Raw genomic sequence first — 144,179 nt, forward strand, 5'->3', positions numbered from 1 at the left:
TGTGGGTGTGTGTGTAGTGGTACTCTGTGGGTGCGTGTGTGGTGGTACTCTGTGGGTGCGTGTGTAGTGGTACTCTGTGGGTGCGTGTGTGGTGGTACTCTGTGGGTGCGTGTGTGGTGGTACTCTGTGGGTGAGTGTGTGGTGGTACTCTGTGGGTGCGTGTGTGGTGGTACTCTGTGGGTGCGTGTGTAGTGGTACTCTGTGGGTTCGTGTGTGGTGGTACTCTGTGGGTGCGTGTGTGGTGGTACTCTGTTGGTGCGTGTGTGGTGGTACTCTGTGGGTGCGTGTGTGGTGGTACTATGTGGGTGCGTGTGTGGTGGTACTCTGTGGGTGCGTGTGTGGTGGTACTCTGTGGGTGCGTGTGTGGTGGTACTGTGGGTTCGTGTGTGGTGGTACTCTGTGGGTGGGTGTGTGGTGGTACTCTGTGGGTGCGTGTGTGGTGGTACTCTGTGGGTGCGTGTGTGGTGGTACTGTGAGTGCGTGTGTGGTGGTACTCTGTGGGTGCGTGTGTGGTGGTACTTTGTGGGTGCGTGTGTGGTGGTACTCTGTGGGTGCGTGTGTGGTGGTACTCTGTGGGTGCGTGTGTGGTGGTACTCTGTGGGTGCGTGTGTGGTGGTACTCTGTGGGTGCGTGTGTGGTGGTACTGTGGGTTCGTGTGTGGTGGTACTCTCTGGGTGTGTGTGTGGTGGTACTCTGTGGGTGCGTGTGTGGTGGTACTCTGTGGGTGCGTGTGTGGTGGTACTCTGTGGGTGCGTGTGTGGTGGTACTCTGTGGGTGCGTGTGTGGTGGTACTCTGTGGGTGCGTGTGTGGTGGTACTCTGTGGGTGCGTGTGTGGTGGTACTCTGTGGGTGCGTGTGTGGTGGTACTCTGTGGGTGCGTGTGTGGTGGTACTCTGTGGGTGCGTGTGTGGTGGTACTCTGTGGGTGCGTGTGTGGTGGTACTCTGTGGGTGCGTGTGTGGTGGTACTCTGTGGGTGCGTGTGTGGTGGTACTCTGTGGGTGCGTGTGTGGTGGTACTCTGTGGGTGCGTGTGTAGTGGTACTCTGTGGGTGCGTGTGTGGTGGTACTCTGTGGGTGCGTGTGTAGTGGTACTCTGTGGGTGCGTGTGTAGTGGTACTCTGTGGGTGCGTGTGTGGTGGTACTCTGTGGGTGCGTGTGTAGTGGTACTCTGTGGGTGCGTGTGTGGTGGTACTCTGTGGGTGCGTGTGTGGTGGTACTCTGTGGGTGCGTGTGTGGTGGTACTCTGTGGGTGCGTGTGTGGTGGTACTCTGTGGGTGCGTGTGTGGTGGTACTCTGTGGGTGCGTGTGTGGTGGTACTCTGTGGGTGCGTGTGTAGTGGTACTCTGTGGGTGCGTGTGTAGTGGTACTCTGTGGGTGCGTGTGTGGTGGTACTCTGTGGGTGCGTGTGTCGTGGTACTCTGTGGGTGCGTGTGTGGTGGTACTCTGTGGGTGCGTGTGTGGTGGTACTCTGTGGGTGCGTGTGTGGTGGTACTCTGTGGGTGCGTGTGTCGTGGTACTATGTGGACTGCGTGTGTCGTGGTACTCTGTGGGTGCGTGAGTAGTGGTACTCTGGGTGCGTGTGTCGTGGTACTCTGTGGGTGCGTGTGTGGTGATACTCTGTGGGTGCGTGTGTGGTGGTACTCTGTGGGTGCGTGTGTCGTGGTACTCTGTGGGTGCGTGTGTAGTGGTACTCTGTGGGTGCGTGTGTCGTGGTACTCTGTGGGTGCGTGTGTCGTGGTACTCTGTGGGTACGTGTGTCGTGGTACTCTGTGGGTGCGTGTGTAGTGTTACTCTGTGGGTGCATGTGTCGTGGTACTCTCCGGGTGCGTGTGTCGTGGTACTCTGTGGGTGCGTGTGTAGTGGTACTCTGTGGGTGCGTGTGTGGTGGTACTCTGTGGGTGCGTGTGTCGTGGTACTCTGTGGGTGCGTGTGTGGCGGTACTGTGGGTGCGTGTATCGTGGTACTCTGTGGGTGCGTGTGTGGTGGTACTCTGTGGGTGCGTGTGTCGTGGTACTCTGTGGGTGCGTGTGTCGTGGTACTCTGTGGGTGCGTGTGTGGTGGTACTCTGTGGGTGCGTGTGTGGTGGTACTCTGTGGGTGCGTGTGTTGTGGTACTCTGTGGGTGCGTGTGTGGTGGTACTCTGTGGGTGCGTGTGTAGTGGTACTCTGTGGGTGCGTGTGTCGTGGTACTATGTGGACTGCGTGTGTCGTGGTACTCTATGGGTGCGTGAGTAGTGGTACTCTGTGGGTGCGTGTGTAGTGGTACTCTGTGGGTGCGTGTGTGGTGGTACTCTGTGGGTGCGTGTGTCGTGGTACTCTGTGGGTGCGTGTGTGGTGGTACTCTGTGGGTGCGTGTGTAGTGGTACTCTGTGGGTGCGTGTGTCGTGGTACTATGTGGACTGCGTGTGTCGTGGTACTCTGTGGGTGCGTGGGTGGTGGTACTCTGTGGGTGCGTGTGTCGTGGTACTCTGTGGGTGCGTGTGTGGTGGTACTGTGTGGGTGCGTGTGTGGTGGTACTCTGTGGGTGTGTGTGTGGTGGTACTCTGTGGGTGCGTGTGTGGTGGTACTCTGTGGGTGCGTGTGTGGTGGTACTCTGTCGGTGCGTGTGTGTAGTGGTACTCTGTGGGTGTGTGTGTGGTGGTACTCTGTGGGTGCGTGTGTGGTGGTACTCTGTGGGTGCGTGTGTGGTGGTACTCTGTGGGTGCGTGTGTGGTGGTACTCTGTGGGTGCGTGTGTAGTGGTACTCTGTGGGTGCGTGTGTGGTGGTACTCTGTGGGTGCGTGTGTAGTGGTACTCTGTGGGTGCGTGTGTGGTGGTACTCTGTGGGTGCGTGTGTCGTAGTACTCTGTGGGTGCGTGTGTGGCGGTACTGTGGGTGCGTGTGTCGTGGTACTCTGTGGGTGCGTGTGTGGCGGTACTCTGTGGGTGCGTGTGTCGTGGTACTCTGTGGGTGCGTGTGTGGTGGTACTCTGTGGGTGCGTGAGTGGTGGTACTCTGTGGGTGCGTGTGTCGTGGTACTCTGTGGGTGCGTGTGGTGGTACTCTGTGGGTGCGTGTGTCGTGGTACTCTGTGGGTGCTTGTGTGGTGGTACTATGTGGGTGCGTGTGTAGTGGTACTCTGTGGGTGCGTGTGTCGTGGTACTATGTGGACTGCGTGTGTCGTGGTACTCTGTGGGTGCGTGTGTGGTGGTACTCTGTGGGTGCGTGTGTCGTGGTACTCTGTGGGTGCGTGTGTGGTGGTACTTTGTGGGTGCGTGTGTGGTGGTACTCTGTGGGTGTGTGTGTGGTGGTACTCTGTGGGTGCGTGTGTGGTGGTACTCTGTGGGTGCGTGTGTGGTGGTACTCTGTGGGTGTGTGTGTAGTGGTACTCTGTGGGTGCGTGTGTGGTGGTACTCTGTGGGTGTGTGTGTGGTGGTACTCTGTGGGTGCGTGTGTGGTGGTACTCTGTGGGTGCGTGTGTGGTGGTACTCTGTGGGTGCGTGTGTGGTGGTACTCTGTGGGTGCGTGTGTAGTGGTACTCTGTGGGTGCGTGTGTGGTGGTACTCTGTGGGTGCGTGTGTAGTGGTACTCTGTGGGTGCGTGTGTGGTGGTACTCTGTGGGTGCGTGTGTCGTAGTACTCTGTGGGTGCGTGTGTGGCGGTACTGTGGGTGCGTGTGTCGTGGTACTCTGTGGGTGCGTGTGTGGCGGTACTCTGTGGGTGCGTGTGTCGTGGTACTCTGTGGGTGCGTGTGTCGTGGTACTCTGTGGGTGCGTGTGTGGTGGTACTCTGTGGGTGCGTGTGTCGTGGTACTCTGTGGGTGCGTGAGTAGTGGTACTCTGGGTGCGTGTGTGGTGGTACTCTGTGGGTGCGTGTGTGGTGATACTCTGTGGGTGCGTGTGTCGTGGTACTCTGTGGGTGCGTGTGTCGTGGTACTCTGTGGGTGCGTGTGTCGTGGTACTCTGTGGGTGCGTGTGTCGTGGTACTCTGTGGGTGCGTGTGTGGTGATACTCTGTGGGTGCGTGTGTCGTGGTACTCTGTGGGTGCGTCTGTCGTGGTACTCTGTGGGTGCGTGTGTAGTGGTACTCTGTGGGTGCGTGTGTCGTGGTACTCTGTGGGTGCGTGTGTCGTGGTACTCTGTGGGTGCGTGTGTGGCGGTACTGTGGGTGCGTGTATCGTGGTACTCTGTGGGTGCGTGTGTGGTGGTACTCTGTGGGTGCGTGTGTGGTGGTACTCTGTGGGTGCGTGTGTCGTGGTACTCTGTGGGTGCGTGTGTCGTGGTACTCTGTGGGTGCGTGTGTGGTGGTACTCTGTGGGTGCGTGTGTGGTGGTACTCTGTGGGTGCGTGTGTGGTGGTACTCTGTGGGTGCGTGTGTAGTGGTACTCTGTGGGTGCGTGTGTCGTGGTACTCTGTGGGTGCGTGTGTAGTGGTACTCTGTGGGTGCGTGTGTCGTGGTACTCTGTGGGTGCGTGTGTCGTGGTACTCTGTGGGTGCGTGCGTGTGTGCGTGGTACTCTGTGGGTGCGTGTGTGGTGGTACTCTGTGGGTGCGTGTGTCGTGGTACTCTGTGGGTGCGTGTGTCGTGGTACTCTGTGGGTGCGTGTGTCGTGGTACTCTGTGGGTGCGTGTGTGGTGGTACTCTGTGGGTGCGTGTGTAGTGGTACTCTGTGGGTGCGTGTGTCGTGGTACTCTGTGGGTGCGTGTGTAGTGGTACTCTGTGGGTGCGTGTGTCGTGGTACTCTGTGGGTGCGTGTGGTGGTACTCTGTGGGTGCGTGTGTAGTGGTACTCTGTGGGTGCGTGTGTCGTGGTACTATGTGGACTGCGTGTGTCGTGGTACTCTGTGGGTGCGTGAGTAGTGGTACTCTGGGTGCGTGTGTGGTGGTACTCTGTGGGTGCGTGTGTGGTGTGTGTCGTGGTACTCTGTACTCTGTGGGTGCGTGTGTAGTGGTACTCTGTGGGTGCGTGTGTGGTGGTACTCTGTGGGTGCGTGTGTCGTGGTACTCTGTGGGTGCGTGTGTGGCGGTACTCTGTGGGTGCGTGTGTCGTGGTACTCTGTGGGTGCGTGTGTAGTGTGGTACTCTGTGGGTGCGTGTGTCGTGGTACTCTGTGGGTACGTGTGTCGTGGTACTCTGTGGGTGCGTGTGTAGTGTTACTCTGTGGGTGCATGTGTCGTGGTACTCTCCGGGTGCGTGTGTCGTGGTACTCTGTGGGTGCGTGTGTAGTGGTACTCTGTGGGTGCGTGTGTGGTGGCACTCTGTGGGTGCGTGTGTCGTGGTACTCTGTGGGTGCGTGTGTGGCGGTACTGTGGGTGCGTGTATCGTGGTACTCTGTGGGTGCGTGTGTGGTGGTGCTCTGTGGGTGCGTGTGTGGTGGTACTCTGTGGGTGCGTGTGTCGTGGTACTCTGTGGGTGCGTGTGTCGTGGTACTCTGTGGGTGCGTGTGTGGTGGTACTCTGTGGGTGCGTGTGTGGTGGTACTCTGTGGGTGCGTGTGTGGTGGTACTCTGTGGGTGCGTGTGTAGTGGTACTCTGTGGGTGCGTGTGTCGTGGTACTCTGTGGGTGCGTGTGGTGGTACTCTGTGGGTGCGTGTGTCGTGTTACTCTGTGGGTGCGTGTGTGGTGGCACTCTGTGGGTGCGTGTGTAGTGGTACTCTGTGGGTGCGTGTGTCGTGGTACTATGTGGACTGCGTGTGTCGTGGTACTCTGTGGGTGCGTGAGTAGTGGTACTCTGTGGGTGCGTGTGTAGTGGTACTCTGTGGGTGCGTGTGTGGTGATACTCTGTGGGTGCGTGTGTCGTGGTAGTCTGTGGGTGCGTGTGTCGTGGTAGTCTGTGGGTGCGTGTGTAGTGGTACTCTGTGGGTGCGTGTGTGGTGATACTCTGTGGACTGCGTGTGTCGTGGTACTCTCCGGGTGCGTGTCGTGGTACTCTGTGGGTGCGTGTGTCGTGGTACTCTGTGGGTGCGTGTGTCGTGGTACTCTGTGGGTGCGTGTGTAGTGGTACTCTGTGGGTGCGTGTGTCGTGGTACTCTGTGGGTGCGTGTGTAATGGTACTCTGTGGGTGCATGTGTCGTGGTGCTCTCCGGGTGCGTGTGTCGTGGTACTCTGTGGGTGCGTGTGTCGTGGTACTCTGTGGGTGCCTGTGTCGTGGTACTCTGTGGGTGCGTGTGTAGTGTTACTCTGTGGATGCTTGTGTCGTGGTACTCTGGGTGCGTGTGTAGTGGTACTCTGTGGGTGCGTGTGTAGTGGTACTCTGTGGGTGCGTGTGTCGTGGTACTCTGTGGGTGCGTGTGTCGTGGTGCTCTGTGGGTGCGTGTGTAGTGGTACTCTGTGGGTGCGTGTGTAGTGGTACTCTGTGGGTGCGTGTATAGTGGTACTCTGGGTGCGCGTGTAGTGGTACTCTGTGGGTGCGTGTGTCCTGGTACTCTGTGGGTGCGTGTGTCGTGGTACTCTCCGGGTGCGTGTGTCGTGGTACTCTGTGGGTGCGTGTGTCGTGGTACTCTGTGGGTGCGTGTGTCGTGGTACTCTCCGGGTGCGTGTGTCGTGGTACTCTGTGGGTGCGTGTGTCGTGGTACTCTATGTGTGCGTGTGTCGTGGTACTCTGTGGGTGCGTGTGTCGTGGTACTCTGTGTGTGCGTGTGTCGTGGTACTCTCCGGGTGCGTGTGTCGTGGTACTCTCCGGGTGCGTGTGTCGTGGTACTCTCCGGATGCGTGTGTCGTGGTACTCTCTGGGTGCGTGTGTCGTGGTACTCTCGGGATGTGTGTGTCGTGGTACTCTCCGGGTGCGTGTGTCGTGGTACTCTCCGGGTGTGTGTGTCGTGGTACTCTGTGGGTGTGTGTATCGTGGTACTCTGTGGGTGCGTGTATCGTGGTACTCTCCGGGTGCGTGTGTCGTGGTACTCTCCGGGTGTGTGTGTCGTGGTACTCTCCGGATGTGTGTGTCGTGGTACTCTCCGGGTGCGTGTGTCGTGGTACTCTCCGGGTGCGTGTGTCGTGGTACTCTCCGGATGCGTATCGTGGTACTCTCTGGGTACGTGTGTCGTGGTACTCTCCGGGTGCGTGTGTCGTAGTACTCTCCGGGTGCGTGTGTCGTGGTACTCTCTGGGTGTGTGTATCGTGGTACTCTCTGGGTGCGTGTGTCGTGGTACTCTCCGGGTGCTTGTGTCGTGGTACTCTCCGGGTGCGTGTGTCGTGGTACTCTCCGGGTGCGTGTGTCGTGGTACTCTCTATGTGTATCGTGGTACTCTCTTGGTGCGTGTGTCGTGGTACTCTCCGGATGTGTGTGTCGTGGTACTCTCCGGGTGCGTGTGTCGTGGTACTCTCCAGGTGCGTTTGTCGTGGTGAGAATATAAGTAAGTGAAGTCATCCTTGTTAGTGGGCTTTCTCTGGAAGAGTATCAGTGCCTGGTGTCCTGCAGAGGAGAACATCAAGGAAGGTAAGTCTGCCCTCTCTCTCAAATTCCAGAGTGAATTTCTTGGTTCACTCAGTAGAATTGATCCTGCCGAGGAGGTCATGGATATCTAGGCGTCTAGTATGGAAGACTAACATGTCATTCACCTCCCATAATCAAATCACAGTGTGGGGGGAATACTGAACTAGAATCCTGCCTTGAGTTTCTCCATAACAGAGCATTGAGGGACCTGCTTATTTCAACCAGTAACGTTATTGCTGTTAATGGTAATTAAAGTAGGAGTGTGTATATTTGGGAGTAGGTCGTCAAGTGCTGCTAGAGGCCCGCAGCTGCACAGTGCCATCATAACCTGTCTAATCAGGACTCCTCTGTCTTCTGATGGGTGTCCAAAGCTGCGAGAGTGAGAACAAAGACTAGGCTTCTCCGAGGTAACTTCGAGATTAAGAACAATACCTGAATTGCCTTATCATTAGGAAAGATAGCAAGATCATTAACAGATTTGAGAGAAGAATAAAAAGGCACAATACCGTTACTGGAACAATAAACAAATAACCCGCACATAGGAGAGTGAAACTTATAATGACATTTCTGTCCGATTTGGACCATTAACTAGTCACACAGAAGCGCGAAGGAAAGGGATTCGGAAATATTCGAGGGGGGGGGGCGGGGCCGGGAGTATGTACTTTAATTAATGAGAAAAGAGGGAAATTTCCACCCTTCGCAATTTGTTCTTTCGCATCGGCTACGGCTTCCGATTTGATAAACTATCTACTCACGTGCTAAACAGACTTTCTTCTCTCCCAATCTCTCTTCTGTGATATCTCCTGTTTTTTGCCTTATATTTCCAGTCTTCCCTAATCTTAACAAGACCCTCCGTTCCTTAACCTCAAACTTACTTTTAGTCAAGCTAACACTTTCGTAGTAATCTAGTTCGTACTTCTGCTACTGATGATTCCAGAGTCTACTCCATTTCCTGCTCCTCTTGTCCTCTTCAACACTTTCGAGAAACTGGCCGCTCTCTTTCTGACAGAACACGCAAAAAAAAAAAGTGATAGGCTTGTCGACGCTAATAATGCTGTTTTCTGTCATATTAGAGATTACAGTCATCCTACTGACTGGTCCTCTGTTAAAACTGTCCAACGTTTTAGCCTTCACAGACGTCGTTTCGTCGAAGCATCCTTCAGTATACAGCTTTGGTTGTATGAATCTTAGTCTTGGCTTTGTCTCTGTAGACGACTTCCTTTCTCATTACATTATCAGATGCTCCAAACTTCAGAACACTCGAGACTTGCACTGATCTCCTCTCTTTTCCTCTTCTTTTGTCATGCTGGGATCATGGTCCTACCCTTGTGGGCCCCTCTCTTGTTCTTGGACTACCTCCACTATTACCTTTACTACTCCTACTGTCTCTTCGCTAAGTCTCCACTCTCTGACCTTTTGTTTTACTACCACTGCTACCTTCTTATCGCCACCTCTATTACTGTTGCACTACTTTTTCTACTTCTACTACTACTACTACTACTACTACTACTACTACTACAACTACTACTACTACTACTACTACTACAACTACTGCTACTACTACTGTGGAAAATACTGTACATATTTTCCAGAAATTCAGTATTTATATGTAAATAGATGGCCATACTGTATTAATAATATTTATGTCATAGAAAACGGAAAGCCTGCGTCTGCGCAGACGAGACTCGCCATCTTGGTTTTGAATTTTGTACTAACGTTGGTGTAATGGGAAGAATTTTTCGTGCTCTAGAGGTTAAAATTGTGTTGACACCTCTCAAATAGGAGGCGAAATTGGTGGATGTGCATTCCTGCATAACTTGAGATATCAGACGACTGGACAAAACAGCTCCAGGAACCTCAGATAAGCTCTCTAGATTTGTGTGTAATTCTGGTCAGCATTATTTTCATAGATTTAGTTAGAGTGAGGTTTTCTGAGTATAATACACATTAATCTCCAGTCAAATTGGTGAGTGCTATTAAGATATATTTTCCTTCTGTTATGTAATTGTGTATATATATAACCATTTATTATTTTTAATATACAGTCCACAAATTTATATATTTACCAGTATTCCTGGTGTATGTATATTTCATTTAATTAATAGGTCCAGAGCAACTTGTGGATATGACAGTGGTAGGTATCGAAGGGGGACATTTTTTGCGACCTAGGTGTCCCAAATTCCTACTTGTCTATGTAACATTGATAAATAATAATTATCTTTGTTATCATTTACTGTTATGTACATAATTAGTTACATTCAGATAAATGCAATTTTCCACATTTAATATGCACGTTGGTCCTTCTTGAACCGGAGGTAATTAGTGAAGTCATTAATTAGTTAATTACTTAATAATTATATGTGAAATTGTAACTAGTTATATTAATGTGTATATTAATTTTGCAAAGCCAAAGTGGCTAGGATTTATATTAATGTATTTGTACAATATTAATTTGATAAGACAATTCTGGCCAAGATTTATATCAGTGTATGTGTAATTGATAAGCCAAGTGTTGCTAATTATATTAATGTGTATAATATTAATCTTGCTATGCCAAATTCTGGCAAGGATTTATATTAATTTGTATAATAATTTTGATGAGCCAAGTCTGGCTAAAGGTTTGTATTAATGTACATTTAAAATTTATATTATAATTTTTTACATGTAATTGATGAGCTCAAGTAGCTGGGATTTATTCAAAGGTAAGTTGTATCAGTGTTGTAAGTTGTAATCTGTGTTATTGATTGGGTTAAATTTAATACATTGCATCATGGCTGAAATTGAGGAAATTAATGTAGAAGACAAACATATGGAATACAGAGCAAAGAAAGCATCATTGCAAGCTAGAAAGGGTCATGTAACCAAGACATATAATAAATGTTTGGAATTAATGAATCAAGAAACTGTGAATACTGATGATTTAAAATTGTATTTAGATGCTTTAGGTAATAGATATGATTCATACAAATTATATTACAACAAGTATGAAGGAGATTTGTTAGTAAACTGTGTAGATGAGACTGAAGTAGATCTTATGATTAATCAGTATTATGAATTAGAAGAAAAGATTCTTGTAAAATTCAGGCCTTGAATAAATTAAAATGTGTAAACCAGGCAGTTAATCAGTCTGCTCCAACAAATAATATGTCTTTGCCAAAACTCCCAGAACTATGTTTACCTGTGTTTAATCCTGGAGAAAACTGGGAGGAGTTTTGGTCAGTTTTTAAAGCAGCTGTGCATGACAGGAGTGACCTAGCCTGTGTAACTAAATTATTTTACCTTAAAGGACAGGTAAGAGGAGATGCTCACATACTCGTACAAGCCTTTCCCAATGTAGATGACTCTTACAAGGTAGCAGTTGACTTGTTGAAGGTCACTTATGGTAATATAGAACAAAGTAGGTTGGATCTAGTAAATATCATTGTTAATTTAAAATCTCCTGATCACACTTACAAAGGTTTACAGCAGTTTAGAGTTAAACTGGAGAGCACTCTCAAAACTTTAAGTAATAAATATAATCTGAAGGAATCAGACTGGTTATTGAGTGCCAAAGTACAGAATAAATTAAGCTGTAAAACACTTGAATGACTCTCGAACAAATATCACAAGGGTTATTTTGGACTGGAGGAAATAAGACTAGGTCTACAAGAATTAATTGTGCAGTTGCAGACCAGCCAACCAACTCATTTTAAAGATGTAACACATAATAACTCTGAGGTATCTGTCAAGTTTCACAAAGGGAAAAATTATCCCAAAGTTAATAATCAAAATTCATTTCCTAAAAAGAGTTGTATAGGTGCATATCAAGCAGCAGGAATCAGAAATAATGATTCTCCACAAGGTAAGAAGAATAAGTACCCTCCTAAGAGTAGCACAGTTAATAAGAAACCAGTCAAAGAAAAGAGAGATTGTCTTTTCTGCAAAGGTACTCATTTTTCTAAGAATTGCAATGCATACAATTCATGGAATGATAAAGTTGAAAGATTGGAGGAACTTGATAGATGTATCAGATGTTTAGGTAATCACAATGTAAAGGATTGCTATGCCAAATTAAACTTCTGTTATCAATATCACAAAGGAAGACACCATATAGTCATGTGTAAGGGTCTATATGATAATGTTGATAATAATGATAATGTTGACAATCCTGACACAACAGTAGCTAATGTAAAAATTGCTGCTAATGTTAATAATGATGGTTTTGCTGAAGTAGCCTTGCCTGTGTTACAGGTAAAAATTGATGATAAAAGGCATAAATCTAAAAGTGTAAATGCATTATTGGACCAGGGATCCCAGCGTACTTTCATAAAACGTAAATGTCTTGATGGTATGAAAGTACAGATGGGAGATCCCACAACTTTAAAATTATCTGGTTTTCTCTCAGATAAAAGAGCTCGATTGTATGACACTGTTTATGTAACTGTCAGGTTGGGCAATGAGAAAAAACGTGTTAATGCAGTAATTGTAGATAGACTTCCAGAGAAAATATCTAGGGCTTAGTAAAGCTACAGAAAGACTTTCACATAATGTAAATTTAGCACCTTCTGGTGTAAGTGATGATTCTGTAAGCCCAATAAATATTTTGATAGGTAGTGACTATTATGCCTCCTTTGTAAAGGGAATGGTAAAGAAATGTGGTGTCACCCTTTTAAAGACTGCAGGAGGCCATGTAATGTATGGTAGGATTCCTCGTCATAATAATTAATGACTAGAGGAAACTACAAATACCATAACTGTGTATCCTACTCATGAAGTTGTACCCCAGTATAATTCTTCCATAGAGGATGATGTTGAGCCAGTGCATAAATTGTGGGAATTAGAAAGCATTGGAATAAATGTAAATGAAGAAAGTCCAGACGATTCTTTTACTCAGGAGCAGTACCTGAAAGATGTAAAATTTGAATCTGAACAATACTGGGTACGACTTCAGTGGAGACTGAACCATCCAGAATTGCCCACTAATTACAGAATGGCATATGGGCAGTTAAAGGCTCAGCTCCGCGAACTGAGTAAAACACCAGAATTGTTAACTGCCTATAATGATATAATTGCTGAGCAGTTAATTAATAAATTTATAGAAGAGGTACCTCCTGAGCAAGCCAAAATTTATGGTCACTATTTGCCACATCACAGAGTGAAGAAGGATTCTAAGACCACTCATCTGAGAATTGTGTTTAATTGTAGTGCCAGGAGTAACAAAAATGTACCTATTTTAAATGACTGTTTGATGACAGGTCCGTTGTTGACGGAAAAATTAGGAGATATCTTATTAAATTTCAGAGTGAAACATTATGCCTTTACAGCTGACATAAGTAAAGCTTTCCTAAGAGTGGGTTTACAAGAGGCTGACCGGGATTGTACCCGCTTCTTATGGCCTGAGAATCCTAGTGACCCACTTAGCCCTCTGAAAACCTTTCGCTTTAGGAGCGTATTATTTGGTGCTACATCTAGTCCGTTCCTACTTCAAGCGACGATAAATGCACACCTTAAACGTATGGAAAGTCCATTGAGTAAAGTATTGAGCAAACAATTTTATGTGGACAATTTCCTGGGTGTGATATCAACTGAAGAGGAACTGTTAATGACTTATGGAGAGGCTAATAAAATAATGCAAAGTGCAAATATGGCTCTGAGGGAATGGAATAGTAATTCATCCAAATTAAAGGACAAAATAAGTAAAGATTTCCCTGGAGATGAAGTGCCAAAATGTAGTAATGTATTGGGTTTAACTTGGGATACTGAGAGAGATTTGTTAATGTTAAAACATAATAATTACATTATGCCCAATAAATTAACTAAGAGAGTTTTGCTTGCTGAAGTTTCCAAATGTTTTGATCCACTAGGTTTAGTGTCACCCCTTACTATAAGAGGGAAATTATTAATTCAGGAAGCATGGAAACTTAAATGTGCTTGGGATGAAACTCTGCCTGAGGAATTCATTAACAGGTGGGATGAATTAATTGGTGATTATGAAAAAATTCCAATGTTGGAGTTCCCATGCCAGGTGGCTAATCCAAATGGGAAAAATGTACTCCACATTTTTTGTGATGCTTCCAAATTGGCATATGGAGCAGTTGCTTACCTTCAATGTAATAGTGTTATTTCTCTTGTTATGTCTAAGGCTAAAGTGTCTCCAATTAAATCACGTACCTTGCCTCAGTTGGAATTAACAGCCATTTATGTAGCTATCAAATTAGCTAATTATATAAGAAATAAGTTGCAGGAGATAAATATTAGCAACACTGTAATTTGGTCTGCTAATGAGGTATCCTTACAATGGATTCGTAATGGAAACAGTAAAATTGTGTACTTACAAAACAGAGTCGCTGAAATTAATCAGATGCAAGAGAAATATAATAGTTTGGGTCAGCATATGTTAACATTTAATCATATACCAGGTGAGGAGAATCCAGCTGATTTCTTGTCTTGAGGTTTATCTTATGCTAAATTTGTAAATGCTGTATCATGGTTTAAAGGACCTAGCTGGTTGGTAAATAAAGCTAATTGGCCTGTACAAAAGGCGCATATTACTCCTGTTGAAATTACTGTGACCACCGCTCGAATTGTTTGTCCTTCCTTAGCCACTGATAAAAATAGGTATTCTTCTTTACCCAAACTAATCAATGTAACTAAGTTGGTGTTTAAATTTCTAAACAAGATGAATATTTCATATAAGTTTTCACATCCTCTTGAATATTGGATAAAGAGGGTACAAGAAGAAATCTATGGAAATGAGATTAAATTGATAATGGAAAGAAAAATTGTGAAAGGTTCCATAATAGAGAAATTGGAGCTGTATTTAGAGAACAATGTAATTAGGTGCAGAGGTAGGTTACAAAATGCTGAATTGGGTGATTATGTTAACACCCAATCTTACTGCCCAAAACTCATCATCTAACAAATTTAATTGTTCTAAATGCCCATTAAAATGTAATGCATGGTGGGGTACAAGATATCTTAAATTGTATTAGGGAAACTTTCAGGATTCCACAAGGATGGCAAAGTGTGAAAAGGGTGATTAAATCTTGTGTAATATGTCGCCGTGTGGATGCCAGATCCTATATGTACCCAGGTCCTCCATCATTGTCAAATGAGCAATTTGAGTCATTTACCAATGAACTCCGGCCAGCTGCAGTGTGGAAAATACTATTCCTGGTGTATGTATATTTCATTTAATTAATAGGTCCAGAGCAACTTGTGGATATGACAGTGGTAGGTATCGAAGGGGGACATTTTTTGCGACCTAGGTGTCCCAAATTCCTACTTGTCTATGTAACATTGATAAATAATAATTATCTTTGTTATCATTTACTGTTATGTACATAATTAGTTACATTCAGATAAATGCAATTTTCCACAACTACCACTACTTCCGCCACTATAATACTATTCCCTCCTCTAGTTGCACTACTCCCGACCAAGGTGCATTGTGTGACTAATGGTCCAAGTAAGACCGAAACGTTGTCATAAGGTTCTGTCTCCTATGTGTGGGTTATGTGTATATTTGAGAGAAGTTAGGGATGGGTGTGTGTGTGTGTGTGTGTGTGTGTGTGTGTGTGTGTGTGTGTGTGTGTGTGTGTGTGTGTGTGTGTGTGTGTGTGTGTGTGTGTTGGGAGGTGTGCGTGTACGGATCCCCCTACACGCTCATAGCACATGGAGTTAGCAGTGTTGAGTGGTGGGGTGTTAGCCTCAGGTGGCGTAATACACATGAGGGTTACATAAAAGCTTCGTTGGTGTACAGGAACTTTCTGATGACTCCACTGCTGCGAGGTGAGTAGCTCCTCCTTGCAGGGAAATCCAGCAACTCCATGACAAGTCTCTTCACGTAGGTAGATACTCCTGTTGGCAACCCACCGAACGTATTTTGGACACTCCCACTAAAATCTAGGCTTAAATGTCTTGTTCCTCGGCTGAGAGAGTGATCTAATGACCTGGATAATTGTCTTCTCATGTGAACATGAGCCTCGCAGGTGTGACGACGCTGAGGACAGTGTATAACTCCCTGGCCTCAGCCTGACCAGTGTTGAGCAATGGTGAGTGGTCCTAACTCAACTTGTAGCAGCCTCAGCTCACACACCCAGGGACCGGAGTTTGATTCCCGGATAAGTGGAAAGTTGGGCATGTTTCCTTACTCTTGGTGTCCCTGCTCACCTAACAAGAGGTAGGTAGGTGGATGCTGGTAGATGGTTGTAGTTTGTCTTCTGGAGGAGAGAATTAGAGGGTTCCAATGGGAATAATAAGCCAGTTTGATGACAGTGGCTTTATTGGGTTATCCTGGGTTACTAACCCTCCAGGTTAATAATCCTAATAAAATCTTCCTCATCATGTACTCTTTGTGGTTTCAGAGGTTGAGTCTTAGCTCCTGGAACCGCTTCTTGCCGCTGTGTATACTTACAGAGTCGTCTATTCCGCAAACAAAATGAAAACACGATTATTATTTCTTTGGTCTCGCTTCCAGTATAATATATTTTAATATTAAAACTCACTTAGCGTGCTAGGCTGTTTCACTGTGAATCCTACCAAGACAAAGGAGTCATTTGAAGAAAAAACTATCATGGGGGTAACGTTTCGCTCTGTGTAGAGATGGATCAAGCTTCAAGACGGAAACGTTTTCCCAATTAAAGTCTACTCTTCATACTGTATATTTGTCTACACAATTAACAGCAACACGGCGTCTCATCGTACGAGCCCTATATTTTTCCACCGAGCTAAAAAATTATAATAAAATGGCTATAATTAATGCAAATATGGCTTTACTCTATATTAAGACATCACTAGATACACAAGTCTCGGTCTTCAAAAACATCAGGAGTATTGTAAATGCTTGCAGGCGATAAATTCCCAGAATTCATAAAGAAGATTGGATATCGGCTGGTCTTGGCTACGCTCTACCGTCAGCCACTAACTTCAGCTCTTCCCTGAAACGTAACCAGCATTTATAAGTCATGAAGCAGCACTGGAATAATTACAACACTTAAATATAAAATATACGTTTCTTGTAGGCTGGATTAAATCGTGTTCAGGTGTATTGATAGGTTTCTATTTTTTATGTGACCAAAATGATTCATTTCTCCGATCCGTCGTGTGAATATCGTGTCAGTAGTGACTTAAAGGATATATATACACTTTGAGGTGTATGTTTCTCAGTGTATATACCCTTGTGTAGTAGATAGGCTTTAAACCCCATTGACCAACCATTCTAAGGAGAAGTGGAACCTATGAGTCACACGAGATAATCCCAAATACGAAACACTTTGGAAAAAAAGAGACGCACATACAGTACAATTCGATCCCTTATTGACAATGTTTCACCCACACCAGGTCACATGCAAACAGGTGTATGTGTGAGGGTAATAAAAGGGAATTCCCAGTTTTTCTTACTTCCTGATGAGTTCCTGGAAAACTGGTAGCTCAGATGAAGCTGTTACGTTATTATGGGGATGCTCAGCACGCTCACTCTTCTGACCTGACTCCACCACTGGCACTGACTGTACCAATACCACCACTGACACTGATCTTGTACCACCACCCACCACTGACACTAATCTTGCAACATTACCACTACTGGCACTGATCTAGCACCATTACCACCATTGGCACTGATCTAGCACCATTACCACCATTGGCACTGATCTAGTACCATTACCACCGCTGGTACTAATCAGTCAGTAATCCACCGACATTGGCATTGATCAGTCACCACTGTACTAACAGTGATGTATTTACCTCAATAACTAATACTTTTTAAGATAATTATAATATAATATAAGGTGTCCCGTAGCTCAATTGGTAGCGCACTCAGCTCACACACTGAGGTTCGGGGGTCGATCCCCGGTACGGGTGGAAACATTACGAAGTGTTTCCTTAAGACACCTGCTGTCCATGTTCAGCTATCAGTAAAATAGGTACCTGGGTGTTAGTCGACTGGTGTGGGTCGCATCCCGGGACAAGATTAACCTAATTTGCCGGAAATGCTCTGCATAACAAGGGGTTTTCTATATAATAGTATGTCATTGATGTCAGCTATGATCTCTTTACCTTGTACATGTACTTGTAAAAATAAAGATATTATTATTATTATTATTATTATTATTATTATTATTATTATTATTATTATTATTATTACTATTATTATTATTATAGGTTAGCTAAGGTTCCCCAGGAGACAGGACGAGTGTTTCCTGACGCAGGAAGTCATCAAATGATGACTCGCCTTTGGAGCTTTTGGTCATCTGAGCGAGGCCTTCCGCTGGCTTACCGGTCCACCCCTATAAAAATTACGTCATAGTTATAGCCATTGAGCTGTCTATTATTATTATTATTATTATTGTTTTTAATATTCGCCGGTGCTCTCCCGGCCTGGGTCTTTTCCTGATGGTGACCCCGGCCTTGGCTCCCTGTCTTGGTTCGGTTAGGTAAGGTTCGTCAGGAACTGGGCGAGTGGATAACAATCCCGACGAAATTCTACATATATTTAGAGACAATGAGACAGGTTGCGGAATTATCTTCATGCTGTAACACCGTTTGACCTCTGTGGAGAGCATCAGCAAGTCACCACTTGATAAAGCTCTACACAGAGCGAAAAAATCGTATTAAAATCTTATTTTGCAAACGTGTTTTTAACCAATTATTTGATATTTGAAGAGTGCTTTGAGTGGGCGGATCATTCAGAGCTCATTGCAAATAAAAATTAAAAAAAGCCAACACATAAGAATATGAGAAGTATAAGTAACAAACAGTTAAACATTATTAACGTGAATTTAACCCGCAACACATAATTAAATACTGTCACAGTTAAACTGACTGCGCCAGTCAAGCATCTCAGGTGACGGTGGTGTCACCATAATCACCATCACTGGTACAGCCAGCACCACAACTAACGTCACAACCACCCCCACCACAACCACCCTGGGGGGGGTTGATGGAAGGGTAGTCTCTCCTCGACTCTGCCATTTGGGAATACTTGTGTGGATGAAGTCAGTCATTCCCTGTAATGACAGTCATCAGTTACTCTTGCCCCTACACCACACCTCTCCAGTTTTCCTCTCGTCTAGTGTGACACCTGCCTCAAAACCACACTTGTGCCTCCCTCTAGTGTGACACTTGCCTTAAACCACACTTCTGCCTCCCTTTAGTGTGACACCTGCCTTAAACCACACTCCTGCCTCCCTCTAGTGTCACATTTGCCTTAAAAACCACACTTGTGCCTCCCTCTAGTATGACACTTGCCTCAAAACCACACTTGTGCCTCCCTCTAGTATGACACTTGCCTCAAAACCACACTTGTGCCTCCCTCTAGTGTGACACTTGCCTTGAAACTACACTTCTCCTGTTTCATCCAGTGAGATACTTGCCCCTACTCACCTTCACCAGCATTAAGACAGCGAAAGCAACTGAGAAAATGTTGACAGATGTATCGGGGTAGATGCAGATGTCTTGATAAATAAGATATCACAAGGACTCCTAATGAAAATAAGTCACTTTGAATTTATTTTGGGTTATCCTAGATAATTTACACATGTGCTACTATGCATGAAAATTGTACTTACGTGTACCTACACCTAAGTAAACTTACACTGCTTGCAGTACACTGAATGCTCAAAACTGGCCAGGATTTCCCGTAGAGTTAATGCTTCTGTTTATCCAAAGGTCTGATACTTCTGACTGATTTTTTTATTATTATTATTATTATAATCAAGGGGGAAGCGCTAAACCCGGAGGATTATACAGCGCCTGGGGGGGGATGATGTGGAAGGCATTCAGGCTTAATTCGGGGAACTGGAGCACAGATCCAATTCCCTAAATCAAGAGCCCCTCACCAACATCAAGGAACCTTCCTTGAGAGGTACTTCTGACTGAGCATAGAATTATACTGGCCCTTCACTGCATCTACTCAGATACAATGTCATCCAGATTTCCCCTCCCTCCTCTTTTTTTCCCTCTCTTCTATATATAATTTATGTTGCCCCCACTCTGTAGTTATAAAGATATCTTTATAAAAATTCCATTGATCTTATGTATGAAATAAGGCCAATAGGCCGTTCTACGAGAAGATAATTCCCAAGTGATAGTCACTCCAGCTCTGCTGGAGCGAAACTCTTGAAGCTGCTTTAGCTAATGAAACCACAGTGGAATACTTGACGATATCCTTATCGCGTTACTGAAGTCTCCCAACTCAGGCTGGCAGATTTTAATAATATGTATTTGTAGATGAATGGTTCAGAGAACCGACATGTTGGTAAATTAGACACATGTGCAACTCTTGGGTATCTTTATTGAGGAAACGTTTCGCCACACAGTGGCTTCATCAGTCCATACGTAGGAGAAACTTGAAGAACAGGAGGAGAATGAGGTAATCAGTCCCTCAACCTTGAGTCAATGTGTTCAGTCCATCAATCTTGAATAGAATTCTATTCAAGATTGATGGAATGTGACAGGGAAATATAGCTAGCTTTTGTTCCCATTGTGTAAGTATCATATAGAATAGTGTAGCAACACACTGCTGGTGTTCCCACTGTGTAACTATCATATTGGACAGCGTAGCAACACATTGCTAACGTATCAAATTTTGCAAAATAGAAAAAGGTGAGTGAGGGTGAATCACGATGAGTGAAAGTGAGGGTGAATGAGGTTGAGTTAACGGTGAGTGAAGGTGAAGGTGGTGGACAAGGTAGAGAGCAGCGCCTTGAAAACCTCTTATAAACGCTTCAAGTTCTTTCAGATTAAATTTATATAGTATTTACTTTAAATTATTTAGTTTGTGGCGTATAATCTGTAACCGAGATGCAATAAACGACAATAATTATATGCATTAAGAAATTTATTGATACTGTCTAAGAATTATAATGTGAGGAGCACTAACTGGATTTCGTTATTTATTATTAATAACCTTCAATACAAAAATAAGATTAAAATTGTGGAAAAACACCGGTGTATTTAACGTGGAAATCATTTTAAATTAAACATTCTTGATTGTATATATTGCATATACTGTCAGAGCTCTTTTTTTATTGTTCAAGATTTAAGTGTATAGCCAGTGAGACCCTAATGACCGGGTCTAAAATTATATTTCATCTAGGAAACACGGTATGTCCGTTTCTCTGTCTTTCTTATTCTAAGGTTACTGAGGTTCACCGTGTATCTGTTCACCACCAGCCAAGAATATTTTAATACCTAAAGTTGGGAGTATTAAACTCACAGTATTATATACGCTGCGAGCAATATACCTCTCAGGATATATTATATCCTGTTCGTCAGCACCAAGTCTTGACACGGGTTTTAACCTTTCGACGACCATGTTTCTCAATATATATATAAGAGACATTTTCTGCATGCATACTGAGGGAGCCGCCAATTATTCCACACAAATGTAATACCTTCAATTTCCGTTAAATGTTTTTATAATGTGTTGATAGAAATAGGCTTTCTAGTCGCATTTCAGCGGTCAAGATTGATCAGTTTGTGTGCATGGTGGCCTCCTGACTCCTTGTTCAGTCTGAGGGAACATGACTGAACACCAGGCTGGCCACCCTCGCATTATATACGGCTACAGCGATGTAATCTATCTCATACCAGCCACACATGCCCACCAGGAGGCTATTTTTTTGTATCATTAAATTTATCGTGTATCAATTTTAATTCGAATCGCATGTTCGGTTAATGCATTTATTTGCAGTGCTTGCATTTTACTTGGTCATAAATATGTATAGTGAAAGTAAGGAATTGTCTGCAACAGCTTGTAAGTTATTATATGTCTGGCATCGCTGTATTAGGAGAATTATACGTCTGGCATTGCTGCATTCTGATATTTTCACACATTTTGCACCACTGCATGCGGAGGATTTTGTCTGGTTTTGTTGCATGCGGAGAATTGTACGTCTAGCATATCTGTACTTTGAGAATGAGAACTATGTACCCAGCATTGTTGCACGCGGAGAATTGTTATGTGTCTTGAATATTTAATTTCGAGGAATTATACTTCTAGTATCACTGCATTTGACGAATTATACGTCTGGCATAGCTGCATCCTATAAATAATACATCTGGCATAACTACAGTTGAATAATTATTTCTCTAGCATCGTTGCACTTTGTGAATTGTATGTTTAGCATTACAGAAAATTAAGAATTATACATCTGGCATCGCTGTACTCTCGAAGTTATACTTTTGGCATCGCTGTATGTACAAAAAAATGGTTGCAAGTATGACCAAATTTTTAATAAAGGGATGGGCCGGTTAGCCAGTGGAAGGTCTCGGTCAGATGACCAGAAGCTCCATCGGCGGGTCATCATATGATTAAGACCCGCCCGATGAACCTTACCTAACCTAACCTGTAAGTACAGTATTATACATCTGGCATCGCTACACTCTGGGAATTATAAAGCCGACGTTGCATCATGTGGATTAATATACGTCTGGCATAGCTGCACGATTGTATTTATACATCTGGCATAGCTGCATGTGGAATATTATACGTTTGGCATCGCTGCACTCTACAAATTATCATACATCACAACATATGTCACATTTAATGATCAATATTTTGCGAAATAATTTACCGCAAAATAATTGCTCTTCGATTCTCATGAATAAGAAAATATTTCGTTAAAGGAAACGCCTTGATTGTGTTTAAGGGTTCTTGATGTGAGGAATTAGAGCTACCCTCTCCTTCCAGGGATGAAACCTGATTGCCTCCTTCATGGGTTCACTAGATGCTAAATACACGAATAGATATTAAATATACGAAAGTGTTAATATGTGATGTAGGATAAAATAGGCACTGGCAAAGACATATTATTATTAATTTGATTTCCTTTATATTCATGGGGAAGCTCTAAACCCGTTGTGTCCATACAGCGTCTGGTGAATGCTGGGTAATGAGGTTTGAACCAAGCAACAAACTGCCGGTGTTTTATTCGTCAGGAAACAAGAGAAGTGACTCCGATGGCGTGTCCTGCATACCAAATGTGGTACGGGGGAGCAAGTTCAAATTTGTATTTATTAAAACTGTTGGGTGTTGGAGATTAAAAACAATTTAAGATCGTATTTTGTAGGATAAAACTGCGATCCTTCATTTTGGTGCAGTGGAGAAGAAAGTGGCTTTAAAGGGGTATGTCGTAAGAGGCATATTTGTTGTTGGTCCTGAGTGCAGGTCGACCTTGGGGGTTACGGTAGCATAGCACTCTCTTGCTTTGCTGGAGATGAGGAGATAGTGGATTGTCTCGGTCAGTTTATTGGTCAGGTGCTCATGTCCAGACATTATTATACCCACTACCCTCCCCTAACCTTCCTCCACCCCAGGTATCCTCTTATCTTCCTCCACCCCATCTATCCTCTTATATTTCCCTCCACCCTATCTATCCTCTTATCTCCCTCCACCCCATCTAGTCTCGTATCTTCCTCCACCCCATCTATCCTCTTATCTCCCATCTTTCATTTCCTCCTCCCAGCCTCATCCCTCCTATCTAACACTTATTATTCTCACTGTAAATATAACTTACGCTGCGCTACTCTGGGAAAAAACTTCCCCTCAATCCTTCAGTTGCTGCCTTGCAACACCGCACAGCTCCTGATGATGCACTGGGAAGTGTGAAAGTACTTTAGCAAAAGATTTCCACCCCCCCCGTGGCTTGTATTGCATTGTTAAGATCGCCTGTCTGTGTTTTATATATATATATATATATATATATATATATATATATATATATATATATATATATATATATATATATATATATATATACCTGGAGAGAGTTCTAGGGGTCAACGCCCCCGCGGCCCGGTCTGTGACCAGGCCTCATGGTGGATCAGGGCCTGATCAACCAGGCTGTTACTGCTGGCCGCACGTAGTCCAACGTATGAACCACAACCCGTCAGGCACTGACTTTAGGTGCCTATTCAGTGCCTGCTTGAAGACAGCCAGGGGTCTAGTGGTAATCTACCTGATGTATGCTGGGAGGCTGTTGAACAGTCTTGGGCCCCTGACACTTATTGTGTTGATTCTTATCGTGCTAGTGGCACCCCTGAAGTACTCAGCACCTGGAGTACTCAGTACTGAGCACCTGGAGTACTCAGTACCCAGAACCTGGAGTACTCAGTACCCAGAACCTGGAGTACTCAGTACCCAGCACCTGGAGTACTCAGTACCCACGACCTGGAGTACTTAGTACCCAGGACCTGGAGTACTCAGTACCCAGGACCTGGAGTACTCAGTACCCAGGTCCTGGAGTACTCAGTACCCAGGACCTGGAGTACTCAATACCCAGGACCTGGAGCACTCAGTACCCAGGACCTGGAGTACTCAGTACCCAGGACCTGGAGTACTCAGTACCCAGGACCTGGAGTACTCAGCACCCAAGACCTGGAGTACTCATCATCCCTTTGTGTTTACTGTAGTGTCTCTGGCTGATTCACTGCCTACCTCTCTTTCTGAGGAGAGATATCTCTCTTTTTAACACCGGCCGTCTCTCACTAGGCAGGGTGACCCCCAAAAAGAAAACACATTCACCATCATTCATGCAACAGCTGTCTAGCCATAAATGTGCAGACAACACAGTTCTGGGAAAAAATATTACACATGGAAAATTACCGTATAGCAAGGAAAAAATCTTGCACATCAGGGAAAAATCTCTTACATCAGGGAAAAATCTCGTACATCAGGGAAAAATCTCGCACATCAGGGGAAAAATCTCGTACATCAGGGGAAAATCTCGTAAATCAGAGGAAAATCTCGCCCATGAATCTCATCATAAGAAGGCCAGTTTTATGTAATTATTATTAAGTAATCATATTCCAGGGTTCCCGAAATGCTGTGTATATTATAGGCTTTTTAAAGATTTTATGTATTTATAGTATTTCAGGAATTAAAAAGTTGAATTCACATTTAACACTTAATTTTTTGACATCTTTCTCAATATCAATTTCCTAGCGCTTTCATTTTTCCACGACTGCTACACTATTTTAAATTAAGTTACGTTGGGTTAGATCAGATTACATGAACCTATAAAAACGTATATATCGTAGAATACGTCTACCCTTCAGGGTGTGATGGTTATGAAGACCTGCTTGCCGCTAGCAGTAACAGTCTGGTTGAACACGTCACAAACCGGTCGCAGGAAGGTGTACATCATCACCAACATGGCTATCTTCATGGGCAGCTTCACCATCACTCGTGGCTTGCTTGCCTCGCCCTCTCAGTAGAAACAACACAACGTTTCGCTTGAGATATGTTTTATAAACTGGAGAACACCAAAATACGAGCATATATACCGAGAGCAGCAGGGTAGCAGGATATATACACTGAGAGGTGTATTTCAATGTATATACACAGAGTTCACATTAATCCTTATGCTACATATTAGTCTTGACTTGTGGTGAACAGATGACATGTAGCCTTAATGATTTTCGTGTAGCAGATAGGCCTGAAGGGGCACGTCAGTTCCCCTGTTTTTTTTAATGTTATTTTTCCCCTGTAATCTACCTCGTTGATAATTACTATCCCATTTGGTTTGTCTGCTTTCGTAAAGTGAATTCCAGGATCTTTCCTTAATTCAGGATATGACTAAACAAATCTTTGAGGATAATTGTGTTGCAGAGGTGTGAGCAAAGCTCAGACCACTGCAATAACTGTGTTGCAACAACTGTTCTCTAAGATTTGTTAGGTCATACCATGAATTAAGGAAAGATCCTGGACTTCACTTTACGAAAGCAGACAAACCAAATAGGATAGTAATTATTAACGCGGTAGATTATAGGGGGGAAATAAAAATGATATTAGGAGACAGGGAAATTTACACTCCTCTTAAGCTCTGATTAACCAACCATAGGAGGGAGTAGAGGTGGATTTGATAAGGGGGGGAGTTAACAACTGGTGTAATGTAATAGATGGATATACCATTGTTGCGTCAGGTATTTGAATGTCATGTTGACAGGTTGAAGACCAAGAAACTTGCTTCCATTTTTGCGTCAATAAAGTATTTCTCTTATTTTTCATAATTGAAAAAAAAAAAACTTCCTTTTACAGACACAAAATATTTTGGAAAAATTTAACATGTTTCCTTTAGGTGATGTCAAAGACCAATGTTATTTTCTTTATCCAGTGAATTAAGAGAGCATTTTAGGTGGATCTTGCAGTGTTTTTCCGTTACACGAAGCAGCAGCCTACTGTGTTGTTGCTAAAGTCGCTCTTGTTTGTTTCTCACCAACAGTCTGTGTCATTCAGTCACGACCAGCCTGTGTCATTCCATCATGACCAGCCTGTGTCATTCAGTCACGACTAGCCTGTGTCATTCAGTCACGACCAGCCTGTGTCATTCCCTCACGACCATCCTGTCATTCAGTCACGACCAGCCTGTGTCATTCCATCATGACCAGCCTGTGTCATTCAGTCACGACTAGCCTGTGTCATTCAGTCACGACCAGCCTGTGTCATTCCCTCACGACCATCCTGTCATTCCTTCACGACCAGCCTGTTATTTCCTCACGACCAGCCTGTCATTTCCTCACGACCAGCCTGTGTCATTTCCTCACGACCAGCCTGTGTCATTTCCTCACGACCGGCCTGTGTCATTTCCTCACGACCAGCCTGTGTCATTTCCTCACGACCAGCCTGTGTCATTTCCTCACGACCAGCCTGTGTCATTTCCTCACGACCGGCCTGTGTCATTTCCTCACGACCAACTTACATATTCTGCGCAACCAGCGTCTTTTATTGATCACTAGCCGTTCATGGGTCCTGATAAACTAGGCATACGTAATTAGGTAAGGTTGGTCAAGAAACAGGACAGGTGTTTCCTGACCCGCCGCTGGAGCTTTTGGTCATCTGACCGAGGTCTTCCACTGGCTTAACAGTCCACCCCTTCAAAAATTAGGGTTATAAGTAGTAATCCACTAGTGAGTGAAGTGACATGTCTATAGTTACGGTGATGGAGGTCCGAACACACACACACACACACACACACACACACACACACACACACACACACACACACACACACACACACAGGGTGTGTGTGTTGCACAGAATATAAACACCTCCTTATTGAACTGTCGAGCTAATGACTGAAAAATCAACTTAAATGTGTTACAGGTCTCTTTTTGTCGTTCTTTTCATTCACACCCATTTTTTTTTATTAACACATCGGCCTTTTCCCACCAAGGTAGGGTGGCCGAAAAAGAAAAATTTCAACATCATTCACTCCATCAATGAGGAAGATTATTTCCCAGTAAAAGTAGGTCTTAGATAAGGATATGTGATGTCACCGTGGTTGTTTAATATATTTATAGATGGGGTTGTAAGAGAAGTAAATGCGAGGGTCTTGGCAAGAAGTGTGGGGTTAAAAGATAAAGAATCTAACACAAAGTGGGAGTTGTCACGGTTGCTCTTTGCTGATGACACTGTGCTTTAGGAGATTCTGAAGAGAAGTTGCAGAAGTTGGTTGATGAGTTTGCTAAGTTATGTAAAAGAAGAAAATTAAAAGGGATTATAGGAAACAGTAAGGTGATGAGGATAAAAAAATTAGGTGATGAAAGATTGGATATCAGACTGGAGGGAGAGAGTATGGAGGAGGTGAATGTATTCAGATATTTAGGAGTGGACGTGTCAGCAGACGGATCTATGAAAGATGAGGTGACTCATATAATTGATGAGGGGGGTAAAAGGTGAGTGGTGCACTTAGGAGTCTGTGGAGACAATGAACTTTGTCCACGGAAGCAAAGAGGGAAATGTATGAGAGTATAGCTATACCAACGCTCTTATATGGGTGTGAAGCATGGGTGGTGAATGTTGCAACAAGGAGAAGGCTGGAGGCAGTGGAGATATCATGTCTGAGGGCAATGTGTGGTGTGAATATAATGCCGAGAATTCGTAGTTTGGAAACTAGGAGGAGGTGCGGGATTACCAGAACTATTATCCAGAGGGCTAAGGAGGGGTTGTTGAGGTGATTCGGACATGTAGAGAGGGTGGAAGGAAATAGAATAACTGCGAGAGTGTATAAATCTGTAGTGGAGGAAGGCGGGGTAGGGGTCGGCCTAGGAAAGGATGGAGGGAGGGGGTAAAGGAGGTTTTGTGTGAGAGGGATTTGCACTTCCAGCAAGCATGTGTGAGCGTGTTAGATAGGAATAAATGGAGACAAATTATTTTTAGGACTTGATGTGCTGTTGGAGTGTGAGCAAGGTAACATTTATGAAGGGATTCAGGGAAACCTGCAGGCCGGACTTGAGTCCTGGAGATGGGAAGTACAGTGCCTGCACTCTGAAGGAGGGGTGTTAATGTTGTAGTTTTATAACTGTAGTGTAAAGCACCCTTCTGGCAAGACAGTGATGGAGTGAATGATGGTGGAAGTTTTTCTTTTTCGGGCCACCCTGCATTGGTGGGAGACGGCCGATGTGTTGATTATACACACACACACACACACACACACACACACACACACACACACACACACATATATATATATATATATATATATATATATATATATATATATATATATATATGTATATATATATATATATATATATATATATATATATATATATATATATATGTATATATATATATATATATATATATATATATATATATATATATATATATATATATATATATATATATATATATATATATATATATATATATATGCAATAAAATCACAGTAAACAGGTGATATCACAATATGCAGAACAACCACTGTGAAAAAATCATGAAATTCCAAGGGCTTCCGTGACTTCTCACATTATCAAGGAACTATAGTTCCTTGCTCCATAACTTTTATCATAATTCTTCTTAAAGCTAAGTATTGATCCTGCCTCCACTACATCACTCTCCAGATTGTTCCACTTCCTGGCAGCTCTATGACTGAAGAAATACTTCTTAACATCCCTGTGACTCATCTGAGTTTTCGACTTCCAATTGTGACGCTTTGTTGCTGTGTCCAATCTCTGGAACATCCTGTCTCGGTCCACCCCGTCAGTTCTTCGGTATTTTAATAATGATAATAGTAATAATAATAATAATAATAATAATAATAATAATAATAATAATAATAATAATATCTTTATTTACTACACGTACATGTACAAGGTATACAGACCATAGCTGACATCAGTGACATACTACTATATAGAAAGCCGTTTGTTATGCTGAACATTTCGGGCAAATTAGGTCAGTTTTGTCCCAGGATGCGACCCACACCAATCTACCAACACTCAGATACCCATTATTACTGATGGATGAACAGGGTCAGCAGGAGTCTTATGGAAACACGTCCCTAATGTTTTCCAGCCGTACTGGAGGAAATTCGAACTCCGGACCTCAGTGTGTGAGCTGAATACGCTAGCGATCGAGCTACGGGACACCTTATATGTCGTTATCATGTCCTCCCTATCTCTTCTGTTCTCCTGTAGGAACACCAGGAGCGTGCTGCCACACTATTCAATATGATAGTTAATCGGTGGGAACACCAAATCTCCCCTTTCAAATTATATTCTGAAAAGGCACGTTGCGGTGAGTGTTTTATAAGTGACAACTTTTCGCTGACCAGAGCTTTATCAAGCACAACATAGAGCGAAACGTGTCTTTTTCAGAATGTCTCCTCTGTTCTTCTGTCATTGTTAATAAATGTGGAAGTTGTTATAAGATTTTTTGTAAATCATGTAATTTTTATCGGTGGTTTACAGGGCTATTTGACCACATACGCGGTATCAAGCCGTGATAAATCATCAGGCAACTGATAAATAGCTTATCTTAATGTCAGTTTAGGAACACGGATGTGCATTAGCGAGATCATGACTGGAGCGCACCGAGAAGTACGGACAGTGAGCAGTTTCATGTCTGGAAGTTTGAACAGTGAAAAGTTGGAAGTATGGGCAGTAGACATAAGGAAGACTAATCATTGCACAGTTGGCAGACTAAACGATGCACAGCTGGAAGACTAAATGATGAACAGTTGAAACACTAGCACAGCTGGAAGACTAAACGGTGCACAGCTGGAAGACTAAACGATGCACAGCTGGAAGACTAAACGGTGCACAGCTGGAAGACTAAATGATGAACAGTTGAAACACTAGCACAGCTGGAAGACTAAACGGTGCACAGCTGGAAGACTAAACGGTGCACAGCAAGAAGCCTAGACAGTGCACAGCAGGGAGCTTAGACAGTGCACAGTAGGGAGCTTAGACAGTGCACAGCAGGGAGGCTAGGGTGTGCAGAGTAGGGAGGCTAGGCACCGCACAAGAAGAAGGCTAGACGGTACACAGCAGGTAGTCTACACAATACACCGCAGGGAGCCAAGAGAGTGCTTGCCACCTACGTCATCGCCCACACCTCAAACACCAAAAACGTAACCTGTCTTGAGAGGTCCACGCAATATAATATCAACCATCTGACAAGGAGTCCAGTTTTTGAGCCACAGATCGTGATCATCGCGTCTGGGCGCCACCCTCCCAAACGCGACTTTTGCCGGATCAATATTTTTTTCCCCAGCTGAATGCGTGGATATATATATATATATATATATATATATATATATATATATATATATATATATATATATATATATATATATATATATATATATATTTATATATATATATATATATATTTATATATATATATATATATATATATATATATATATATATATATATATATATATATATATATATATATATATATATATATATATATATATAATTAACACATCAGCCGTCTCCCACCAAGGCAGGGTGGCCCGAAAAAGAAAAGCTTTCATCATCATTCACTCCATCACTGTCTTGTCAGAGGCACACTTACACTACAGTTATAAAACTACAACATTAACACCCCTCCTTCAGAGTGCAGGCACTGTACTTCCCATCTCCAGGACTCAAGTCCGGCCTGCCGGTTTCCCTGACGCCCTTCATAAAAGTTACCTTGCTCAAACTAAAACAGCACGTCAAGTCCTAAGCACCATTTGTCTCCATTCGCTCCTATCTAACACGCTCACGCACGCTTGCTGGAAGTCCAAGCCTCTCGCACACAAAACCTCCTTTACCCCCTCCCTCCATCCATTCCTAGGCCGACCCCTACCCCGCCTTCCTTCCACTACAGACTGATACACTAGAAGTCATTCTAGGGTTAACGCTTCTTATTTTTATTATAATAATAATCGAAGTCATTTTATTTTATTCCGCCCTCTCTACATGTCCAACTCGCTTCAACAACCCCTCCTCAGCCCTCTGGATAATAGTTTTGCTAATCCTGCACCTCTCCTAATTTCCAAATTACGAATTCTCTGCATTATATTTGCACCACACATTGCCCTCAGACATGACATCTCCACTGCCTACAGCCTTCTCCTTGTTGCAACATTCACAACCCATGTTTCACACCCATGTAAGAGCGTTTGTATAATTATACTCTCATACATTCCCCTTTTTGCTTCCATGGACAAAGTTCTTTATCTCCACAGACTCCTCAGTGCGCCACTCACCTTTTTCCCCTCGTCAATTCTATGATTCACCTCATCTTTCATAGACCCGTCTGCTGACACGTCCACTCCTAAATATCTGAATACATTCACCTCCTCCATACTCTCTCCCTCCAATCTGATATCCAATCTTTCATCAACTAATTTTTTTGTTATCCTCATCACCTTACTTTTTCTTATATTCACTTTTAATTTTCTTCTTTTACATACCCTACCAAACTCATCCACCAACCTATGCATTTTCTCTTCAGAATCCCCCAAAAGCACAGTGTCATCAGCAAAGAGCAACCGTGACAACTCCCACTTTGTGTTAGATTCTTTATCTTTTAACCCCACACTTCTTGCCAAGACCCTCGCATTCACTTCTTTTACAGCCCCATCTATAAATATATTGAGCAACCACGATGACATCACACATCCTTGTCTAAGACCTACTTTTACTGGGAAATAATCTTCCTCTCTCCTACATACTCGAGCTTGAGCCTCACTATCCTCGTAAAAACTCTTCACTGCTTTCAGTAACCTACCTCCTATACCATACATCTGCAACATCCGCCACATTGTCCCTCTTTCCACCCTGTCATACGCCTTTTCCAAATTTATATATGCCACAAAACCCTCTTTACCCTTATCTGAATGCTGTTCACCTATATGTTTCACTATAAACACTTGGTCTACACACCCCCTACGCTTCCTAAACCCTCCTTGTTCATCTGCTATTCTACTTTCCGTCTTACTCTTAATTTATATATATATATATATATATATATATATATATATATATATATATATATATATATATATATATATATATATATTTAAAATAGTGTGGTGAGCGTGTTCACATATTTGGGTTCCTGGGCTGGGTGCTGGATTATCTCTACTGATGGCTCCCAGACGTGTGACAAATTTGGTTTAGAAATGCCTATTAAATATATTGTATATTCTGCTGCGTATGACACACAAACACACACACACACACACACACACACACACACACACACACACACACACACACCAACAATAATTTAAAAAAATTCTATAACATATACAAAATTCTGATTTAAGAATTTACTCGAAGAGGAGGTTTAGGAAAAACGCTGAAGACTGAGTTAATGGAAGGTGCTGGAGAGCTTTGTAAAACAAAGAAGTGAAAACACTGACGAAAACAGAGGCCTATGCAGAGCCTAGGTAATTTACATATATATGTTAGACTATGCAAAACAACCACTCTGTAAAAAAAATAGTGAAATCCTAAAAGCTTTCGTGATTTCTCACATTATCAAGGCCTGTGATTATGTGAGACATCACGAAAGCACCTGGAATTTCACTATTTTTTTTCACGGTGGTTGCTTTGCATATTGTGATGTCACCTGTTTACTGCATCTTATTGTATATGTTAAAGTGTGTATGATAATTGTATTTATGTGTACCTGTACCTAAATAAACTTTCTGATAAACAACATAGAACTGAGGTAGGAAGAAAACAAGTTTGAAAAAGGAGATTGTAGACAAAATCAAGGTAGAACCAAATGGTAGACAAGATCAAGGTAGAACCAAATAGTAGACAATATCAAGGTAGAACCAAATGGTAGACAAGATCAAGGTAGAACCAAATGGTAGACAAGATCAAGGTAGAACCAAATGGTAGACAAGATCAAGGTAGAACCAAATAGTAGACAAGATCAAGGTAGAGGCAAATAGTAGACAAGATCAAGGTAGAACCAAATAGTAGACAAGATCAAGGTAGAACCAAATAGTAGACAAGATCAAGGTAGAACCAAATAGTAGACAAGATCAAGGTAGAACCAAATAGTGGACAAGATCAAGGTAGAACCAAATAGTAGACAAGATCAAGGTAGAACCAAATGGTAGACAAGATCAAGGTAGAACCAAATAGTAGACAAGATCAAGGTAGAACCAAATAGTGGACAAGATCAAGGTAAAACCAAATAGTAGACAAGATCAAGGTAGAACCAAATAGTAGACAAGATCAAGGTAGAACCAAATAGTGGACAAGATCAAGGTAGAACCAAATAGTAGACAAGATCAAGGTAGAACCAAATAGTGGACAAGATCAAGGTAGAACCAAATAGTAGACAAGATCAAGGTAGAGCCAAATAGTAGACAAGATCAAGGTAGAGCCAAATAGTAGACAAGATCAAGGTAGAGCCAAATAGTAGACAAGATCAAGGTAGAACCAAATAGTAGACAAGATCAAGGTAGAGCCAAATAGTAGACAAGATCAAGGTAAAACCAAATAGTAGACAAGATCAAGGTAGAGCCAAATAGTGGACAAGATCAAGGTAAAACCAAATAGTAGACAAGATCAAGGTAGAACCAAATAGTAGACAAGATCAAGGTAGAGCCAAATAGTAGACAAGATCAAGGTAGAGCCAAATAGTAGACAAGATCAAGGTAGAGGCAAATAGTAGACAAGATCAAGGTAGAGCCAAATAGTAGACAAGATCAAGGTAGAACCAAATAGTAGACAAGATCAAGGTAGAGGCAAATAGTAGACAAGATCAAGGTAGAACCAAATAGTAGACAAGATCAAGGTAGAACCTAGTAGACAATATCAAGGTAGAACCAAATAGTAGACAATATCAAGGTAGAATCAAATAGTAGACAAGATCAAGGTAGGATCAAATAGTAGACAAGATCAAGGTAGAATCAAATAGTAGACAAGATCAAGGTAGAATCAAATAGTAGACAAGATCAAGGTAGAATCAAATAGTAGACAAAATCAAGGTAGAACCAAATAGTAGACAAGATCAAGGTAGAACCAAATAGTAGACAAGATCAAGGTAGAATCAAATAGTAGACAATATCAAGGTAGAATCAAATAGTAGACAATATCAAGGTAGAATCAAATAGTAGACAAGATCAAGGTAGAATCAAATAGTAGACAAGATCAAGGTAGAATCAAATAGTAGACAATATCAAGGTAGAATCAAATAGTAGACAATATCAAGGTAGAATCAAATAGTAGACAAGATCAAGGTAGAATCAAATAGTAGACAATATCAAGGTAGAATCAAATAGTAGACAAGATCAAGGTAGGATCAAATAGTAGACAAGATCAAGGTAGGATCAAATAGTAGACAAGATCAAGGTAGAATCAAATAGTAGACAATATCAAGGTAGAATCAAATAGTAGACAAGATCAAGGTAAAATCAAATAGTAGACAAGATCAAGGTAGAATCAAATAGTAGACAATATCAAGGTAGGATCAAATAGTAGACACGATCAAGGTAGAATTAAATAGTAGACACGATCAAGGTAGAGCCAAGTAGTAGACAAGATCAAGACAGAAACGAATAATAAACATCTACTTTACCAGCTTATCCTCTTGATAACAGACAGTATCTCACTGTTGCTCAAACAGTGAAGTGGATGACTGTTTAACAAGTTTGAAATTGTGATTATCTGACCTGCTATCTGTTCTTCACATGTGCGTCATAACTGAAAGAAGAAGAAGAAACCACTAGATTGATCATACACAGAGAAATAAGAGTATGAAATACAGGGATTGATGAGAGAAGAACGTAGTTTCCAGCGGTACTTGAAAAACTGAAGGATCCGTTTTCAACATCTCTTTTGTTTACCACTCGTTTGTGCTGTGATTTCTGGCAACTATCAGTGGGCATTGCTTCTGATTGGCTGGAAACTTATGCTCATCTGATCGTGTTGACAATAGCCAAGGGTCTGTTCAAGAATTCAGAAGCATATTTTCTGCTGTCAGGGCCATGAGGGAAGGGTATTTAAGGCTGACAGAGTCCAGCAGTCAGTCATGAAGCCACAGCTGGGGGAGATGCGTGAGGCAGCTGCCGCTGATAGATGTAACGGGAAAGAGGTTAGATCTATCAGTCACAGATAAGGTTCTTAGAAGTTAGTGAGAAGGCATGCCCTCTGTGCGTGACTCGAGAGGCAGTCAACATTGTGGAGAGAGAGAGATGTTAAATGACTGATGTGCAGAAAGCCAAAGGCAGGAAAAAACAATGGAGGCTGCTGTGCTGTGGGACCCTCAGTTGTAAGTGTTGTAAGACACTGTTGCTGGTGTTCTCAGTGTTGTCAGTGTTGTCGGACAGCTTTGCAAGACAGTGTTATCAGACAGTGCTGCCAGTGTTGTAAGACAGTGTTGCAAAACAGTGTTGTAAGAGTGTTATCAGACAATGTTGTTGGACATTGTTTCAAGACAGTTTTGTCAGTGTTGTCAGACAGTGGCGGTAAAATTAGTGACATGATCACTTCATCATTGCTTAGCACTAACTCTGTGTTGCAAGATTATTTAAGTAACTCTAATTACCTGCCTAACTATGATTTTTTCTCAGAAAAACCCGTAATCTACACAACAGATTTGCGGAAAAAACAGTGTACATGAAGACTGAATGATCTGCGTGACGAGTGACTTCATAACATATACGTTGGTGCTCCAAGAGTGTAGCAGGTTGGTGATCAGATTCACTGAACAGAGGGTCTGAACCCCTGGAAAGCCAGTCCTATAGCTATCAGTCCAGTGTGCTATCTACGGAATAGGTTCGAACACTTCGTTCAGTGAGTTGCTTGCAGTCGTATCATTAAGATACCAGGAGTCACTCGCGTTCAGATATTTTACGGTGCCTCTCCTCTACCACTGAACATTGTTTACTGAGCCTCTTCACAGATAATAACGTTCCTACACACATAACTTTCCTTTCATTATTTTTATTGTGCATCTTACACATGTACCTTATTCATCAAGTTGTATACATAATAATCATTTATAACAGGCACCAGGAGCTCAGCTGGTAAGCACAGTATTTTACAATATATTTTTTTCTTAGCACACCAATCGTCTCACATCAAGGTGGGGTGACCTAAATGAAGGAAATATTCACCATCATTCAGTAACTGTCTGGCCAGAAGTGACCAGTAATGATAGTTAGGTTCAATGTGTATTTTCGTTGGAATTATTTTGGGGGGGATTTGCATACCTATATATTTTGGGGGGAAGGTCATGACACAAGGAGTCCGAAAATCAATGTTCCCCGGACCGCGGAGGCGTTGATCCCCTTAACTCTCTCCAGGTATATTCCAGTTATTTGCTCAGAGTGCGTGTGGGGGCCGTCATATTGAATTTTCAAAACTCCTGTTTCATTTCAAATATATTCTGATATCTGCCCTGCTTATACAGCTATATATATTGTGGGGGAGGGGGTCTTGGAATTATATTTTTGTATTTACAGAGTGAGAAAATCAGTCGTGTTTTCCAGGTAGTGAGAGTGAGAGTTACCAGGCCAGAAACGGCAGTGTGTTTTAGTTGTGTGTTTACATTCTGCGAATATTTACGTCGTGAACAGTGGCTCAGATTCTTGTAGGAGCTTACTTAGTGCTGGTGCTTTCTCTTTTGCTTTCTAATTGTGGTTGCTTGTCTTCAGGAAACCAAGCAGCAGCCAATGAACTGAGTTCGGGTAGGAAAAAGGACCAGAGTGAAAAATGAGTATTGTCTGTCGTGAGGGGAGTACAAGAGGAAACCTTCGGTAATCCAAGGGCAGAAGTATGCCAAAAACTACTTCATGTAGTGAAAGAGCCATTCTACAAGTTAGAGAATGCATTAACATCCAAAAGCTCCTCAAAGAATGCATCAGTCATGACTGAAAGGAAACCTGTGTCGTCTCAGATGTGCTATTCAGAACCGACAAATGAGGAACACATAGAACGAGTCAGAGATAAAATGCAGTAAGTTAATTTCCCCCAGGCAGCCATACAGTGGAAAAACGTGGAGAGGGAAGAACACGCATAAAAGATGCAACATTACCAGGCCTCTCAAGACTCTTAGATCAGTGGTAATATTACCTGGGAAACTCATTGTTTCTCCTGTCATTTCGATGACAGGCAGGAACTCTTCACAGTTCCAACAGATAACTCCGAGAAAACTTCCCATTATTTCTTCTGTTGCTGCTCTTGCAACATTGCATAGCTACTGATGACGCACTGAGACGTGTGAAAGCACTTGAGCTGAAGCTTTTCATTCTTGTGGCTTGTCTTGCATTTTTAATATCGTCTGTTTCCGATTATATGCTGGAGATTTCTCGAAATCCAGTACTGATGATAAGACTGAAGAAAGTTCTCACCTTCTGACGCCCCTGCGACAGCACAGATCCTGCTGGAGACTGCACATGTGTTATGTCGTCAGGAATGACAGCTGCAAAGAAACTTAATCGGCGAGCAGTTACCTACTAATACAAATACGCTTCCTGATTGAAGTGATTAACCTTATTGACATTCAGAGTCAAAACTAGTTATATCTTCCCATGAACGATATCACTAAACATAATTTATTACCATAGTAAAGTACCTTATTTTCAACTCCTTGTTTATTTCTGCTTTATTGGGAAGCCTCAGGTCATTATCTCAAAAAAAAAGTCATAGGCTTAAGCTGCTTATCAATACAGGTTAATTAGAAAACAGCAGAATATATGTGATGCGAAGCGGTCATCGTGTAATTTGCATGGGTCAGTTCAGACGCAAATATGGGTCGTCAGAATCGTTATGTCCTGATGCTCACCCCAAAAATGTATTGGTTTGGTAACTGTCCAAAATTTTTGGAAGCAGTGTACAATGATAACGTAGTGAAGATGATAACGTAGTGAAGATGATAACGTAGTGAAGATGATAACGTAGTGAAGATGATAACGTAGTGAAGATGATAACGTAGTGAAGATGATAACGTAGTGAAGGTGATAACGTAGTGAAGATGATAACGTAGTGAAGATGATAACGTAGTGAAGATGATAACGTAGTGAAGATGATAACGTAGTGAAGATGATAACGTAGTGAAGGTGATAACGTAGTGAAGATGATAACGTAGTAAAGATGATAACGTAGTGAAGATGATAACGTAGTGAAGATGATAACGTAGTGAAGATGATAACGTAGTGAAGGTGATAACGTAGTGAAGATGATAACGTAGTGAAGGTGATAACGTAGTGAAGATGATAACGTAGTGAAGGTGATAACGTAGTGAAGATGATAACGTAGTGAAGATGATAACGTAGTGAAGATGATAACGTAGTGAAGATGATAACGTAGTGAAGATGATAACGTAGTGAAGATGATAACGTAGTGAAGATGATAACGTAGTGAAGATGATAACGTAGTGAAGATGATAACGTAGTGAAGATGATAACGTAGTGAAGATGATAACGTAGTGAAGATGATAACGTAGTGAAGATGATAACGTAGTGAAGATGATAACGTAGTGAAGATGATAACGTAGTGAAGATGATAACGTAGTGAAGATGATAACGTAGTGAAGATGATAACGTAGTGAAGATGATAACGTAGTGAAGATGATAACGTAGTGAAGATGATAACGTAGTGAAGATGATAACGTAGTGAAGATGATAACGTAGTGAAGATGATAACGTAGTGAAGATGATAACGTAGTGAAGATGATAACGTAGTGAAGATGATAACGTAGTGAAGATGATAACGTAGTGAAGATGATAACGTAGTGAAGATGATAACGTAGTGAAGATGATAACGTAGTGAAGATGATAACGTAGTGAAGATGATAACGTAGTGAAGATGATAACGTAGTGAAGATGATAACGTAGTGAAGATGATAACGTAGTGAAGATGATAACGTAGTGAAGATGATAACGTAGTGAAGATGATAACGTAGTGAAGATGATAACGTAGTGAAGATGATAACGTAGTGAAGATGATAACGTAGTGAAGATGATAACGTAGTGAAGATGATAACGTAGTGAAGATGATAACGTAGTGAAGATGATAACGTAGTGAAGATGATAACGTAGTGAAGATGATAACGTAGTGAAGATGATAACGTAGTGAAGATGATAACGTAGTGAAGATGATAACGTAGTGAAGATGATAACGTAGTGAAGATGATAACGTAGTGAAGATGATAACGTAGTGAAGATGATAACGTAGTGAAGATGATAACGTAGTGAAGACGACAGCATAGTGAAGATGACTTGTAATAACTCATTATTAATGATGGTGATAGTAGCAGTTGCTGTCAGGTGTAGTGCACAGGTGTGTAGTCATCAGGTGTGTAGTGCACAGGTGTGTAGTGCACAGGTGTGTAGCCATCAGGTGTGTAGTGCACAGGTGTGTAGTCATCAGGTGTGTAGTGCACAGGTGTGTAGTCATCAGGTGTGTAATGCACAGGTGTGTGGTCATCAGGTGTGTAGTGCACAGGTGTGTAGCCATCAGGTGTGTAGTGCACAGGTGTGTAGTCATCAGGTGTGTAGTGCACAGGTGTGTAGTCATCAGATGTGTAATGCACAGGTGTGTAGTCATCAGGTGTGTAGTGCACAGGTGTGTAGTCATCAGGTGTGTAGTGCACAGGTGTGTAGCACCATGTATTGTAGTGCAGGTGGTAAACCATGTATGTTAGTGGACTGATGAGGCAGAGATACCACCTGGTGGTCGTGGTGGTGGTAGGTGGTGGTAGTAGGTAGTGGAAGGTGGTGGTCAACAGTGTCAGTGTTGATCTGCCGTAAGAATTTTATCCTGGGATGCGAACAAGACTGTATTCTGGACACAAGTGACTGTGTACTGGTCAACACTACTACACCATCACACAAGTGACTGTGTACTGGTCAACACTACTACACCATCACACAAGTGACTGTGTACTGGTCAACACTACCACACCATCACACAAGTGACTGTGTACTGGTCAACACTACCACACCATCACACAAGTGACTGTGTACTGGTCAACACTACTACACCATCACACAAGTGACTGTGTACTGGTCAACACTACCACACCATCACAAAAGTGACTGTGTACTGGTCAACACTACTACACCATCACACAAGTGACTGTGTACTGGTCAACACTACTACACCATCACACAAATGACTGTGTACTGGTTAACACTACTACACCATCACACAAGTGACTGTGTACTGGTCAGCACTACTACACCATCACACAACACAAGTGACTGTGTACTGGTCAGCACTACTACACCATCACACAACACAAGTGACTGTGTACTGGTCAACACTACTACACCATCACACAACACAAGTAACTGTGTACTGGTCAGCACTACTACACCATCACACAACACGAGTGACTGTGTACTGGTCAACACTACTACACCATCACACAACACAAGTGACTGTGTACTGGTCAACACTACTACACCATCACACAACACAAGTAACTGTGTACTGGTCAGCACTACTACACCATCACACAACACGAGTGACTGGGTACTGGTCAACACTACTACACCATCACACAAGTGACTGTGTACTGGTCAACACTACTACACCATCACACAAGTGACTGTGTACTGGTCAACACTACTACACCATCACACAAGTGACTGTGTACTGGTCAACACTACTACACCATCACACAACACAAGTGACTGTGTACTGGTCAACACTACTACACCATCACACAAGTGACTGTGTACTGGTCAACACTACTACACCATCACACAAGTGACTGTGTACTGGTCAACACTACTACACCATCACACAAGTGACTGTGTACTGGTCAACACTACTACACCATCACACAAGTGACTGTGTACTGGTCAACACTACTACACCGTCACACAAGTGACTGTGTACTGGTCAACACTGGCTACTACACCACATGTACTGTTCCTGTCGTGTAAAACACTGTCTCCTGTCTTCTAAATTAGTTCCCCTGTCACACTCACCTATCTGCAGAGGGCAGGTGAGTGTGACAGGTGACTCTCCCAAGCCTTCACCTGTGTGCAGACAGCAGTGTGTAAGTGTTACCAGATGTCACATAGATAAAACACCTGTTTGAGGTGACATATAAAATGCTGAGAGTAACTGACGAGGTGGACAGAGACAGGATGTTCCAGAGATGTGACACAGCAACAAGGGGTCACAATTGGAAACTGAAGACTCAGATGACTCACAGGGATGTAAGGAAGTATTTCTTCAGTCATAGAGTTGTCAGGAAGTGGAACAGTCTGGAGAGTGAGGTAGTGGAGGCAGGATCCATACATAGTTTTAAGAAGAGGTATGATGAATCTCATGGAGCATGGAGAGAGTGGACCTAGTAGCGACCAGCGAAGAGGCGGGACCAGGAGCTATGATTCGACCCCTGCAACCACAATTAGGTGAATATACTAGGTGTAGGTGGCCAGTTATTCCTTGTGGTATACCACCTTGTGCGTAAGAGTATCCCTGTAGTCAGGTATCATAACTTGTGTCTTTGATATACCTGGAGTTTACCTGGAGAGAGTTCCGGGGGTCAACGCCCCCGCGGCCCGGTCTGTGACCAGGCCTCCTGGTGGATCAGAGCCTGATCAACCAGGCTGTTGCTGCTGGCTGCACGCAAACCAACGTACGAGCCACAGCCCGGCTGGTCAGGAACCGACTTTAGGTGCTTGTCCAGTGCCAGCTTGAAGACTGCCAGGGGTCTGTTGGTAATCCCCCTTACGTATTCTGGGAGGCAGTTGAACAGTCTCGGGCCCCTGACACTTATTGTATGGTGTCTTAACGTGCTAGTGACACCCCTGCTTTTCATTGGGGGGATGTTGCATCGTCTGCCAAGTCTTTTGCTTTCGTAGTGGAGAGATTAGTAACCCAGGATTAGTAACCCAGGAAGATCTTCCAGGGTTAGTAACCCATGATAACCTAGTAAACCCAATGTGGCTTATTTCAACCGAGGTTGCATGGTCGTCTCCTCCAGGGTGCCACCCAGGTCACCTAATACCCAGGTACCTACTTATTGTGAACTGGGGTCTACCTACCTGCAGTCTACCTGGAGGGCATTCCGGGGGTCGACGCCCCTGCGGCCCGATCCTTGACCAGGCCAGTGGCAGGGACATGAGTTAGGAAGATTTGGTAATATGGTTCTTTCCCGCCCGGAACTGAACCCGGGTAATTTGACTTTGGACCGACCGGACTAGCACAGAGATGAGACGTACGTCTGTGTACACCTGTGTGTTCTCACCTAACTGTGGTTGCAGGGGTCGATTCACAGCTCCTCTGTGTATGTGTGTGTGTGTGTAAGAATTATTATTATTATTATTATTATTATTATTATTATTATTATTATTATTATTATTATTATTATTATTATTATTATTATTATTATTATTTATGAGAAGTATTAAGTGCTACCATAACGGCAAATGTGAATAAAATTTATGATGACAAAACTCACTCCAAGACGTTATACATCTGTTCATGTAGCTACGAAATAGGTAATAGGAAATAGGTAACAGAAAAAGAGTAAAGTAAAATAGGAAATAGGTAATGGAAAACAGGAAATAGAAAAAAAGGCAACGGGAAATTGGTAATGTGAAAGAGTTAATATAAAAGGGAAAATGGAATAAAGACAACGGGAAATGGGTAATGGGAATATGATGGTAGGAGTGTGGTGGTGATGCAACCTTCCCTGACGCTGGTAATGTTCTCAAGCTTCCAGCTTAGTAGTGATTGGGTGGGCAGCGGCGGATCATGTCGTGTGTTGGCTGAGTTGCTCAGGATTCCTTTGGAAACACAGGCTGTGGGGGAGGGTGCGAAGCTTCTGTGTGTGCGGGGGAGGGGAAGGGGAAAACGTCTGTGTGTGTGTGGGAGAAACAGCGGGGGTTGCATCCCGGTGGGGAGTCGCGAGAGGTGGTTGTGGGTGTGGGGAGAGATGGTCTGTCTGTGGGAGGGACCTGTTGTCCATGCCTCAGGAGGTTTATACTGGTCTCACACACCACCTTACACCTGTGTCCACGTCTCCTTCCACCTGTTGCACCTCACACACACACACACACACACACACACACACACACACACACACACACACACACACACACACACACACACACACACACACACACACACACACACACACACACACACACACACACACACACACACACACACACACACACACACCTGAGACTAGAGCTTGCTTGGGTTCATCTCACTTTCAAGACTCGGAGATGATCTTACAGAGGATTCTGACGCCAGTGATACTCGAATTATTTTACGTTCTTGACGAGTTAGTGGATTAGAAAAAGGTCTTGTTGACGCAGTGATCTAACGTCTAACGGCGTGTAGAAATTGTCAGTGCCTAACAAGCTGTATGTACCGTCGTAACGAAGTGGAAAGTGCTGAAAAGTGAAGTGTAGAGAGTGTGCAAGTGATTGAAATGCAGAAGAGAGGGTTGACGATGTAAGGTCAAGTTCAGCTGAGTTTGACGGTGTTTCCCACACACGCTGACAATACTTCCCACCCACGATACCAGTACCACTTCCACGTGCTACCAACACTTCTCACGCTGCCCACACTTCACCTCAAACGGGAAAACTCTCTGTGGATATGTGAGTGCACGAGAATACTTGGGCAAGACAGAAGAGAACCTGGAAGTCTACACCGAGACTATCTGTCGAGAAGAACTATCTACTTCTATCCAGATTAAAACCATTCATGATTATCATATATTATCTATGTATATGAGACGAAGCCAAGAAGGCAGAAGGTCCTATCCAAGTCCTACCACTCAGGAATTTTGAATTGTTAGTGTACATATCGTGTGGAATGCTATTTTGTGCTTTTCAAAGCCCCAGCGGTGGTTGTGCGTGAGTGATCATATGTGTACAGACTTGTTCTAGTCACCAGTGATTGTTGTGTTACGTCTCTTGCGTTTTTCTTGATTTTTTAGTTGTTAGTTAACGAGGGAAGTTAATGTGTTAGTTGCGACAAGTGTTATCATGGGATATACAGGTATGTGTTAATATTGTGTTGTGAAGAATTATTCCCAGGTTACCGTCGGGTGCTGACACCACTCGGGACAGTGCCACGGGCTGACACACTCGTGAGACACTGTCGGTGCTGACACCACCCGGGACAGTGCCACGGGCTGAAACACTCGTGAGTCACTGTCGGGTGCTGACACCACCAGGGACAGTGCCACGGGCTGACACACTCGTGAGACACTGTCGGTGCTGACACCACCCGGGACAGTGCCACGGGCTGACACACTCGTGAGTCACTGTCGGGTGCTGACACTACCTGTAACAGTGATACAGTGCCTACCATATAACTTATATTTACCTATTTGTAACTACCTATTTGAGCTGAAGTGGGGTTCGAGCTGTAGCTCTTGGTCCCGTTCCTCAATTTTTCCACACAGTGACATCAAACAGACCTCTCTTCTCTATGTCTAAGGCTCTGTTATAGAGCCTTAGACATTGCACACTTGAGCCAGGCGGTCTATGAACAATAACTGGAGAATGACTTGTCTGGTAGGCTTCAAACTTTCAGCCTTAGCGTGTTATGCAGAACGCAAGGGTCACGCCGTTTTCTGGCCGTGTAAGTCCCACTTGGCCAGTTTTATTGAGCAAATAGTGATATTCATTTATATTTAATAACCAAAGAATAGTGGAGGGACCCGGTGGCCTGGTGGCTAAAGCTCCTGCTTCACACACGGAGGGCCCGGGTTCGATTCCCGGCGGGTGGAAACATTTCGACACGTTTCCTTACACCTGTTGTCCTGTTCACCTAGCAGCAAATAGGTACCTGGGTGTTAGTCGACTGGTGTGGGTCGCATCCTGGGGGACAAGATTAAGGACCCCAATGGAAATAAGTTAGACAGTCCTCGATGACGCACTGACTTTCTTGGGTTATCCTGGGTGGCTAACCCTCCAGGGTTAAAAATCCGAACGAAATCTTATCTTATCTTATCTTAACAATCCACAGTACGTGAAAGTAAGTAAGTAAGTAAGTAAGTTTATTCAGGTATACACAAATACAGTTACATAGATTATCATACATAGCAGCATATGTGTAAAGTACCTAGGATAACCCATGGGTTAGAACCCATGGCAAGTGAGTCGTAAAACTCAAGGCTAGTTGGCTACAATAAGAGTCACCAAAGTAGGTATAATTATACACCATAGGGAGGTTAGCATGGGCCACCACTGTGACCACAAATGCAAGAGAATTTTAAATGGAATAAAAAGGAAAAAAAAAGAAATATTGAAAACTCACCTTTTTATGGCGTTTATAATTTTCAGACATTTAATGAAGCCTCAGAAACTTGGAACCAACACAGACACATTGATAGCTTAAGTGTTCCCACCTCCAAGACTAGTTTATAGCTTCGGAACTCCTCATCCGATCGGCTTCAAATTTTCAACCGTAGTCAGGTATTACTAGGTGAAGGTTCGTGCAATAGTTGGCAAGGCCAGGTACCTCCTGTACAGTTTTATATAGACCATTCCGAAATTGGCTTCCATGAGAAAGCTACAGAAAGCCTCTCCTGATTGGCTCCTAAATTTTCAATACTCGTTGATGAATAAGACAGATGCAACACCTGATGTTTTTATTACGAAGACGTTTCGCCAACCAGTGGCTTTGTCAGTTCAATACAGAGGTTATTGGAAGGTGTTAAAACTGGAGACAGTAGATGACGAGGTAATCAATCCCTCAGCCGCCTAGTTGAAGGTGTCCACCATCGTAGTCTTGAAGACTGAAGCTTAGACAGGAATGTGGACGCTTGAGCTGCATTATATATGTACATAAGCCTTAGACAAATGCTTGAGCTACTTCATCTACGCATTTAAACTGGATAAAAGTCTAATTTTCCTTATTTACTTGTTTAAACGTCGAATAAAAGCCTAATCTTCCTTATTTACCTACTGAAACGTTGAATAAAAATTTAATCTGCCTTATTTATGTGTTTAAACTTCAAACAAAAGTTTAATCTACTTTATTTACGTATTTAAACGTCGAATAAAAGTTTAATCTGCCTTATTTGTGTTTAAGCGTCAAACAAAAGTTTAATCTTCGTCATTTACGTGTTTAAACGTCGAATAAAAGTTTAAACTGCCTTATTTATGTATTCAAGTTTTAGGTAAAAAGCTCTGAAATACACTAAAAAAAATCCGCATTTACGTGTATTAACTGTATTAACTACAAGTAGGTGTTATTAACGTTCACAGACGGTGGTGTTTAAGGGCTGCTGGCTCACCAGTATTGACTAGCTCTTTGTTTGTACAGTGGGATGGCGCCTCTCCATCCCTTCTTCAGGGCGAAAAAATAGATCCCAGGCCAATCCCCTTCCATCACAATGTTGTTTCAGTACACCCTCACAAAAAAAGCCATCAGTAGTGAGGACTGACATTTTCTTCTCTGTAGGTTCGGGAAAATGTCCTGAGTAGGTTTGGGTGGTGGTGGCTAGGCTTAGCGGAAACCCTGTGCTAGGCTTAGTGGAAACCTTGTGCTAGGCTTAGTGGAAACCCTGTGCTAGGCTTAGTGGAAACCCTGTGCTAGGCCTCTTGGTCTGCTCTGCATTCTGGGGAATCTGTGGAATCTGGAAAAGTTTGTGGTGTTGCAGGAAAGTGTGAGGGTTTGAGGAACAGTATCAGTGATTGGAGGAATAATATCAGCGACTGGAAGAACAGTACCAGTGACTGGAAGAACAGTATCAGTTACTGGAAGAACAGTATCAGTGACTGGAAGACAGTATCAGTGACTGTAAGAATAGTATTAGTGACTGGTGAAACAGTATCAGTGACTGGAAGAACAGTATCAGTGACTGGAAGAATAGTGTCAGCGACTGTAAGAATAGTATTAGTGACTGGAAGAACAGTATCAGTGACTGGAAGAACAGTATAAGTGACTGGAAGAATAGTGTCAGGGACTGTAAGAACAGTATCAGTGACTGGAAGAACAGTACCAGTGACTGGAAGAATAGTATCAGCGACTGTAAGAATAGTATTAGTGACTGGAAGAATAATGTCAGGGACTGGCAGAACAGTATCAGTGACTGGAAGAATAGTGTCAGTGACTGGAAGAACAGTATCAGTGACTGGAAGAACAGTATCAGTGACTGGAAGAATAGTGTCAAGGACTGGAAGAACAGTATCAGTGACTGGAAGAACAGTATCAGTGACTGGAAGAATAGTGTCAGGGACTGTAAGAACAGTATCAGTGACTGGAAGAACAGTACCAGTGACTTGAAGAATAGTATCAGCGACTGTAAGAATAGTATTAGTGACTGGAAGAACAGTATCAGTGACTGGAAGAACAGTATCAGTGACTGGAAGAAGAGTATCAGTGACTGGAAGAACAGTATCAGTGACTGGAAGAATAGTATCAGCGACTGTAAGAATAGTATCAGCGACTGTAAGAATAGAATTAGTGACTGGAAGAATAGTGTCATGGACTGGAAGAACAGTATCAGTGACTGGAAGAATAGTGTCAGCGACTGTAAGAATAGTATTAGTGACTGGAAGAACAGTATCAGTGACTGGAAGAATAGTATCAGCGACTGTAAGAATAGTATCAGCGACTGTAAGAATAGTATTAGTGACTGGAAGAATAGTGTCAGGGACTGGAAGAACAGTATCAGTGACTGGAAAAATATTGTCAGTGACTGGAAGAATAGTGTCAGCGACTGGAAGAACAGTATCAGTGACTGGAAGAATAGTGTCAGAGACTGGAAGAACAGTATCAGTGACTGGAAGAATAGTGTCAGTGACTGGAAGAATAGTATCAGCGACTGCAAGAATAGTATTAGTGACTGGAAGAATAGTGTCAGGGACTGGAAGAACAGTATCAGTGACTGGAAAAATATTGTCAGTGACTGGAAGAATAGTGTCAGCGACTGGAAGAACAGTATCAGTGACTGGAAGAATAGTGTCAGAGACTGGAAGAACAGTATCAGTGACTGGAAGAATAGTGTCAGTGACTGGAAGAACAGTATCAGTGACTGGAAGAATAGTGTTAGTGACTGGAAGAACAGTATCAGTGACTGGAAGAATAGTATCAGGGACTTGAAGAACGGTATCAGTGACTGGAAGAATAGTGTCAGTGACTGGAAGAACAGTATCAGTGACTGGAAGAACAGTATCAGTGACTGGAAGAACAGTATCAGTGACTGGAAGAATAGTGTCAGGGACTGGAAGAACAGTATCAGTGACTGGAAGAACAGTATCAGTGACTGGAAGAATAGTATCAGTGACTGGAAGAACAGTATCAGTGACTGGAAGAACAGTATCAGTGACTGGAAGAACAGTATCAGTGACTGGAAGAATAGTGTCAGGGACTGGAAGAACAGTATCAGTGACTGGAAGAACAGTATCAGTGACTGGAAGAATAGTATCAGTGACTGGAAGAACAGTATCAATGACTGGAAGAACAGTATCAGTGACTGGAAGAACAGTACCAGTGACTGGAAGAATAGTATCAGCGACTGTAAGAATAGTATCAGTGACTGGAAGAACAGTATCAGTGACTGGAAGAACAGTATCAGTGACTGGAAGAACAGTATCAGTGACTGGAAGAACAGTATCAGTGACTGGAAGAACAGTATCAGTGACTGGAAGAACAGTATCAGTGACTGGAAGAACAGTATCAGTGACTGGAAGAACAGTACCAGTGACTTGAACATTTACAATGCAAATATAATTACTATAATAATAATACTAATAAATAGTAACAGATGTAATAATAATAATAATAATAATAATAATAATAATAATAATAATAATAATAATAATAATAATAATAATAATTTCATTGTAATAATTGAAAAGATAAAGTGACGAACATAAAATGAAAGTGAAAATTGAAGTGATTTTGAACATGACTGTGAAGGTGGCAGGGGCAGCCTTCATGTTCTCCTGAGGACCAGTGGTCATCTTTTTTTTTTGGAGGGGGAGGGTCCTCTGCCCAGAGCCCCACCCACTACAACCCCCGCCCACCGACCAACCCACCACCCCCACCCACCACTATGCCAGGGGCGTGGGCACTATAGCAAGGATGCAGCTGTGGTGGGCGTGCATCAGTATACTTTACCTCTGCACGTGGGCGGGGCAGGCTACGGGCGTGGACCAGGGGCGTGCTGTGCTGTCCGCGGGCGTGCAGAGGTACCAGCACGCCCACGCCCTCATCCGGTACCCCCGCGCCAGATCCCTCGATAAAACTCGTCGCTACAGTGGTAAATACCGCAGGAAGAGACCAGGTGAGTGGGTACCTTGCTACCGGTGTAAGATTAGGTATAGTCAGTATACTGTCTATATATATATATGTTTCAAACGTGACATACTTGAAGGAATAAGTCAACACTGCACACTACAAAGAGTAAAAAGGCACAATATTGTGACTCGAACAATACACAAATAACCCGCACATAGGAGAGAGGAGCTTACGATGACGTTTCGGTCCGCTAGGACCATTTACAAGTCACACTAACACACGACGGTGAGGGAGCCGGTATACTATTTTATTAACACATCGGTCGTCTCCCACCAAGGCAGGGTGGCCCGAAAAAGAAAAACTTTCATCATTCACTCCATCACTGTCTTGCCAGATCCGCGCTTACGCTACAGTTATAAACTGTAACATTAACACCCCTCCTTCAGAGTACAGACACTGTACTTCCCATCTCCAGGACTCAAGTCCGGCCTGCCCTGTGTACTTTTGTAGTATACTACACACAGTACTACTGACAGGTTTCCCTGAACCCCTGTGAGGGTTATTTGTGTACTGAACACTGTCATAAACAAGAGAACATAAGCGATCTAAACAGTGTCACCATTAGCATTATCTCCCTTGTTTTGAAAGTTCTCCTTGTCCAATCCTGCTATTTGTCTGGCCTTTGTGACATTTGCCTTACTGTGTCTTCTCAGTGATAGGTCAGTGATATTATTATACTCAAGTCTTTCACGTGTTTCTTTCGTTCTGTTAATTGGTTCTCTTGTGTTTCGTAATCATTGCTTCTTTTAACCTCTTAATTCATTCCATGTCAGAGCAGATGTAATTTGTCAGTGAATATCGTCTTACACAAATAACCCGCACATAAAAGAGAGAAGCTTACGACGACGTTTCGGTCCGACTTGGACCATTAACAAAGTCACACAGTGTGACTTTGTTAATGGTCCAAGTCGGACCGAAACGTCGTCGTAAGCTCCTCTCTTTTATGTGCGGGTTATTTGTGTATCGTTCCAGTCACGGTATTGTGCCTTTTTGTTATTTAATATCGTCTTATTTCTACTGGCCACTGAAAAACTTTGTTGATATCTGCTTTCCAAATTTTCCGTGTCTTCCACCGAGGTGATTTTTATTCATGTTTTGATATCGTCCACGAAGGATGATACGAAACTGTGATTTGTGTTTTTACCCATTTCTTCCGTGAGGATAAGAAACAGTAAAGGCTCCAACACCCTGCCTTGGGCTACTGAACTTCTTACTTTCGTAAGATTACGTTTTGCTTTATTTGATATTGCCCTTTCAATTTATTCTTCAGAAAATTTAATATTCATTTTCTTACTTTACCTTTTATGCCAATTGACCTTATTTTATGGGCTATCATGATACCTCTTAATAGCATTTATCCGATGCCTCAGTGAAGATCGTGTAGACCACATCTGTGTTCAGACTTTCTTCCAGAACCTCCGTTATATTATAATTATAGGTTAGCAGTTGTGACAAGCACGATCTTTCCCGCTCAAAATCCATGATGACTTGGGTTGTGTGCGTTGTGCTGTTTCTTGAAATTTGTAACTTGGAGTCTCACCATTCTTTCATAGACGTCCATGATGAGTGATGTTAGTGCTACTGGTCTGTTACCTTTTTTTTTTTTTGTCGGAGTTCTGCTGCTTCCTTTGTGCAGAAGAATTATATCTGCGTATTTGTAAGGTCTCTGAGACTTCACTTAGATCTAAGCATCTCATCAAAGAACACTAAATGCTCATGTTAGTGGTATTTTGCCATTCTTTGTAAATAACGAGTGTCATGAATCAGGTCCAGGTGCTGCATGTATGGCCATATTTTCTATTTCTTTCACTAATTCAGAGGGATTTGTGTTTGTCAGATATATGATCAGTAGGATGGACAGATTTAATGAATAAAACTGTCTGGATCCTCGACTTTCCTGTCGGATCCTTGACTTTCCTGTCGGATCCTCGACTTTCCTGTCGGATCCTCGACTTTCCTGTTGGATCCCCGACTTTCCTGTCGGATCCTCGACTCTCCTGTCGGATCCTCGACTTTCCTGTCGGATCCTCGACTTTCCTGCCGGATCCTCGACTTTCCTGTCGGATCCCCGACTTTCCTGTCGGATCCCCGACTTTCCTGTCGGATCTTCGACTCTCCTGTCGGATTCTCGACTTTCCTGTCGGATCCTCGACTTTCCTGTCGGATCCTCGACTCTCCTGTCGGATCCTCGACTTTCCTGTCGGATCCTCGACTTTCCTGTCGGATCCTCGACTTTCCTGTCGGATCCTCGACTTTCCTGTCGGATCCCCGACTTTCCTGTCGGATCCCCGACTTTCCTGTCGGATCTTCGACTCTCCTGTCGGATCCTCGACTCTCCTGTCGGATCCTCGACTCTCCTGTCGGATCCTCGACTTTCCTGTCGTATCCTCGTCTCTCCTGTCGGATCCTCGACTTTCCTGTCGGATCCTCAACTTTCCTGTCGGATCCTCGACTTTCCTGTCGGATCCTCGACTTTCCTGTCGGATCCTCGACTTTCCTGTCGGATCCTCGTCTCTCTTGTCGGATCCTCGACTCTCCTGTCGGATCCTCGACTTTCCTGTCGGATCCTCGACTTTCCTGTCGGATCCTCGACTTTCCTGTCGGATCCTCGTCTCTCTTGTCGGATCCTCGTCTCTCCTGTCGGATCCTCGACTCTCCTGTCGGATCCTCGACTTTCCTGTCGGATCCTCGATTTTCCTGTCGGATCCTCGACTTTCCTGTCGGATCCTCGACTTTCCTGTCGGATCCTCGATTTTCCTGTCGGATCCTCGACTTTCCTGTCGGATCCTCGACTTTCCTGTCGGATCCTCGTCTCTCCTGTCGTTTAGTGGACTGATCAACATCGATTTAAACTGGTCTTCAAAATTTTCCTCATTTCTTTTTCGTCAGGGCGGTGTTTGACTTGGATTTATACGAGTGTAGAGATATTAAAGATTATTGCAATTTCCTTTACGAGTTTTTCTTTCTTTTGTGCTTTCTTCATCTGACATGATTGTTTTAGTTTCTGTTCTAAAACAGTCATCTCTCGCCGTGGATTATCTTTCATATATCGTGACATAGGCTTGTGTTTAAACAATTCAGAAACCCTTGTTCCTCTTCCGTACATTTTTTTTAATTTCTTTAGTATTTTTCCTTCTTGTACGCTTTCCTCAGCTAACATCCTGTACAAACATTGTATGCTTCTTTACTCAGTTTTTCCAAACACTGTTGTGGGTTAAGGAAACTCAGAAACGTTTCCCAGGGAATGTCTAGTATTTCTTTGTTAATTTTGTCGAAGTTAATTCTCTGTTTGTGGGAGTTAAGGCTATTGAACTACTCTTAAGGCTACTAAACTACCTTTCACGATGGCTGATTCTTGGATCTTCTACTTATAGATTTGATATTGTTTACACTTCAGTGATGCTGTGATCAGAGTATATCGTGGTGAATTAGACTCTTGTTTAACACTTGGGTATCTTTATTGTATAAACGTTTGGCAAACCGGTGGTTTCCTCAGTCCAATACAGAGAAGAATGGTTGACGATCAGAAGGAATTTGAAGTCATTAGTCCCTCAGCCTGGAGTCAGTGAGTTCGGTCTATCAATCTGTGTATATACACAGAGGTATATGCATCTCTGTGTATATATACACAGAGAGGTATATGTATCTCTGTGTATATACACAGAGGTATATGTATTCCTGTGTGTATATATAGAGAGGTATATGTATCTCTGTGTATATGTACACAAGTATATGTATCTCTGTGTATATACACAGAGAAATGTGCACATTTCTGTTGGTACACACATCTGCCCAGTTACTCTGTTGCTGAATATCTAAAGATATCTTTTCTGTCCGTCTCCCGCATTTCAATTTGTCCATCTCTCTGTCTGTATGGGTGAGCGTTGATGTTTCGCTTACAGATGTGTGCAAGACGGGGCGACACAGGTGCGACCGCCATGCTGTCTGTAAGAACTTCAAGAGGTTCCACAGGTGCTCTTGTAAGAGAGGCTGGGAAGGCAACGGCAGGAACTGCAAAGGTTAGTTGGTGATGTTACCTTTGTCCTCTTGATCTGTGCTGTCACCTCTTGACTGACCTGCTGTGTAACACCTACTGCTACTACGACTATATATATATATATATATATATATATATATATATATATATATATATATATATATATATATATATATATATATATATATATATATATATATATCTTAATAGTTCTTGGTCTTATTACTTTTCCTTTTATATCCATGGGGAAGTGGAATAAGAATCTTTCCTCCGTAAGCCATGCGTGTTATAAAAGTCAACTAAAATGCCGGGAACAATGGGCTAGTAACCCCTTTTCCTGTAAACATTACTAAAAAGAATAATAAGAAGAAAATTTCTTTTTGGGGGATTTTCTTTCTTTTTTGGGTCACCCTGCCTCGGTGGGAGACGGCCGACTTGTTGAAAAAAAAAAAAAAATATATATATATATATATATTTATATATATAATATATATATGTAAATATATATATATATATATATGTATATATATATATATATATATATATATATATATATAGAGTATGTAGGAAAGAGGGAAATTTTTTCCCAGTAAAAGTAGGCCTTAGACAAGGATATGTGATGTCACCGTGGTTGTTTAATATATTTATAGATGGGGTTGTAAGAGAAGTAAATGCGAGGGTCTTGGCAAGAGGCGTGGAGTTAAAAGATAAAGAATCACACACAAAGTGGGAGTTGTCACAGCTGCTCTTTGCTGATGACACTGTGCTCTTGGGAGATTCTGAAGAGAAGTTGCAGAGATTGGTGGATGAATTTGGTAGGGTGTGCAAAAGAAGAAAATTAAAGGTGAATACAGGAAAGAGTAAGGTTATGAGGATAACATAAAGATTAGGTGATGAAAGATTGGATATCAGATTGGAGGGAGAGAGTATGGAGGAGGTGAACGTATTCAGATATTTGGGAGTGGACGTGTCAGCGGATGGGTCTATGAAAGATGAGGTGAATCATAGAATTGATGAGGGAAAAAGAGTGAGTGGTGCACTTAGGAGTCTGTGGAGACAAAGAACTTTGTCCTTGGAGGCAAAGAGGGGAATGTATGAGAGTATAGTTTTACCAACGCTCTTATATGGGTGTGAAGCGTGGGTGATGAATGTTGCAGCGAGGAGAAGGCTGGAGGCAGTGGAGATGTCATGTCTGAGGGCAATGTGTGGTGTGAATATAATGCAGAGAATTCGTAGTTTGGAAGTTAGGAGGAGGTGCGGGATTACCAAAACTGTTGTCCAGAGGGCTGAGGAAGGGTTGTTGAGGTGGTTCGGACATGTAGAGAGAATGGAGCGAAACAGAATGACTTCAAGAGTGTATCAGTCTGTAGTGGAAGGAAGGCGGGGTAGGGGTCGGCCTAGGAAAGGTTGGAGGGAGGGGGTAAAGGAGATTTTGTGTGCGAGGGGCTTGGACTTCCAGCAGGCATGCATGAGCGTGTTTGATAGGAGTGAATGGAGACAAATGGTTTTTAATACTTGACGTGCTGTTGGAGTGTGAGCAAAGTAACATTTATGAAGGGGTTCAGGGAAACCGGCAGGCCGGACTTGAGTCCTGGAGATGGGAAGTACAGTGCCTGCACTCTGAAGGAGGGGTGTTAATGTTGCAGTTTAAAAACTGTAGTGTAAAGCACCCTTCTGGCAAGACAGTGATGGAGTGAATGATGGTGAAAGTTTTTCTTTTTCGGGCCACCCTGCCTTGGTGGGAATCGGCCAGTGTGATAATAAAAAAAATAATATATATATATATATATATATATATATATATATATATATATATATATATATATATATATATATATATATATATATATATATATATATCACGGGGAAGTGGAGAAGAATCCTTCCTCCGTAAGCCATGCGTGTCGCAAGAGGCGACTAAAATGCCGGAAGCAAGGGGATAACGACCCCTTTTCCTGAATAAATTTCTAAATGTAAGAAAAATAAATATTTGTTTTGGGTCACCCTGCCTGGGTGGGGAGACCGAAAATGTGATAAAAATAATAATAATAATAATTTTTGGTGATGACAGATGTGGACGAGTGTCGTCTACGGAATGGCGGGTGTGTACACCTGTGCACCAACTCCCCTGGTAACTACACCTGCTCCTGTCACCTGGGTTTCCTGCAGGACCCCCAGGACCCCCATAACTGCCAGGACCTGGATGAGTGTGACCTGGGCCAGGCCACCTGTCACCACCACTGCCTCAACACTTTAGGTTCCTACAGATGCACCTGCCGTGATGGATACGCCCTTACTGCTGACGGACACACCTGCGCGGGTCAGTACCCTCAGTATACTTCCCCTCAGTATACTTCCCCTCAGTATACTACCCCTCATTACCCTCTCTATACTACTGGTGATATGCTTGGCACTATGCTTACCCCGGGATCTTTCTCCCCGAGTGATTCCTGCAGTGTGTTTCTTTCCCAACTCTATACTCCGTTCCCGGTCTTCTTACTCCCTTTCTACAAATGCTGGCGTCAAGTTAGGTTAGGTAAGTTGGTCAGGACAAGTGTTTCCTGACGCGGGGTCTTAGTCATATGATGATCCCAAAGTCACTGGAGCTTATGGTCATCTGACCGAGGCCTTCAGCTGGCTTACCCCTCTACCCCTTTAATAAATTAAGGCTATAATTATGCGTTGGAGTCAGCTATGTAATCCCAAAGTTGTGGGAACTTAAACGGCGATTCAGTGGGAATATATGACGGATATACATGAACATACATGGCGGTATACATACATATACAGGCGGTATATATACATATACAGGCGGTATATATACATATACAGGCGTTATAAATGATTACACATAACTATACATAGATATACATGACGGTGTACATAGGTACACATGGTATACATACTACAGACAAGTGTTCTAACAACCTAACAAGTGTTCTAACAACCTAACAAGTGTTCTAACCTAACAAGTGTTCTAACAACCTAACAAGTGTTCTAACAACCTAACAAGTGTTCTAACCTAACAAGTGTTCTAACAACCTAACAAGTGTTCTAACAACCTAACAAGTGTTCTAACAACCTAAAAAGTGTTCTAACAACCTAACACGTGTTCTAACAACCTAATAAGTGTTTTAACAACCTAACAAGCGTTCTAACAACCTAACAAGTGTTTTAACAACCTAACAAGTGTTCTAACAACCTAACAAGTGTTCTAACAACCTAACAAGTGTTCTAACAACCTAACAAGTGTTCTAACAACCTAACACGTGTTCTAACAACCTAACAAGTGTTCTAACAACCTAACAAGTGTTCTAACAACCTAACAAGTGTTCTAACAACCTAACAAGTGTTCTAACAACCTAACAAGTGTTCTAACAACCTAACACGTGTTCTAACAACCTAACAAGTGTTCTAACAACCTAATACGTGTTCTAACAACCTAACACGTGTTCTAACAACCTAACAAGTGTTCTAACAACCTAACAAGTGTTCTAACAACCTAACAAGTGTTCTAACAACCTAACAAGTGTTCTAACAACCTAACAAGTGCTCTAACAACCTAACAAGTGAATTTGTTATTGAAACTACAGTTGTGAAGGAAAAACATATATGGTGAAAAGAGATAAAATTATGCATTATTTTAAGTACATAAACACAGACGTATACATAGACATATACATAGAGATAGACAAAGAGATAGATATATACATAGACATAGACGTAGACATAGAAATAGACATAGACATAGATGTATACAAAGAACTAGATATATACATACACATTTATTATTATCACACCGGCCGATTCCCACCAAGGCAGGGTGGCCCGAAAAAGAAAAACTTTCACCATCATTCACTCCATCACTGTCTTGCCAGAAGGGTGCTTTACACTACAGTTTTTAAACTGCAACATTAACACCCCTCCTTCAGAGTGCAGGCACTGTACTTCCCATCTCCAGGACTCAAGTCCAGCCTGCCGGTTTCCCTGAATCCCTTCATAAATGTTACTTTGCTCACACTCCAACAGCACTCACATACATACACATATACATAGATATAGACAGACGTAGAAATAGACATAGACACAAATATAGAATCTGGCGAAGGTGAGTCTGGTGAAGGTGAGTCTGGTGAAGGTGGGTCTGGTGAAGGTGAGTCTGGTGAAGGTGAGTCTGGTGAAGGTGGGTTTGGTGAAGGTGGGTCTGGTGAAGGTGAGTCTGGTGAAGGTGAGTCTGGTGAAGGTGGGTCTGGTGAAGGTGAGTCTGGTGAAGGTGAGTCTGGTGAAGGTGAGTCTGGTGAAGGTGGGTCTGGTGAAGGTGAGTCTGGTGAAGGTGAGTCTGGCGAAGGTGAGTCTGGCGAAGGTGGGTCTGGTGAAGGTGAGTCTGGTGAAGGTGAGTCTGGTGAAGGTGAGTCTGGTGAAGGTGAGTCTGGCGAAGGTGGGTCTGGTGAAGGTGAGTCTGGTGAAGGTGAGTCTGGTGAAGGTGAGTCTGGTGAAGGTGAGTCTGGCGAAGGTGAGTCTGGCGAAGGTGAGTCTGGCGAAGGTGAGTCTGGTGAAGGTGAGTCTGGTGAAGGTGAGTCTGGTGAAGGTGAGTCTGGTGAAGGTGAGTCTGGCGAAGGTGAGTCTGGCGAAGGTGAGTCTGGCGAAGGTAAGTCTGGTGAAGGTGAGTCTGGTGAAGGTGAGTCTGGTGAAGGTGAGTCTGGCGAAGGTGAGTCTGGCGAAGGTGAGTCTGATGAAGGTGAGTCTGGTGAAGGTGAGTCTGGTGAAGGTGAGTCTGGTGAAGGTGAGTCTGGTGAAGGTGAGTCTGGTGAAGGTGAGTCTGGTGAAGGTGAGTCTGGCGAAGGTGAGTCTGGTGAAGGTGAGTCTGACGAAGGTGAGTCTGGTGAAGGTGAGTCTGGTGAAGGTGAGTCTGATGAAGGTGAGTCTGGTGAAGGTGAGTCTGGCGAAGGTGAGTCTGGCGAAGGTGAGTCTGGTGAAGATGAGTCTGGTGAATGTGAGTCTGGTGAAGGTGAGTCTGGTGAAGGTGAGTCTGGCGAAGGTGAGTCTGGTGAAGGTGAGTCTGGTGAAGGTGAGTCTGGTGAAGGTGAGTCTGGCGAAGGTGAGTCTGGTGAAGGTGAGTCTGGCGAAGGTGAGTCTGGCGAAGGTGAGTCTGGTGAAGGTGAGTCTGGTGAAGGTGAGTCTGGTGAAGGTGAGTCTGGCGAAGGTGAGTCTGGTGAAGGTGAGTCTGGTGAAGGTGAGTCTGGCGAAGGTGAGTCTGGCGAAGGTGAGTCTGGCGAAGGTGAGTCTGGCGAAGGTGAGTCTGGTGAAGGTGAGTCTGGTGAAGGTGAGTCTGGTGAAGGTGAGTCTGGTGAAGGTGAGTCTGGCGAAGGTGCGTCTGGTGAAGGTGAGTCTGGTGAAGGTGAGTCTGGTGAAGGTGAGTCTGGTGAAGGTGAGTCTGGTGAAGGTGAGTCTGGTGAAGGTGAGTCTGGTGAAGGTGAGTCTGACGAAGGTGAGTCTGGCGAAGGTAAGTCTGGCGAAGGTGAGTCTGGCGAAGGTGAGTCTGGCGAAGGTGAGTCTGGTGAAGGTGAGTCTGACGAAGGTGAGTCTGGCGAAGGTAAGTCTGGCGAAGGTGAGTCTGGCGAAGGTGAGTCTGGTGAAGGTGAGTCTGGTGAAGGTGAGTCTGGTGAAGGTGGGTCTGGTGAAGGTGAGTCTGGTGAAGGTGAGTCTGACGAAGGTGAGTCTGGCGAAGGTGAGTCTGGTGAAGGTGAGTCTGGTGAAGGTGGGTCAGGTGAAGGTGAGTCTGGTGAAGGTGAGTCTGACGAAGGTGAGTCTGGCGAAGGTGAGTCTGGTGAAGATGAGTCTGGTGAAGGTGAGTCTGGTGAAGGTGAGTCTGGTGAAGGTGAGTCTGGCTAAGGTGAGTCTGGTGAAGGTGAGTCTGACGAAGGTGAGTCTGGTGAAGGTGAGTCTGACGAAGGTGAGTCTGACGAAGATAGGGCTGGCGAAGGTGATTCTGACGAAGGTGAGTCTGGTGAAGGTGAGTCTGGTGAAGGTGAGTCTGGCAAGGTGAGTCTGGCGAAGGTGAGTCTGGCGAAGGTGAGTTTGGCGAAGGTGAGTCTGGTGAAGGTGAGTCTGGTGAAGGTGAGTATGGCGAAGGTGAGTCTGGCGAAGGTGAGTCTGGCGAAGGTGAGCCTGGTGAAGGTGAGTCTGACGAAGGTGAGTCTGGTGAAGGTGAGTCTGGCGAAGGTGAGTCTGACGAAGGTGAGTCTGGCGAAGGTGAGCCTGGTGAAGGTGAGTCTGACGAAGGTGAGTCTGGTGAAGGTGAGTCTGGTGAAGGTGAGTCTGACGAAGGTGAGTCTGGCGAAGGTGAGCCTGGTGAAGGTGAGTCTGACGAAGGTGAGTCTGGTGAAGGTGAGTCTGACGAAGGTGAGTCTGACGAAGATGGGGCTGGCGAAGGTGAGTCTGGCGAAGGTGAGTCTGGCGAAGGTGAGTCTGACTAAGATGAGTCTGACGAAGGTGAGTCTGGTGAAGGTGAGTCTGGCGAAGGTGAGTCTGGTGAAGGTGAGTCTGGTGAAGGTGAGTCTGGTGAAGGTGAGTCTGGCGAAGGTGAGTCTGGTGAAGGTGAGTCTGGTGAAGGTGAGTCTGACGAAGGTGAGTCTGGCGAAGGTGAGTCTGGTGAAAGTGAGTCTGGCGAAGGTGAGTCTGGTGAAAGTGAGTCTGACGAAGGTGAGTCTGACGAAGGTGAGTCTGGCGAAGGTGCGCCCAGCGGAGGGTGGGTAGTGAGGCAAGCAGGCGAAAATAAGGAGACGGGTTTGTTGAGATTATATCTTAGTGAAGCTGCTGCCCACACACACACACACACACACACACACACACACACACACACACACACACACACACACACACACACACACACACACACACACACACACACACACGAGGTTATTATATAGATCATAGAACACATCTCCATGGGTCCTGAGGGTAGAAGCAGAGGCCCTGTACAAACCATTACCTAAAAATCTGCTACTAGTCAGCCCACAGTTAGACTAGTAGAGAGTTGGAAAACAGCGAATGTAGTGAGTGCGGTGGGTAGACACTAGGGGTGCTAAATTGCTGGCTTATATCAGTGGTATCATCCAGTCCTTTGTGAAGGTTAATAAGGAAGAGGTTAGTGTTGGATCATCGTGAACCTTTAATGTCATACTAGACGATATCCTCATCACCCAGGTAATAATAACTCCATCTCTGCTGGAAGGGAAACACTGAGGCTGTCGTAGCTGCTGCACCCATAGTGGAATAATAGACAATATCCCCACTGAGTCTTACTGAAGTCTCCCAGATCAGGCTGACACATTTCAGCACTATGTATGTAACACGTCCTGTGTCATGGTATACGACAGCGACATATAGCTAATTCATGTTTCCAGTGTGTAGCTACCATATAGAATAGGGCAGCTACACACGAGTTCAAAGATGGAGCATCCTGCCTGAGGAACCTTCACTAGTTTCACTGACGACTCACGGGGCAAGTGATCAACAAAGGGAGAGGTGGACTGCACATTACAGGAGTGAACAGAAGCCTTTGCTGCCGTCCCTACCATAAACTACAAATGCAAACATCGGAACACGAAAAGTGCTTTTGTGGCTCAAGGACATCTGAGGATGACAAGACAGACAATAAATGTCAAGGAGGAAGCAGAATAGCCATGGATGACTAGTGAAGCCACTCATCTACCCTCTGTCAACATTAACTCTTGTTAATGTTCGTATTTGTTTTATTTTGACAAATAACGAAGCAGGATGGATCGAAACGTCGCCTCTCCTAAGTGCAGGTTATTTGTGAATTGTTCCAGCCACTGTACTGACTTGTCCCTGTAATACTACAAGACTTCCGCTTGTATTCTAAAGACACTGGCTGGGCATTATCCCTGACATGGCCCATGCATACAGTTTATGACGTCCAAGGGGCAGAAACATGAACTAATCACACACAGGCAAAACAAATAAACAATTGGCTTCATGACAGTGTGCTACCTTTGATTCCTTCACGATTGGTCCCTCATAATACCTTTGCTTCCTTCACGGGAGGTCCCTTGATACAAGCCGAGGGGTCTCCATCACCTCCCAACCCCAAAGCTCTGATCCTTAAGGATTTAATTCTTCCCTACGACTGTAATATTCTTATTCGTGCCATGCTCTTTCTATTCACTCTCAGCGATCCTACCATGATCTGTAGAAGCAAAGAATAGTTTCCTGTTTATCCTCGCCTGTGATCTCATCAACACTCTTAAAATTACACTATTCTTACAACTCCACACGCATTTCCCCACCCTCGTGAATGGCTCTTGCCTTCCCTGAATCAAATCCTGATTATCTCCCATTCCCCAGGCGTTGGAGAATGGGAGGCTTCACTCTCCCCCATAACAATAATAATAATAATAATAATAATAATAATAATCAGCCTTCTTGTTCCACTGTTGTTTACCTCGACACTCTTTCTCGGCCGGACTGATCCCTTACCCTTCCCTTGTGTATCTCTGACCTCCCTGCCTTCCTGACGTCTCTTCTGCCCTCCTGGCCTCTTTCCTGCCTTCCTGACCTATCTCCTGCCCTCTACAAGATGATGCACAGTGTGCTGCGAGGCAGAGAAAATTCCAAGAAGAGGCTTTTATTGGTACAACATTTCAATTCATGTAAGCCTGGTATGACTTGGTGAAAGCTCTTCTGCACAGACCAAAACATAAAATGATACAGCTCTACACAGAATGCAACGTGACTAAGCTCCATACGAACCTAAACATGAGTTGATAAAGCTCTACAGAAAATGAAACCTGCGTTGATAAAGCTCTACATAACTTGAAAACGTTAAATAAAAGCCGTCTAGCAATGGACATCTTCAGTGATGAACCTGACGCGATAGTCGCTCTTGCAGCTGTGCTCCCGCACCGCAGGCTACGGAGGCTTGTCTGTAATACATATTAGGTGTTGTGTCTATGTTCACAACTCTGTTATTCTTGTGTTGATGTCTTAGTTGGCTGTTTAATCACTACGAGTCAGTGTGTCTGCTTAGCATCCGGTTGCTGTTAATGGATTCTTAATGGTCTTGTTTATGTGGTTGTAAGTTCTGGTTGACTGTTCCAAAATGGTGGGCAGATCAATTTATTTTGTTTTTCGGGTTTAGAAGTGGTCGTATTGTCTCTCCAAAAGGCTTTAATTTGTATTGCCTTAACCTGAGCTCAGCACTCAAACAAACCCTCAGCAACAAACGCAGGAGATTGTTTGCCCAGTGCACAAACAAACAGGGAGAAATACACACATAAGAAAGAAATTGTTAAAAGTTTTTGCTCGCAGTAAAAATTAACACCCACCCTCTAATTTATATACCCCAATAAAATAAAATAGCGATATAAATCCAGCAGACTGGATGCCAGGGGAATCTCAAGTCTGACCCACCAACAAAGATTGTTGGGGGGAAGGGGTGCTGAGAGAGAATATAAAAAAAGAATCACTTAACAGGTACTGGACTCGTGCGTCCTCCAAACATGGGTTAAATGTAATAAAATGTCAGTAAAGCTTTGCAAGGCAGACACTGTGGAGAGGCTGGGTACACACACACTCAAACACACACACACACACACACACACACACACACACACACACACACACACACACACACACTCAAACACACACACACACACACAAACACACACACACACACAAACACACACACACACTCAAACACACACACACACACACAAACACACACACACACACACACACACACACACACACACACACACACACACTCAAACACACACACACACACACACACACACACACACACACACACACACACACACACACACACACACACTCAAACACACACACACACACAAACACACACACACACACACACACACACACACACACACACACACACACACACACACACACACACACACACACACACACACACACACACACACAACGATGGGGATTTGAGGAAATGGAAGGCATGGACATGATTGGAGAAAGAGACTACATTGTAGGTACAATTCAGTCCGGAGAACATAAAGTAGTCATTGGAGTGATGTATAACCCACCACAGAACTGCAGGAGGCCAAGAGAGGAGTACGAAGAAAACAACAGGGTGATGGTGGACACACTGGCTGAGGTGGCAAGAAGAGTTCACTCGAGCAGAGCAAAGTTACTGGTAATGGGCGATTTCAACCACAGGGAGATCGACTGGGAAAACCTGGAGCCACATGGGGGTCCCGAAACATGGAGAGCCAAGATGATGGATGTGGTACTTGAAAACCTCATGCATCAACATGTCAGGGACACAACCAGAGAGAGAGGGGAGGATGAGCCAGCAAGACTGGATCTTGTGTTCACCCTGAGCAGTTCAGACATTGAGGACATCACTTACGAGAGGCCCCTTGGAGCTAGCGATAATGTGGTTCTGAGTTTTGACTATATAGTAGAGTTACAAGTGGAGAAGGTAACAGGAACTGAAGGGGACAGGCCAAAAGGGGGGACTACACAGGTATGAGAAACTTCCTGCAGGAGGTTCAGTGGGACAGAGAAATGGTAGGAAAATCAGTAAACGAGATGATGGAATATGTGGCAACAAAGTGCAAGGAGGCAGAGGAAAGTTTTGTTCCCAAGGGAAACAGAAATAATAGGAAGACCAAAACGAGTCCTTGGTTTACCCGAAGGTGTAGGGAGGCAAAAACTAAGTGCAACAGAGAATGGAAAAGGTACAGGAGGCATAGGACCCAGGAAAACAAGGAGATTAGTAGAAGAGCCAGAAACGAGTATGCACAGATAAGGAGGGAGGCCCAGCGACAGTATGAAAACGACATAGCATCGAAAGTCAAATCTGACCCGAAACTGCTGTATAGCCACATTAGGAGGAAGACAACAGTCAAGGACCAGGTGATAAGGCTGAGGAAAGAAGGTGGAGAACTCACAAGAAACGATCAAGAGGTATGTGAGGAGCTCAACACGAGATTTAAGGAAGTATTTACAGTAGAGACAGGAAGGACTCTGGGGGCACAGACCAGATGGGGACACCAGCAAGGAATACACCAACAAGTGTTGGACGACATACATACAGATGAGGAGGAGGTGAAGAAACTGCTAAGGGACATCGATACCTCAAAGGCAATGGGACCGGACAACATCTCCCCGTGGGTCCTTAGAGAGGGAGCAGATATGTTGTGTGTGCCACTTACCACAATCTTCAACACATCCCTGGAAACTGGGCAACTACCTGAGGTATGGAAGACGGCAAATGTAGTTCCCATTTTTAAAAAAGGAGACAGAAAAGAGGCTCTAAACTATAGACCTGTGTCATTGACGTGTATAGTATGCAAAATTATGGAGAAGATTATCAGGAGGAGAGTGGTGGAGCACCTGGAACGGAACAGGAGTATAAATGCCAACCAGCACGGATTCACGGAAGGCAAATCCTGTGTCACAAACCTTCTGGAGTTTTATGATAAAATAACAGAAGTAAGACACGAGAGAGAGGGGTGGGTTGATTGCATCTTCTTGGACTGCAAGAAGGCCTTTGACACAGTTCCTCACAAGAGATTAGTGCAGAAGCTAGAGCATCAGGCGCATATAACAGGAAGGGCACTGCAATGGATCAGAGAATACCTGACAGGGAGGCAACAACGAGTCATGGTACGTAATGATGTATCACAGTGGGCACCTGTGACGAGCGGGGTACCACAGGGGTCGGTCCTAGGACCAGTGCTATTTTTGGTATATGTGAACGACATGACGGAAGGGTTAGACTCAGAAGTGTCCCTGTTTGCAGATGATGTGAAGTTAATGAGGAGAATTAAATCTGATGAGGACCAGGCAGGACTTCAAAGAGACCTGGACAGACTGGACACCTGGTCCAGCAAATGGCTTCTCGAATTTAATCCTGCCAAATGCAAAGTCATGAAGATAGGGGAAGGGCACAGAAGACCACAGACAGAGTATAGGCTAGGTGGCCAAAGACTGCAAACCTCACTCAAGGAGAAAGATCTTGGGGTGAGTATAACACCGAGCATGTCTCCGGAAGCACACATCAATCAGATAACTGCTGCAGCATATGGGCGTCTGGCAAACCTGAGAACAGCATTCCGATACCTTAGTAAGGAATCATTCAAGACACTGTACACCGTGTATGTCAGGCCCATACTGGAGTATGCAGCACCTGTTTGGAACCCGCACTTGATAAAGCACGTCAAGAAACTAGAGAAAGTACAAAGGTTTGCGACAAGGTTAGTTCCAGAGCTAAGGGGAATGTCCTATGAAGAAAGATTAAGGGAAATCGGCCTGACGACACTGGAGGACAGGAGGGTCAGGGGAGACATGATAACGACATATAAAATACTGCGTGGAATAGACAAGGTGAACAAAGACAGGATGTTCCAGGGAGGGGACACAGAAACAATAGGCCACAATTGGAAGTTGAAGACACAAATGAGTCAGAGAGATAGTAGGAAGTATTTCTTCAGTCATAGAGTTGTAAGGCAGTGGAATAGCCTAGAAAATGACGTAGTGGAGGCAGGAACCATACACAGTTTTAAGACGAGGTTTGATAAAGCTCATGGAGCGGGGAGAGAGAGGGCCTAGTAGCAACCGGTGAAGAGGCGGGGCCAGGAGCTAGGACTCGACCCCTGCAACCACAAATAGGTGAGTACAAATAGGTGAGTACACACCAACAAGTTGATGAGTAAGACACATGTGCAACACTTGGGTATCTTTATTGATAAAACGTTTCGCCTACACAATAGACTTCTTCAGTCAAATACTGACCATTTCCTTTCGTTTCTCCCCTCTAGAAAAAATAGAAAAATAGCTTAGTGTCTTATTCTGTTTTCTTGTTTACTTTGGTTTTTAATCCAGCTTCCGTTATATTTGATTTTCTAAATGTTTAGAAGACCGATGTGGGACAGCCAGTACGGACGCCGGGGGAGACGACATTTTGAAGGCGTGAACACTGGTTGTCGTGGGAACTTTGCTAATAATTCGATGCCTTCCGAGGGAGACGCCATGTTGAGTTTATTGTGTAAGGACTAGTCGGAAATTTGCACCAGGAATTTGGCGTTTTCTCAGGCCTAATGGGGATTATCGGCCTGAATTCGTAATAGAAATTCGTGTTACTGTCCCCTTCAGAAGAACTGGGACGGGAAATTTACGAAACCACCATAATAAGTCGGTGAGAATGGAAAATTAATGATGCGGCGTCATCGCATCTTACAAAGAAGTGCACTATAGTCCTTGTATTTAGACCCAGGTGGTCAGTGTAGGATCTAGATGTTAGGCAGGTGTTGTGGTGTGATCCATCTACATTAATTAAATGATAAGTGATAATAAAATGTTCCTTTTTAATAACACTAATAATTTATGTATAATAATTATGTGTAGCCAACCTAATCCTATATAATCCATCCAGTTGTAATGTACCAGAGTAGCTAGTTTTAATATTGTAATTATTAATTTAATGTTAAGTCTAGCTTTTTGTGAAAGTAGTAAGGAAGTGGGCAGTCGAAGGAGTTGCAGTTCAGTGACCTCCTGTGACTTAAGCCCAACTTACCTCACCCAAATTACTTGCAGGTAATAATTCAGGTGATGTCCTGTAAACCTCCTGCAGGTGATTTATTCAAATAATAATAATAATAATAATAATAATAATAATAATAATAATAATAATAATGATAATAATAATAATTTTTCACAACCGATAAGTTGAAGAATGAGATGCTTGTGCAATATTTGAGACTCTTTGTTGGGGAAACGTGAGAAGAGAAAACTTTCATATTGCTCACAAGTAAATGTATCTCGCTCAATAAATGTCAGGGGCCCAAGACTGTTCGACTGCCTCCCAGGATACATAAAGGGGATTACTAATAGACTGCTGGCTGTCTTCAAGAAGGCGCTGAACAGGCACCTAAATTCAGTACCTGACCAGCCGGGCTGTGGCTAGTACGTTGGTTTGCGTGTGGCTGGCAGTAACAGCCTGGTTGATCAGGCCCTGATCCACCACGAGACCAGGCATGGACAGGGCCACGGGGGAGTTGACCCCCGAAACATCCTCCAGGTATACCGATTTCTTCTCATGAGATATCCCTCTGGGAAAGTTGCATTTCTTAGCCACCTGAATTTGTGCACTGTGTATGTGTGTGTGTGTGTGTGTGTGTGTGTGTTTACTCACCTATTTCCACTCACCCATTTGTGGTTGCAGAGGCAGAGACATAGCTCCTCGCCCCACCTCTTCACTGATCGCTACTAGGTCCTCTCTCTCCCTGCTCCATAAGTTTTATCATACCTCGCCTTAAAACTATGTATGGTTCCTGCCTCCACTATGTCACTTGCCAAACTGTTCCACTTCCTGATAGCTCTAAGACTAAAGAAATACTTCCTAACATCTCTTTGACTCATCTGAGTCTTCAACTTCCAACTGTGACCCCTTATTTCTGTGTCCCATCTCTGGAACAACCTGTCTATGTCCACCTTGTCGATTCCTCTCAGTATTTTATATGTCGTTATCATATCCCCCCTATCTCTTGTCTCCACTGTCTTGAGGTCGATTTCCCTTAACCTCTCCTCGTAGGACATGTCCCTTAGCTCCAGGACTATTTTTGTTGCAAACCTTTTCACTTTCTCTAGTTTCCGTAGGTGCTGAGGTAGGTGTGGATTCCAAACTGGTGCTGCATATTCCAATATAGGCCTAACATACACGATGTACAGGGTCCTGAACATTTCTTATTAAGGTGTCGGAATGCTATTCTTAGGTTTGCTAGGCGTCTGTATGCTGGAGCAGTTATTTGGTCGATGTGTGCCTCAAGAGATGTGCCTGGTGTTATACTCATCCCGAAATCCTTTCCCTTGAGTGAGGTTTGTAGTCTCTGACCCCCTAGACTGTGCTCCGTCTGCGGTCTTCTTTGCCCTTCCCCAATCTTCATGACTCTGCACTTGGTGGAGTTGAACTCCAGGAGCCAGTTGTTGAACCAGGCTTGCAGCCTGGTTCTGCCTGGTCCTCATCTGATTGAATCCTTCTCATCATGTCATGTCATTCACAAATACCAAAAACAGCACCGGTCCTAGGACTGACCCCTGTGGAACCCCCCTCGACACAGGCGCCCACTCTGACACCTCATCACGTACCATGACTTGCTGTTGTCTTGCTGACAGATATTCCCTGAGCCATTGCAGTGCCTTCCCTGTTATCCCTGCTTGGTCCTCCAGCTTTTGCACTAATCTCTTGTGTGGAACTGTGTCAAACGCCTTCTTACAGTCCAAGAAAACACAATCTACCCACCCCTCTCTCTCTCTCTTGCCTTACTGCTGTCACCCTGTCATAGAACTCCAGTAGGTTTGTGACACAGGATTTCCCATCCCTAAAACTGTGCTGGCTGTTGCTGATAAGCTCATTCCTTTCTAGGTGCTCCACCACTCTTCTGATAATCTTCTCTGTGACTTTGCATACTATATATATATATATATATATATATATATATATATATATATATATATATATATATATATATATATATATATATATATATATATATATATATATATATATATCAGTAACACTGGTCTGTAGTTTAATGCTGCATGCCTATCTCCTTTTCTTAAAAATTGGGACTATATTTGTTGTCCTCCATACCTGAGGTAGTCGCCCTGTTTCAATAGATGTGTTGAAGATTGTTGTTAATGGTACACATAGCACCTCTGCTCCCTCTCTCAGAACCCATGGAGAGATGTTATCTGGCCCCATCGCCTTTGAGGTATCTAGCTTGCTTAGCAGCCTCTTCACTTCTTCCTCGGTTGTATGTAGTGTGTCCAACAGTTGATTGTGTACCCCACCTTTCTGTCTTTCTGGAGTCCCTTCTGTTTCCTCTGTGAACACTTCTTCGAATCTCATGATGAGCTCCTCACACACTTTGCGGTCGTTTCTTGTGATCTCTCCTCCTTCCTTCCTCAGCCTGATTACCTGGTCCTTGACTGATGTTTTCCTCCTGATGTGGCTGTACAACAGCTTTGGGTCAGATTTGACTTTCGCTGCTGTCATTTCCGTATTGTTGTTGGGTCTCCCTTCTTACCTGTGAATATTCATTTCTGGTTCTGCAACTGCTCTCCTTATTCTCCTGGGTCCTCTGCCTTCCATACTTCTTCCATTCTCTAGCACACTTGGATTTTACCTTTTTACACCTTTGGGTGAACCAGGGGCTCATCCTGACTTTCTCATTATTTCTGTTACCCTTGGGTACAAACCTCTCCTCAGCTGCCTTGCACATTGTTGTCACATATTCCATTATCTCATTTACTAACTTCCTTGCCAGTTCTCTGTCCCACTGAACCCCATGCAGGAAATTCTTCATGCCTGTGTAGTCTCCTTTCTTGTAGTTTGGCTTCATTTGTCCTGCCCTTCCTGCTTCCCTCTCCACTTGTAACTCGACTATGTATTCGAAGCTCAGAACCACATGATCACTGGCACCGAGGGGGTCTTTCATATGTGATGTTCTCAATATCTTCACTACTCAAGGTGAATACTAGGTCCAGTCTTGTGTGTATGTAAGTGTACTCCTCTCTTTGTGGTTGCAGGGAATCGAATCGTAGCTCCTCCCCCCCCCTCTCTTCGCTGGTCGTTACTATGTCAACTCTCCTTTCTCCAAAAGCTTTATCTTTTTTCCTTATGGTACCTTTACACGACCAGAGTTAAGAACATGAGAATGGCGGACCATTGCAGCCGGGATATCAGCCCATACTAGGCAGGTCTTTCTGAAACCCAAATCTACTAACAAAAATATTTGCCCAACCCATTCTCAGTTCAACCCAAGGAACAGAGCTGTGATAACCCAATTAACTCATATTGTATAAATCCCACTCAAATCCAACTCCCTCTCACTCATATTTCTTTAATCTATATTTGAAGCTATCCAAGGTTTTAGCTTCATTGACCCTACTAGGCAGATTGTTCCACTCATCAACTATACTATTTCTAAACTGGTATTTTCCTACCTTCTTTCTAAATCTAAGGTTATTCAGTTTGAATTTAATATTTCGAGTTAGGACGGATGTTATTGAAGAGGAATGACACCAGTCTCACAGCTGATGGTTCACACGTGGTATACCAACCTCACAGCTGATGGTTCACACGTGGTATACCAACCTCACAACTGATGGTTCACACGTGGTATACCAACCTCACAACTGATGGTTCACACGTGGTATACCAACCTCACAACTGATGGTTCACACGTGGTATACCAACCTCACAACTGATGGTTCACACGTGGTATACCAACCTCACAACTGATGGTTCACACGTGGTATACCAACCTCACAGCTGATGGTTCACACGTGGTATACCAACCTCACAACTGATGATTCACACGTGGTATACCAACCTCACAACTGATGATTCACACGTGGTATACCAACCTCACAGCTGATGGTTCACACGTGGTATACCAACCTCACAGCTGATGATTTACACTTGGTATACCAACCTCACAGCTGATGTAGTATATACCACCCAGCCACCCTGTGTCCCCAGCCACCCTGTGTCCCCAGCCACCCTGTGTCCCCAGCCACCCTGTGTCCCCAGCCACCCTGTGTCCCCAGCCACCCTGTGTCCCCAGCCACCCTGTGTCCCCAGCCACCCTGTGTCCCCAGCCACCCTGTGTCCCCAGCCAACCTGTGTCCCCAGCCACCCTGTGTCCCCAGCCACCCTGTGTCCCCAGCCAACCTGTGTCCCCAGCCACCCTGTGTCCCCAGCCAACCTGTGTCCCCAGCCACCCTGTGTCCCCAGCCAACCTGTGTCCCCAGCCAACCTGTGTCCCCAGCCAACCTGTGTCCCCAGCCACCCTGTGTCCCCAGCCACCCTGTGTCCCCAGCCACCCTGTGTCCCCAGCCACCCTGTGTCCCCAGCCACCCTGTGTCCCCAGCCACCCTGTGTCCCCAGCCACCCTGTGTCCCCAGCCAACCTGTGTCCCCAGCCAACCTGTGTCCCCAGCCACCCTGTGTCCCCAGCCACCCTGTGTCCCCAGCTAACCTGTGTCCCCAGCCAACCTGTGTCCCCAGCCAACCTGTGTCCCCAGCCACCCTGTGTCCCCAGCCACCCTGTGTCCCCAGCCAACCTGTGTCCCCAGCCACCCTGTGTCCCCAGCCTCCCTGTGTCCCCAGCCACCCTGTGTCCCCAGCCAACCTGTGTCCCCAGCCACCCTGTGTCCCCAGCCAACCTGTGTCCCCAGCCAACCTGTGTCCCCAGCCACCCTGTATCCCCAGCCACCCTGTGTCCCCAGCCACCCTGTGTCCCCAGCCAACCTGTGTCCCCAGCCAACCTGTGTCCCCAGCCACCCTGTGTCCCCAGCCACCCTGTGTCCCCAGCCAACCTGTGTCCCCAGCCAACCTGTGTCCCCAGCCAACCTGTATCCCCAGCCAACCTGTGTCCCCAGACACCCTGTATCCCCAGCCACCCTGTGTCCCCAGCCAACCTGTGTCCCCAGCCACCCTGTATCCCCAGCCATCCTGTGTCCCCAGCCACCCTGTGTCCCCAGCCACCCTGTGTCCCCAGCCACCCTGTATCCCCAGCCACCCTGTGTCCCCAGCCACCCTGTGTCCCCAGCCACCCTGTATCCCCAGCCACCCTGTGTCCTCAGCCACCATGTGTCCCCAGCCACCCTGTGCCCCCAGCCACCCTGTGTCCCCAGCCACCCTGTGTCCCCAGCCATCCTGTGTCCCCAGCCACCCTGTGTCCCCAGCCACCCTGTGTCCCGAGCAACCTTGTGTCCCGAGCCCCCCTGTGTCCCCAGCCACCCTGTGTCCCCAGCTACCCGGTATCCCCAGCCACCCTCTGTCTCCAGTCACCCTGTGTCCCCAGCCACCCTGTGTCCCCAGCCACCCTGTGTCTCCAGCCACCCTGTGTCTCCAGCCACTCTGTATCTCCAGCCACCCTGTGTCCCGAGCAACCTTGTGTCCCCAGCCACCCTGTATCCCCAGCCACTCTGTGTCTCCAGCCACCCTGTGTCTCCAGCCACCCTGTGTCCCGAGCAACCTTGTGTCCCCAGCCATCCTGTGTCTCCAGCCACCCTGTATCCCCAGCCACCCTGTGTCCCCAGCCACCCTGTGTCCCCAGCCACACTGTATCCCCAGCCACCCTGTATCCCCAGCCACCCTGTGTCTCCAGCCACCCTGTGTCCCCAGCCACCCTGTGTCCCCAGACACCCTGTATCCCCAGCCACCCTGTGTCCCCAGACACCCTGTATCTCCAGGCACCCTGTGTCCCCAGCCACCCTGTGTCCCCAGCCACTCTGTATCCCCAGCCATCCTGTGTCCCCAGCCACTCTGTGTCCCCAGCCACCCTGTGTCCCCAGCCACCCTGTATCCCCAGCCACCCTGTATCCTCAGCCAACCTGTGTCTCCAGCCACCCTGTGTCCCCAGCCACCCTGTGTCCCCAGACACCCTGTATCCCCAGCCAACCTGTGTCCCCAGACACCCTGTATCCCCAGCCACCCTGTGTCCCCAGCCACCCTGTGTCCCCAGCCACCCTGTATCCCCAGCCATCCTGTGTCCCCAGCCACCCTGTGTCCCCATCCACCCTGTGTCCCCAGCCACCCTGTATCTCCAGCCACCCTGTGTCCCCAGCCACCCTGTGTCTCCAGCCACCCTGTATCCCCAGCCACCCTGTATCCCCAGCCACCATGTGTCCCCAGCCACCCTGTATCCCCAGCCATCCTGTGTCCCCAGCCACCCTGTGTCCCGAGCAACCTTGTGTCCCGAGCCCCCCTGTGTCCCCAGCCACCCTGTGTCCCCAGCTACCCGGTATCCCCAGCCACCCTCTGTCTCCAGCCACCCTGTGTCCCCAGCCACCCTGTGTCCCCAGCCACCCTGTGTCTCCAGCCACCCTGTGTCTCCAGCCACTCTGTGTCTCCAGCCACCCTGTGTCCCGAGCAACCTTGTGTCCCCAGCCACCCTGTATCCCCAGCCACCCTGTGTCGCCAGCCACCCTGTGTCTCCAGCCACCCTGTGTCTCCAGCCACCCTGTGTCTCCAGTCACCCTTTGTCCCTATCATGTGGGAGTTCGATACGTGGATTAGGGAAGAAATACTCACGTAGGCTGTTATTACTTATAATTGCTGTTATGTGGAGAGAGCCCGCAGCCGTTACCTTGCCTCCTTGGTCACACCCGTAATACTGACTAGCCGGCTGCCCAGTACCCAGTGTGAGGGGGCCTTTGATACTGCTGAGGTCAGCACAATATGAATTCAGATAGTGACTCAGGCAGAGACGGTTGGTCGTTGAGTCAACGGTACCTGGTTACTGGTAACTGGTTACTACTACTGAGAGCTCGGCGACGCTAACGTATGTCGTCCCGACATACCACTAATACAAACTAGAGATGGCAGGTATACGGCTTGGGCTGATTCTATACAATGTCAAAGTACACAACAATTAAACATTATATATATATAAGTAGAACATTGAAATGAAAGCTTACGTAACTGAAACTGTAATGCAATACAAGGTATACTATAGTACAACTTAAAACTCAACAAATGAACAACGAACTCAACGTTGAGATTACTAGTGATAAAAAAAAAATTTTGATCGATCGATCTGTATTCGTGTGATCTACGGATTCTGAGGAAGGAATATATACAAAGAAAGAGTGTTTAACAGAAAGGCAGATTCGGTGCACGCAAATCTAGACTGTTAACTCTCAGAATGCGGAGAGAACATGAACACAAAAAAAAATTCTTGAATACTGATAAGTTGATACTGTAATTATTCATCTATACAGGTTATTTACATTTAACCCCAACTCTGCTAGGGTAAGATTGGCATATGCAGAATGGGTGTCATCTCTGGGAGGATCAAACTCTGTAGCATTGGCTAACTCATGCTGTATTTGAGGCAAATCTGAATTGGAAGTTACAAATGATACTTGAGGATTTCTCAATACCTGTCGTGTACGTAGGGAATAACGACATTCAGGTTGATCTTCTGACTGAGTATCAGAGGAAGAGAGTACAGGATCAGGAGGATTGTCAGAGTCTGTCACATTAGTCTGGGTTGGAACATCATTATCATCACATACTAACTTCATATGATCCAAATGCGATTCTTTATACTGACCAGTACTAATCTCTCTAACCTTATACTTATTACCAGTGATATGTTCAACTACGCGATAAGGACCAACAAACTTTTGATCAAGCTTTGGCATTGCAGACGTTTTGTTAAAATTAGTCAGCATAACTCTCGAACCTACTTTGATTTTGGATGGCTTTGATCGAGTGTTTGCGACTCTTGTGAATTCAGCTGTTGATTTATGAAGTGTTTCACGGATTCTTCTAAAAACACTTTGAGCTAAGCTGGTACGAGTTGCTATGAAATCATCAGGGTTGTAATTTGGTTTCGGATTAGAATACAACAACTCATAAGGCAAACGTTTATCTACACCATACAATGCATAATGTGGAGTGTCACCTATAGAAACATTGTAAGCAGAATTTATAGCACACTGCACATCAGGTATAACTTCATCCCAAGTTTCACTATTGGGATTGATAGTGGCTCTCAAGACATCAAGTACTTTCTTATTGGTTCGTTCCGCTAACCCATTGCTGGCAGGATGATGAGGAACAATGGTGGATTTAGAGATCTTGTACAAGGTACACAAATTTTCAAGAATTTCATTACAGAATTCACCTCCATTATCTGTTACTAGGGACTTAGGGGTGGTATGCCTGCAGATAATGCGTTCTTTAAACGCTTTAGCTACTGTCTCGGCAGTCTTATCTGCAATAGGAACTAACTCGCAATATCTGGTGAAATGGTCTACCATAACACACAGATGTTTGTTACCTTGGAGGGAACATTGGAAATTAGTTAACAAATCTAGCGCAACTCTTTCCCAAGGTTCGCTAGTAGTCGGATACACTTGGATTGGATTAGGACCATTAGCATTGCCTTTATGTTGCATGCAGACACTACATTTCTTAACATACTCAGAAATATCAGTTGCCATACGAGGCCAAAAGTATTTCAATCTGGCTTGTTTTACTGAACGATCCATACCAGGGTGTGCAACACCTGGTACATCGTGAACTAGCTGTAAGGCTACATTCACTAGTGACTGTGGAATTACTAACTGGTATACTCTTCTGCTAGGAGTACCCAACTCGGCTGTTCGATACAGTAATTCTTGGTTCATGAGAAAGTCACTGATGGGTGCTGGTGGTTTCACATTCAGAATAAGATCTTCCTGGAGCAGGAATCGAATCACACCAGACCACATGGGATCTGTTCGTTGAGCATTCTTTACATCTTCGGTATCCCCAGCCACCCTCTGTCTCCAGCCACCCTGTGTCCCCAGCCACCCTGTGTCCCCAGCCACCCTGTGTCTCCAGCCACCCTGTGTCTCCAGCCACTCTGTGTCTCCAGCCACCCTGTGTCCCGAGCAACCTTGTGTCCCCAGCCACCCTGTATCCCCAGCCACCCTGTGTCTCCAGCCACCCTGTGTCTCCAGCCACCCTGTGTCTCCAGCCACCCTGTGTCTCCAGTCACCCTGTGTCCCGAGCAACCTTGTGTCCCCAGCCATCCTGTGTCTCCAGCCACCCTGTGTCCCGAACAACCTTGTGTCCCGAACAACCTTGTGTCCCCAGCCACCCTGTGTCTCCAGCCACCCTGTGTCCCGAGCAACCCTGTGTCCCGAGCAACCCTGTATCCCGAGCCACCCTGTGTCCCCAGCCACCCTGTGTCTCCAGCCACCCTATGTTTTCGCCACCCTGTGTTTCCAGCCACCCACCACCCTGCGTCTCCAGCCACCCACCACCCTGCGTCTCCATCCACCCACCACCCTGCGTCTCCAGCCACCCACCACCCTGCGCCTCCAGCCACCCACCACCCTGCGTCTCCAGCCACCCACCACCCTGCGTTTCCAGCCACCCACCACCCTGCGTCTCCAGCTACCCACCACCCTGTGTTTCCAGCCACCCTGTGTCTCCAGCTATCCACCACCCTTCGCCTCCAGCCACCCACCACCCTTCGTCTCCAGCCACCCACCACCCTGCGTCTCCAGCCTCCCACCACCCTGCGTTTCCAGTCACCCACCACCCTGCGTCTCCAGTCACCCACCACCCTGTGTTTCCAGCCACCCGCCACCCTGCGTGTCCAGCCACCCACCACCCTGCGTCTCCAGCCACCCACCACCCTGTGTTTCCAGCCACCCACCACCCTGCGCCTCCAGCCACCCACCACCCTGCGTCTCCAGCCACCCACCACCCTGTGTTTCCAGCCACCCACCACCCTGCGTCTCCAGCCACCCACCACCCTGCGTCTCCAGCCACCCACCACCCAGCGTCTCCAGCCACCCACCACCCTGCGTTTCCAGCCACCCACCACCCTGCGTCTACAGCCACCCACCACCCTGTGTTTCCAACCACCCACCACCCTGCGTCTACACCCACCCACCACCCTGTGTTTCCAGCCACCCACCACCCAGCGTCTCCAGCCACCCACCACCCTGCGTTTCCAGCCACCCACCACCCTGCGTCTACAGCCACCCACCATCCTGTGTTTCCAGCCACCCACCATCCTGTGTTTCCAGCCACCCTGTGTCTCCAGCCATCCAACAACCCTGCACATCCAGCCACCCACCGCCCACCGACCACCGCCCACCCAACCCTCGTTATCACCCACACCAACACAACAATTTGTTCTCACTCAACATATTTGCTCACTAAGCCAGACCAGTGAGCACAGTTCCCAGAATCTTACGTACTCTTCCGTATACAAGAGTTTCCATAAGTCCCGACCCTTCTGTCTCAAGCCTACAATTGTTTTTTTTGCTACGAAAAGATAGAATCTGAACTTTTACAATGGGACCCAAAAAATTATAAGCATTTAAAGAAGATTTTGAGTCCATAAAGACAAAAGAGGATCGAAATAATGGGATCCAATGGCATTCTGAGCGAACTCAAGAGAGTTGAGGTACGTGGTTTGGAGTTGGATTAATTTTATTATTACGTGTAATAATGTGAAAGCGCTAAATTCGTTGGGGTTATGCAGCGCCTGGGGAGTGGTAGGTAAATAAGGTTTGATCCGAAGAAGGCGAGGATGGTGGCAGTTGGCTGGGTCAAGAACAGTAGGATCAGATACCTGATGTGAGGCTGTGGAGAGCATCGCGCCTCGGCAAGAATGTTGGTTAATTATCACGGAGCAGGTGTGGTGCTAGTAGTACTGGTAGTGGTGGTGGTGGTTGTTGTAGTAGTGGTGGTGGTGGTGATAGTGGTAGTAGTGGTGGTGGTTGTAGTAGTAGTGGTGGCGGTGATAGTGGTAGTGGTGGTGGTGGTTGTAGTAGTAGTGGTGGCGGTGATAGTGGTAGTGGTGGTAGTAGTGGTGGTGGTTGTAGTAGGAGTGGTGGCGGTGATAGTGGTAGTGGTGGTGGAGGTTGTAGTAGTGGTGGTGGTGATAGTGGTATTAGTGGTGGTGGTGGGGGTTGTAGTAGTGGCGGTGGTGATAGTGGTAGTGGTGGTAGTAGTGGTGGTGGTTGCAGCAGTGGTGGTGGTGATAGTGGTATTAGTGGTGGTGGTGGTGATAGTGGTAGTGGTGGTAGTAGTGGTGGTGGTTGTAGTAGTGGTGGTGGCGATAGTGGTAGCAGTGGTGGTAGTGGTGGTGGTAGTAGTGGTGGTGGTAGTGGTGGTTGTAGTAGTGCGGTGGTGGTGGTAGTGGTGGGTGTGGTAGTGGTGGTGGTGGTAGTTGTTGTGTAGGTGATAGTGGTGGTGGTAGTACTGATGGTAGTGATGGTAGTGGTGATGGTAGTGGTGGTGATGGTAGTGGTGGTTGTAGTGTTGTAGTAGTGGTGGTGGTGGTAGTGGTGATGGTAGTGGTGATGGTAGTAGTGGTGGTTCTGGTGGTTGTGGTACTGGTGGTTGTAGTAGTAGTGATGGTGGTGGTAGTAGTGGTGGTGGTGGTATCGGTGGTGGTGGTGGTGGTAGTGGTGATTGTAGTGGTGGTAGTACTGGTGGTGGTAGTGGGGATAGTAGTGGTGGTGGTAGTGGTGATGGTAGTGGTGGTGGTACTAGTGGTGATGGTAGTAGTGGTACTGGTTGTGGTGGTACTGGTGGATGTAGCAGTGGTGATGGTGTTGGTGGCAGTAGTGTTGGTGATGGTAGTAGTGGTGATGGTAGTAGTGGTGATGGTAGTAGTGGTGATGGTAGTAGTGGTGATGGTAGTGGTGATGGTGAACTGAGGTGAGTTCTTAACGCACCTCAGTTCCTGTTTTTCCTAAGTGGTAAATCCTCTCTGCAAGACCACAATATGCACAATAACCACTGTGAAAAAAATAGCGAAATTATAAGCGCTTTTGTGATTTCTCATATTATCAAGGAACTGTGAGAATAATAGAACGACAGAAGACTTATAAGGCTGAGATATGACCTTACATATGACCTTACATATGACCTCACATATGACCTCACACATGCCATCACACATGCCATCACACATGCCATCACACATGCCATCACACATGCCCTCACATATGACCTTATATATGACCTCACACCTGCCCTCACATATGACCTCACATATGACCTCACACATGCCCTGACATATGACCTCACATATGACCTTACACATGCCCTCACATATAACCTCACATATGACCTCACACATGCCCCACATATGACTTCACATATGACCTCACATATAACCTCACATATGACCTCACACATGACCTCACAAATAACCTCACACATGCCCTCACATATGACCTCACATATGACCTCACACATGCCGCCATATATGACCTCACACATGCCCTCACATATGACTTAACATGTGACCTCACACATGCCCCACATGTGACTTCACATATGACCTCACATATGACTTCACATATGACCTCACATATACCCTCGCATATGACCTCACACATGCCCTCACATATGACCTCACACATGACCTCACACATGACCTCACACATGACCTCACACATGACCTCACACATAACCTCACACATGACCTCACATATGACCTCACACATGCCCTGACATATGACCTCACATATGACCTTACACATGCCCTCACATATAACCTCACATATGACCTCACACATGCCCCACATATGACTTCACATATGACCTCACACTTGACCTCACATATAACCTCACATATGACCTCACACATGACCTCACAAATAACCTCACACATGCCCTCACATATGACCTCACATATGACCTCACACATGCCGCCATATATGACCTCACACATGCCCTCACATATGACTTAACATGTGACCTCACACATGCCCCACATGTGACTTCACATATGACCTCACATATGACTTCACATATGACCTCACATATACCCTCACATATGACCTCACACATGCCCTCACATATGACCTCACACATAACCTCACACATGACCTCACACATGACCTCACACATGACCTCACACATAACCTCACACATGACCTCACATATGGCTTCATATGACCTCAGACATGATCTCAGACATGACCTCAGACATGACCTCACATGACCTCACACATGACCTCACATATGACCTCACACATGACCTCACAAATGACCTCACATATGACTTCACATGACCTCAGACATAACCTCAGACATGGCCTCAGGCATGATTTCACACATGACCTCACACATGACCTCATGACCTCACACATTACCTCACACATGACCTCACATATGATCTCACACATTACCTCACACATGACCTTACACATGACCTCACACATGACCTCACACATAACCTCACACATGACCTCACACATGACCCCACACATGACCTCACATATGACCTCACACATGACCTCACACATGACCTCACACATGACCTCGCACATGACCTCACACATGACCTCACACATGACCTCACACATGACCTCACACATGACCACACATGACCTCACATATGATCTCACACATTACCTCACACATGACCTTACACATGACCTCACACATGATCTCACACATAACCTCACACATGACCTCACACATGACCTCACACATGACCTCACACATAACCCTCACACATGACCTCACACATGACCTCATACATGACCTCACATATGATCTCACACATTACCTCACACATGACCTTACACATGACCACACACATGACCTCACACATAACCTCACACATGATCTCACACATGGCCTCACACATTACCTCACACATGACCTCACACATGACCTCACACATGACCTCACATATGATCTCACACATTACCTCACACATAACCTCACACATGATCTCACACATTACCTCACACATGACCTCACACATGACCTCACACATGACCTTACACATGACCTCATACATGACCTTACACATGACCTCACACATGATCTCACACATAACCTCACACATGACCTCACACATGACCTCACACATGACCTTACACATGACCTCACACATGACCTCACACATGACCTCACACATGACCTCATACATGACCTCACATATGATCTCACACATTACCTCACACATGACCTTACACATGACCTCACACATGACCTCACACATAACCTCACACATGACCTCACACATGACCTCACACATGACCTCACACATAACCTCATACATGACCTCACACATGACCTCACACATGATCTCACAACCTCATACATGACCTCACACATGACCTCACACATGACCTCACACATAACCTCATACATGACCTCACACATGACCTCACACATGATCTCACACATAACCTCACACATGACCTCACACATGACCTCACACATGACCTCACACATGACCTCACACATGACCTCACACATGACCTCACACATAACCTCATACATTACCTCACACATGACCTCACACATGACCTCACACATAACCTCATACATGACCTCACACATTACCTCACACATGACCTCACACATGACCTCACACATGACCTCACACATAACCTCACACATGACCTCACACATGACCTCACACATGATCTCACACAACCTCATACATGACCTCACACATGACCTCACACATGACCTCACACATAACCTCATACATGACCTCACACATGACCTCACACATGATCTCACACATAACCTCACACATGACCTCACACATGACCTCACACATGACCTCACACATGACCTCACACATGACCTCACACATGACCTCACACATAACCTCATACATTACCTCACACATGACCTCACACATGACCTCACACATAACCTCATACATGACCTCACACATTACCTCACACATGACCTCACACATGACCTCACACATAACATTGACCTCGGGAGTGTAGTGAAGATACAGTTGGGTCATATGTTAAGTAAAATTTTGAGTAATAGTTAATCCTCACAAATTATTGTAAATAAATCTAATTTATACAAACCTGAACTTATATTCATATTGTAATCAGTACTATATTTTTATGAGACTTGATTCAATATTTGCTAAAAAAAAAAATAGGAGCTCTGGTTACTAGTAATGTAAAACCAAGACAACAGTTTGTAAGTGTTCACGATAAAGTGGATAGAATGACTCACGAAATCGTAATGACACGATTGCAAACAAACCATACCACGGGCGGGGATAGAACCCGCGATCAGAGAGTCTGAAAACTCCAGACCTTTGAATTTTGAGACTCTCTGATCGCGGGTTCTATCCCCGCCCGTGGTATGGTTAAGTGGACAGAATTCTTGGCTTCATATCAAGAAATATAAATAACAGGAGTAGTCAGTTTATTCTTCAGCTCTGCTAATCATTGGTTAGGCCTCATTTAGATTATGTTACACAGTTCTGGTCACCGTATTACAGAATGGATAGAAATGCGATGGAAAACCTACAAGGAAGAATGACAAAATTGATCCCATGTATCAGAAAAAAAATCCTACGAGGATAGACTGAGGCCCTGAATCTGCACTCTCTAGAAAGGCGTAGGTTTAGGGTGTTATGATTGAGGTGTATACATGGAAAATAGGAGTGACTAAAGAGGCAAATAACGAGCTAAAAGTATCTAACCATGACAGGACTCGCAGCAATGGTTTGAAGTTGGAAAAATTTAGATTTAGAAAAGATGTAGGAAAATGCTGGTTGGTCATTGAAGCTAAACCATTGTGTAGTTTTAAAAATAGGCTGGACAATAACACTAGTGTACAGATTAATTGGGACATGAGTAAATTTTGTGATTATCTCATAATATGTCTTAATCTCCGGCTTCATTAATGTAGTTTGGATTCTTTTGTTTTCAGAAGAGTTTGCTACCGACTTTTGGCAATCATCCAGCTGTGGTGTTACCCTCTGACTTTCGTCAGTGCTACAACAGCGCTTGTTCTGTAAGGCTATTCGTGCAAACGTTCTCCATGAGTGAATGTGGTTTTGCCATATTTTTCCCTTCAGTTCATGATGGATGTTACACTTAGGAAGCGTGCAAGTATTGTAGCTCTTAGAAAACATTCTGATTTGGGTATCAGACAGATAGCCGAAAATATGAGCCTAGCAAAGTCAATTGTTGGTCGTATTCTGAAGAGAGTTAACGACACTGGTGATTGTGGAGCGCTGCATCGAGGAAGATCCTCCAGGAAAGTCTCTGTCCACAATGGGATCTTGCTCCATGCCACACTTCCAGAAAAATGCTGGCATTCTTCGAAGACAGTGAGCTAAGCGTTCTAAATTGGCCTGGAAACTCTCCTGACCTCAACCCACTTGAGAACCTACGATCAATAACCAAATGCAGGATCGTGAAACAGGGCTAACGGTGAGAAACTAATTACTGCCGTTATGAAGACCTGGTACGACGACGAACTTGCCAAAATGTGTTCAAAGTTGGTCGATTCTGTACCTAAGTGTGTAACAATGCTTATAAAAGCAAAGGGTAGTCAGTAATGGTTTTGATAGAGTTCCACATAGAAGGTTATTGAAGAAAGTAGAGGCTCACGGAATAGGAGCAATTTTTATTCCTGAATATGTGTATGATTGGCAGATAGGTACCAGATAGTTTTGCAAAAACGGGGAAAAATTACAGTGGGAACGTGTCACAAGCGGTGTTCCACAGGGTTCAGTGATGGGCCCCTTGTTATTCACAATTTACGTAAACGACATAGATGATTTAATAAATAGCGACATAAGCAAGTTTGCCGATGACACCAAAACAGACCGTCGAATTAATTCTGACGAGGACTCTAGAAGATCTGAATAGACTGTTGCAACGTTCGGAGAAATGGCAGATGCACTTTAATAAAGACAAATGCAGAGTTCTAGGCGTTGGAAAAAAATCACCATGACACATAAACTAAATAATGTAGGTTTTTATATCAAGGATTGCAAAAAACATTTATGAGTTCTGGTCAGCAGTAATCTAAAACCAAGACAACATTGCATAGGTGTTCGCGATAAAGTGGATAGAATTCTTGGCTTCATATCAAGAAGTATGAATAACAGGAGTCCTCAAGTTATTCTTCAACTGTGTGGGGATAAAGATACATATATACTGTTCAGGACATTTATTAAAGGAAACGGTTTTACTACAAGCGGCTTCTTTAGTCTTAATACAGAGATAACTAAAAAAAAAAAACGAGTATATATAGTGGCAGGAGCCAGGTGGAAGGTATCATGGGAAGTAGTAAATTAGTAGTAGCAATAGTAGTGGTGGTAGTAATAGTAGTAGTAGGAGTACAATTGTAGCCAGATGGGTTGGGTTTGAGAAGGAGCTATCAACATCATGTTACAGTGGTCTCCAGAATGGGTAATGTACGGCTGGTTACCAGTTTAGATATACTGTTACTTCCGAACTTCTGAAGGATAGTATTACTGATAGCAACTAGTGCAGCCTCTAGACACTTTCGTTGTTTTAAATCTTCTTCCTTAATGACTGTTCTGGCCTCAATGAATTTCATGAAGGTTCAACATCGTCTTTGTGTTGAACACACCCGTCTCTACGGTCATCGCGGCTGTGTACGTTTTTGTGTACACTGATACTAATGTTCAGAGATAATGTGAGAAATCACGAAGGTTCATGGAATTTCACACACACACACACACACACATACACACACACACACACACACACACACACACACACACACACACACACACACACACACACACACACACACACACACACACACACACACACAGAGCTAAGGGGAATGTCCTACGAAGAAAGGTTAAGGGAAATCGGTCTGACAACACTGCAAGACAGGAGGGTCAGGGGTAGCATGATAACGACATACAAAATACTGCCTGGAAAATATAAAGTGGACAGAGACAGGATGTTCCAGAGATGGGACACAGAAACAAGGGGTCACAATTGGAAGCTGAAGGCTCAGATGAACCAAAGGGATGTTAGGAAGTATTTCTTCAGCCACAGAGTTGTTAGGAAGTGGAATAGTCTGGCAAGTGATGTAGTGGAGGCAGGAACCATACATAGTTTTAAGACGAGGTACGATAAAGCTCATGGAGCAGGGAGAGAGAGGACCCAGTAGCGGTCAGTGAAGAGGCGGGGCCAGTAGCTGAGTCTCGACCCCTGCAACCACAATTAGGTGAGTACAGTTAGGTGAGTACACACACATGGAGCAGGAAGAGTGACCTAGTAGTAACCAGTGAAAAGGCGGGGCAAGGAGCTGTGAATCGACCCCTGCAACCACAACTAGGTGAGTACAACTAGGTGAGTACACACACACACTGGAGGACAGGAGGGTTAAGGAAGACATGATAACGACATACAAAATACTGCTAAGAATTGACAGGGTGGACAGAGACAGGATGTTCCAGAGATGGGACACAGAAACAAGGGGTCACAATTGGAAGTTGAAGACTCAGATGAGTCAAAGGAATGTTAGGAAGTATTTCTTCAGTCATAGAGTTGTCAGGAAGTTGAATAGTCTGGGAAGTCATGTAGTGGAGGCAGGAACCATACATAGCTTTAAGACGAGGTATGATAAAGCTCATGGAGCAGGGAGAGAGAGGACCTAGTAGCGATCAGTGAAAAGGCGGGGCCAGGAGCTATGAATCGACCTCTACAAACACAAATAGGTGTGTAACGTGCCAAGTAGGTAAAATTGGCCAATTAGCAAGAACTCATTTAAAATTAAGTCCTTTCTAAAATTTTCTCTTATACGTTTAAAGATATATTTTTTTCATTTGTTTATGTAAAAATTAATAATTTTGCACCAAAAGTACCTTAGAAAACTTACCTGACCTTATTATAACAAGCGCAATTTAATTTAGCCTAATCAGAACATAGGTGTATTTGCGGTAGGGCGACAGCTGATCAATTCGGACTTCATGGTCTCGTGTGTCACACAGCAGAAGGGAAGTATGCCAGACATGAGGAGGTCAATGACATCATAAAGAGAAGCCTCGCCACAGCCCGTTGCCCAGCTCAGCGGGAACCCCAAGTACAGAAGTCTGATGGAAGTCAAAAGCGTCCTGATGGAGCCACTATGTTACCCTGGAAGGATGGAAAGCAGATTGCCTGGGACTACACCTGTGCCGCCACATTGGCAGACACCTACTTGCCATACTCCATAGTGGAAGTGGGTGGAGCTGCCAGCCACGGGGAGACCCAGAAGATCCGAAAATATGAAGACCTTCCCCCTTGCTATAAGTTCATTCCAATAGAGTCGGAGACCCTTGGAGCATGGGGCAAGTGTGCTCTAAAGTTCCTCAAAGAGCTGGGTGAAAAGCTCATCATAGAAACCAAGGAACACAGGGCGACCAGCTTCCTCTTTCAGAGACTCAGTGTTGCGATCCAGAGAGGAAATGCCTGCAGCATTCTGGGCACGCGGCCCACCGCCGGGGAGCTGGACGAAGTATTCGAGATGTAACTCTGAGTTTCCTATGTTGTTTTACTTTCTGTTGTATTTTTTGTGAATGTTTGGCCAATGTATTTTGTCTTTATATATATATATATATATATATATATATATATATATATATATATATATATATATATATATATATATATATATATATATATATATATATATATTATATATATATATTATATATATATATTATATATATATATATATATATATATATATATATATATATATAAATAGCTCTTGTTCTTTTTTATTTCTTCTATTGTCCATGGGGAAGTGGAAAAGAATCTTTCCTCCGTAAGCCATGCGTGTCGTATGAGGCGACTAAAATGCCGGGAGCAATGGGCTAGTAACCCCTTCTCCTGTATACAATTACTAAAAAAGAGAAGAAGAAAAACTTTATAAAACTGGGTTGCTTAAATGTGCGTGGATGTAGTGTGGATGACAAGAAACAGATGATTGCTGATGTTATGAATGAAAAGAAGTTGGATGTCCTGGCCCTAAGCGAAACAAAGCTGAAGGGGGTAGGAGAGTTTCAGTGGGGGGAAATAAATGGGATTAAATCTGGAGTATCTGAGAGAGTTAGAGCAAAGGAAGGGGTAGCAGTAATGTTAAATGATCAGTTATGGAAGGAGAAAAGAGAATATGAATGTGTAAATTCAAGAATTATGTGGATTAAAGTAAAGGTTGGATGCGAGAAGTGGGTCATAATAAGCGTGTATGCACCTGGAGAAGAGAGGAATGCAGAGGAGAGAGAGAGATTTTGGGAGATGTTAAGTGAATGTATAGGAGCCTTTGAACCAAGTGAGAGAGTAATTGTGGTAGGGGACTTGAATGCTAAAGTAGGAGAAACTTTTAGAGAGGGTGTGGTAGGTAAGTTTGGGGTGCCAGGTGTAAATGATAATGGGAGCCCTTTGATTGAACTTTGTATAGAAAGGGGTTTAGTTATAGGTAATACATATTTTAAGAAAAAGAGGATAAATAAGTATACACGATATGATGTAGGGCGAAATGACAGTAGTTTGTTGGATTATGTATTGGTAGATAAAAGACTGTTGAGTAGACTTCAGGATGTACATGTTTATAGAGGGGCCACAGATATATCAGATCACTTTCTAGTTGTAGCTACACTGAGAGTAAAAGGTAGATGGGATACAAGGAGAATAGAAGCATCAGGGAAGAGAGAGGTGAAGGTTTATAAACTAAAAGAGGAGGCAGTTAGGGTAAGATATAAACAGCTATTGGAGGATAGATGGGCTAATGAGAGCATAGGCAATGGGGTCGAAGAGGTATGGGGTAGGTTTAAAAATGTAGTGTTAGAGTGTTCAGCAGAAGTTTGTGGTTACAGGAAAGTGGGTGCAGGAGGGAAGAGGAGCGATTGGTGGAATGATGATGTAAAGAGAGTAGTAAGGGAGAAAAAGTTAGCATATGAGAAGTTTTTACAAAGTAGAAGTGATGCAAGGAGGGAAGAGTATATGGAGAAAAAGAGAGAAGTTAAGAGAGTGGTGAAGCAATGTAAAAAGAGAGCAAATGAGAGAGTGGGTGAGATGTTATCAACAAATTTTGTTGAAAATAAGAAAAAGTTTTGGAGTGAGATTAACAAGTTAAGAAAGCCTAGAGAACAAATGGATTTGTCAGTTAAAAATAGGAGAGGAGAGTTATTAAATGGAGAGTTAGAGGTATTGGGAAGATGGAAGGAATATTTTGAGGAATTGTTAAATGTTGATGAAGATAGGGAAGCTGTGATTTCGTGTATAGGGCAAGGAGGAATAACATCTTGTAGGAGTGAGGAAGAGCCAGTTGTGAGTGTGGGGGAAGTTCGTGAGGCAGTAGGTAAAATGAAAGGGGGTAAGGCAGCCGGGATTGATGGGATAAAGATAGAAATGTTAAAAGCAGGTGGGGATATAGTTTTGGAGTGGTTGGTGCAATTATTTAATAAATGTATGGAAGAGGGTAAGGTACCTAGGGATTGGCAGAGAGCATGCATAGTTCCTTTGTATAAAGGCAAAGGGGATAAAAGAGAGTGCAAAAATTATAGGGGGATAAGTCTGTTGAGTGTACCTGGTAAAGTGTATGGTAGAGTTATAATTGAAAGAATTAAGAGTAAGACGGAGAATAGGATAGCAGATGAACAAGGAGGCTTTAGGAAAGGTAGGGGGTGTGTGGACCAGGTGTTTACAGTGAAACATATAAGTGAACAGTATTTAGATAAGGCTAAAGAGGTCTTTGTGGCATTTATGGATTTGGAAAAGGCGTATGACAGGGTGGATAGGGGGGCAATGTGGCAGATGTTGCAAGTGTATGGTGTAGGAGGTAGGTTACTGAAAGCAGTGAAGAGTTTTTACGAGGATAGTGAGGCTCAAGTTAGAGTATGTAGGAAAGAGGGAAATTTTTTCCCAGTAAAAGTAGGCCTTAGACAAGGATGTGTGATGTCACCGTGGTTGTTTAATATATTTATAGATGGGGTTGTAAGAGAAGTAAATGCGAGGGTCTTGGCAAGAGGCGTGGAGTTAAAAGATAAAGAATCACACACAAAGTGGGAGTTGTCACAGCTGCTCTTTGCTGATGACACTGTGCTCTTGGGAGATTCTGAAGAGAAGTTGCAGAGATTGGTGGATGAATTTGGTAGGGTGTGCAAAAGAAGAAAATTAAAGCTGAATACAGGAAAGAGTAAGGTTATGAGGATAACAAAAAGATTAGGTGATGAAAGATTGAATATCAGATTGGAGGGAGAGAGTATGGAGGAGGTGAACGTATTCAGATATTTGGGAGTGGACGTGTCAGCGGATGGGTCTATGAAAGATGAGGTGAATCATAGAATTGATGAGGGAAAAAGAGTGAGTGGTGCACTTAGGAGTCTGTGGAGACAAAGAACTTTGTCCTTGGAGGCAAAGAGGGGAATGTATGAGAGTATAGTTTTACCAACGCTCTTATATGGGTGTGAAGTGTGGGTGATGAATGTTGCAGCGAGGAGAAGGCTGGAGGCAGTGGAGATGTCATGTCTGAGGGCAATGTGTGGTGTGAATATAATGCAGAGAATTCGTAGTTTGGAAGTTAGGAGGAGGTGCGGGATTACCAAAACTGTTGTCCAGAGGGCTGAGGAAGGGTTGATGAGGTGGTTCGGACATGTAGAGAGAATGGAGCGAAACAGAATGACTTCAAGAGTGTATCAGTCTGTAGTGGAAGGAAGGCGGGGTAGGGGTCGGCCTAGGAAGGGTTGGAGGGAGGGGGTAAAGGAGGTTTTGTGTGCGAGGGGCTTGGACTTCCAGCAGGCATGCGTGAGCGTGTTTGATAGGAGTGAATGGAGACAAATGGTTTTTAATACTTGACGTGCTGTTGGAGTGTGAGCAAAGTAACATTTATGAAGGGATTCAGGGAAACCGGCAGGCCGGACTTGAGTCCTGGAGATGGGAAGTACAGTGCCTGCACTCTGAAGGAGGGGTGTTAATGTTGCAGTTTAAAAACTGTAGTGTAAAGCACCCTTCTGGCAAGACAGTGATGGAGTGAATGATGGTGAAAGTTTTTCTTTTTCGGGCCACCCTGCCTTGGTGGGAATCGGCCGGTGTGATAATAAAAAAAAAATAATAAAATATATATATATGTATATATATATATATATATATTTATATATATATGTATATATATATATGTATATATATATATATATATATATATATATATATATGTATGTATGTATATATATGTATATATATATATATAATTTAGAACGAAAATCATTGCGTCGCACTACATGTTTACTCTTTAGAGAATGAATTTCATAATGTATCGTTCACTTCTAGTGATTTTTGTATGGTTCTGTGGAGAAGTGCGCAGAAAACATGCGTCAAACTACAACGTTATCATCGCGGTGATTCTTAGAATTAGTTTTCCTTGCAAATATTTACACGGGGGGAGGAGGGGTTGTTAAGAGCTGAACTGCACTCTCTTGAAGGAGAGCGGTGCCTTGATGCTGCTGAAGGGCTCTTGATTCGAGGAAAGGGAGCTACCCTCCCAGTCCTTGAATCAAATCTCATCAGCCTCCCCGCCTGGCGCTGTATGGCCACCACTAGCGTACTGTTTATTATTATTATTATTATTATTATTATTATTATTATTATTATTATTATTATTATATTTACTAAAGCTTCGTCTTTACCGTTGCATGTGCTGCAGCATCTGTTGCATGTACTGCTCTCGGCTGTGACCATCACTGTCTTCTGAATGCTGAAGGAGAACCTTCCTGTGCGTGTAGGGAGGGCCACATCCTCTCCCAGGCCAGACACTGTCTCCCCACCTGTGCTGTGAGTATATATATCGTATATACAGGGAGTTTCTTGATATATACTGCTTTGAAACTGCGTCCATCTTTTTGAAACGTCCTGTATCTATGAGCCTGCTAAGTTTTAGTTATCATAAGAGGCGTCAAATTAAAGGTGCTTCATTGTGTGTTGTATGGTGCTTAGGTTGGTAATGGAGGGTGTCAGCACAAGTGTCAGCTGACTGCCTCTGGCCCTGTGTGCACCTGTCATCCCCAGTACCTGCTGGCTCCTGACGGTCACTCATGTATTCGTAAGTACCTGTGTTCTGTAGGTGATGGATGCTGTACTGTAGAGGTTGCTCCCTCCTGCTGCTGCTGTAGTTAGTTCTCCCTTCTGCGGTAGTTCTTAATTCCTCCTCCAGTAGTTCCTATTTCCCCCTCCAGTAGTTCCAACTTCCTCCTCCAGTAGTTTATTCTCCCTCCAGCGGTTCCTTCTCCCTCATCCAGTACTTCCTTCTCCCTCCTCTAGTAGTTCCTACTCCCTCCTCCAGTACTTCCTACTCCCTCCTCAAGTAGCTCCTACTTCCTCCTCCAGTAGTTCCACTACATCTTCTGGAGGTGTATACTTGTGATACAGCTGCATCATTGTAAACTGAATATTGTATAGGTCAGTATACGTACATTAAATTTAGATTTTGTCACCAGATTAGGTATTTGTGTACTCCATTCTCCTTATTCACCTTCTGGACGGAAGCATGATCCATCCTGTGGATAGTAGCACGACAACATATCCATTGTATGGACGGCAGCACAGGAGCAAATGGATACACAAGCAACATAGGCAATAGGCCTTGAAGAAACTAATGAGTATACTCTTGGATATTCGATATATTACAAATTGTTACTTTTTATGTATTATACCTCGTGGTTGGTGTTATTCCTGGTATTCCTCAGCCTCGTGTGCCATCAAGAACGGCGGGTGTGAACGTAATTGTCACAACACGGCCACAGGGGTACGTTGCTCGTGCCCCAACGGCTTCACATTGCATGCTGACCAACGATCGTGTCTGGGTGAGTCTACCCTTCCCTAGGTTACCCACTAATCCACGGGATTCATGTCTTTTCTGTTGCTAACTGTAGTTTATGAGTTTAATCCCCTTAGTCCATAGAATCTTCCCATTGTTTGTAGGTTGTGAGTTAAATCCCTCATTTCAGAGATGTTCCCACTGATTCTAAAGCTTGTAGCTTGTAAGATAAATCCCCTTAGTCCAGATAAAAGAGACAGATCCCCAGGGATTTGTCACTTTTCGACTGTTACTTGTATTTAAAAATATATATAAATCTTCATATACATTGTTTTTAGGCTTTGTGGGTATGTAAAACTCAGTAACCTCTTCCTGTGGTCGCTAATAAAGTATGCCGGTGTATGACGCTGGGAGAGTGCCTTATGGAGGCGTCCCAAATCATTATGAGTTAGTATCTTATCCTCAAGGCGCTCAGGGCATCACAGTCTGTGAGAAGGTTAGGTAAGGTTCGTCAGGAAACAGGACAAGTGTCTCCTGGCGCGGGTCTTAGGTGATGACCAGCCATTTGAGCTTTCGGTCATGTGACCGAGGCCTTCTGCTTACTTACCGGTTCACTCTTTATTCTGTGAGAAGACCAATCACAACAACAACGTGGATGGAACAAGTCACAATATACTCACATTTATGAATAAGGATGGAAGAAATCATGACACAAAGCGTGATTGCAGATATGAAAAAATACTACTGTGACATTTTCTCATTAATATGGATACTAAGACGACGTTGAGGCCCGTCATGAACCATTGTTATTTGTGACTCAGAAATGGTTCAGGGAGGACAGAAACTTCGTCTTAAACTTTCTTTCCATAAGGCATTTTGTGCTATTTTGTGATATTCTGAAACCCCAGAGAAAGAGCTCCACGAAATCTCTTAGTTTTGCCGTCGTGGTGAGACCAGAAACATCACAGGAAATTTTCCGGTGTGTACGCTGCGTACCTAAGTTTACCGCGTTAACTTCGGCAAAATCCAAATCCTGCGTGAGTCAGTGTAACTCATCTGCAAAATAGTAGGACTCGTGGCTCGGTTGGAAACGCTCTCGCCTCGCATATTGAATGCCCGTGGTTCATTTCCCGGTGCGGGTGGAAACGTTGAGCATGTTTCCTTACACATACTGTCCTTGTTCACCTAACAGCAAATAGGTACCTGGGTGTTAGTCGACTGGTGTGGGTGGCATCCTGGGGGACAAGACTGAAGGACCATAATGGAAGTAAGATAGTCAGTCCCCGATGACCCACTGATTTTTTGGGGTTATCGTGGGTGGCTAACCCTTCCCGGGTTAAAAATCCGAAAAAATTTGTCTAATTTGATCCTGTCTCCCCCATAAGACGTGGACGAGTGCCGGGGTCAGGAGGAGGGAGGCTGTGATCAGCGGTGTGTCAACAACTACGGCAGCTACGAGTGCGTGTGTCCTCAGGGGTATAAACTACAGCCTGACGAGCGCTCCTGCAGGGACATCAACGAGTGTGCCATCAACGGCACCTGCCAGCACTTCTGCACCAACACCCCAGGCTCCTACAGGTGCTCCTGCGACACGGGATACCAGCTCTTCGCCGGCGCCCACTGCGGAGGTACACTGGCAGAAAAACTTAACTGGCATTTAAATTGAAATTTGCAGCATACATCTTTTTCAGAATATGGTTTGAAAAATGATGTATAAGAATTATCACAACAATGATATAAAATGCCTTCCAGATAAGGAATTAGACACATGTACAACACCTGGGTATCTTTGTTTAAAGACATCTCGCCAACCAGTGTTGTTTCAGTCTACTGTTTGTTGGTCCTCGAGTAAAGATCCCCAGGTGTAACCCATGTGTCTTTTTCTGAATCATCATAAATCAATACACACCCGTAGTGTACATCCAGTGAGAGGTGTATTACGCAGTCTATATGCACTGGAACTTTATTTACTAATCCCTGGAATAGAGAGTAAAGCATTTTTTATATATATGATGAACAGCAGCCTTAATTACCCCCGTGCGCTCGACAGCCTTTCAATCTTAAGAACCAACCATTATGCCATATATCATCAATGACGTTTCGACCTCCTGTATTTAGATATGAATGAGTGTAGCACGAACAACGGTGGGTGTAGCCACACCTGCGTCAACACACAAGGCTCCTATTACTGCCAGTGTATGGATGGCTTCAGATTACACTCCAACAACAAGGATTGTCTTCCCACCGGCAGATGTACACCCTTCAGGAACCCCACCAAGGCTGAGGTACATTATATGTGTGTGTGTGTGTGTGTGTGTGTGTGTGTGTGTGTGTGTGTGTGTGTGTGTGCGTGTGTGTGTGTGTGTGTGTGTGTGTGTGTGTGTGTGTGTGTGTGTGTGTGTGTGTGTGCGTGTGTGTGTGTGTGTGTGTGTGTGTGTGTGTGAAATACACCCCTTTCATGGAAGGGGGGCTTTTGATGACGGTGAAGGGCTCTTGATCTAAGGAAATGGAGCCGCCTTCTTCTCCCTTGGACATAACTTGATTATCTCCCATTCCTCATTCACTGTTTAAACCCCAAGAGTTTAGCGTTTATCCATAAATAAATATTAATATTATATGAAAATAATAATACATCAGCATTGTTATCATTATTATTATTATTATTATTATTATTATTATTATTATTATTATTATTATTATTATTTTATTGTTGTTGTTGTTGTTGTTGTTGTTGTTGTTGTTGTTGTTGTATATTACCTGGGAAATGGGAAGCAGTTAAGTTCTATTTGAGGAAAGGGAAGATACCTCCAATTCCTCGGATCAAGAACTCTTCAGCACCTTCCCTCCTTGAAGGGTGGGTGACGCTACCTGTTGTGTTATGGTGCAGGTCTCGTGCTACCACCTGGAGGACTACAGCTACGAGGAGAGATGCACAGTGAGATGTCGCCCTGGGGCTACCTTCACCACAGGGGCTCAGGACTACTACGTCTTCACCTGTGGCCAGCACACTGGCTTCACCTGGAGGGCCCACCCTGTGGAGGTTAATACCTCCTACCTCTCGTGTTCAGGTGAGTTAATTCCTTGTACCTCTCAGGTTACCTCTGACCTCTTACGTTCAAGTGAACCTTACCTCTGTCCGTGTAATATGCTTAAGTTTCTCCGTGTAATATGGTTAAGTTTTTCCGTGTAATATGATTCAGTTTCTCCGTGTAATATGGTTCAGTTTCTCCGTGTAATATAATTCAGTTTTTCCGTGTAATACCAGGAGAGGGTTTCAGGGATCAATGGCCCCGCGGCCCGGTCTGTGACCAGGTCTTGCAGTGCATCAGGGCCTGATCAATCAGGGTGTTACTGCTGGCCGCACGTAAACTGACGTACGAACCACAGCCTGGCTGGTCAGGTACTGACTTTTGGTGCCTGTCCAGCTCCTTGAAGACAGCCAGGGATCGATTGGTAATCCCCCTTATGCGTGCTGAGAGGCAGTTGAACAGTCTTGGACCCCCTGACACTCCCCGTGTAATAATATCTAAGTGGGTACATCTCTGTATACGGGTATCAAAAAGTTACTGATGTTAAGCATTGCATATATGTTAATAAATAAAGCATATTGAAGACATTTGAGTATCTTGATCGACAATAAAGACACCTAAGTGTTACACCTGCTTCTCAGTCATTCAGTAGGTATATTCGGGTGTTAGATGAGTGTTATGGGTGGTATCCTGGGAAAGGAAAACGGCCAGATACCATAAACTGAACGAGTTTCAAAATCAGCCTATCCTAGTAAAAAAAAAATGTACCTTAGAGAGCAGGTTTGATTTTAAATTATGATATTTTTCCTGTTTCTATACAATACAACATTCTTGGTGAAATTTGTATCCGCAATGCAGCTAGAATTTGAAAACAAAAATGGCAGCGAAGAATCGGCATAGAATGGGCCAACAGGACTACCTCAGAGCTTAAAAACATCGAAATATGAAACAAAAAGAATATTTCTCGTGTTCTGTTCGTGTTTTCAAGTTGTTGCCGTGTTTTGTACATTCATCAGTGTGTAAAATTTAAAGAAATAACGCCCCACAGAGGTGACAGTGAGCCCGGGGTACAAACGACTGGCACGACTCATGTTGACGACCAGGATGGACGACAACACCACTCTGGAGAGTGTACTGCAAGGTCTCACACAAGTCCTTACAGGTAAGAGCAAGAGCCTTGTTCACGTTCTTACAGGTAAGAGCAAGAGCCTTGTTCACGATCTTACAGGTAAGAGCAAGTCTTCCCCAGGTCCTCACAGGTAAGACTCTTCTCCAAGTCCTCACAAATCAAAATCATTTGCCAGTTCAAAACAATACATCAAACTAATTTAATGTATCAAAAACTATAGATATTTTGTTATTTCCAATCGAATTAATAACATTACAAAATATATGCTCTTACACAAGCTTAATTGTCCTGAAGAAGGGTATATACACTGAGAGATATACTTTTCCCGTTATATACACGCTGAGTATACTTCAATCATTTTCATTTATAAGAGTATTAAATAATATTTTCCCAGTGTTGAATACTACGGAGTGATTCTTTGTTTTGTTTTAATAGGGTTTGAAACCTTTCTAGGGTAAGTCACTGAACCTATTTATTATGTAATCAAGACTTCGTGTCAGTAAACACTGTGTTGGTCCCTGACGAACTAAATACCAAGACTAGTGTCAGCAGTCTTCTTTCTGCTTTGTATATCAGGAATAACAGTCAAACAAATGAAGTACCTGCCCCCGAAACTGCAAGATGTTTCTGGTAAATATCTGTAATGCTATTCTGGTCTCTGGACACTTTTCCGTGGCACCTAAAACATCGAGGATGAAAGTCATTGCAAAACCCAGTGAAGACAAACATATGCAAGAAAACTACAGAGCTATCTCCTTACTTGAAGTCACTGACAAAGTCTGAAAAAAATCATCTCTAATTGGGTGAACTATTACATGGATTTCCATCACCTCTTCACTGGAAAGCAGTTTGGTTTACGGACCCACAGAGGAATCCAATACTCCATCAGTATCATCTTCGATGCCGTGGACAGCCTGCGTAAGCAGGGCAACCTTGCCCTGACTGAGACTCGGGATGATGTTCACAATACCTTTGACAGCCTGTGGCACGACGGCCTCATGTTCAAACTTGCTGACCTTCCAGATCACAGCTGGACTTTTCGTAGATTAATATATAACTTCTTAACTTTTAGAAGCATCATCCCCACCTTCAACTGCAAGACGGCGGAGTCATTCACACCAGCAGCTGGAGTGCCACAGGGATCATGCTTGAGCCCTATTCTCCCCAACCAGAATACAATGACACCATCATTACCCAGTTTGCTGACGATGTTATCCATGTAGTATCATCCACCCTTGCATCGAGAAAAAACAGGCATGAGAGGGTGAGAGATAAAATGAATACGGAATTACGAAGAACAGCTAACTGAGAGAAGAAATGAAGAATCACGACCAATCCTGACAAGGTCCTCATCAGCACTATCAGATGTTAGGCCACAATAATTGAAAACAACGGAGGTATCTCCATCAGAGGTACACTTATCACCATAAAAAAACGAATAAGATCCTGGGCTACAAGACAGACAGATTACTCCACTCTATATCACACATCACCAGTAAGGTAAACTTTGTAAAAGTTCGTCTCAGCCTGCTATACATGTTTAATCAGGTCCCCTCTAATATGAGGAAGCACCTGGAGTTTACCTGGAGATAATGAGTAATCTCCCTGAAGACATAGAAGAATGGGTACCACCAGAGCCAATCTATGTTCAAGACAGATAAAACCATCCTTACTCTTGATATATCTAACCAAGTAACATCTGAAAATCACCCAAGGCAGAACACCGCCTCAGAAACAGATAACTGACCACCAGCTCCAGCAAGCACCTCACATCTAGGACAAACATTCTGCCTTTTGAACTGCGGAAAAAAAAAAACAGCAATTAAAACAATATACCCGCCACCAGTTCACTGTCATGCACGTATACATCTTGTATACAAGTGTGTGGCTGATGGGTGGTGTGGTATACAGTCATCTGATTATTATTCATAATACAACACACACACCTTTATTAATATACGCCAAAGTGGTTGGGCCACTTACCATTATTATCCCCTCCTCGCCCCATCTACCTCTCTTCCACATTCCATCCTTCTTCCTTTCCCAACTTACCAAACCTCTGGTTAGGGAATTGAAAAATTGTTTTTCTTTCCTGACGAATCAAACACAAAGACCAGCGTCAACAAACACTGTCTTGTTAGTGTACTAATGCAGCATTATGTTACACATGTTTACGACGACTCCAGTGAAAACAAGTCACTTTAACTTTCTGGGGGATATCCTGGTGAGTAATTTACACATACTGCTATTTACAAACATTATCTCTGCGTCCACAGCAGGACCCGAACCTGCAATCTCTGTATCAGAATCCACAGTGGCTCCGTGGTAAAGTACTGTGGACTCTGATACAGAGTTTACAGGTTCGAGTCTTGCTGTGGACATAGAGACAATATCTGCAAATAATTTCGCCTGTTTGCAAATTGTTAAGCATATGCTGTTATGTATGATAATTTACGTAACTGTATGCGTACCTATACTTAAATCAATTTACCAACTTATTTACTCACACCACAGAGAAGATGAGCTACTGCAATGACAAGTGTCAACTGAGGTTTGTGTCAGAGGAACTCACAAACTCGAAGAAGCTTAAGAAGAAACTACAGCTTGACCCGGACCAGCAAGTGGTGAGTCCTGACACCCTACTTTTGTTAATGTGAAATATAGCAGAATAGGTTGAAATAGGATAGATTAGAACGGAATGGAATTGTATGAAATAGAACAGAATATAATAGAACGGAATTTAATAGAATAAAATAAAACGGAATAGAATACAACGGAATATAATAAAATTAAATGGAATAGAACGGAGTAGAATTGAACAAAATATAATAGAACGGAATAGTATACAATAAGATAGAATACAATACAATACAATAAAATATAATCGAACGGAATATAATAGAACATAATGGAATGCAATAAAAAGAATAGAACAGAACAGAACAGAACATAATAGAACGGAATAGAGTAGAACACAGCATCAGATTGGGGAGTGTGGAGTGAGTGTTCCAGTATCTGTATGTGGATATGTCAGCTCAGGATATATACAAGGAAAGATGTGTATATTTCAGCGTATATACAGTGAAGATGTATATATCTTAGCATATATACACCGAAGGGTGTATATATCTGGGCGTATATACACTGAAGGGTGTGTATGTCTCTGTATATACACTGAAGGGTGTGTATATCTCAGTGTATATACACTGAAGGGTATGTATATCTCAGTGCATATACGCTGAGAGTTTACATTATTCACCAGTTTTGATATTAAAGTATTGTTGACTGATGGTGAACAGGTGGCGTACAGTTTTAACGACCATCGTGTAGTAGATAGGCTTTAAACCCAGTTAGGTAAGCAACCACCCAGCATATCAACTGATGGGTCTATGAAGGATGAGAGATGTTCTCACCTAATTGTGGTTGCAGGGGTCGACTTATAGCTCCTGGCCCCGACATCTGTGGAAGGAAAGACGTTTATCCATGAAGGTCAGACAGGGAATAATGTACCAGAGTATAGTAGTACTAAGACTGTTGTATGGGTGTGAAGAATGAGCTTTAAACGTTGCAGCGAGGGGGAGGCTGGAGGCAGTGGAGATGTCGTGTTTGAGAGCAATGTGTGTTGTGAATATAGTGCAGAGAATTCAAAGTGCAGAAGTTAAAAGATGGGAAGTTAAAAAATGGTATCGAGTTACCAGAGGCAAATTAAGAGTACTGAGGAGGGTTTGCTGAGGTGTTGATATTTAGAGAGTATCAAGGAAAATAGTTTAACCAAGAAAATACATACTCTTACATCATCTAGGGTGGAGGGAAGGAGAAGTAGGAGTCCATCCCAGGAAAGGCTGGAGGGAGGGGATGAAGGAGGTTTTAAGTGCTATAAGCTCAGACATTCAACGGGCGACTGTGAACGTCTTAGATCGGAGTGAGTAGAGGCAAGTGATTTTCATGCTTTGACGTGCTGTTGGAGTGTAAGCAAGGTAACATTTATGAAGGAATTCAGGGAAACGGGTTAGTCGGACTTGAGTCCTGGAAGTGGGCAGTACGGTGCCTGCACTCTGAAGGAGAAGTGTTGGTATGTTAGGTTTTTTTTTGGGGGGGTCACCCTGCCTGGGTGGGAGACGGCCTGTGTTAAAAAAAATATTATAATAGGTTGTTTAATGGAGTTTAAAGCCTATCTACTACACGAGGGTCATTAAGGTTGCATGTCGCCTGTACACCACCAGTCAAAAATACTTAAATTCCAAAATTAGTATACCTGGAGTATACCTAGAGTTTAGCTGGAGAGGGCTTCGGGGGTCAACGCCCCCGCGGCTCGGTCTGAAACCAGACCTCGTGGTGGATCAGGGCCTGATCAACCAGACTGTAAAGTAAACTATCAGTGTGTATACACTGAAAGAAATACACCTCTGTTGCGTATAATATACTTATAAAACATCAGCAATAATAATAATAACAACAACGATAATAATAATAATAATAGTAATAATAATAATAATAATAATAATAATAATAATAATAGCAATAATAATAATAATAATAATAATAATAATAATAATAATAATAATAATAATAATAATAATAATAGCAATAATAATAATAATAATAATAATAATAATAATAATAATAATAGTAATAATAATAATAATAATAATAATAATAGTAATAATAATAATAATAATAATAATAATAATAATAGCAATAATAATAATAATAATAATAATAATAATAATAATAATAATAATAATAATAATAATAGCAATAATAATAATAATAATAATAATAATAATAATAATAATAATAATAATAATAATAATAGCAATAATAATAATAATAATAATAATAATAATAATAATAATAATAATAATAATAATAGCAATAATAATAATAATATTAATAATAATAATAATAATAATAATAATAATAATAATAATAATAATAGTAATAATAATAATAATAATAATAATAATAATAATAATAATAATAATAATAGTAATAATAATAATAATAATAATAATAATAATAATAATAATAATAATAATAATAATCGTGGAAAACGACACTTGTGTACAGTTGGACATATTTATTATTAGTACTGACGAAGCCACTAGGGGCGAAACGTTGTCTTTAATAAATACCCACAACTGCACATACTGGTCAGTTTCCACTGTTTGATTCTCTGTGACCCTAACATCAACACTCTTCATCTTTCCACTGATGATTCTGAAGGTTCGCACCAAGTTCGAGGTACTGGCCTTCCCTACGACACCACGTAAGTGTGGTCGTAAGTGCCTGAGGCTGTACGCCCAGCGACTGCTGCACGACGTGTTGCGTCCTCTGAAGAAGACACTACTGGAGCACCAGTCCATCAGCAGGTATCAGTGCTAGTGAGGCTAGTTGTGGGTGCTAGTTTTGCCTTAGTTGTGAATGGTAGTTATCATACTAGTTTTTATATTAGTAATTAATTAGTAATTCTATATGTCATAGAAGTTTTAGTAATATTAGTGCTAGATGGCATCCTTGTAGTAAGGTTAGGTAAGGTTTGTCAGGAAACAGGACTAGTGTTTCCTAACGCTGGTCTTAGTCATATGATGACCCACAGCTGGAGCTTTTGGTCATCTGACCGAGGCCTTCCACTGGCTTACCCCTCCACTCCTTTAAAAATTAACTTTATAATTGTATCTACCACTTGTATTGGATACTGCTATACTAGAAGTGCTAGTTGGGATAGTGATTTTAGTGTTAGTTGTCATAGGAGTAAATCAACTTACTTTCATTCCGTACAGAAAGGTATATACTTAAAGCATCGTGCGTTGTGATAAGTTTAGATTTAGAAAGGACATAGGAAAGTATTGGTTTGGAAATAGGGTAGTTGATGAGTGGAACAGTCTACCTAGTTGGGTTATTGAGGCTGGGGCTTTGGGTAGTTTCAAATTTAGGTTGGATAAGTACATGAGTGGGAGGGGTTGGATTTGAGTGGGATTTGCACATCAGAGCTTATTTCTTGGGTAGCATTGAAAATTGGGTTGGTCAAATGTTTGTTGAACATCAAAATGGTATACAATACCGACAGGTTGTTAGGTAAGACACATATGCAACAGTTAGACATCTTTATTCCGAAACGTTTCGCCTACACAGTAGGCTTCTTCAGTCGAATACAGAAAGTAGGCAGGAACAGTAGAGATGTGAAGACGATGTAATCAGTCCATCACCCTTAAAGTCGTAGAATTTGAGGTTGTCAGTCCCTCGGCCTGGAGAAGTTCAGTTCCATAGTCAGGAACTATCTGAAGATCAAGCGACAGTGCGGAGACTTAAATACTGTCGGAAGGAGAGGTGCAGGGTAGTAGTAGTAGTAGTAGTAGTAGTAGTAGTAGTAGTAGTACTGTTCCTGCCTACTTTCTGTATTCGACTGAAGAAGCCTACTGTGTAGGCGAAACGTTTCGGAATAAAGTTGTCTAACTGTTGCATATGTGTCTTACCTAACAAATGTTTTGTTAGTGGGATGAATTGTAAAGGACCTGCCTAGTATGGGCCAGCAGGCCTCCTGCAGTGTTCCTCCTTTCTTATGTTCTTATGTTCTTATGTGACCTGGTTACTTGATTGTTTCAGTGTAACAGGTCACCAGTACCAGGTCCTGCCCAAGACGTACAAGGCTCGTGGTCCCATGAAGGTGGCTTGTCCTAATGGCTTTGTTCACGTAGGCAAAAAGTGTGGTAAGTGTTACTTGTTTGGAAACAAACACAAAAGATAAACACTAGGACATTTAGTGACCAGATTCCCAGGAGCGAAAGGTTTGCACTGAAACGACCTAGTGTTTGTTTTATGTGTACCTGCCTAGCATGGGCCAATAGGCTTACTGTAGTGTTCCTTCAGTCTTGTGTTCTTATGTTCCCCTGACGTGAGTATATGACATAAGATCACCTACTCAGTTATTCATCAATGCTGGCTTAGTGAAGCTAGTTTTCCCGCGTCCTTTAAAAATAGTCAGTTCCTAGAAGAACTCATACATAATTTAAAACATAGAGAAGTTATATGTAGTAAATTATTAAGATTTTTAACTTAGATAAACCAATGTGAGATTTCCATTCTTGTAACAGGATCTAGATGGTATTTTTAGTGTCACTACTGTTTACATTTACACTGAGAGTTTAATTTTAATCTTTATAATTAAGTATTAAATTACTCTTAACTGGTGATGTATAAGTGTGATACAGACTTAAAACCCTCGTGTAACAGATACATATTGAGCCCCATTAGCCACTCTAACCAACGGGGGTTAATGCTAGGTGTGTGTGTGTGTGTTTTTGTGGTTCACAGTGGCATGCAGTTTAGGGTCATACCACGACGTAAGGAAGGACGAGTGTGTGGCATGTCCAGTTAGCAGCTACCAGCCACAGGAAGCCAAGGTCAAATGCCTCTCTTGTCCTGTTGTGGATCACCCTCATATCCCACCCAAAACTGGCGCAAGGAACCTCTCTGAATGTGCAGGTTAGTTATACCGAGTATAAGTTTCTCAGTTTATACATGCTGAAACTACTGTAATCCGTCTTAGGGATCAAAGTATTGTTGACTGGTGGTGTAGAGGTTGTGTAGGTGAAGGGAAACGTGCAGCTGATGCGACATTTTTATTGTGACAACGTTTCGCTTTGCCAAACTGTTACAAACAATACAAGGACTTGGCAAAGCTCCTGGAGAGCGAAACGTTGAGACAATAAAAGTGTCGCATTAGTTGTACATGTGTCATTTTACCTAACATATTGTCGGCAATTCTACCAACATTATTACACGTTACATGCAGTCTTAATGACCCTCGTGTAGCGAGTAGGTTTTAATTTTAAACCTAACAAATCAACAAGTTGTACTCACACACACACACACACACACACACAGGTGAGTACACACACACACACACACACACACACACATATATATATATATATATATATATATATATATATATATATATATATATATATATATATATATATATATATATATATATATATATATATATATATATGCAATAAGATCACAGTAAACAGGTGATTTCAGAATATGCAAAACAACCAATGTGAAAGAATAGGGAAAATCCAAGCGCTTTCGTGACTACTCACTTTATTATATATATATATATATATATATATATATATATATATATATATATATATATATATATATATATATATATATATATATATATATATTTATATGTGTGTGTGTGTGGTTTTAACAGATGTGTGCCCAGCTGGCCACTGGAGTGCTGATGGCTTCAGCCCGTGTCAAGCGTGTTCTTCGGGCAGCTATCAGGAGGACATGGGGCGTGTTAAGTGTTCTACGTGTCCTCAGTCGCGTACCTCCCCACCAGGAGCTAGTGCCTTCCACCAGTGCTTTCCTCCAGGTGAGTTCTCACCAGTACCTCCCCACCATCACCAGTACGTCTTCCCCCAACCTGTTCTCCAGTTAGGTCACCCAGGTTCACACACAGTGCCCTTCGTGCATTCCTGCGTGCTCGAAATAGTATGTTTGATTAGGTTAAGATTGGTTAATTCAGCGATAGGTAAGGACTGGTTAGCTTAACGACAAGTTAGGTTTGTTAACTTAACTGATACTATATTAACGGTAGCTTGTGGTTGGGGTCATATCGTGCCATTTTGAACCTGCATTTTCTCATAAATAAAAGCTGGAGGAGGGGCCGAATGCCTAGCCTGATTAGTTTGTAAATGCTGGTGAAATGCTCGTGCTTTGGTATTAACATAGGCTACCTTCGATAGGGCGTAAGCTGTCAGTGGCCCTATAAACCCCAAGCAGAAGAAGCTAACTTGAGTGTACTGTTCTGCTTTCAGGAGAGTTGTGTGAGCGGGGTCACTACTGGAACGAGAGCAGTGACCAGTGTGAGAGTTGTCCTCTGGGATTCTATCAGGACAACGTCGGCGCCTCCTCCTGTATACAGTGTCCTGAGTCCTCCACCACCGACCATCCAGCTTCTACTTCGCTCTCTGCCTGCAAGAGTTAGTTCTTATTTGTCAGGTTTACACTACCATGCTCTCTGTTTACAAGAGTTATTACTTCTGTATCGGTTCCCTGAACCCTGGGAAATTTCCTTCTTCCAAATGACCAACCTTCACATACCTCACCCCGCTCCCCGCCCCACCCCAAAAAAATATTTCACAAAGCTTCGTCCTGAAGCTTATATGATGCCTTGCTCCTAGATAGATATTTGAGCAAACATCAACAGCTGGGCTTCCAGTCTTCAGACAAAAACTGTTTGATATATTCCTTGCACCTAAATGTGTCCCTGTACCTAAAGTTGACATCTGAATTGTAAGCGATTCACCATCGTGCATAAATGCTCTTAGTTCCACGAGTGTCATTTGTAACAAAGATCACGCAAGATATGGTAGAAATGTAGACAGTGAAGTCAGGTACACCTTTCGTAGATTTCCTCTCCTGTTCGCCTTAAACTGCATGATACAACTGATGAGCTGGCAAAGGCGCATTGTTGTCATGGACGGAGTAGACTGCAACCTTGGGCTTGTAGTTTGAGAACAATAATATGACTTCAACAGAATTTCATTAGCTTGAGACCGCGGGAGTGACACTAGGCAGTCCATCTATCATCACTATCATGCAGGAGGATCCTCGTGACCAGGGAACACTCAGTTGTATCAGCAGACTCTTGGATGTCACAAGTGCCAGGCTCCGGCTGGGCTACAAATATCTCTGAAAGGTTACGTCACCAGCTGATGTAGATGTAATTAAATGTAACTTTGAAGGTTACGTCACCAGCTGATGTAGATGTAATTAAATGTAACTTTGCCAGAGGAACTATTGTCACTCCTTGCTGCATTATGTGCTGTAATGTGAAAAAATAATGAATTCAGAGATAACTCGCTAACAGATGTTCAAGAAGTATTTTTTCTACAGCAACATATTACCAACTATTCTGGAAAAATATCCTGAGTTTGCTTATTATAAATGACTCATAACCACATATAACTATATTATGTGCCTCTATAAACACTTGGTTATCACTCACGGGATGGGTATGGAGGCCACAATGAAGACATCAAGACTCACGAAATCGTAATGACACGATTGCAAACAAACCATACCACGGGTGTGGATAGAACCCGCGGTCAGAGTCTCAAAACTCCAGACCGTCGCGTTAGCCACTGGACCAGCTAGCCACAATAAGATTCGTCCAACTAGGTATATTTCTAACCTTCCTATGGTGTAGAAATATACCTAGTTGGACAAATCTTATTGTGGCTAGCTGGTCCAGTGGCTAACGCGACGGTCTGGAGTTTTAAGACTGATCGCGGGTTCTATCCCCACCCGTGGTATGGTTTGAAGATATCAAGCTATCCTGCCCCTCGAGAGTGCAGGATAGCTCCTTCAGAGTGCAGGCACTGTATATCCCTCGTCCAGAACTCATGTCTGTCTAACCAGTTTTTCTTGAATCCCTTCACAGATGTTACATTGCTCAAACTCCAACACCACATGTAATCCTTAAAACTAATTGTCTCCGATCTGAATTATGTGTTCTGTATATTCTAACAAGGACATGCGTGTGGAGGTTATGTGGGCGAGCTATCAGGTGTGTTTGAGACGCCAAACTATCCTGGCAACTACCCGGACAACGCTCGCTGTACCTGGGTCGTGAAGCCTGCTAAAGGTCGTCGAGTTTTAGTTGTTGTACCAGAGATACGACTTAGTCACGACCAGTGTGGAGACTACTTAGTACTGAGAAAGTCAAGTGAGTAATCTTCACATTTAAGATAACACATACATTTCTGTGATATTATATATATATATATATATATATATATATATATATATATATATATATATATATATATATATATATATATATATATATATATATATATATATATATATATATATATATATATATATATATATATATATATATATATATATATATATATATATATATATATATATATGCAATAAGATCACAGTAAACAGGTGATTTCAAAATATGCAAAACAACCACTCTGAAAGAATAGAGAAATTCCAAGCGCTTTCGTGACTACTCACATTATCAAGGAACTATCTTGATAATGTGAGTAGTCACGAAAGCGCTTGGAATTTCTCTATTCTTTCAGAGTGGTTGTTTTGCATATATATATATATATATATATATATATATATATATATATATATATATATATATATATATATATATATATATATATATATATATATATATATATATAATATATATATATAAGATAAAGAAAAATTGGATATCAAATTGGGGAGGAGGAGTATGGAAGAAGTGAATGTTTTCAGATACTTGGGAGTTGACGTGTCGGCGGATGGGTTTATGAAGGATGAGGTTAATCATAGAATTGATGAGGGAAAAAAGGTGAGTGGTGCGTTGAGGTATATGTGGAGTCAAAAAACGTTATCTATGGAGGCAAAGAAGGGAATGTATGAAAGTATAGTAGTACCAACACTCTTATATGGATGTGAAGCTTGGGTGGTAAATGCAGCAGCGAGGAGACGGTTGGAGGCAGTGGAGATGTCCTGTCTAAGAGCAATGTGTGGTGTAAATATTATGCAGAAAATTCGGAGTGTGGAAATTAGGAGAAGGTGTGGAGTTAATAAAAGCATTAGTCAGAGGGCAGAAGAGGGGTTGTTGAGGTGGTATGGTCATTTAGAGAGAATGGATCAAAGTAGAATGACATGGAGAGCATATAAATCTATAGGGGAAGGAAGGAGGGGTAGGGGTCGTCCTCGAAAGGGTTGGAAAGAGGGGGTAAAGGAGGTTTTGTGGGCGAGGGGCTTGGACTTCCAGCAAGCGTGCATGAGCGTGTTAGATAGGAGTGAATGGAGACGAATGATACTTAGGACCTGACGGTCTGTTGGAGTGTGAGCAGGGTAATATTTAGTGAAGGGATTCAGGGAAACCGGTTATTTTCATATAGTCGGACTTGAGTCCTGGAAATGGGAAGTACAATGCCTGCACTTTAAAGGAGGGGTTTGGGATATTGGCAGTTTGGAGGGATATGTTGTGTATCTTTATACGTATATGCTTCTAAACTGTTGTATTCTGAGCACCTCTGCAAAAACAGTGATAATGTGTGAGTGTGGTGAAAGTGTTGAATGATGATGAAAGTATTTTCTTTTTGGGAATTTTCTTTCTTTTTTGGGTCACCCTGCCTCGGTGGGAGACGGCTGACTTGTTGAAATATATATATATATATATATATATATATATATATATATATATATATATATATATATATATATATATATATATATATAGGTAGTAGGTTGGTAGACAGCAACCACCCAGGGAGGTACTACCGTCCTGCCAAGTGAGTGTAAAATGAAAGCCTGTAATTGTTTTACATGATGGTAGGATTGCTGGTGTCTTTTGTCTGTCTCATAAATATGCAAGATTACAGGTACGTCTTGCTACTTCTACTTACACTTAGGTCACACTACACATACATGTACACTCATCTGAGTTTTCTCTGATTTTATCTTAGTTCTTGTTCTAATTACTTTTCCTTTTATATCCATGGGGAAATGGAATAAGAATCTTTCCTCCGTAAGCCATGCGTGTTGTAAAAGTCAACTAAAATGCCGGGAACAATGGGCTAGTAACCCCTTTTCCTGTAAAGATTACTAAAAAGAATAAGAAGAAAATTGTCAAAGTGGGAAGTCTGAATGTGCGTGGATGTTGTGCAAATGATAAGAAAGAGATGATTGTGGATGTTATGAATAGAAGAAGCTGGATGTCCTGGCTTTAAGTGAAACAAAGCTGAAGGGGGTGGGAGAGTTTCAATGGAGAGGAATAAATGGGATTAGGTCAGGGGTTTCAAATAGAGTTAGAACTAAAGAAGGAGTAGCAATAATGTTGAAGGATAAGCTATGGCAGGAAAAGAGGGACTACAAATGTATGAATTCAAGGATTATGTGGAGTAAAATGAAGATTGGATGTGAAAAGTGGGTTATAGTAAGCGTGTATGCACCTGGAGAAGAGAGAAGTGTAGAGGAGAGAGAGAGATTCTGGGAAATGTTGAGTGAATGCGTGGGGAGTTTTGAATCAAGTGTGAGAGTAATGGTGGTTGGGGATTTCAATGCTAAAGTGGGTAAAAATGTTATAGAGGGAGTAGTAGGTAAATTTGGGGTGCCAGGGGTAAATGTAAATGGGGAGCCTTTAATTGAGCTATGTGTAGAAAGAAATTTGGTAATAAGTAATACATATTTTATGAAAAAGAGGATAAATAAATATACAAGGTATGATGTAGCACGTAATGAAAGTAGTTTAATAGATTATGTATTGGTGGATAAAAGGTTGATGGGTAGGCTCCAGGATGTACATGTTTATAGAGGGGCAACTGATATATTGGATCATTACCTAGTTGTAGCTACAGTTAGAGTAAGAGGTAGATGGGAAAAGAGGAAGGTGGCAACAACAAGTAAGAGGGAGGTGAAAGTGTATAAACTAAGGGAGGAGGAAGTTCGGGCGATATATAAGAGACTATTGGCAGAAAGGTGGGCTAGTGCAAAGATGAGTAGTGGGGGGGTTGAAGAGGGTTGGAATAGTTTTAAAAATGCAGTATTAGAATGTGGGGCAGAAGTTTGTGGTTATAGGAGGATGGGGGCAGGAGGAAAGAGGAGTGATTGGTGGAATGATGAAGTAAAGGGTGTGATAAAAGAGAAAAAGGTAGCTAACGAGAGGTTTTTACAAAGCAGAAGTGTTATAAGAAGAGCAGAGTATATGGAGAGTAAAAGAAAGGTAAAGAGAGTGGTGAGAGAGTGCAAAAGGAGAGCAGATGATAGAGTGGGAGAGGCACTGTCAAGAAATTTTAATGAAAATAAAAAAAATTTTGGAGTGAGTTAAACAAGTTAAGAAAGCCTAGGGAAAGTATGGATTTGTCAGTTAAAAACAGAGTAGGGGAGTTAGTAGATGGGGAGATGGAGGTATTAGGTAGATGGCGAGAATATTTTGAGGAACTTTTAAATGTTGAGGAAGAAAGGGAGGCGGTAATTTCATGCACTGGCCAGGGAAGTATACCATCTTTTAGGAGTGAAGAAGAGCAGAATGTAAGTGTGGTGGAGGTACGTGAGGCATTACGTAGAATGAAAGGGGGTAAAGCAGCTGGAACTGATGGGATCATGACAGAAATGTTAAAAGCAGGGGGGGATATAGTGTTGGAGTGGTTGGTACTTTTGTTTAATAAATGTATGAAAGAGGGGAAGGTACCTAGGGATTGGTGGAGAGCATGTATAGTCCCTTTATATAAAGGGAAAGGGGACAAAAGAGATTGTAAAAATTATAGAGGAATAAGTTTACTGAGTATACCAGGAAAAGTATACGGTAGGGTTATAATTGAAAGAATTAGAGGTAAGACAGAATGTAGGATTGCGGATGAGCAGGGAGGGCTTCAGAGTGGGTAGGGGATGTGTAGATCAAGTGTTTACATTGAAGCATATATGTGAACAGTATTTAGATAAAGGTAGGGAAGTTTTTATTGCATTTATGGATTTAGAAAAGGCATATGATAGAGTGGATAGAGGAGCAATGTGGCAGATGTTGCAAGTGTATGGAATAGGTGGTAAGTTACTAAATGCTGTTAAGAGTTTTTATGAGGATAGTGAGGCTCAGGTTAGGGTGTGTAGAAGAGAGGGAGAATACTTCCCAGTAAAAGTAGGTCTTAGACAGGGATGTGTAATGTCACCATGGTTGTTTAATATATTTATAGATGGGGTTGTAAAAGAAGTAAATGCTAGGGTGTTCGGGAGAGGGGTGGGATTAAATTATGGGGAATCAAATTCAAAATGGGAATTGACACAGTTACTTTTTGCTGATGATACTGTGCTTATGGGAGATTCTAAAGAAAAATTGCAAAAGTTAGTGGATGAGTTTGAGAATGTGTGTAAAGGTAGAAAGTTGAAAGTGAACATAGAAAAGAGTAAGGTGATGAGAGTATCAAATGATTTAGATAAAGAAAAATTGGATATCAAATTGGGGAGGAGGAGTATGGAAGAAGTGAATGTTTTCAGATACTTGGGAGCTGACGTGTCGGCGGATGGATTTATGAAGGATGAGGTTAATCATAGAATTGATGAGGGAAAAAAGGTGAGTGGTGCGTTGAGGTATATGTGGAGTCAAAGAACGTTATCTATGGAGGCAAAGAAGGGAATGTATGAAAGTATAGTAGTACCAACACTCTTATATGGATGTGAAGCTTGGGTGGTAAATGCAGCAGCGAGGAGATGGTTGGAGGCAGTGGAGATGTCCTGTCTAAGGGCAATGTGTGGTGTAAATATTATGCAGAAAATTCGGAGTGTGGAAATTAGGAGAAGGTGTGGAGTTAATAAAAGCATTAGTCAGAGGGCAGAAGAGGGGTTGTTGAGGTGGTATGGTCATTTAGAGAGAATGGATCAAAGTAGAATGACATGGAAAGCATATAAATCTATAGGGGAAGGAAGGAGGGGTAGGGGTCGTCCTCGAAAGGGTTGGAAAGAGGGGGTAAAGGAGGTTTTGTGGGCTAGGGGCTTGGACTTCCAGCAAGCGTGCATGAGCGTATTAGATAGGAGTGAATGGAGGCGAATGATACTTGGGACCTGACGGTCTGTTGGAGTGTGAGCAGGGTAATATTTAGTGAAGGGATTCAGGGAAACCAGTTATTTTCATATAGTCGGACTTGAGCCCTGGAAATGGGAAGTACAATGCCTGCACTTTAAAGGAGGGGTTTGTGATATTGGCAGTTTGGAGGGATATGTTGTGTATCTTTATATGTGTATGCTTCTAGACTGTAGTATTCTGAGCACCTCTGCAAAAACAGTGATAATGTGCGAGTGTGGTGAAAGTGTTGAATGATGATGAAAGTATTTTCTTTTTGGGGATTTTCTTTCTTTTTTGGGTCACCCTGCCTCGGTGGGAGACGGCTGACTTGTTGAATATATATATATATATATATATATATATATATATATATATATATATATATATATATATATATATATATATATATATATATATATATATATATACATATATATACATTATATATACATACATATATATATATATATATATATATATATATATATATATATATATATATATATATATATATATATATATATATATATATATGTATACATTCATTAGCAGTGTGCTGTTATATTGTGTTCTTATGTGTTCAGGCCTACTAGTTCATGCAAGACGAGTCTGTCTATGCATTGCAATAGGCCTACTGGTCTATACTAGGCAGGTCTTACTGCAGTAGACTAAATGCTATGCAGCGTCTACCTAGTATATAACTACCGTAACAATAATAATAATAATAATAATAATATAATTAATAATAATTGGTTGTTATGTACCGGCAGAGTCACCGTACAGCAGTGTCACGTTTGAGACGTGTTCCAGTGTGGAGCGTCCAGTGGTGTTCACTGCCAAGTCACGTCGCTTGTGGGTTCATTTTCGCAGTGACTCCAACAACACTGACCGGGGTTTCAGAATACAGTTCGTCACCTATAACAGTAAGTTACAGTGCCTTTGTAACGAGGTTTCACTGATTTTATTGTAGTGACTCTGCTGGTGCAACGTAACGTCTGATTTTGTGAGGGGTAAGTAATACCCCGTCACTGTATCAGTCCATACCACGGGTGGGGTTTGAACCCGGGGTCAGAGAGTCTCAAAACTCCAGACCGTCGCGCAGTGGCTAACGCGACGGTCTGGAGTTTTGAGACTCTCTGACCGCGAGTTCAAACCTCACCCGTAGTTTGGTTTGTTTGCAATCGTGTCATTACGATTTCGTGAGTCGCTGTATCACCTCGTAAGCGAAACGTATCGCTTCGCAATTTTTCGTATGCGTCTGGGTTACACCTTGTTTAGTACACCTTGTTCTCGCCTATATGTGGCTGCAGGGGTCGAGTCACAGCTCCTGGTGTGATACACCTGGTGCCATATACAACAATTTTATTTTCAAATATATTTATTTACAATACTATAGTACAATCTCACTCATAACCAACAAACGGAAGGTAAACCTCTACACGACATTTCGGTCTGTCCTGGACTGTGATAAACGACGTTTCGGTCCTTCCTGGACCATTATCAAAACTGACATATCTAAAACGTACAAAGGCATACCCAAATAACCAGCACATAGGAGAGAGGAGCTTACCACGACGTTTCGGTCCGACTTTGACCATTTACAAAGTCACACTAACACAAAAGATAGGTATAATGTTTGTCAGGAAACAGGAGAAGTGTTTCCTGACGTGGGCCCACAGCTGGAGCTTTAGGTTGTCTGGCCGAGACCTTCCGCTTAACACAGAAGAGTGAGGGAACCAATGTATATAGGCGATGGGGACACTTTGGTGTGTTTACTCTAGAAATGGTTATAATCATGACCATAATCTTTAAAGGGGTGGACGGGTAAGCCAGCGAAAGTCTTCGGTCAGATGACCAAAAGCTCTCCAGCTGTGGGTCATCATATGACTAAGACCCGCGCTGGGAAACACTTGTCCTGTTTCCTGACAAACATTATAACTATCTTTTGTGTCAGTGTGACTTTGTAAATGGTTCAAGTGGGTCCGAAACGTCGTGGTAAGCGCCTCTCTTCCATGTGCGGGTTATACGTGTATTGTTCCAGTCACGGTATTGCGCCATCAAAGACTTTGCGATTTTGTTTTGTTTTATATTTTTTTCAAGACTGCCTTATTAGTTTACGTTACAATAACAACAACAACAAATATTGATCATTGTCAATGATTTATTGTAAATTTATTAGGAATTTATTGTAGATCTAGTTTGTGTATTTGTGTTTTAATATACAGTAAAATTTTGAGAGCTGGAGTTGCTGCTCTTGGCGGCACGTCGACCTGTTTGTATTTATATTCAGAAATATTCTTGTGGAAATAATGATGTGTATACAATACTTGAGATTTTTTTCTCAGACATTTCGCCCTTTGTATGTTTCATGAGTTTAATACCTGGTGGGTGTGTCCTGGAGTATACCTGGAGGGTGGTTCCTGGAGTATACCTGGAGGGTGTGTCCTGGAGTATACCTGGTGGGTGTGTCCTTGAGTATACCTGGAGGGTGTGTCCTGGAGTATACCTGGTGGGTGTGTCCTTGAGTATACCTGGTGGGTGTGTCCTGTAGTATACCTGGAAGGTGTGTCCTGGAGTATACCTGGTGGGTGTGTCCTGGAGTATACCTGGTGGGTGTGTCCTTGAGTATACCTGGTGGGTGTGTCCTGTAGTATACCTGGAAGGTGTGTCCTGGAGTATACCTGGAAGGTGTGTCCTGGAGTATACCTGGTGGGTGTGTCCTGGAGTATACCTGGTGGGTGTGTCCTGGAGTATACCTGGTGGGTGTGTCCTGGAGTATACCTGGTGGGTGTGTCCTGGAGTATACCTGGTGGGTGTGTCCTTGAGTATACCTGGTGGGTGTGTCCTGTAGTATACCTGGAAGGTGTGTCCTGGAGTATACCTGGAAGGTGTGTCCTGGAGTATACCTGGTGGGTGTGTCCTGGAGTATACCTGGAGGGTGTGTCCTGGAGTATACCTGGTGGGTGTGTCCTTGAGTATACCTGGTGGGTGTGTCCTTGAGTATACCTGGTGGGTGTGTCCTGTAGTATACCTGGAAGGTGTGTCCTGGAGTATACCTGGTGGGTGTGTCCTGGAGTATACCTGGAGGGTGTGTCCTGGAGTATACCTGGTGGGTGTGTCCTTGAGTATACCTGGTGGGTGTGTCCTGGAGTATACCTGGTGGGTGTGTCCTGTAGTATACCTGGAAGGTGTGTCCTGGAGTATACCTGGTGGGTGTGTCCTGGAGTATACCTGGTGGGTGTGTCCTGGAGTATACCTGGTGGGTGTGTCCTGGAGTATACCTGGAGGGTGGTTCCTAGAGTATACCGGAGGGTGTGTCCTTGAGTATACCTGGAGGGTGTTTCCTGGAGTATACCTGGAGGTTGTGTCCTGGAGTATACCTGGAGGGTGGTTCCTGGAGTATACCTGGAGGGTGTATCCTGGAGTATACCTGGTGGGTGTGTCCTGGAGTATACCTGGAGGGTGTGTCCTGGAGTATACCTGGTGGGTGTGTCCTGGAGTATACCTGGAAGGTGTGTCCTGGAGTATACCTGGAGGGTGTGTCCTGGAGTATACATGGAGGGTGGTTCCTGGAGTATACCTGGAGGGTGTGTCCTGGTGTATACCTGGAGGGTGTTTCTTAGAGTATACGTGGAGGGTGAGTCCTGGAGTATACCTGGAGGGTGGTTCCTGGAGTATACCTGGAGGTTGTGTCCTAGAGTATACCTGGAGGGTGTGTCCTGGAGTATACCTGGAGGGTTTTTCCTGGAGTATACCTGAAGGGTGGTTCCTGGAGTATACCTGGAGAGTGTTTTCTGGAGTATACTTGGAGGGTGGTTCCTGGCGTATACCTGGAAGGTGTTTCCTGAAGTATGCCTGGAGGGCGTTTCCTGGAGTATACCTGAAGGGCGTTTCCTGGAGTATACCTGGAGGGTGTTTCCTGGAGTATACCTGGAGGGTGTTTCCTAGAGTATACCTGGAAGGTGGTTCCTGGAGTATACCTGGAGGGTGTTTCCTGGAGTATACCTGGAGGGTGGTTCCTGGAGTATACCTGGTGGGTGTTTCCTGGATTATACCTGGAGGGTGTTTCCTGGAGTATACCTGGAGGGTGTTTCCTGCAATATACCTGGGGGTGTTTCCTGCAGTATACCTGGAAGGTGTGTCCTGCTGTATACCTGTAGGGTGGTTCCAGGAGTATACCTGGAGGGTGGTTCCTGGAGTATACCTGGAGGGTGTTTCGCCCTCTATGTTTCATGAATTCAGTATAGATAAAGCATGGATAAAACACGATCTGTAAGGGATTAATAAGGTCTAGTGTCTATCCCTATTTCCACAGCTAACAAAGCGGGTGGGACTAGAACCCACGGCAGGCGAGTTTTACGAGTGTTACACCTAGTAGCAGCTCTTGTTCCGGGGAATTTTGACCCCCTCCCCCTTACTCCATCAAACCTGCGTACCTCACATTCGTATTTAGAGCTTCTCTGTCAACACAATTGTAATTTTGATTATTTTTTCTCTTATAGAGGAATATGACAAATTACTCAACACGATCGTCAAAGATAATCGCCTCTATTCACTTCATAATCACCTGGCGATTTTGAGGGTGAGTAAATTGCACATTTTTTTGAGTTAATATATATTTAGCATTTATTTTTTATTTATCATCGCACTATATAAATATATAAATAAAAAAATGGATGAGGACTCGAACCGTGGTATCAAAATCACTGTTCCAATCCTGTTTATTCTTCTGTTTATGTATTTAGACGTTTGATAATTGTATATTTTGTATAATGCATAGATTTACTGTTTGTTTAGTGTATAGTCACTGTTCAAGGTAACAGCGAGAGGCTTATATCTCTGTGTATACACACTGAGAGTTGTATATCTCTCTCAACATATATACACCGAGAGGTATGTTTCTCTTTGTATATACACCGAGAGGTGTATGTCTCTCAGTGTAAATACACTGAGATTTTCTTTAATTCATTTTTTATGGATTAAACTATTCTTGAGCTGCAGAGAACAGGTTACGTGTAGCATTTAATTAATATAAAGTCAACACGACGTAATCCCAGCCCTTCTTGGACTCAGAGGAAACCAGGATATTGATTTCAAAAATAATAATAATATAATAATAATAATAATAATAATAATAATAATAATAATAATAATAATGTTTCCACAGGATCGAGAATTGCTGCCTCGCCTTCTGGAAGTGGTAGCTGAGCCTATTAAATATTATGAGTATGCCAGAGAAAAGGATAAGCTATTTCCTTCCTCGTTCATCAGGCTACTCACTCCTAAAGTGCGTAGGTTCTTCTCCTACAGGAGAAGAAAGTGATTATGTAACAGGGTATATACACAGATTTTTTTTTTATGTAAACTGAGATGCGTGATTGAAACTACGCAGTTGCATGCACATAGGACGTTTTCATTGGATATGTTTCGGTTCTGGGACCTTGATCCCTGGACCAGGTACCCGAACCAGGTACCCGGACCAGGTACCCGGACCAGGTACCCGGACCAGGTGCCTTCTACCTAGAGAAAAATGTACTTCATTCAGTATGTATACAATAAGTGTTTACATTCTCCCAATCTTAGTAGGTGTTAGAGTATCCCTCACTGGTGAACAGGTGACATGCACCCTTAATGACCATCGTGTAGTCCATAGGTTTTAAATTCAAGAACACTATACCTACAAATCATTTTTTTTAGAATTTAAAATTATTTTTGTGTCATAAGATTCCATGTTAATTATTCAACCCAACAGAAACATTATTGACATTTAGTAAGAGATCACAGGGTAGATGGATATAAACAGAGTGGTGTATATTTTTAAATGTATATACACTGAAAATTTACTTTAATTTCTATTTAAGTGCTTAAATTATTCTTGACTGGTGGTGCGTATAAGTGATATGCAGCTTTGAGGACCCTCATGTAGTCAATAGACTTAATTTAAACCTAACAAACCAACCCTTTAGCAAGACTCAGTCGATTCAAATGAACTTTTAGGGACTCGATATTGCATCAGCTCCCAATGGACCTATAAATCCCCAACTAGAAGTGAATTGTTAGGGCTCGATACGGCATAAGTTAACAATGGCCCTATAAATCCCCAACTAGAAGCGAACTGTTAGGGCTCGATACGACATAAGCTCCCAATGGCCCTATAAATCCTCAACTAAAAGTTAGGGCTCGATACGGCAAGGGGGCAACAGTTATCAGTAACCTTATAATCCCTTAAAAACAACAAGAACTGAATTTTTGATACTATAAATTGCTTTTGAACTGAAACTGAGTAATTATAAGCTTGATAAGTGTTGCTAGCATTGAATGAGAGGCTATGAAATATATGTTTGTGTAAATAAGTATGATTTTAATTTATGTAAGCACATTGTTTTTCTCTGTTGTGATCCTGTAGTAGGCTAAGGATGCTACTGTATTTTATTTAGTCATTTACCAATTCATGGGACTTGGAGCTATGACTTAATGCTGTCTATAACGTGACGCGCAACTTCAGTTAGTGATAGACTGTGAGATGACTCGTAGTAAATCAGAGACAGAAAAAAAAACTTTATTAAAGCAATCTTTCACTGCTAAGTTTATGTTAATGGTACACAATACAGATAAGTTGATGAGTAAGACACCCGAGTAACTCGACAGTGAAGACGTTTCGCCTCCTAGTATGTAACTGCATCAAATTGAAAAAAGCCACAGGTTGACAAAATGTCTTCACAATACACATCAGGTGTTGTACATGTTACTTTTTCATCAGCCAAACTACTTTATTAATTAACTTAATAAGAGTTCTAAGTAGGCGAAACGTTGGTTTAATAAAAGATTGCTCTGTGCGTCTGTGAATGACTAGTCTGAAACAGTTGAACCCCATCGCGTTCCATCATCCAGATAACGGAGAGTTTGATGTCCTCTAGTATGTTACAAACTAACCCTTTCTAAGGCAACTTTTTTACCTTTATAACTCTCATAGCTTTTTTTAATGAATTCTTGACAGTGAGACCAAAAAATCATTATTACCACTTCGATTACAGACGATTGGGAAACACGTCTCCTCAGTCAAGAACTATACTGCCTCACATCTCACCTCCCTGCTCCTCCTGGGTAGTAATTGCATATACAAATACAATTATTTTTATTTCTTTATACGGTGCAAAATGATGTATGCAATTTACACTTAATAAAATATGGGTAGGCACAAAAAGAAGCCATTAGTATGCATTGCATCTCAGGCAAACTAATCCTAATGCTTAAAGACTACTTAAGCTTTAGACATGTACTACTAATTCAGTGGGATTTCTTATGCAGTCATAATTCGCTGACTTACTACTTGAGGATGATGAAAAGTTCCTCTGATAATCTGACACATCACACAGTTACTGCGCCATGATTGGCCTCAAGAAATTTGCAAAGTCAGCTAAACAACAGTAAGTTAATTAATGGTCACAAGAACGCTCTAGGGGTGAAAATATTCAGCTGAAGTATGCAGTCTCTGTTGGTGCTATATATATATATAGTTTTTTCTTTCTCTGGTGCTACAAAACTTGCATATTTTCTCGTGAGATTGTAATGTCATGTTATTTCTTGTTAAACTGCATTAAAAATTATCTTTACTGTGCTATATGTAACTTCTACCATAATTCTGAAGTAGGATTCTCTCGTATCTAAAACTGCTGTTGTGGCAAAGAAACATGCTTATTTTATATTTTATTTAAAATTTATATATGCATTAGATATAACTGGGATATTCAACATAGATAAACGTCAAAAAGATGATGGTTACAATGGCTTGTCTGTTTGGGCAGTGAGGCTGCCTCACTACCTTCCGTAAGTCTTAGTTATTTGATACAGTTGAAAATTAATAAAATATAAACAATTATTGATTATTAATATCCTTTATTTGAAATGAAGGATTCTTGAAGGAGTGAATTGTTTTTGGAGTAAATGTTCTTGAAGGAGTTAACTGTCCTTGAAGGTAATAATGTTGGTAGAATTACCGACAATATGTAAAGTAAAAGGACACAAGTGCAACTAATGTGACATTTTATTGTGGTGACGTTTCGCTCTCCAGGAGCTTTCTCAAGCTGTTACAAACAATACATGGACACAGAGGGTATATATAGGCTCAGAGTGAGGTGCAATACTAGTGGTAGTAGTAGTAGTAGTGAACATTAAAATGGTATAAAATACCGACAGGTTGTTAGGTAAGACACATATGCAACAGTTAGGTATCTTTATTTCGAAACGTTTCGTCTACACAGTAGGCTTCTTCAGTCGAGTACAGAAAAGTTGATAGAAGCAGAAGAGACTTGAAGACGATGTAATCAGTCCATCACCCTTGAAGTTTTGAGGTGGTCAGTCCCTCAGTCTGGAGAAGAGCATTGTTCCATAGTCTGAAACAATATGGAGTTGAAGTGATAGGATGGAGCCTTACATAGCGCCAGGAGGTGAGACGTGGGTCACTAGTAGAGGCAAGAACGTAGATATTGGGAGGTCATGTCCCTCTCAAATCCAGCCTACTGTGTAGGCGAAACGTTTCGAAATAAAGATACCTAACTGTTGCATATGTGTCTTACCTAACAACCTGTCGGTATTTTATACCATTTTAATGTTCAATCTGTCAGACACTGCAACACAAGGGTATCTTGGTACAGACCTGAAATCAACTTCGGCAACCTCTACTAGTGAGAACGGCTGGATTTGAGAGGGACATGACCTCCCAACATCTACGTTCTTGCCTCTACTAGTGACCTACGTCTCACCTCCTGGCGCTATATAAGGCTCCATCCTATCACTTCAACTCCACACACGTAGTTCAAAACACACCAGAGCACTGCTTACTCACGATGCATTACTCTAACAGAGTAAAGATCAAACCAGCGAGTGGCACAACCAATGAGTCGTCCAAACTAGCACTTGCAGCTGTCGTTAGTGGCAGGCTGCAAGTCAAATGTAATGCGATTTTATCGCTCAAAGAGGCCTTTGTTGTCGTCTGTACAGACGACACAGAGGCTGAGAAACTACTTACCACCACTGCTACTACCACTCTACGAGATCAGGGATTTCTTGTCTTGACTTCCCCAGCACTGAGGGCCAGGAGAACTGTGTTCCTCAAGCGACTCGACAACCTTATCACTGTACAGGCCACTGAAGAAATCAAGTCATCTATCGAAGCAAAGAACCCATGGGCCAAGATGGACTTCATTACTAAAATACCCAATGCTTCATCCATGCTGAAGATCACTTTCAGTGACGTCAACATGGCAGCCAGAGCTCTCGCTGAGGGCCTGGCTATTCACTACTTCCACATCAACCCAGCCTTCATCGAAGCAGAGAAATTCCAACATATCTCACAGTGCTATAATTGTTACTCATACTTACACGCCACAAATGATTGTCCTACCAAGGACAAGAAGTTCTGCTCCACCTGTGGCCGTGAGGGTCATGACTTCAAGAATTGCACTACTGCTTCACCACCTAAATGCTTGAACTGCAAGAATGACCACCATACTCTTGCTGCCAGGTGCCCTACCAGAAGAGACATACTCAAGAAACAACAACAACAAAAGAAACCCAACCCACAAGCAACCACATATTCTGCTATCGCCAAGCTTCAAGCAAACACTACCAAGATACTACATGCCACACAAGCTGCTCCCACCACTTCCCTGCCAACTCCACCAAGATTCTTTGTCGCATTATGTATGCTCATGTACAGAATGCAGCTGAGCCTGGTTCCTTCAACACCACCATCAATGAACTTTTCAAACTAAATAATATGCCTGGCCTCACATTCCCTGCATCACCACCTTCCACTGAGATCCTAAAATCTACTGCAAATATTACCAGCATCACCGCTGCTCCACCGCTGTCACAACCTCCACTAGACACAGAGATGGACCAATCAGAGACCACTGAGACGTCGGCAAACCCCACCAATGAGAGTCCACTACCGCTTGCATCCACTGCTAGAGCAACTGACTAGTCGGAAATCTCGCCCTCACCAGTTCAGCCACCAGCCAAGAAAGCAAAAACACAAGAAACTGCGGATGCACCTCACGGTGCCACTACCACTGACACTGCTGCACCACAACAAGTCCGATATCTGAAGGGTGTATACTTCTACACAACCAAGCAGTATAAGAACACAATGCTGTCTTCAGAAATCCATCAGCACCTCCAGGATGGAACAGTCAAGTATACCTACGACCAAACTGTTACATACACCACTGCAGACATGACCAGACTACTCACTGCCAACACCCAACACCTTGCGGAAGTCGAGTACAACTCAAAGAGGAAATTCAGGATGCTTCAGAATGGGGACCATGAAGACGGTACCCTCGTCTAGCACGACTATCCATGACCATTCACACAGCACTTTGCTGTCCGCTAAAGCTGGGGTGTGGCTCCAATCGACCCTGTAACTGCTGCCTCTGCCCGACTGCGCTTCTCTTTGGGGAAGTCAGCGCAAGATAGAAGAAGACGACACCCTCCAACCGGAGGGCCAAGAAAGAAGAAAGATGATGATCGTCACCCCCACCCGGGGGGCAACTGCTGGGTCACCATCTGGAGAAGACCTGGGCCGGAAGTACCAGCGAATCAACATGAATGAAAATGAACACCAACACACGACACTCCACACAGAAGAGCACAGCGCTAGCACGATCGACACCATGCCTTGCCCTTCTAGGGCAGGGTTGGTGCCAGAGCCCAAGTTTGTAGCTCACAAGATGAGGGGGGTACTTGTGCCTCCTCCCATGGGAGACTTAGGTCTCAGACACTCCCTAGACAGGGAGCCAGTGCCGGGCCACCACTTGGAAGGACCCGGGCCGGGAGAATACCGGCGAATCTTTAACAACAACTTCAACTCCATATTGTTTCAGACTATGGAACAATGCTCTTCTCCAGACTGAGGGACTGACCACCTCAAAACTTCAAGGGTGATGGACTGATTACATCGTCTTCAAGTCTCTTCTGCTTCTATCAACTTTTCTGTACTCGACTGAAGAAGCCTACTGTGTAGGCGAAACGTTTCGAAATAAAGATACCTAACTGTTGCATATGTGTCTTACCTAACAATCTGTCGGTATTTTATACCATTTTAATGTTCAATCTGTCAGACACTGCAACACAAGGGTATCTTGGTACAGACCTGAAATCAACTTCGGCAACCTCTACTAGTGAGAACGGCTGGATTTGAGAGGGACATGACCTCCCAACATCTACGTTCTTGCCTCTACTAGTGACCTACGTCTCACCTCCTGGCGCTATATAAGGCTCCATCCTGTCACTTCAACTCCATATTGTTTCAGACTATAGAACAATGCTCTTCTCCAGACTGAGGGACTGACCACCTCAAAACTTCAAGGGTGATGGACTGATTACATTGTCTTCAAGTCTCTTCTGCTTCTATCAACTTTTCTGTACTCGACTGAAGAAGCCTACTGTGTAGGCGAAACGTTTCGAAATAAAGATACCTAACTGTTGCATATGTGTCTTGCCTAACAACTAGTAGTAGTAGTAGTGGTGATATAAGTTCTAGTAGTAGTAGTAGTAATACAATATGGTAGAACAATTAACTTGCACATGAGTAAAAGGATATAAAAGCTATTACTTGGGTAACATAAAATTAGGTTTGACAAGTATTTCTATAGGAGGCTGGATAGAGAAGGCCTGTTTCAGTGTTCATTCTCTGTAATATGCTTGTGCAGTAGGAGAGACTATGTGATGGCAGGGTTTACTGTTTTCAGGAGGATTTTTGCTATGACTTCAGAGATGGTGAAGCTGCCTTTGTTTTGTTTAATCGTATTAGAAACAGCGATTAGTGATGATTCAAGGCACTTGCGTCTGCGGAAATTAGTTTCTTTGATCACTAATTGGGCGTCCCTGAACTTCATGAGATGATTGGTCGAATTTCGGTGTTGTACACAAGCGTTGTTCAAGTTATCGTTCCTACATGCGTAAATGTGTTCATTGAGGCGGGTGTCGAGGTTTCTTGCTGTTTCACCTATATAAATCTTGTCGCAGCCTCCACAATGTATAGTGTAAACCCCTGCGTTGACTGGTTGGTGGTGTTTTGAATTGTGTTGGTTAGATCCTTTATTGAAGTGCTGGAAGCGATGGCGACTCTGGTGTTAGCTTGTGGAAGTACTTTAGAAACGTTCAGTGCTACCTGGCTGTTGGGAAGAATTATAACTTTGTTAGGAGTGGTGATGGTGCGTGGAGAATTAATGATCTGAAGAGCTGTTTTCTTGCAGTCTTTGATAAAAAAGGAAGGAAAATGTAAATCGGTGAAGGTTTGGTGAATGTCTGTACATTCCTCGTCAAGAAACTCAGGACTACAAATTCGGTACGCTCTTAGGAAAAATCCGATGATGATGCCTCTTTTGGACTTAATATTTTGACTGGAATAGAAGTGTGTGAGATCATTTTTATTTGTAGGTTTCCGGTAAACTTGAAATCTTAGGTTGTTATCTACTTTGTGAATGAGGACGATCTAGTGTAAACTGGATCGCCGGTTCAACTGCGTTGAGCCTTGCCTGAAGATCCCGTACATCAAAACGTTTGGGAGTTATTACGAGGACGTCGTCCACGTAACGTAACCAAGTGACGCTTGAAGGGATGATGTTGGCGAAGTGTTCGGACTCTAGGTGTTCCATGTACAAATTGGCTAAGACGGCACTGATGGGGGACCCCATCCCCATGCCGTAGGTTTGTTTGTAGGGCCTGTTATTGAAAGAAAAACAGTTGAAATTAACACAGAGTTCAATCAAGCCAACAAAATCTCCGGGAGGTAGAGGAAGATTAAGGTTCTGATTGGCTTTACGTCGTAGAACCTCGATGGCTTTTGTGGTAGGTACTTTAGTGAAGAGAGAAGTCACGTCCAAACTGCTTAGTTTCTTGTTACGAATGGAGAGGTTTCAGATGCGGTAGAGAAGGTCGCCTGAATGCTTAAGATGAGCGGGGTAGATGGTTCCCAGAAGGCAGGAAAGATGTTTGGCAAGAACTCCGGCTAGTTTGTGTGGTGCACTGCCTATACCTGACGTGATTGGTCTGAGAGGAATATTATGTTTATGGGGTCTTGGGTAAACCATACATGTGTGCTGGTTTAGGATTGCTGGATAACAAGTACAGAAGTTTCTTCCATTCTCTAGTGCGCTTGAGGAGTGAACTGTTCTTGAACGAGTGAACTGTTCTTGAACGAGTGAACTGTTCTTGAACGAGTGAACTGTTCTTGAACGAGTGAACTGTTCTTGAACGAGTGAACTGTTCTTGAACGAGTGAACCATTCTTGAACGAGTGAACTGTTCTTGAACGAGTGAACTGTTCTTGAACGAGTGAACTGTTCTTGAACGAGTGAACCATTCTTGAACGAGTGAACTGTTCTTGAATGAGTGAACTATTCTTGAACGAGTGAACTGTTCTTGAACGAGTGAACTGTTCTTGAACGAGTGAACTGTTCTTGAACGAGTGAACTGTTCTTGAATGAGTGAACTGTTCTTGAACGAGTGAACTGTTCTTGAACGAGTGAACTGTTCTTGAACGATTGAACTGTTCTTGAACGAGTGAACTGTTCTTGAACGAGTGAACTGTTCTTGAACGAGTGAACTATTCTTGAAGGAGCAAACTATTCTTGAAAGAGTAAACTATTCTTGAAGGAGTAAACTATTCTTGAAGGAGTAAACTATTCTTGAAAGAGTAAACTATTCTTGAAGGAGTAAACTATTCTTGAAGGAGTAAACTATTCTTGAAGGAGTAGACTATTCTTGAAGGAGTGTACTATTCTTTCATGAAGGAACTATTCTTTCTTTTTTAATTCTTTTCGTATCACAATTATATTTATTTAATAAAGTTGGAAAAAATAAAAATCATCAAATGGACTGCTGAGAATTTTTGAATTTGCTGTGACTAGTAAAAATTACTATATATTTTTTTTAAACGCTAAACCCGGAGGAGAATGGTGGGCAATAAGGTTCATCCCAAGAAAGAAGGAGGGTATCGATCCCATTCCTTGGATCAAGAGCCCACATAGTCTTCAAGGCACCTCGAATGAAAAAAAAAAAATATCTGGAACATATGTGGGTAGCCTCTCTTAACAGAGCTGATCTCGGGTATTGGTGAACAAACACAACAAAATGCTTGATTAGTAGCGCACTCAGCTCACACACTGAGGTCCGGGGTTCGATCCCCGATACGGCAGAAAACATTACGACGTGTTTCCTTAAGACACCTGCTGTCCATGTTCACCCATCAGTAGGTACCTGGGTGTTAGTCGACTGGTGTGGGTCGCATCCTGAGAACAAAATTGACCTAATTTGCTGTTGGCCTACTGCTTCATGCTAGTAGTGAACCCTTACAGGTTTACCACTTCACAAATAGTAATTGTGGAAAATTGCATTTAGCTGAATGTATCATTATGTACATAACAGTAAATGAACAGATAATTATTATTTATCAGTTAGACAAGTAGGAATTTGGGACACCTAGGTCGCAAAAAATGTCCCCATTCGATACCTACCACTGTCATAACCACAAGTTGCTCTGGATCTATTAATTAAATGAAATATACATAAACCAGGAATACTGGTAAATATATAAATTTGTGGACTGTATATTAAAAAATGATTATATATAAATTCACATATACATAACAGAAGGAAAATATATCTTAATATCACTCACCAATTTGACTGGATATTAAGTTGTATCATACTCAGAAAAACCTCACTAACTAAATTTATGAAAACACTGGCCAGAATTATACACAAATCTAGAGAGCTTATCTGAGGTTCCTGGAGCTGTCTTGTCCAGTCGTCTGATATCTCAAGTTATGCAGGAATGCACATCCAACAATTTCGCCTCCTATTTGAGAGATGTCAATCCAATTTTAACCTCTAGAGCACGAAAAATTCTTCCCATTACACCAACGTTTGTACAAAATTCAAGACCAAGATGGCGAGTCTCGTCTGCGCAGACGCAGGCTTTCCGTTTTCTATGACATAAATATTATTAAATACAGTATGGCCATCTATTTACATATAAATACTGAATTTCTGGAAAATATATACAGTATTTTCCAGTAATAATAATAATAATAATAATAATAATAATAATAATAATAATAATAATAATAATAATAATAATAATAATAAAATATTAAAAATAAATACAAGTAATAATGATAATACAATAATAATAATAATTATAATAATAATAATAATAATAATAATAATAATAATAATAATAATAATAATAATAATAATAATAATAATAATAATAATAATAATAATAATAACAGTGAGTGTAAACAAGACACTAGGCAAAACACCTTATTAAAATAAGAGCTGCAAACATATTATTATTTCTCAGTTAATTGTAAATATTTAAATAATCAATTAGATTTTTTAAATTTAGAAAAAACATGCTTGTTATAAATTATATATAATCGTCGGCTTTAATTATAAATTTATCGGAGGAAATAATTGTAAAGATGCAACGCCATGATCTTGCATCAATTGAGTCAAAATCTGAAGGGTAAAATTGGTGGAACTTTCTCCCTCAGCGGCGTCCAGAGGAGTCATAGAGCAGTGCCAGGGAGTGCCATGGACCAGGTGGAGAGTTCCAAGAAGGCAGCTGCCTATAAGGCAGTTGACAACCACGTCAAGGTCAGAAATGGTCGTGTTTTTACGATGCATTTCCATGCCTGGCTTGATCCTAGGAGTTGGAATCTGGACATTTCTTCATTGTCCAACTTCTTGATTCTAGGAGTTGGAGCTATATACCCTCTCCTTTCCCTTAGGGGAAACTCTTTAATTCTGATAATTAACTCTTGATCCAAGGAATTGGACCTACCCTCTCCTTTGGGTTGAACCTAATTGTCTCCCATTACCAAGGTGCTGTGTGATCCGTATGGGTTTAGCACTTTCCCCTAAATGTAATATTTGGGCTGGATGATCCATATGGGTTTAGCGTCTGTATCTTAAGATACCTTTCCGCTGATCATACATCATTATTTCTCCATTCCATCAGCAATGTCCGACCCTTCCAGGTTTATTGCCCCTCAAGGAAGCTTCCTTGATGTTGGTGAGGGGCTCTTGATTTAGGAAATTGGATCTGTGCTCCAGTTCCCCAAATTAAGCAGCGCTGTATAGTCCTTGTGGCTTAGCGCTTCTTTTTGATTATAATAATAATAATAATCCCCAAATTAAGCCTGAATGCCTTCCACATCCCCCCCCAGGCACTGTATAATCCTCCGGGTTTAGCACTTCCCCCTTGATTATAATAATAATAATCCAGGTTTATTGTTCTCATAAATGATACTAATCATCATTGTCCATATGTTAGATTACAAATAATAATGTAATAATAATCTTTATTTCTGCAAGTACATGATACAACTTCCTCTCAAGGAAGGTTCCTTGATGCTGTTGAGGGGCTCTTGATCTAGGGAATTAGATCAGTGCTCCAGTTCCCTGAATTAAGCCTGAATGCCTTCCATATTCCCCCCACAGGCGCTGTATAATCCTACAGGTTTAGCGCTTCCCCTTGATTTTAATAATAATGATACAACTTATACAGACCATAGCTGACATCAGTGACATACTACTATACAATTGAAAGCCGCTTGTTATGCAGAGCATTTTCTGCTAATTAGGTCGGCTTTGTCCCCAGGATGTGACCCACACCAGTCCACTAACACCCAGGTACCTACTTACTGCTAGGTGAATATGGACAGCAGGTGTCTAAAGGAGAAATGTCCTAATCTTTCCGCCTGTACTGGGAATTGAACCACGGACCTTAGTGTGTGAGCTGAGTGCTCTAGCACTTAAGCTTTCATAGTAATGTATATGTAAACTGCCAAGGGTAACCTAAAAGTCATACTAAGTGGCTTATTTCCATTTAGTTCCATTGGCTTTATCAGTCCAGTACAGAAATAGAAATGAGAGTATATATGGTAATGAGTCAGGTGAGGTGGTGCAGGTTGGAGGACAGAGCTACATGATGGTTGTGTTCTGCTAGGGTAGGATGTATTGGGCAAGTATTTCCCACATCATTAAACTGCCTGTGTTTTGAGTAATTGTGTTGGTAGTAACAACAATTCTAAATAGCATCTGTGATGTAGGTTTGATTCTGGCCTTTTGAAAGATTATGAGATGATTGTGGGTATTGTAGTGTATGGTGTTGGCCCAAGGAATAACTAGACCAACACATCATGTTACTAAATGTCCTAGTTACTGCATGTCTTAGTGTTCACATGTGCTATGAGGATGTTTTTTTTTTTGATCAGCATTATACAAAGTTCTTTCAGCACATATAAGTAAATTTAATATTTTTTATCTAGCTGTTCAAACAACCTCAGAGAAATCTAAGCATTTTTCCTTGAATCCTTTTCATTTACTTCTAATGCTCTAGGGCCCCACATTTGCACCTAGAGAAGGGTCCCATCAGTATATATTGCACGATATAAAACCAATGTAAAAGTTTGAAATTATACATGACACCAGAATAAACAATTAGCATATTTTGAATATATATATATCCCTGTAGTAAATATATGATTTATGATGACTTAACCTAAGATAATATATTTTTACGTATTTCTTTTAGGATGCTTACCGAGTTGGGATTGGCAGTGGGTCCACTGTTGTTTATGCAGTTGAAAGACTTGGTAAGTACGTACTGTATATACAATATATATATTGCTTTTTTTTACTATTTTTATTCCAAACTTAAATTTATTATGATGACATAGAAGTTGTGGAACAGGTTTTTATTAAGACAATATTTTGCAGAGTCTTAAATGTATATTGTATGACTTCATAAAGCTCTTCTCTGAAAGGAACATTGTACCAATGGAAGGTTGGTCTGAAACTTGAGTCTGTTTTCATACTTGTTGACAGTAATTCATTTCATCCATATATTTCTTTCCTCTGTTTATTTTAAATTATTAATGAGGCTCTGATACTTCAAATTCTTCATGGTAAAAGGACAGTGTGGTAATTACTTGGTATATTTACATATAATAAAGATAGTGCGGTAATTACTAGGTATATTTATATATAATATTGTTTCTATTTTTGCCGAGTATTGCCATATAATAAATTGTTTCATTATTTATCAAACATTAGACAGTCAAATTCAGTGACTCCATCTTTGTATGTATCATGTAAACATTCTAAAGTATTGGTTTCTTTCCTTCATTAGTGTAGCCTTAAGTCAGTCTTTGCCTGTACTATTGTCACTTTTTATTTCTGCTTTGTTGTATATGCTCTCTAGGCAAACTTTGTTAATAGTGGCTTATAGTTCAGTGGCAGCAACTCTGGCTCAAAACAGAAGGCTCCAGGCTCAAACCTGAGGTGAGAGGAGGCATTGGATATTTTTCCTTACACCTGCTTCCTCTGTTTACCTAGTCGTATAGCATACAGTAAATGTACCTGGGCATTAACAGACTGTTGTGAACAGCCTTCTAGAGGGTGGTCGTGTACCTTAGATAGTGCTGAGCCTTGATATGTTGAGGTAGTATAACAACTCTTCTTAGCCTGTAAGTTCAAAAATATAAAAAGAGATTCTTACTTATGAATAAATAATCTATATAACAAACTAATAGGGGGAATTGTCTGAGTGATTGCTAAATCAGAATTGTTAGAAAATAGCAAAAACAAAAAAACACTTAAAGTACTCTACTATATACTTAATATAGTGTATACATAATTTGCACTTACATTGCACTAAAAACAGTGAAAACAAGGAGCTAAAAGTACAATTTACCCAATGGATTTTGGCCATTATTTTAAAAATATTACATCGAGAGTTTACTGTTCTTTGAACATTCAGTATGTCGTAAAATTCTGCCTGTTGACTTGGTACCAGTAAAACATTTCTGATAAATTAGACACATGTGCAACTCTTGGGTATCTTTATTGAGGAAGCGTTTCGCTACACAGTGGCTTCATCAGTCCATACAAAGGAGAAACGTGAAGAACAGGAAGAGAATGAGGTAATCAGTCCCTCAACCTTGAGTCGATGTGGTCAATCCATCAATCTTGAATAGAATACAGCATATCTGTGGAGAAGTAGCTTATATACCCAAGAGTTGCACATGTGTCTAATTTATCAATGTGTCGGTTCTCTGAACCATTCATCTATAAAACAATTCTGCTATTTGTTTTCAAGAAAAATTATGACTACACAGTCATACAGTACTTGTATAAAATTTGAAGATGCACATAAAAATAGAACAGTTAAGCTAATGATTATAAGTAAAAGAACAACATTGTAAGGGTTGATACAATATGACAGGCATAAATTGCGGTAGAGTACAGTGGACCCCCGGTTTACGATATTTTTTTCATTCCAGAAGTATGTTCAGGTGCCAGTACTGACTGAATTTGTTCCCATAAGGAATATTGTGAAGTAGATTAGTCCATTTCAGACCCCCAAACATACACATACAAACGCACTTACATAAATACACTTACATAATTGGTCGCATTGGGAGGTGATCGTTAAGCGGGGGTCCACTGTATTGGCATAATTGCTGCTGCAGTGTAACTGTGGCACATAAATTGATTCATTATTATTACAATCATAACTAAACACTAAACCCACAAGGGTCATACAATGCTGTCTTCATCCAAAAAATTGGAGCTACTCTTTCTCTCTGGATCAAACTTTCTTACGACCCATTCTCCAGACTCTTTAGGACATGTATGGGTTTGCTCTTTTCCTTGACTATGTAAGTGAAGACTAGAGGTATCCCTGGACATACCAATTATGTGGCATAATTCTTATCGTTTCTTTTCTATATATTTTTCATCCGTCAGACCACTCTGTTTACAGACCCTCTTATTAAAATTACGGTATACGTATTTAAATTTAATTTTTTTACAGCTCAGCGCGTGCACAAAGAAGGACTGAAGGTGCTGTGTATTCCTACATCTTTCCAAGCTCGGCAGTTAATAATTAATCATGATCTGGAACTTTCAGATCTTGAGATCACACCTCAGGTTTGAATTATTTCTTTTAGGCTACTGGAACATGGTAACAAAGTAGCTTCTGTTTCATGATGTTCTACTGCTGTTCTTACCTAGTTTTCCAATTTTCACTAGGCATTCAGAATGCAAATTAACCATTAGATAAGTTGACTACTAATTTTACTAAAAAAAAATTTTTGACAGCTTCATTTTAATCAAGTTACTCCAGGATTTTAAGAAATTTTCACATGTTGGCCAGTGTACTGCCTTCATTCTTATGAATTGTTTTCTTGCTTTGTGGAACAGTGTTTTAATATCCTGTTTTCATGTAGCCTGTGAGCTTTTTTTTTTTTCCAGTGTACCGGCTGTATTCCACTGAGGCAGGGTGACTTAAAATGAAAAATGCAAGTTTTTCTTTTCACTTTTAGAAATTTATACAGGAGAAGGGGTTACTAACCCCTTGCTCCTGGCATTTTAGTTGCCTCTTACACGTGGCTTATAGAGGAAGGATTCTTCTCCACTTCCCCATGAAGTTTTTTTTTTGTTTTGTTTTACTGTAAACCCTTTATTTAATGAACTATTAGGAGTGGGGAGTTGCCTGTAATAGCAGTTGTGGTGTATAAAATGAGGTTATTTTGCCATGATCATAACAGTAACAGACAATTGTGTAACCAATGGACTCTGCTGTTTCTGAATTAATTGCCTCGTCAAATTTTGCCCAGTACAGTGGTACCTCGAGATATGAACAGCTCAAAACTTTAACAATTATGTAAGTGTATTTATGTAAGTGCTTTTGTAAGTGTATTTTTGTGGGTCTGAAACGGATTAATCTAATTTCCATTATTCCTTATGGGAACAAATTCGTTCGGTATCAGCACTCGAACAGCCTTCTGGAACGAATTAAGTTCATATCCCAAGGTACCACTGTATTTCCAAAGTCTGTTAAATCATGGCCTGCTTTCTTTACCTAAAGACAAATTGCCTGGTTTATTCCAGTTATATTCCATATTTAGAATTTTCTAACTTGCATTGCTCTGTTTTATGTATAGTACAATAGGGCCCCACTTTACGGTGTTTTGCCTTACGGCATTCCGCTAATATGGACATTTCAAATTATGTATGACTAAAACTCATTATACGCCTCCCCCCACCTGATTTTCTAATACAGTCACCGTGCCCCCACCTAGTTTGTTTACATTCTTCTTGAGCACTGCATCTCTCCATTATGTCTGGAAACTTTCCAAAATTTCAAGTGTTTTAAAGTTACATATTTCATGTTTTATATATACTCTGATAATTATACTTATGTGTACCTGTACCTAAATAAACTTACACATTGTGCTGGCATGAAAGTACACATTAAAATCACTAAGAGTGTCTTATTAGTCTTGAGGACACCATATTAATAATGATAATATGCAATAATAATCACTCAGGCACATTAAATGTTGTGTATTATGTTTATATAAACATTTTCATTAATCCATCTATGATATTTTTTTCAAAATTATATAATAAATGCACTAACTTTTTTTTTTTCAACAACTCGGCCGTCTCCCATCGAGGCAGGGTGACCCAAAAAGAAAGAAAATTCCTAAAGAAAATACATACTTTCATTGAACACTTTCACCTCACTCACACACAATCACTGTCTTTGCAGAGGCACAACAGATACAACAGTTTAGAAGCATATATAACATATGTAACATATAAATATTTTTTTTTTCCAACAAACCGGCCATATCCCACCAAGTCAAGGTGACCCAAAAAGAAAAACAAAAGTTTCTCTTTTTAAATTTAGTAATTTATACAGGAGAAAGGGTTACTAGCCCCTTGCTCCTGGCATTTTAGTCACCTCTTACAACACGCATAGCTTACGGAGGAAGAATTCTGTTTCACTTCCCCATGGAGATAAGAAATAAACAAGAACAAGAACTAGTAAGAAAATAGAAGAAAACCTAGAGAGGTATGTATATATATATATACTTGTACATGTATGTGTAGTGTGACCCAAAGGGAAGTAGAAGTAGCAAGATGTACCTGAAACCTTGCATGTTTACGAGACAAAAAATGGACACCAGCAATCCTACCATCATGTAAAACAATTACAGGCTTTCGTTTTACACTCGCTTGGCAGGACGGTAGTACCTCCCTGGGCGGTTGGACATATAAATACAGTGGACCCCCGCTTAACGATCACCTCCCAATGCTACCAATTATGCAAGTGTATTTATGTAAGTGCATTTGTACGTGTATGTTTGGGGGTCTGAAATGGACTAATCTACTTTACAATAATCCTTATGGGAACAAATTTGGTCAGTACTGGCACCTGAAATTACTTCTGGAATGAAAAAATATCGTTAACCGGGGGTCCACTGTATATGTAACATATAAACATGATAAATACACCCCACAGTTGAATAAATTAACATAAATACGAGACGTCACGTATAGATGAACATGTATGAACCAAAACTAGACGTGTTTGTCTGCTTATTTACATACTCCGCATCTCTCTACTCTCTCATTTACTCGTTCTCTCTCTCGTTTATTTGTTTTATCTCATTTACTCGCCTCTCACCTTACATTAAGACTACAAATATTTTAAGGTAAGCAATGAGTGTATTGTTTGTAAATTTTATTGCTATGGGGCGCTTTAAATGTCATAGTATATTACGTGTGGGTGGGGTGGCCTGGCTGGCTACCATACCTCACTTCTTGCAATAAATACTACTCGCCTCTCGCCCTACATTAAGACTACAAATATTTTAAGGTAAGTAATGAGTGTACTGTGTTGTGTATTTTACCTTTATTGTTCTTAATGCCTAGTTCTATTGCAAACTTAATACATGTAGTATATGTAAAATTGTTATCTGGCATTTATATGCATTTATAAGCGGAAAAAAGTGGCGTTCTGCTTTCCAGCGGTAACCTGGAACCTAACCTGCCGTATAAGTGGGGCCCTACTGTATATTGCTTAGGTCATAAATTATGGTCACATAGGTTTCAACATTTAGTATATAATCTTTACATAATAACATTTCTAAAAATAACCTCTATATCAGAAGTACAATACTGTATATGAACTGTTTGTCTACAATAACTTTACAAAATGTGATATAATGTATTGAGGTTGTGTATTTTTTTAGCTGGACGTGGCCATTGATGGTGCCGATGAAGCAGATGCTAAATTAACCCTCATCAAGGGCGGTGGAGGATGCCACTTGCAGGAAAAAATTGTTGCTGCAGCGGCCAAACTTTTTATAGTTGTTGCAGATTACAGGTTAGGATACTGTGTAATCACCTTTTATTATGTGTGTGTAGAAAATTAGATATTTTGTTATACATACATTTAATTTGTTAAAGTTGCTAATCCTGTAATGTATTCTTTACCAGGAAAGACTCAACAGCCCTTGGTGAACAGTGGACAAAAGGGATTCCAATTGAGGTTGTTCCAATGGCATATCGTACTGTTCAGTTGAAAATTGAGTTGGAGCTCGGCGGAAAAGCTGTATTAAGACAAGCTAAAGCCAAAGCAGTAAGTTGCATGTAATTATATGGAAAAGGTTTATATGTATGTTTGAAAAGAATCGACAGTGGATGTGGTGCCTCACTCGTTTAACTCTTCAAGAGGGTGCTGAAGGCTCTTGATCCATGGCATTAGAGCAACTCTCCTCTTGGAGCAAACCTCATTACTTCCCATTCTCCATGGGTTGTATAACACTGAGTTAATACTTCCCCATAAATAATATATAACCTCTCATTTAATAAGTAATTATCATTAGCTGTGCATTCTGTGTAGATGAGAGTCCAATGAAGTTCCATTCCTAAGACCATGTTGGTAAACGAATTCATCACTAAGTGAGGAGAGGCTGTATATCCTTAATAACACACATTATGACTACACTGTTTAATTGACCTTTTTCTGTGTTCTTAAGATAAGATTTGTTCAGATTTTTAACCCAGTGGGTTAGCCACCCAAAATAACCCAAGAAAGTCAGTGTGTCGTTGAGGACTGTCTTCTTTCTATTGGGGCCCTTCAGTCTTGTCCCCCAGGATGCAACCCACACCAGTCAAGTAACACCCAGACACCTGCTTAACTGCTAGGTGAACATGGACAGCAAGTTTAAGGAGACATGCTCAGCATTTCCATCCATGTCTCGAATCAAACCATGTACAGTGTGTGTGAGGCGAGAGCATTGCCAACCAAGCCATGGAAGACAGTATCAAAATGTTTAAAAGTATTATTTGCCTGGATTGACTCTGTCATACTAAGTGAAGATGGGTGGGGAGTAGAACGAGCAGTCAGCAGTTATAATTTTGTAAAACTTTCCCTTGGTTCATATATCTCAAGGTTTGTAAAATGGCTTAGGTAATAAGGTAGACAGCATTTGAAATAATTTATTTGAGCTGGGAAAATAAAAAAATTCCAAAACAAACATCATGATTTTTATAATAATACATATAGTATTGTTTTATGAAATTTGATTAGACTTTATTTCTCTGAACCATGGACCTATCTGATTAAACTTTCTCGGCCTTTTGAAAATCAAATGGGTAGTTAAAATCTTTCGCACAAATGAACAGAGCATTAGATTTATCTGTGTCAGAATTAAAAAATACATTTGATTTCAGGGTCCGGTTGTGACAGACAATGGTAACTTTATTGTGGACTGGGTTTTTGATCGCACATATGATTGGCAGAAAGTTAATCAGCAGATTAAGATGATTCCAGGTAAGTTTATCATTTATCCAAAGTAAGGCTGGTTTATTTCTATTTTGTAGTTTTAAGTATTCCATCAAATTTTTATTTGCAGTTATTTTACTTTCATCCTTTGCATCTTTCAGGATATGTACATAGTGGTTTATTTCTCTCAGCATATATATGCTGAGAGTTTACTTTAATTCCTATTTTAGGGATTAATGTATTCTTATCTGGAAGTGAAAGGGCTACATACAGCTTTAATGATCCTAGTGCCACTTTTTCCACAAAATATCTTGTGGGTTTATTTCAGATACAGTGGAACCTCAAAAATCGAACGTATCACATATCGAACGTTTCGAAAATAAGACCATTTTTTCGGACAAACTGTGTCCCTATTATCGAACACGCCCCTATTTTTGGACCGCCGGGTATGGGACCTGTCCGCTGGCCCGCTCTGTCCGCGTCCCCGCACAGGCGCCGTGAGCAGTCTAGCTTTGTTTATGCTTGAGTGAACACTAACCTGCGATCTCATTCACACATTTTACGATTATTTAATCGTGTTTAGTGCTTGTGGGGCTGTGAAATAAGCTGCCATGGGCCCAAAAAAACTTGCTAGCGGTACCCCTGTGGTAAAGAAAGTGAGAAACACCATAGATGTGAAGACAAAAATAATACAGAAGTATGAGATTGGAGTGAGACTTGTTGAGCTTGCCTGGATGTACAGAGGACTGTGGACAGTTATTTTGTGAGACAGAAACAGACGACTGTGGACAGTTATTTTGTGAGACAGAAACAAACGACTGTGGACAGTTATTTTTTGAGATAGAAACTGATGACTGTGGAGTTATTTTGTGAGACAGAAACAGACAACTGTGGAGTTTTAGTTTTGTGAGACAAACAGACAATTGTGGACAGTTATTTTGTGAGACAAACAGACGACTGTGGACAGTTATTTCGTGAGACTGAAACAGACGATTGTGGACAGTTATTTTATGAGACAGAAACAGACAACTCTGGATAGTTATTTTGTGAGACAGAAACAGAGGACAGTAGACAGTTATTTTATGAGACTGGGGTCCAGTGACTCTCAAGCTGGTCCTAGTGGCATTAAAATACAGAGAAGGGAAGCAACCCCAGATAGGGCTTTGATACCGGAAGTCCTCATGGAGGGGGATTCTCCTTCCAAACATCCCCAACTCCCTCTCTCCTCCCTATCTTCCAGATGCCATCACCAATCTTTAATAAAGGTAAGTAAAAATGTTATTTTATATTACTATACATAATTGAAGACTATAGCATTTGTTGTGTGTATGTAAAACTGTAATTAATCTCTATAAAATGTATTTTTTTGGTGAATATTTTAGGGTTTCTGGAATGGATTAATTGTATTTCCATTATTTCTTATGGGAAATATTGCTTCGAATTTCAGGCTTTTCGAATTTAGAACTAGCTCCTGGAACGGATTAAGTTCGATTTTTGAGGTTCCACTGTACTAGAATGTTGATCTTATATTTTTCTTTAGAATGGTTTACAGGTTGTACTTATATTATTTAAAATAATACAAAGGAAATTTTCTAGATTGGCTTGGTGTAAGCTGTAGAATTGAATGACCCCCACAGGTTCACTGTTTTGTGGTAATATTTTCAATTAAACTCGTATTGTGCTTGAGTACCTAAATTATTTGGGCAGTTCTCATTAGGGAAACAAAGAACTTTGACATGACCTAGTGCCTTGTTGCAGCATTTGAGTGTGTTACTACTTATTTCTTTACTAAAATGACCATGTAAGAAATTAAATTTAGATTTCACCATTTTTTTACTTGTTAAATTTAATAACTTTTATTTTTCAGGTGTTGTGGAAACAGGTTTGTTTGTTGGAATGGCCAAGATTGCTTACTTTGGAATGGAAGATGGCTCTGTGAAGGAACGAGAAGTGTGAAACTTGCCTCAGGCTTTTGTTGAGTCTAATGCAGTCTTCATTTAATGGTTATATTAGCTCATTCTTTATTAATATCTTGATCTCATTAAGCTTATTTTTTCTTCAGTTTAAATACACATATCATTGTATGTACATTTGTAATGTATTATGCTAAAGAATGCTCTAAACCTGTTTTGAATTTAGATACATTTTATTGGGTACATGTGATTTACATGTAGATGATTTTGTCATTTCAAGGCCTAGGTTGTATTGAGGAAAAAAATATTGAGATGTAGTAATTTAGAAATATAGGTCAACAAAGTTGAGTAAAAAGAAAACAAAGCAAATACTAAAGCAAAATATATTAGTATGAGTTTTAAGAGAATGGATGATTTATAGACAAACTTTATGAGGAAAAGGTATACTGAAGAGTTAAAACATACACAGGATACAGAAATCATAAATGACAAACCTGGACATAATGAGAAATAAAGTAATTCTGGGTAAGTAAGGTAAAGATAAAGGAAGTATATACAGTAAATTAAAGTTATGTAAGAGTTATGCAAGTGTGATTTGATGCGTGTAATGCCAGGGGTTATGGGAGATGAATGGCTAATAATTTTTTTTAACACCGGCTGTCTCCCACCAAGGTAGGGTGACCCGAAAAGGAAGAAATGCTTTCACTATCACTCCATCACTGTCTTGCCAGATGTGCACTGATACTATAGCTGCCCCTCCAAACTGGCTTATTATTGTGTAAAAATAGCTGTAGCGTGAAAGACAAAGATAATACTAATAATGCTGAGACTATAATAAAGCTCGTCAAGAAAATGCAGAGAGCATAGGTTTTTAATACATAACCAAACATGTTACAGAGCTAGGGTAAATAGGAATGAAACCATCTGAGGGTAACCAAACATGTTGCAGAGCTCAGGTAAGCAGGAATGATAACATGCAAGGGTAATCAGTCATGTTAGAGCTAAGGTAAATAGGAATGAAATCATCCGAGGGTAACCAAACTTGTTACAAAGCTCAGGTAAGTAGGAATGATAGCAACCAAGGGTAACCAATCATGTTAGAGCTAAGGTAAATAGGAATAACAACATCCAAGGGTCACACTTATCAGTGTCAGATACAGCACATAGTTAATTTGAGAAATAAATCAGAGGGCTTTAGTAACACTGTTACTGTACAACCCTTGTAGGTTAAGCACTTTTTGTTTATAATAATAATAATAATCATAATAGCACTTTCTGTTGTATGTTGGGTAAAACTGGGCAAAAACTGAATAAAATAAAGCTTTAAATATGCTGAAGGTATATATAAGGTAATTTTTTTTCATTAAGTAGGATCTGAAAAAGTGTAACATTGAATATTTAGCCGCTAATTAGAGTAATGAGAAATGAGCAACAAAGATAAAAATAAAGATTGGCAATCAAGATAAATTCATACAACAAATTGTTTAAGGATTGTACAGGTGAATACAAAGCACTGTAATGTCTTCAAATTATGAGCATACTAAAACTAGAACAGGAATAAAATAGTATTTCAGATTGGACAAAATAATTTCAGTAAAAGATAGTAAGATATTGTTTGGAAAAAACTACTAGAGAAAATTGGAAAAAATGCGTATGATATGCATAACAATAGCCTTTTTGACAAGCTCAAAAATGCAGAATTTTTTTTGCATCTCAGATCTGAACTTGAATTGAAAATCTTATCCTTTTTTTTTTTTTTTCAATGAACCTGTTGCATCTCGCCATCATATACTGTACGGTATTTTTTTTGTTCACCACACTGGAAGGGTGATCCCAAAAAGAAGAAAACTTTGAAGTTTTTCTTCTTTTTTACATTTAGTAATTTATACAGGGGTTATACAGTATAAGCCACTTTTCAATAGTAATTATGTAGAAATGGATAGATAGATAATTATAATTAATGGGTGGAAACATTTTCCATAGTTGAGATATTTTATTCTCATTTAAGATTACTGACAGTGTTATTAAACATATTCTGTTTCTTCTCCAATTCCATGGTTTTCCAATACATTTTCTTTTGTTGTATTTATGCAGTATTATTAATTTAGTATGTTGTTATAACTTTCAAAGATTTAATTACAGTACCAATAAAAATTCATGTTTTTTTGAGTACCTAATTTTTCAGTCCTCTTTAGATTCTTATCTACTTATTACTTTCTGCTTTAATTATTCTGCATCAAATCTGCAAGGAAAGGCAGATGACACAGTACCTGTAATGTGATTTAGGACCTTTTAATAAATGACTTCCCCTTCAAGGGAGGTTCCTTGATGCTGGTGAAAGGCTCTTGATCTAGGAAATTGAATCTATGCTCCAGTTCCTTGAATTGAGCCTGAATGCCTTCTATCTCCCTCAACAGGCACTGTATAATCCCTATGGGTTTAGTGGTCCCCCATAATATAAATGGCTTTTATATATTTTCTAGGGCTATACTGAAGTTTCTGTATCAGCTAATTTTGATGGTATTGGTCTAAATTGGAGTATTGGTTAGTATAAAAAAAATTTGGTATTGTCCCATTCCTAATATTTTCTCAAAGTATTCAGTGGATTTGTAGGCTACTTAAAAGTTTAAACCACTAATATCATAACTGAGGTCTTTACTTCTACTAATTTTATATGTCTATTAATGGTTCAGGAAATTATTACCCAGATTGACTGGGCCTCTTTTTATGTTTGTGAGACCTAAGAGGCCAATTGGGCCCAATGAACATCTTAAAGACCACTTCCTATATTCAGATGTCACTCAGCTGAATAGTCTTGCGTGTTTTCTTGAATTTCCAGATGAGTTATTTGATGTGCATTGTGATTTTCTCTTATGCTTAGTAGGTAGTGCTGAACCCATAGGGGTCACCCCATATAGCATCTAGGAAACAGGTTATCAAGACTGATTCAAGGAAGAGGAAAACAGATACAATTCTTTGGATCAAGAACCCTATGCCAGCAGCACATGTACAGTTCAGTTATTTCTTAAAGGAAATGTTTTGCTGCAAGTGGCTTCACCAATCCTAATACAGAGCAAGGTAAAACTGTTTACAGGGGAGAGTACAGGTCACTAGTAGCAAGAGGGTCATGAAGATGAATTTGAGCAGGACCTGTTTGGATGGGCCAGTATGTCTACTGCATAGCTTCTCCATGTTCATTGTTTGTTCATATGACACACTTCAAGGAAGGTTCCCTGATGCTGGTGAGGGGCCCTAGATTTGGGAATTGGATCTGTGCTCCAGTTCCCTGAATTAAGCCTGAGTACTTTTCATCCCACCACAGGCGCTGTATAATCCTATATGGTTTAGCGCTTCTTTTTTTTTTTTTTTTTTTTTCAATTACAATAATGTATAATCCTATGGGTTTAGTGCTTTCCCCTTGATTATTATAATAATAATAATAATGTCTACTGCATAGCTTCTCCCCTCAAGGAAGGTTCCTTGATGTTGGTGAGGGCTCTTGATTTAGGAAATTGGATCTGTGCTCCAGTTCCCCGAATTAAGCCTGAATGCCTTCCACATCCCCCCCCCAGGCGCTGTATAATCCTCCGGGTTTAGCGCTTCCCCTTGATTATAATAATAATAATACTGCATAGCTTCTCCATGTTCACTATTTGTTCACATGATACCCCTCAAGGGAGGTTCCTTGATGCTGGTGAGGGGCTCTTGATCTTAATGTGAAAAGTAATCCTTTAGCTAAAGGTTTGGAAAATGAAAGAATGTTGTTGAAAAACATGAATGGACTGGGATTCAAACTCAGGTTCTGTGTGATTATCCCTGCGTGTAGTAAGTCATGGAGGTTTCAATAGAATAATTTTACAGTCGGCACTTCTGTGACTAAGTTTCCACTAGCTGCCACTGTCTAATGCTACTGTCTCGTCCAATATCCAAAAACCTATATGGTTTATAAACTCAATATAAATTATAATGAATGACTGTCAATGAGAAATTGAGTGTGCAAATAAACCTTAGTTGTACTCATATTGTGCTGATGAATGCTCAATCACTTACTACTTTGAAATTAGGATGTCTTCGTAATACAGTACATCATAATGTAAATTGTTCCATTGTAATACCAAATTTCATTGTTTTAAATAGTATTAAACTAATACATCACACTGTAAATTGTTTTAAATTGTTACATTGTAATACTATAATCTATTAACTAATTCAACAGTGTGAAAAGTCTCTACTAGACTTATCAAAACCATGTAGCATCGCCTTATATAATATTAAACTCTCCTGTACTCGCTCATCTAATGACCATATGAACTATGTATTATTGCCTTACTATTCTTAAGTTAATCTTTAAGTTTGCCCGAAATGCTCAGCATATAGAGGGGCTTTTGGCATGTACACCCAACTGTTATATTCCTCTGTACAACCCTGTAATTTGTCAAAATAAAAAATCTAAATCTAAAAAAAAATTAAATTTAAGAACTTTCAGTATAAAATCTTTGTCAGAAACTAAGACATTCAATAAATTACCTAAGAATAGAATGAATTAGATGGAAATGAGTGCTGCATGCTTAGCACTTAAGAACATGAGAAAGAAGGTACACTGCAGCAGGCCTGCTGGCCCATGTGAGGCAAGTCCAATTCTCCTACAATGTAGGCAATTAGTGGTAGATTCTGGAGACCAACGGAAAGATTCACAAGGTTCTTCCCATCCCTCAAACTGTATAGTTAATATTATGTCCCTTTAGTTTCTTGTCGCCAGTGAGGGGTTCTTTATTAAAAGAACTGTACTTTATATCCTGTGCTCCAGTTCCCCGAATTAAGCCTGAATGCCTTCCACATCCCCCCCACGCGCTGTATAATCCTCCGGGTTTAGCGCTTCCCCTTGATTATAATAATAATAATGTACTTTATATCCCCTTTCCTGGGTCAAACCACAGTGCTGTATGACCCTTGTGGGTTTAACACTTAATTTTGATAATAATTTGGGTTATCCTAGGTAATCTACACATGATGCTATGTAGGATAATTTATGTAACTGTATTTACGTGTACCTGTACCTGAATAAAAAGTTACTTACAAATGGACCCGTGTTCCCTCTTTTTTTTTCCATCACTCAGCTTAGATTTTAGATTTTTCCACTAGTTTACTGTGCACTCCATATCCATCCTGTGGAGGGTAGTGCAAGAGCATATGGATACACAAAAGGCCTAGGAACTAAGCCCCAAAAGGGTTAACAGATGTACATTTGGATTCATATCTACAGTTCACTTATCTGTTACAAGCAAATTTAGGAAATTTGCTTTTAAGGGGGCTTAAGCAGTATCTCTTCCCTATATTAAGATTAGTCTGACTGAAATGCTCAGGCATGTTAGTGGCTTTCTCTGTACTTAACAACATATTATAAAATGTAAATTACACATTGTAACCTTTGCAAAGAAATAAAAATTGTATTGGTACTGGAAATATGTAAGGACTCCAATGGAAATAAGTCACTCTGACTGACTTTTTTGGGTTATCCCAGGTTCTCTACACATATCCCCTCATGGAAGGTTCCTTGATGTTGGTGAGGGGCTCTTGATTTAGGGAATTGGAACTGTGCTCCAGTTCCCCGAATTAAGCCTGAATGCCTTCCACATCCCCCCCCCCGGGCGCTGTATAATCCTACGGGTTTAGCGCTTCCCCTTTGATTATAATAATAATAATCTACACATATATGCTGCTATGTATGATAATTCTATGTAACTGTATTTGTGTATATCTGAATAAACTTACTTACTTATTTACTGACTTTACTTGCTTCCTTACTTACTTTACTTATTTACTTACATATTTACATACTTGCTTACTTACATACATACTTATTTACCTACTTACATACTTATTTACCTACTTCCTTATTTACTTACATATTTACATGCTTACTTACATACATACTTACTTAAGTTACTTATAAACCAGGAATCAGAGCTGGATATTAAGCTGTTATTGGCCTTTATAAACCCAACAAGACATAGAAGACAAGATGTTGAAACTTGGTGGTGTTACTCCTCGACTTTACTCTCAAGTTCTTCGTCTTGCAGCTTCCTGCAACATACACACCACACTCTCAACTTTCAGTGAACTGAAAGCCGAAGGTAAAGCTGACAGATTGTTAATGACTCAATGGAACCCCAGTGGAAATAAATCACTGACATTTTTTTTTTGGGTGGTTATCATAGGTTATTTACTCGTGTTAATATATATGATAATTATCATCACCTAAACCTGTTTAACTGTCCTTATGTGTAAGTGTACGTGTACGTGTACCTTAATAAACTTCCAAAGCTTTTTATTCAGTTGTCTTCCTCAAGTCAGTGACTTATTTCCCTTGACGTAATAGACTTCAACATGAACCTTGACCTAACAGATGACCAACTTGTTCTTGACCACATTAACAATATGAACAATACACTACTCATACCAGTAATTACAAAACCAATAAGACTGAGATGAGTGCAACCATAATTGATCATATATGGACAGACATACTCACCCCCCTTAAAGCAGGGATAATCATAGACAGTACTCTAAACTACTACCAAACTTTCCTCCTGACAAACATTTGTAAGTAACCAATGGAATATAATAAGTTCTCTTTTCGACTCCATGATGAGGCTTCAATAAGTAACTGCAGAACTAAGCTCAGTTTTGACTGGTGTACAGAATTTTCCAATGCCGCTGGTATCGATGAATGGGTAGATGAATGGGTATTTCTAAATAAAATTTAAAGACTATGTAACAAACATTGTCCCATAAAAACTAAACAGATCACCAATAAAACACTAAGTTGTCCATGGCTTACTAACAGCATTCTA

At 42.3% G+C, this 144,179-nt stretch overlaps 3 protein-coding genes across 9 annotated transcripts in view; all 3 read left to right on the forward strand.

Moving 5' to 3' along the window:
• The first annotated feature begins 34,612 nt into the window (after positions 1 to 34,612).
• LOC138854107 (signal peptide, CUB and EGF-like domain-containing protein 1) lies at positions 34,613 to 118,626 on the forward strand. Of its 7 annotated transcripts, none has more exons than XM_070095156.1 (21): positions 34,613 to 34,728; positions 48,434 to 48,861; positions 52,778 to 52,894; positions 54,944 to 55,192; positions 89,875 to 90,002; positions 90,165 to 90,270; positions 90,914 to 91,030; positions 92,370 to 92,612; positions 93,103 to 93,269; positions 93,872 to 94,052; positions 95,062 to 95,175; positions 97,657 to 97,766; positions 100,369 to 100,514; positions 101,749 to 101,852; positions 102,457 to 102,627; positions 103,373 to 103,537; positions 103,983 to 104,147; positions 105,701 to 105,895; positions 111,520 to 111,672; positions 115,252 to 115,331; positions 115,917 to 118,626. In XM_070095156.1, the coding sequence occupies exons 2-21, from the start codon at positions 48,660 to 48,662 to the stop codon at positions 116,070 to 116,072; spliced, it is 3,069 nt and encodes a 1,022-aa protein (XP_069951257.1). In that variant the 5' UTR covers positions 34,613 to 34,728; positions 48,434 to 48,659; the 3' UTR covers positions 116,073 to 118,626. The 7 variants fall into 7 exon arrangements, with proteins under 7 accessions (XP_069951257.1, XP_069951256.1, XP_069951258.1 ...); XM_070095155.1 differs by lacking the exon at positions 34,613 to 34,728 and adding an exon at positions 42,331 to 42,361; XM_070095157.1 differs by lacking the exon at positions 34,613 to 34,728 and adding an exon at positions 42,347 to 42,365.
• Positions 118,627 to 126,252: 7,626 nt separating this feature from the next.
• On the forward strand, positions 126,253 to 137,550 carry Rpi (Ribose-5-phosphate isomerase). The gene is made up of 7 exons (XM_053788448.2): positions 126,253 to 126,417; positions 128,360 to 128,420; positions 130,643 to 130,758; positions 133,875 to 134,008; positions 134,122 to 134,263; positions 135,361 to 135,460; positions 137,280 to 137,550. The coding sequence occupies exons 1-7, from the start codon at positions 126,253 to 126,255 to the stop codon at positions 137,366 to 137,368; spliced, it is 807 nt and encodes a 268-aa protein (XP_053644423.1). The 3' UTR covers positions 137,369 to 137,550.
• Positions 137,551 to 143,292: 5,742 nt separating this feature from the next.
• The window catches only part of mRpS35 (mitochondrial ribosomal protein S35), a 23,967-nt gene continuing 23,080 nt past the window's right edge, over positions 143,293 to 144,179 (forward strand). Inside the window, exon 1 of the mRNA XM_053788449.2 lies at positions 143,293 to 143,459. Coding sequence (XP_053644424.2) covers positions 143,348 to 143,459 — 112 coding nt within the window. The 5' untranslated portion in view covers positions 143,293 to 143,347. The remainder of the gene's footprint in view (positions 143,460 to 144,179) is intronic.

This window comes from Cherax quadricarinatus, chromosome 49 (assembly GCF_038502225.1).
Source record: "Cherax quadricarinatus isolate ZL_2023a chromosome 49, ASM3850222v1, whole genome shotgun sequence".
Taxonomy (NCBI): domain Eukaryota; kingdom Metazoa; phylum Arthropoda; class Malacostraca; order Decapoda; family Parastacidae; genus Cherax; species Cherax quadricarinatus.

Bases quoted from the DNA above. Each gene is read 5' to 3' on its own strand.
- LOC138854107 (XM_070095156.1), top strand. From the start codon at position 48,660: ATGCAGCTGTGGTGGGCGTGCATCAGTATACTTTACCTCTGCACGTGG. The intron at 55,193-89,874 runs GTCAGTACCCTC...CATGTGCTGCAG, and splicing joins TGACGGACACACCTGCGCGG to CATCTGTTGCATGTACTGCT. The intron at 115,332-115,916 runs GTGAGTAAATTG...ATGTTTCCACAG, and splicing joins ATCACCTGGCGATTTTGAGG to GATCGAGAATTGCTGCCTCG.
- Rpi (XM_053788448.2), top strand. From the start codon at position 126,253: ATGATCTTGCATCAATTGAGTCAAAATCTGAAGGGTAAAATTGGTGGA. The intron at 130,759-133,874 runs GTTTGAATTATT...GTATTTTTTTAG, and splicing joins ATCTTGAGATCACACCTCAG to CTGGACGTGGCCATTGATGG. The intron at 134,264-135,360 runs GTAAGTTGCATG...ATTTGATTTCAG, and splicing joins GACAAGCTAAAGCCAAAGCA to GGTCCGGTTGTGACAGACAA.